Source organism: Arvicanthis niloticus, chromosome 4 (assembly GCF_011762505.2).
Source record: "Arvicanthis niloticus isolate mArvNil1 chromosome 4, mArvNil1.pat.X, whole genome shotgun sequence".
Taxonomy (NCBI): domain Eukaryota; kingdom Metazoa; phylum Chordata; class Mammalia; order Rodentia; family Muridae; genus Arvicanthis; species Arvicanthis niloticus.
The window spans coordinates 95,496,374-95,640,552 of NC_047661.1; the positions used below are offsets into that span (position 1 = coordinate 95,496,374).

At 37.8% G+C, this 144,179-nt stretch overlaps 1 protein-coding gene across 2 annotated transcripts; it reads left to right on the top strand.

Moving 5' to 3' along the window:
- The first annotated feature begins 13,629 nt into the window (after positions 1-13,629).
- Plppr5 (phospholipid phosphatase related 5) lies at positions 13,630-116,866 on the top strand. Of its 2 annotated transcripts, none has more exons than XM_034501489.2 (6): positions 13,630-14,220; positions 54,786-54,918; positions 58,300-58,550; positions 91,635-91,811; positions 100,592-100,711; positions 116,120-116,866. In XM_034501489.2, the coding sequence occupies exons 1-6, from the start codon at positions 13,984-13,986 to the stop codon at positions 116,150-116,152; spliced, it is 951 nt and encodes a 316-aa protein (XP_034357380.1). In that variant the 5' UTR covers positions 13,630-13,983; the 3' UTR covers positions 116,153-116,866. The 2 variants fall into 2 exon arrangements, with proteins under 2 accessions (XP_034357380.1, XP_034357379.1); XM_034501488.2 differs by having other exon boundaries at positions 13,784-14,220; positions 100,592-100,726; positions 116,120-116,292.
- Positions 116,867-144,179: the final 27,313 nt, after the last annotated feature.

Genomic DNA, 144,179 nt, shown 5'->3' on the forward strand with positions numbered 1-144,179 from the left:
TCTTTTCATGTATCCGCACTCATTTCATGACATATCCAAATTCTTGAAATGGTTCAATAACCATATCAAGTAAAAGCTATAAGTGAACCATTTAAAGAGACAACTCCTTCCCTTTCCAGTATCTGTTATCAGGTTTCTAAGCTTGCTATAAATACCAGATTGAGGTTTGGTGAGTGGGCATGGCTGGTAGTTGTAGTTTGATAGTAAGTGGCTATAGACTATTACCAGATTGAACTGTGGCATCTCATTTTTACTATTCCCTACTCCACACCAAACTTCATTTACTCTATTTCATTTTATTTATTTACCTAAGTTGAAACAAATCAGTTTATTCATTCCATGTCATGTCTTCTAGAGCACTCTATCTCCACAGCAATTGCTACACTTCCTTTACCACTAAAACAATGTACGAACTCCTGTTGCCAGTTATTATGAACAGGGATGAAGACACTAAAACCCCATCTACACGCTGCCTTACTCTTGAATAGGGTCTCCCTCTTAATATATTGACGTGTAGCCTGTATTCCTTATAATAAAACAGGTGCCAATAAAATAGAAAAGACTGCTATACATCAGTCCCCATTATTGTTTAGCACCATCTTTCAAGCGTCTATACATTAGAATGTGGAGGGAACTGTTGACAAAAGATACCAAATCTACAGAAGACATCACCTTCTGTGTAAGATTAAAACTATAAAATATCATAAGGCTTATTAGGTTGCTGATATAATCTATAATATTTTTATGATGAAAGTCTTTATGGGGTTTCTTTTTTTCTTTTTGTTTTGTTTTTTTTGTTTTTGTTTTGTTTTTTTGTTTTTTCGAGACAGGGTTTCTCTGTGTAGCCCTGGCTGTCCTGGAACTCACTCTGTAGACCAGGCTGGCCTCGAACTCAGAAATCCGCCTGCCTCTGCCTCCCAAGTGCTGGGATTAAAGGCTGCCCGGCTATGGGGTTTCTTTTTGCAACACTTTTACTGCTTTTGAGCATTTATTACAATGTGTGTTGAATGCATTGACCCCCCCAGCCCCTCCCCCTACCACTATTCCCACCTTCATATGCCTTCCCATCTAACTTTGAGATTGATGCACATTTTCATCTTCTTTCCACCCAATGAATCCAGTGTATGTTGACCAACTAGTTTTGGGCGTATATTTCTCCTCTTATGTGTTCAGCCTATCATACATTATATTTTTAAGGAAAACTGACTCTTCTTCTCCAAAAAGCTCTCAAATACCAATAATTTTTCAGCTAGTAGTGAGACTTCCTGCCCACCATCATCACTCTGTGGTAGGTTTTTGTCTGGCTAGATTTGCACAGGTCCTGTGCATCCTGTCAAAATTACTATAAATTTAAATGTGCCTCAGCCATATAGTAGCTGTAAAACCCCGTTTATTTGATGTTATCAACTATCTCAGGCTCTTAAATTTTTATGCTCCATCTTCTACAAAGACCCCTGAGCCTTGGGTGAAGGGTTATCTTCCATAATATTTTTTTATGTCTTACTTTTTCTTGATATGTAGATATGTGGATAGTAAGTCAAGCATGACTCAGGTTATTATTACAACATTTAGGTTGAAAATTTCTATTCTATCCATCAACATTCCTTGTGATAATCCATTATATTCATACCACATGCCTATGCAAGTCCTGATCTATTTACCAATGCCATGGCTCTGTCTTTTCAAGAGTGACACAATTGAGTCCTATAATTAAAACTTACTTCCTTTACCAAACAAAAATGTCTTTGAGAGGTGAATTATTGAAATTACTTATTTTTGTATTGCATATGTTTTTAATATGTCAATGCAACAATTTATGTAATCAAAAAATTCCTTTAATCCACAGAGCATTTGTAGAACTAGTATACCATATTACAATGTGTTAGGACTGTCTTATAAATAGCTACTTCATGGGTTAAACATGTATTCTGTTTGTCCTTAATTGTGGTCAAGTCGTCAATGATCTGAAAAAAATGAACAATAATGATCTTTGTTTCATAGAATTTTACAAAGAATCATGTAGCATTAAAACATTAAATATCTGACTATAGTAAATAGTCAAACATGTCTCTTTGCCTTTCCTTAAATCAGTAAATAAAGAGCATAGTACACAGTTCAGAAAAAAAATTATCCTACTGAATATATTTCTTTGAGTGTGGAAATGCATAGTACTTATTTTTTAAATAGTTGGTTTTGTTAGCAGATGGGAGATAATCTGTTGTACCGTAGTTGATATGGATCTTTGCATAGTATTTTAAATTCTTAAAAGACATGATTCTTTTTAAAAAAAAAAATGCAAACCACTAGTTCGTGCATTTCCTAGCATAAGATTATGTTTGTCAGTGGGTCAGTAGGGCAAAGGGTGTAGTAAGCTTTTTAAAAACTGTCTGAGCAGAGCTGGGGTCTCTATGCCATGTGATGATGATATGAGAGGTACACAATTTTCCTGGTCATCTTCATCAAGCAGCCATCTCCAGCTGGAGAGAAGGAGGCATAACTTAAATTCAAAGGAGGCTCAGCTGGTTCAGAGAGCATTAGGAAAGCACTGAGATACTTCCCACTTCTAACCATCCTTATCTCCCCATACACTAGACTCCATTACCTGCCAGTAATTGATTTGTTGCAATTTCTGAGGGTAGCCAGTGGTTTCCTTATCAGGATTAATAAGAATATGCAATTAAATTTCTGACTCCAAGATAAAAATTATATAGGTTTGCTTATCCCCAGTACTCCATATTTTATTCATGTTCTACTCCTAGCTACATGAGGACAGAGACCACACTTCAGATGCCAGTGTTTGTGGTATGGAAGTCTTATTGAGGTGGCTGTAGTGAGATGGTGCTGTCGAGAAGATGTTAAAATATGTGCCATTGATTCAGCGTTCACTTAGGCTTCCTGACATTTACAATGAAGTCGTAAAAATTAACTTGCTCTTTGACTTAACTTTAAAGAGCTCAACCATATAGTCATTGGATTGGGAAGCTTACACGTCACTAAAAGTGAGTATTTGTAATTTGTCTTTTCCACATGTTATAACTTATGTGATTATCAACTAGATCTCTAAGCAAAAAAGAAACTCAGTGGTGACCTTGAGCAGGTTGACCCATTTTTAAGTTTCCAGAAATCAGCTGTTTTCACCACTTAAATTGGCGCTTCTCTATGGCTCATCTTGGTAATATGTATGTATCTACATCTATATCTATATCATCTATAAATATCTGTGTCTAAGTAAATAGAGAGATATAGATAGATAGAGATAGATAGATAGATAGATAGATAGAGATAGATAGATAGATAGATAGATAGATAGATGATACATTTGGAAGGTCAATAGGAGCTGTTAAGAACTAAAGTGTATCCCATTGGCCCTCAAATCCATGTTAAAATACTGACCCAACACAGTTGTATTTAGAAACAGGTTCTTTAGGGAGACTACTGAGGATGAATAAAGAAATAGTTGTGAGGCTCTAATCAGATAAAGATGGTGTTCAGTAAGAAACAGGAGTTTCTCTATGTATATAGGCTCAGAAGAAAGGTCATCTGAAGACACACACAGACATGTACATGTCCTGTCATATACAGGCCACTGTGAGAGGCTGCCACTGGAGCTCAGTACCTTGGTCCTGAACTTCCCTTATTGATCATTGTGAGGAAAGAGATTTCAATCAACAAGCTACGTAGTCTGTGGTTTTTTGTATTGTTTTGTTTTTGGAAGCCTGAACAAAGTGTCTTAGGTTCCTGCATTTAAAGCTCAATGACTAAACCTACATAGTAATTAAAAAATTATAGGGGTATTTATCCTTTATACATATGGTCTTGCTCCATGGCCCACCAAACACCAACATGCCATTCAGAGTTCCTGGCCTTGTTACTTTTACTGCATCAGGTTGCAGATATTGTTTAAAACTCTAAAGACTCAAGCTGTAAACTAGGGTCTTGGTGAGTGACATCCTCGTGGATGCTGCTCATTCTGTCACAAATGTACTGCAGCAGGGTCAAAAAATCAGGTATTTCTTTCTTTGAGGTTAACAAGCCAAATCTGACTCTCCTAACACACTTCTGAGGAATGTTTGACTATGCTATTCATCTAACTCTTTGGACCCAAACCATATAATTAACAGGCTCATTCTGCAAACCAAACCTTGCTACAAGTGTCATTGTCCTTAACATTTATATTGATATGTATCTGATGAATATGAAGGTATTACAGAAGAACATATGATCTAAGAGTCAGAGAGCCTGGAATCTGGTTTCATTCAGACATTTAGATAGATTTCAGGATAAGAGATATACATACTCTGTTAAAATAAGAAGTATACATACTGTTAAAATAATTAAACCTATTGATTGTGACAAACCTTGTCTCTCTGAGAAAAAAATAACTGAAGTAAAATGGATTGGGGGACCAGGAAAAGTGAGTTTCTCTTCTTTGCCTCATAGATAGGTGACCTAACACAGGTAAACACTTTGGACTGGGCTTCTTTGTGTACGTTTAGTTGGATTCAAATAGCAGATCAGGCTCAAGTAGATGGATTCAACTAGGTGATCTCTGTTGCTCACTGTCTTTGAGAATGATTCTGGATTTAGGGAAAACAACCTTTCTTCATGATCTCTCTACTTTGCTCAGCATCAACATTACATGAGCAATGCAACGATGAAAAAGTTATCACTTGTTTTTGGAGAGCCTTTCTATGGAATTTAATCGATTTTCTAGAGTTCCATTTCAGTGAGTTTATTTCTCTGCTTATTTGAGATAAACTTGATTGGGCTATACAATTACTCAGAAAATTGAGCGATGGTTCAAGGGGGCAGAGGAGATTGATTTGTGAGTAAGAGTGCTTGGTGCACAAACACAAGGACCTGAGTTCAAATCCCCAGATTCAACATTATGAAAACTCAGTTGTGGCTACACATGCCTGTAGTACTAGCATTAGGAGGTGGGGACCAGTAGATTCCAGGAGCTCACTGGCCAGCAAATCTGTAAGTTCAGTGAGAGACCCTACCTCAAGAGAATAAAGTGGAGGCTGATGGAACCAAGTACTTAACCTCTTCCCTCACATACACACATATGCATACCACACACACACTTCAAACACACATACACTTTCACACACATACACTCACACACATACACTCACACACACACACATACACTTTCACACACACACACACACACATACACTTTCACACACATACACTCTCACACACACACACACATACACTCACACACATATACTCTCACACACATACACTCTCTCTCACACACATACACTTATACACATACACTCTCACACACATACACTCTCACACAATACACACACACACACACACACACACACACTCTCACACACACACGAGTGAAAATTAAGTATTTCACCTTACTCCTACTTTCTCCAAGAACTTGCAATGATATATACAAAATAAATTTCAGTTAAGGAAAGAAAATATAAATAATTGGTAAATCAGAAGATATTAAGAAGTTGAAAACTTTATGCTTAAGGATACACATATTTATATACTGTTATCACTGTAAACAAAGAAAGTTGGAGGAAGAACTTGTGAGAGGAATATATCACTGCAAAGTCTTCTGTTTGCTTTTCCAGCTTCGGGTTTATTACTAAATCAGAGTTGCCAATTATATTTTACTATCCCGCACCACCATTATTACAGTCGGTGTTTCAGTGTGTAATGGCATCTTCAATATTGATGCAGTGGATGAAAATAAAATATTTTAGTTTGGCTTTATTCACTGATGATTTTCTTTAATATACCTTTTGACTCATATTGATACCAAATAAAAATAGAACACTGAATCATAAATCCTAATTAACTTCATAAACCAAGGTATCTTGGGGGACTTTGGCTTTTATTGGTAGAAAACTTCCACATATTTTGTTAGAACTCTAAAATACTCACCAAATCATGTGTTTTGACAATATGGCAAAGCATGACAAGTTTGAAGCTCAGGTCTTACTGTTTGCTACTATAGTGGTTTGAGGCATAGCAGGTTTTTTATGAGTGTGCATGTATGTGAGTGTGTATGTGTGTGTTGTATGTGTGTGTGTGCATGTGTGCATGTATATTGTGTATGTTGTATATGTGTATGTTGTATATGTGTGTTGTATATATGCATATATGTATATGGTGTGATATGTGTGTCTGTATGTGGTATGTATGTGTGTGTGTTGTATGTATGCATGTATGTATGTAGTGTGTGTATTGTGTGTTTATGGGAGAGTGGTAGACTTAATTTATGTGGCAGTAAGCATATTTCATGATTGGTTTTCTCGTTTTATTGCATTTATTTTTCAGGCAGGGTCTCTTGTTTCTGCCACACTGCATTCCAGGCTGGCTGACCAGGCTGGCTTCCTGGGGATTCTCCAGACTGACTCCCATCTAAATGCAGGATTTCTAGAATTACAGAGGTGTGGCACTGAAGTCAGCACATTTTTAAAGATAGGTTCCAGATATTGAACTCATGTTGCCAGATTTGTAAGCAAGTGATTTCACCCACTGAGCCATCTTGCCAGCTCAGGACACAGATTTTGTTAGAGCTTATACAAAATAAATAAATAAATAAATAAATAAATAAATAAATAAATAAATAATTTTTAAATGCTGGATAATTTGTTAATAAACTAACAAACAAAAACCCAACAACAACTGGAGGAGGGGTTCTTCAAATACCTTGGATTTTCTTTTTCTTTTTCTTTTTCAAAAACCATGATAATACCTACTGATGACTACTTCCCAGAGAGTCAGAAAATAGTTCTCCTCAAGGACCATTAATCCTGCCAACTCCCTCCAGTTTCCTGATATAATAGGGACAGTCTTAGTTTGCTTCTCTTCTGAAATATGAAGTACAAGATGTTAGCATTAAAACTACTCTCCCTATGTAAAGCTCCAGAGTGTGCATAGTCTGGTTATAAATAAGCCAGAACTTTAGCTAGTCAGGATTATAAACCCTGATAATTCCAAATTTCAAAAATTCTAGTAGTTGCTATGGTCCAGATATGGAAGAAGGAATCATTTTGAATATCTACCATCTGCTCTGCTCTTATGTCAATCACTTTCCCAGCATACAATGACAAGCAAAGGAGTGGCACTTAGCATTCACATCTTTATTTTTGAGCATCGACATGCAAATATCACCAGCTCAATTTGACCCACATCTTTTGGTTCGCTGCTAAAGACCCTCTGTTTCTCCAAGTATTTGAAGGATTTATAATTTAGTTTGGGATGGTCCTCATTAATCACAGCACACATAATGACTTTCAGATATTCTCAAGGAACATGAAGTACAGACAGCTCAGCTGGGCTTTAGGCTGGTATTTACTCAAAGGGATCAATGAAAGTTTTGCTGATGTCACCATGGCTGGATTATACTGCTGTGGTAAAGAATGAGAGTTGTAGTGCTGACCTCTGATTGTCATGAATGTCCTTGGCTCTGCATTATATTTAGGTGAAGAAAGCAAGGCTGTCAACAATTCTGGAAGCCGTAAAAACTGTGACATTAAAATGACATGACCAGGACCCTGTATTCATGATTTACAGAGAAAAGATACCAACGCAGATTGGCAACATCCCTGGTCTTTGGGCTAAAGGGTTGACAATTCAAATTGTCACATCCTTATGCCCACTTTCTTCAAGCTGTTTAAAACTATTCTCAGGGAATCTAAATACCTTGAAATGTCCCCTGGCATCTGAGATCTATAGATTTATATCTAATATAACAATGTGTATTTTAAAGCTTAAAATATACAACAAATCATCCAACACTTAAAGCCCGGGAAGCAGAACATCCAGAATTAATCTGAGTAATTGTGAGTTGAAATCAGAGATGGAAAAACACCTAAAACTGACTTAGATGAGGCCGTCTGTACAACTGATTGTGTGTTTTCTAATTCAGAATTTCCCAAGGCATTAATATTTATGAAGCATTTTGTAAATATAAGCCTTTCAACATCTGTGCGGTTATGATTTGAAAGCTGAATTTTGCAGAAGAGCAAATGGACTAGGAGAAGCTCAGTCATTTTCAAGGATACACAGTGAATATGACCATCATGTCTCAGTTAACGTCTGCCAACTTAAAAATTTGAATTTCCATAACACAGAAGGATTCAGTTTGGGGCATATTAACTATTTCTATTCTTTTCCAGCAGTCATATTTTATAAACTATTTTGCCTCTTTTGGACAAGTCTATTAATTTCATACATGCACTGTCAGGGGAGAAAGGAGTTTCAGCAAAGAAGTATATGGTTTGTTTATGGTAACCATGTTGAAAGTAAAGATTTGAGATACTGGGAATGTAGAAAACTCGAATAGTTATAATACAGTCACAGCGTAAGGCACCTTAAAGATATCTTGGCGGCCTCATTTGGAAACAACCAACTACTTGTCAAGTCAGAAGCACCTGCCCTTTGAGATAAAGATCATGTTGCAGCTGGAACATCAAAGAAGACACACACATCACCATTCTAGCATCTTCTCTTGAGAAAGCAGCTATTTCCATGCCAAGTACTAGACCTCCTTCTGTGAGGATGCAGTCTTCCTTGATTTCAATCATGAGAAGTCAAGTATGTAATCACAAATACTCAGACCTTTTCAATGTGTCTTTGATGATGTCATGTTTGAGTTTATAGAACACTTCTTTTTTTAAAAAAATATTTATTTACTTATTTGTTTGTTTACATTACAAATGCTGCTCCTTTTCATTCCCCCCACCCCCACCACAGGGCCCCCCCTGGCTATTCCTCACCCTGGAGCATCAAGTCTCTTTAGGAGTAGGCACATCCACTCCACTGAGGCCAGATAAGGCAGCTCTGTTGGGAAATGGGTTCCACAGTCCGGCTACAGTTTTAGGGACAGCTCCTGATCCACGTGTTGGGGGGAGGGGCATGTGGAGCTGCATGTCTGCTACATATGTGCCATGGGTGTAGGTCCAGTTCATGAATGCTATAGAGCATTTTTAAGAATTGTTAGGAGCCGCGGTGAGCATGATAGCATTCACCATTACAAGATGGCGCGGGCATCCTGTGCTCCCACAAGTAAACAACTAACTGCGCAGGTGCAAAAGGCAAAAGCGCGCCAAAGTCACTGCCCATCCCGGGGCGTATTATGGGTAATGAGTGAACAGCCAATCAGAAATGAACACACCACTCTAGGGTATATATAGCAGTGCCTTTCCCGGGCTTGGGGTCTTCCGCTTCTGCTGATACAAGAATAAAGCCTCCCTGTAGTAACCACCCGAACACTGCCTCACGTGTCTCTTTCGAGAGCGAAAGGGACTCGGAGGGGCGCAGAACAAAGAACCATATTTCATAGACAGTTCCTCATCCCTTTCCTCCTCCGCCATCCCCAAGATGATGTAGCATCCTCCAAACCCACCAGGCCTTCCCACTCCCTGGGGCCTCAGGTCTTTTAAGGGTTAGGTGTATCTTCTCTTACTGAGACCAGACCAGGCAGTTCTCTGCTGTATATGTGTTGGGAGCCTCATATCAGCTAGTGTATGCTGTCTGGTTGGTGACTCAGTATCTGAGAGATCTTGGGAGATCTAGGTTAGTTGAGACTGTTGGTCTTGCTATGGGGTCACCCTCCTTCTCAGTTTCTTTCAGTCTTTCCCTAATTCAACTGCAGGGGTCCCATGCTCCTGTCCATTGGTTGGGTGTAAGTCTCTTCATCTGAGTAATCTGACTCTTTCAGCTGCTTGTTGGGCCTATTGGAAGGCAGCCATACTAGGCTCCTTTTCTTATTCTATTTCTGTTCTATTCTCAGGAGAGTTTCCATCAATTTATATGCTAATATTTAAGATTCTTCATTAGTAAAAAGTCATCTAGCTTTTCAGTTCTGAGTCTCCTCAAACATCACTCTGCCAAGCCTGGCAATATAAATCAGGGTTTTGTTGTTTAAAGGAGGAATACTTTATTTTCAAGAGTGGTCTCTACTGAGCCTCATGTGAAACCTCTGTATTCAACACAGTCTACAATCTCAGCTATGTCTGGAAAGAAAAGCTCTTTCCTGAGTTTTCTCTTTTTGTGGTTTTCTTTCTACACATGATGCCAAGATCTCAGGAAAATATCTATATTTGCATGTTAGTTGTTGGAAATACATGGAAATAAGCATTTACTATTCTATATCTTCATATTTTCTTTGGAATACCCACAATCCTCAACTTCACCTTCTTTCCCATCATACCCCCACCCCTTCTTCAGTAAATCGAATTTATATCTTCACATATTGCTCAAAATAAAGTCTCTTCATTCATTTGGTTCTAACCCTTGTTCCCTAGAAGGTTATTTCAGTAACAGAGAAGTTAGTTGGTAATAATCTTAAGGAGCCGAGATTAGTTATTCTGTATCTTTTCAGCAAGTACCTTGGGTTTTCAAAGTTCAACAGGGAGTATCCATTCATTCACTTTTCATTTGCCATGCTACTCACAAATATTCAGTGTTTGCCAACCCATGGCTATTGTGTTTGTTCCTGTACTTAGTGTCAGCATAGATCTTTTAGATCTTCATTTTTGGCACATCTTTCTTCAGTTCCTCGAGGATTGTCTTAGAAGTTTATTATAATAAAATGTGGTATAGGGTGTGAACTGCTTGTTAAGGCATGCATATCTGTATATAATGTGTATTACTATGAGTTGAAAATAGAAGAAGTTGAGCTTTCTCATTTTCATATGAATTATACAGTCTCCCAGGATGAGGTTACATGGAGGAGTTTGAAGGACAGAGCAGTACTTCGTAAAGAGAAGTTGATTACTGTAATACGTTTGTGAGCACAAAGACATGATTAAGGTGTGATTAAAAATTAAATTAAATTTCAAATTTAGTCCTGATTCCAAAAGATTAAAACATCAATATTGCTATTTTTAATCTAGCCAAATCTAGACAAAACTTAAGACAGGACTTCAAAAACTTCTTTGTAGTTGAGAAGATATAATTTTTAGAAAGGATTGCTTAAACTACTTAAAAGAAAATAAGGTGAAAAATACATTGCAATAAGTACCTTATTTGGAAAAGGTAATTTAAATGTTCTCACTATTATCAGACTTTGCTCAGAGGTAAGAAAATATGTCTACTTTATCCCCAAAGCAGCTCAGATGTAGGAAGATGATGTATAAGACACATGTATAACAGGTGTAGGAAACAGAGCCTGGGGATGTATAACACGTATTACCTGGATCCAGCCCTTGAATATCCAGTCTGCTAAAATATTCACAGAAAGGGATAGTTATGTTGGCATCCTTATAATGCAAGGAAGATTCAATACTAACTTTGAATTTTAACACTTAATGGTTAGCTAACCATGCTGCAGCCACCAGCATTCTTTGGCAGTGTAAAATGGACAGATCATGAGTGTCCTAAAATTCTGGAAGGTGAAAATATCTTGAGTTCTGAGAAGGAGAGATGCCAAAGGAGCAGATAAAAAGCAAACACATCTCCCCACTGTGTACAGTGCAAGCTTCTAGGGAAATCCAGTTCCATTACAAAGGCTCCCGTACCAAGAGCACCAGGTGACTGGTAACAAATTTTTGGATTAACCTGCATTACATTAGGTACATTACCTATATTTACTTTTAGAAAAAAAAATGAGACTAATTTAAACACCATTGTATTGTTGATGCAGCAACCTGTGGAGTATCTCTTCTGTTGACCCTGTTGAGTGGACTTGGGCTGAGTGGTGGTGAGGGTTATAATAACTAGACTAGAGATAAAACAGAAACCCAAAGAAGCCATGCTTCCTGCCTAGGTGTCTAGTGTAGTTTATTGGCAGTGCTTACTTCCAGCTCAGGCAGGGCCACATTTGCTGTTCAGCCTCCTTTCTCTCTGTCTCTATGACTATGGCAATGTATGGGCATAAAGACCGTGAGTCACACCCCTCTGAAAGGTTAGCCGCAGGACACGCAAAGTCACTCTATGTGCTTGGTAAGAGAGTGAATGCTTTCTTTCTTTCTTTTTTTTTTTTTTTTTTTTTTTAAGACATTTACTCAATGTCTGCAATGTGTCACACTGCCAACAGAACATGAGACAGAGCAAGGGTTTTGCTACATTCGACGTGCCGGCCGTCAATACACACTAGGGCTATCCCACAATACTTTAATTTTGAAAATGTTGCATATTTTCACCCACTGTTTCAAAAGTGATACCTTTAATAATTAACATGCTTACAAAAAACAAACAAACAAACAAACAAAAAAACAAACAAACAAAAAACCTACCGAGTTGGTAAAGCTAATGAGTTTCTTAACCAGGAGACCAGAGGAGCAATTCAAACCTTTCTATATCCTTGGAGTGAGTTTCTGAATGCAGTCTTACATCCTGCATTTTCAGAGTTGCCACCTTTTCATACAATGGCAGCCCACTCACGTACGTTACTTCCAGGGGCCAAAATTGCCTGCCACATACACATCACTAAGAGTGAGCTATCAAGCGTGATCTGAAATAATTAGTGGTTGAGGGATATTTGTGACGACATGGTGGTCCATCTCACCTTGATTTAATATTCAAGAAATTCAGTGTTGTTACCATCCCATTCTCAAATCCAGTGATTTGCCTAATTAAAACTGTTGTTTTGGGCTTATGTTGTATTTTCTTGATGATAAAGGCCCACCTCCAAAAGCCACCACGTTACAGGCTATTAAAATGTATGAGCACCCCAGAAATCTGGTAAGAATTTCCAGATTTTAAAGAAAAGAACAGCGTTCTTCAGGTTAGTTTTCTCCCCTTATCTTCTACACATGCTTTTTCTCTGCCCAGAAGATTGGTTGGTGTGAGCAGGGTCAGGGCAACTTGAAGATATTGCTTGTGTGCAGAGCTCCCCAAGAACGGGCTCTGCACACGTATAGCTCCTAAGGTACTTAAATATCCACGCGTACGCGTACGCGTGGATACCTACGTAAGATTGCATCTTTTATGCTTGTGCTGTGATTCTGTGCAGGTCTCCTGACCTCAGAAGAATCCCTGCAATTCCCTGAACTCTGGGAATAGCAAGATGAGGCACATAGTTCTTTCCCCATCCCTGGTGATTGGTGCCCCTGGGTCCCAAGAATCTGCAATGCCTCATCTCCCAAGCAGCTAATCAGAGGAGACTAGAAGATAAGAAAGGCTATACAGGGAACCAACCAGGAAAGAGCCGGTTTACCCAAGATGATGCCTCTGAAGCTAGGAACCTTGAATCTGTTGGTTTATTTGCAAAGCCTTGGGAAACTGGATGGGAGGCAAAGCCACCCAGAATCTTTCCTCTGAGATAATTTCTGCCATCGCTTTGGAAGCCACACTGCTCTGGCTGCTGTCCAGCGCTGGGGGGGTCACAGAGTCCGGGCAGTGCTTGTGAGCACAGACAGAGGCTGCAATTCCGCGGCGCCACCCGGACACTTTGCGCTCCGGTGGGCTTTGCGCTCTGAAGATGTGTCCCCGCACCATCTTCCCAGGCGCTGTGCAGGAGGTCTGAAACAGCCCAGCTGGTGCCTCGAAAGGGAGTTTCTAGAAGCTCCATCTCTGCTGCCTCCCCTCCCCTTCAGATTTGGAATTTTACCCTCGCCAGGGAGCCGCTGCAGCTCCACAGCATCCGCCCGCCCTCCGAGGGGACGAGGTGCCACCGACGCTGCTTGCCTCGGGCCAGCCCTCGGGCTTGACCTCAGTGTCGCGGTGTCGCGGATGCTCCCGTGCAGGGGCTGGGAACTCCCCGCCCTTGCGCGCGACCCCGCGGCCGGGCAGGCGGCGCTTGCGGCGGGCAGGGGACGGGCAGGGCAGATGGGACTTGTCCGGGGGTAGCCACCTCCTCTGCATCCTGCCCGCGCATCCCGGAGCCCAGCCGCATCCTCCGCCTCTGCCTTGGCGGCTGCCAGCCTCCGCCTCGCGCCACCTCGGCCTGTTGCCGCCCCCGCCGCCGCGCCCCCGGTGGCTGTGCCTCAGCGGAGCCCGGAGGGGGCCTGTGGCGCGTCGGCCGCCCGCTCGGCTCAGCTTGGCCGGGAGGCGTGCATGCCCCTGCTGCCCGCGGCGCTCATCAGCAGCATGCTCTATTTCCAGATGGTGATCATGGCAGGGACGGTGATGCTGGCTTACTACTTCGAATATACCGACACGTTCACTGTGAACGTGCAGGGATTCTTCTGCCACGACAGCGCCTACCGCAAGCCCTACCCGGGCCCAGAGGACAGCAGCGCGGTGCCCCCGGTGCTCCTCTACTCGCTGGCCGCTGGCGTCCCGGTGCTCGTGGTAAGCCCAGGGCTGCTAGCCCTCTCTTGCCTTCTGCAGGTTGAAGCTCCGCCAGGAGGACCAGGGAACAGCATCCTTCACTATCTAAGTTCCTCTAACTTGGTGGCAGCCCTCTTTCCCCAGAGGACATTCTTCTGGGGAGCATGGGGTGGGTGAGAAGAAGGCACCCCTGTCTCTATCCAAACCGCCTCTGCACTCTCTGCTGAGCCTGCAGGGCTGGGTGGCTCAAAGACAGGGAATAGACCTGCAGAAGGTGTTGGGTGGGTGGCAGAGATAGGAAAAGGGTGAGCCTCTGAAACAAATAGACTTCATCCGTTCTGTGGTCCTGTCTAACTGGTCTTAGTCCTGAATTTTGGTAGGAAGAGGAGCAGCAGCTTGGGGTGGGGTAGACGAGTCAGATGCTGGGATGGGGAAGTGACCCCAGTCAGCTGAGGCTGGGGCACATGCTCCTGTTTTATCTGCCTCCTTTCCCTCCAGATGAAAGAGTCAGGTGCATTAAGCTGAAGATCAGCTCACAAGTATCTAAAATTGTCTTTGGGCATCTGTAAATGGAGAGGCCTCAGCAACAGGGCTTTGCTGAAAAGCAGGAGCGGAGAAGCCTGCATCACAAGAGCACTTTAGATTTATTTAAAGGCTATCCTCTCCTTGGACTACACTAGCACGTCCTTCTCTCTCTCTTCCTGGCTAGATTTAAAGTTTCTCTCTCTCTCTCTCTCTCTCTCTCTCTCTCTCTCTCTCTCTCTCTCTCTCTCTCTAACCCTTCCTAGTGTGTGTGGTGTGAGAGACAGAGAGACATAGACAGAGACAAAGAGAGAGACAAAGAGACAGAGAGAGGGAGAAGCAGAGGCAGAAGAAGAGACAGACACAAGACCACATAAGACTATATAGAATGCTCTCACACACAGGGGATGTAACTCGAGGTAATAATTATACCACAATATACATGTATGAATACAATACAAAGATTTTTTTTTGGTAGCAGATGAGTGATGTTTCTTTGGAGACCAATCACACTAGGGTTCCTTTACATTGACAAAATAGCTGAGGTTCCCTTCCCATGATGCCCTTTCTTCCTTTCCTCTCCCACTCTCCCCACAGAAGGAATAGGAAGTGAAGTTAGAGAATGAAAGGGAACTTGAGCTTTTATTTTCCATAGCCGAACTTGGGGATCATCGTAATTGTGAATAGGTGTATCTGCTGCATTGAGTTTTAAAAGTCTTCTCTCTCCTCTTCAGGGAAGTGATTTAAGAAATTTCAAAATGAAAAGTTCTTCCCACAAAATTGGAATAGTATAAACACAGCAAGCAAGTTCTTGCTAGCTTCAAAGTAACTCTGTTTCTCCTACACAGATGATTTCAACCTCAGCTCCAGGGCGATGGTTGGGGATGTGCTAAGACTTCCTTGTTAAGACTTCTTTGTCCTCGAAAGCCTCTACTTTGTTATTGTTTTTGACACTGGATTTGGTAAAATGTGTCAGAAATCCTCAATGCAGTTTCAAGCTCCAGTTCTCTCCCTCCCAGTTTGAAAAGTTGCCAGAGCAAAAGCTGGCCTAGTTTCTGGGGACTTTTTGACTTTGCAGCTTCTGTGCTTTCAGGCACATGCTTTCTAGGAGACTAAATAGCTCAGAGATATTTTTTTTTAATTTATTTAAAGGAAAATGCCAATTGCTTTTGTGTCATTGATTTATTTGCAACCACAATCAATAATGTCTGTGACTTTTATTTTGGTAATGGCCATTCACTACCTTCAATGAGATTGCACTCTGAGTCTCAACCCAGCTATCCTTGATGGCAGGTGCCAGTTTAAAGTTGAGGGTACACTGGTCCAAGATTGTGATGACTTCTCACTTAGAGGAGACTTAGGGAGGACATAAGAGGGGGGAGGGAGCTAATCATGGAGTGGAACTGAACTGTTGTCGTCATGTGCATTTAAGGAATAGCCTTTCAAGAGATCTTATCTCTCCTCACAGTAGAGGAAATAGGTCGTGACTGGAAACATCATGAAATGACAGCAAAATGTAGATCTATCTGGGGTTCATATATCCCGAGGACTAGTGTCAAGCATCATGCTCCTGCTGCTACCAAAGAGCTTCTGTGAATGATGGGAGCTGGCTGCTGGGGCTGGCATTACTGAGACAGAAGACACAGAAGTTTGTGAAAGGGAGGCTCCAACTTGGCTTTCTTCTTTTGACCATTAGTTCTCAGATATGAACGAATAGGTTTAAGACTTGGTGTCGAGAGAAGGAAGTTTTGAGTTTTGGAAGGCTGGACTGTTTCACTTTCTGCTTCTAGGAACAGTACATTTTGTGAGTACATGATAAGCCAAAACACCAGTGGCAGCTCTTTTTCTCCATTCTTGCCAAGAACATAGCCTTAAGCATAGCATACCATTTTCTCTGAAGAATAGCGACAGCATCAGCAGTACCCAACCACACGGGAGTTAGTACTTTATTTTTGGATACTTGAATATATTCTCCACACACGAATGTGGGAACCCACTAATGTTTGCATCATTTCTGAGATCCACCAATGTGGGAACCCACTAATGTTTGCATCATTTCTGAGATCCACCAATATCGTTTTCATAAAATATTTTGTTTTTATTTTACTATTTTCTTTATATGGGTCTTTTGCCTGCATCCATGCCTGTGTACCACATACATGCCTGGTGTCCAAAGAGGCAAGAAAAAGGTATTGGATCCCTGGGAATGGAGTTACAAACAATTATGAGCTGTCATGAGGGTGCTGAGAATTGAATCTGGGTCCTCTTGAAGAGCAGACAGTGCTCTTAACCGCAGAGTCATCTCTATAGCCCTTTCATGTAAACATATTGGGATGCAGGAGTTGAGTTCAAAGACCAAAGTTAAAACGTAGGTCTAATGGCCTAATGATTTTAACCCTAGTTTATCAAACCTCTAAGGTTATTCTCTGTCTGTTATAATACATAAATTCGATCTGCTCAAAAATACTTATTCTAATTAAGTTTTTCAAACCTTTCCCTTGTGTCATATTTAATATATTTTGACTGGTAAGGTTCATATTTATTTATTTGTTTACTTAGATTTTTATATATGTTCCTAACCTGAAAAGTGATCTTAAAAAGTTAGTCTCCTCAATATTTCAACCAGTGGATTAATTTTTATTTGCCCATAATTTAAAGGCCTGTGTCTTTTAGATTGCATTACATTTATTTATTTGCCTATTTATGTATGAGCAGTAAGTTCTTTCTGTATATAGTAGGTAGCCTGAGACTTATGATACTTAATCTTGAGATTCCAGGCACATGACTTTACCTGGCTGAACGTAAGGATTGGAATCTTCATTTGCTGTGAAACCTTGAACAATTTGTTTAAATTTGTTCCTTCTCAATTCATCCAGTCTCAGTATTTTGCATATTAAATAATTTATGGTATATAAATATCCTTCTTGGCTCATGATCCAGTTTCTCACAGGTCAGCGGCGTGTATGCTGTATTTTTGTGGTGCTGGGGATTGAACCCAGGGACTGATGTTCTTAGCCCATCATTATTATAGTAAAATACCAATCAGGAAATGCTTCTTGAATTCCCTGTATTCTAAATATTTGTCTGTTGGAGTAGGTGCTCTAAAGGTATAGTAACTACTTTAAGGGTAATTTCAGACATGAACTACAGATGCTCATTTATGTAGTTTACAGTGTTGTTTGAGAAAGTAAAAACACATTAATAATCACAATAATTGTGAAAATGTATATGCTTGGCTGGGTGTGGTGGTGCATACCTGAAGTAGTAGCACACTGAGACTGAGGCAGGAGGATGATCAATGTCAGATTAATCTGAACTACATAGTGAGTTGAAGATTAGTCCTGGGTACAAAATAAGACCCTGTATCCACAAAACAAAAACTCAGAAAACACAGTTTAGTCCCTGTCACTGAAAAAAGAAAAGGAAAGGAAATGGATTTATATAGACAATAGACAGATGTACCATGTGATCTCTGGTGACACAGAGAAGGACAAGAAGGACAAGATCACTTTCTTTTGGAGGTATGGAAGACCAAATGAAAATGGCTGCACTTGAGCAGTGCTTTGTTTAGTTAAGTGACTGTTGACAATGCAGACACCAGGAGCCTTGGGTGAAGACTAGGTAAGCTCAGGGTCACTGAGCTATATTCCCAGCCCTTAGCTTGTGTCCTGAAGGAGGGGTTGAAATTAATAGAGGAGTTAAAAATTCTCAGGAGCAGTTTGTGGGCAAACCCATGAAGTCAGAAAATGTAGAACATCCTTTTCAAACAACTCTTGGTCTGCCTTACTGGTGGGAGTGGCATTTGTTGGGGGATGGGGGAATAAGCCACATGGATGAAGACTAAGGCTGAAGTCATATTTTTGAGTTTTACCTAGTATTTCAGAAATGGATTAGGGACATAGTCTGATGGGTGGTATTTCAGATCATGTCAGGGCAGATAGGTGGAATTCTAGGATTTTTCTATTACCAAAATAGATACCAAAGATCATTTTAACCTCCATGGCTGGATCATGTGATATTATTTCAATAGTACTATCAAGAAAAACAATACATTTTTGTTGTTTTTTTTTTTTTCACAAGGATGACATGGCTTGTAGATGCTTTGAAAATGGTGCTGAATAAATTGGCCCATATAGCATTTCATAAAGCAGATTTTAAAATACATCTGGATGACCTAATGGATGACCTTGGTTTTCACTAATTAAAAGAACTGGTGGTTAGAGTGGCCTTTGGTCCCCAAATTTGGACTTTCTGGTTACCAAGACCTATCCTTCTTTAGATTTCTGTACAACATAGTTGCCTTAGCCAGTGTGACCACCAGGGCAGATCTGGTTTGAAAGTTTGGGTGTGCATAGGTAATGTTTAAGAACTCTATTTCTAGGAAGGTACCACTAGCCCTTGAGACTTGGATTTAAGGGGTGTGCCCACAGCTTCTCTCCAAGTGCAGTGGAGGCAGATGATGACAGACAATAATTTTCTACTCAGGGTTCTTTCTTTTATAAAGCCTTGCCTTGGAAAACCACATCTGTGCTGTGCCGAAAAAAAAAAAAAAAGAAGAAGAAGAAGAAGAAGAAGAAGAAGAAGAAGAAGAAGAAGAAGAAGAAGAAGAAGAAGAAGAAGAAGAAGAAGAAGAAAAGAAGGGTGTTAGAGAAGTCTGGAAATCTGGACTCTTAGTCTGGTTTCTTTACTAATTAGCCAGCTGCTTAAACTGAATTTTCTTATTTCATAAACCAGAGATTAAAAAAATCCTCATAATTTCCAGCTGGGCAGGGTGACTTATGCCTGTTATCCTCCAAAAGTCAGGTGGATCCCTAAGTGAGTTCTAGTTCAGTCTCTTCTACATAGGGAGTGGGGAGGCTAGCCCAGGATACCTAGTGTGATCCTATTTGAACTAAAATGAAAAACAAAAACAACAACAACAACAGCAAAAAACCCAAACAGACAAAACCCAAATAACCCAAATAACCCCAAACCACATTTAACTCCTGGAGAACCAGTACACGCAGAAGTTCAGATTCTGAATTCTCTTGCTTAAGTTGAAGCCTAGTCAGCCATTTTGCAGTGGTAGGAACTTGAGCCCGTGTGTCTACATGTCTGCATTTCCTCCATGATAAGATGAAGCTGATGGGAGACTTGGCCTTGTGGGGTTACTGTGGATGTAAAATCAGTTGATGTGCATAAGTATCAGAGTAGCAGCGCCCTCTATACTTCACGTGTTGCTTTACTCAGTGCCACTGTGACAGTGCTCTCCTCTGTCATGTGCCCCATCCTGACAGCCATTTTATCAAAGGCTACAAGATGTTCAGTGAGAGATCGTCATCAGAATTTGGTTATTTAAATTCATTTCCACAGTACAGTTATGAAAGTGCCTGATGTGTAGGGAGGATAGACGGGCTAATTCCGAGTCTTACAATGACAGTAAGCCTGTGGACTTACCTTTCTTACTAACATCCTTTACTCCTGACATGCTAACTAACCTGTTAAGTTTTTTTTTTTTGTCACAGTGGTTCAACCCAGGAAAGTCCACATTTTTCTCAAACCTTTTGTCTTGGATTTCAGTTTCCCTGGTTTGATGGTAAACTGCGTGTCCCACCATAGAAAATGGTCTCCATGTGTGATGTAGGAAATTGTTTTGTTTCCTGTTCAGCTTGGAAGTGTTGCAGAGAGGTGGGTGGTAACAGAAGGGAGTCAGAGTTTTGTTGTTCTGCTTTGAAGCTTGGCTGTTATCTCTGTAGCACACCGAGAGGGGCTGAAGGCACCCACATTTGTGGAGGTTCAGAGTTTTCTTCTAGATTTGTAATCTGCGGTGAGTCTCTTTCTCTAAGGCCTGTTTCTTAAAATAAGGGAGACTCAGTACTGTAGTTTCACAATGTCATGAATGCATGGAAAATGGATGTAAGCATATACATGCACAAATAAAGTTTAAGATATATTATTAAGATTACCCAAAGGAACTACTCTTGGGGGAAAGGTCTGTGGATCTGTTTGAAGCCCTGCTAAATTAATGCCTTTTGTTGTTCCTTAAAAATAAGCACTCCTATGCATTCAACCAGATGCCCCTTTCCCCTTTCTTCTTCCATTTCCTTTTCCTTTCTATTTTTAAAAATGTCTCTTTGTCCTTTTTATTTCATCCATCGCCACTTCTTTTCATACTGATAAGGAAATGGTGGCAGGAAATCTAGATGAACTGCTATATGTCTCCTGCTTCCTTCTCTTTTCTACCTTCCCTTCCCTCTCTTTCATCCTTCTCTCCCCTCCTGCTACCTGTCATCCCCAAGTCATCCTTGTCAATTCTTTGAGACAGTTACCTTAACTGAAATATGTGGGCTTACTCCTTTCTATCTTTCAAAGCTTTGATGATTAGCAAACAGACAAGAAGGGAAGTAGACAATGTCACTCCATAAATGCAATGAAGAGACAGTGAGAACATGTCACACAGGTTGTGTAGCCACCCAGTTCTTGGCCAGAGGACTGTATCTTAGCTCTGTTTTGACAAACTTATGCATGTGTTCTTCATCCAGAAAAACACATCTGACTTGTACACTTTTTTCACTGATTTTCCTATATAAAGACTGACACAGGTAAAGAGATAGAAGTCCAATGGGTCTAACTAATTATTCAAACTATTACTCTAATGTGTTATGCTGCTTTCTAAGGTACTTCCATAACTTTAGATATTTTATGATTATTATTAAGAATCATATTGGTCATATCTGTAATTTAAAGTAGATATAATTTTGGGGGAGTACAGGAATGTACTTGTTAAGTATGTGTCACAACACATGGAATTTTGGTTTTCTACTCCATCAAGCAAAAATCTGTAGACTTTGTCAATGATAACAAGGTGTATACCATTAAGTAGGTTGATAGTAGGCTGCTATTAGCCAGACTTCTTTCTACAAAGAATAAGAAATAACTCTTACACTTCAACAATTCAGACCCTATAAGTAAAAATTACCTACCAGCCTCAGTTCTCTTGTCTATAAAACAGACCTTAGGAGACTTAACATGATCCCTCACATAAATTAAGAGCCATATGTGTGCTAAGTGTTCTGGTGGTGGTAGCTTTTCTTTTACTATAAATGGCAGCTAGTCTTATTGATAGAACCTAGTAAAATGACATCACACATGCTTAATCATTTTTGAATGAATGAGGTAAGTCATTTACTGTTCACATTAATTCTTTCAACTAGTGTGTGCACCTAAGAGAGCTTTAGCAATTTGCTTCAGTTGGTATATGACATGTTGAAAATCTAGGACTCTGGTAGCTTCATAGAGTGGGCCACTCATTTGATTCATAGACTAAACAATTGCCTTCCTAGCAGCAGAAGAGTTAGAGCATATTGGGTTAATATTAATGTGCTCTTTCCCATATGCCTGTTCATCTAGACTCTCAGTTAACAGAAATTGAAAAAAAAAATACTAACCCTTGAAAAAGGGAGTTTAAAATCTACCGTTAAAGATATAAACTCTCTTTATTTCTAAAATCATCACAATGGTCAGTAGGACGTGATTTTCTGAGATTTACATTCTCAATCACATGATGTCACAGCAAAGATCATTGCCTGTAGTTAGGAAGATTGTTTTAACAGGCTTGGAAACTCATAAATATTATTTGGATGAATGATATTTTACAATATGTAAAATGGAATTATATCAATACTAGTTGAACTATTTCTGAGAATGCCAGTTTTCACTCAGCAGTCTGGTTACTTTTTTAGTCTTATTATGACAGATGTAGTTTGAGAATCATTGTCAGCAAAATTACCATTTTTGAAGGGATTAAAAACAGAATTTTAGAATTTTTTCAAAACAGGTACATTAAAAAAATTAATGGCAAATTTTGTATACATATTTCATGCAGAGAGAACATGTGTCTATCTGTGTGTGTGTGTGTGTGTGTGTGTGTGTGTGTGTGTGTATGTGTGTGTGTGTGAAAATGTGTTTGGCATTTAATACATTTATAAATTCAGTTTTTTATCCCCTGTGTCTCACTTTTCTGATGCTTTTTTTCTGCTCCAAACCAGCTTCCTAGAACATTCTTTGCAGTCCAATCCGTTATCTCCTGGCTTGGATATCTTGAATTCTACAACTTGCTTATGAATTATGACATTGAAATAATTTTGTGCTGTGGATTTTAATGCATTATTATTCATATTTCCATTTTTAGACTTGAGATTTTCTGAGTCAGAATTTCTAAATTTACTTCATTCAGTTTTGTTTTGTTGGATATCTAGATTGTTGTTTTTGATAAATAAGCTAGCAGGACACTCAGTTTGTGTGATGAAGTTATAATGAATATTTATTCAAATATTGGGCCAGATTCTGCTGAGCCTTCAGTTATTTAATAGCTTTCCATTACTGCAGACAAACGTGTCTAAATAACTTTTAAGTTCCATGAAGCCTCAGCTCTTTGTCTACAGAGATGTTTTAGATTAATGAAATGCTGTTTTAAGGGTCAGCACAGTCCAGGTAGGATTTGTGTCATTGAATTGACTTAGTGAAAACCAACAGTACTTGGCTTCTTCTGTATTCATCAAGATTCAACCATTATAGGATAGGGTGTAGACCACACCAGCATCTTAATCCTTTCTCATTTAGGTATGGGAATATAATCCCATTCACATCACTTGAAATTTTTTGTCTCATGTATAAATAGGCATTTTTCATAACTCATCATGATAATTAAAAGTCACTCTTTTCATCAACATAGAAAATCCTTTTATTTCTCTTCTCATTGCTAATTAAATTAGTTGTTAATTAACATACAGATAACAAAGAGGCTTTGGCAGATTCTTTTAAAATAATAAGACCTGTTTTAATTGTCTGTCACTGTGACAACATACCTGGGATGATTAGCATAAAAGGAAGAAGGATTCAGTGTGATTCATGGTTTCAGTCTAGAGTCACTTGGCTTCTGGGCTTTAGATGAGGGAAGCATTTTATCAAAGTCCAAGTACATGAAGGGACAAAGCAATTTACCTCACATTGGCCAGGCAGCAAAGAAACAGTGTTTGCTTTTAAAACAAAGCCCTTCTCCAAGAAGCCATTTAGTTATTACTTAATCAATGGATTAATCTTCCAGTGAACTCAGAGAACTCCTGATCCAATCCTTTCCTAAAGCCCCAGTTCTGCACACTGCAGCACCAGGGACCAAAGTCTTTAACACATCATCTTCATCCCTGGAAGTAGAGCATCAGTAAGCTTATATGTACTCATGCATATCACACACATCATCCTAAGGTCATTGGCAGACATCATAACTGAGGGACTAATTCTTCTTTAAGCCATTATTTTTTGAACATATATATTCAAGATACTTCAGCTAAATGGTGAATGCATAATTATACTTGTTCTATAGCTTCCTTCCTATTTTGTTAGCCTATGAAATGCTCATTTATTTCCTGAGAATGTACAATCGAGTTTGGCACTATAAGGCGAGTTATGGTCTTGAGTTACAGTTTTGAGTTACTTCTCAAAACAAGCACAAATGGAGTAATAGAAATCAGGGCTATGAAAAATTTTTTCTCTTCAACCAGTCTCTGCTTTCCGCTTCCCTCAGATTTTCTTGTTCTGAACAAATATGTGGTGAATAGCTTTCAGGGACAGCTTACTTTGAAGTGAAAGCTTGAAGGGGTTAATTAGTTGTTGCAACTAACAAAAACAGGGATAAAAGTCTCCCCTATATTCCAAAGCAATTTTGGCAAGAGTTGAAACATTATAAGGTGCTGAAGCCAATGCATTGCAGACATATCTGCGTATTATTGAACTAGCTTACAGAAGTCAGACTTGTGTAGATATAACCCAAACCTCTATGTGTTTCTCATGCATTCAATAGTGACAGCAGAAACTGTACTTTGTTCAAATCTCCATTTTGGACTCAGCACCCTCTCAGCTGGGGTACATAGAAGCATCTTGTATTTCCAGAGACCTCATCAAAGCAGGATGTCACGATCTCACAGACACTGAACCCGACCAGTCGCTGAGAGACGCTGCACCTGGAGATTCATCTTGGAATTTCAAATGAACCCTTGACATTTTCCATTGAAAGGACAAAACAGTATCTTTGGGTTGGTGACAATGACCTCTTCCTTCCCATGTGCCTGGGCAGTATTTGCTCAGTTACTAAAATGAATGAAGAGTCTTAGTCATAACTACGTGACACTCCTCTTAGACTTTCACAAAGGAATGCCTGTTTCCTCCTTCTTCTGGTTTCTCATCACATGGTTACTTGGGATCCCCTTGTTTTTCTGGGCAAAGTCTGGAATACAGATATCAGCCTCTAGAAGATGCTTTTATTCAAAGCTTACAATTCGTCTTTTTCTGGCATTGCATTTTTTTGAGAAGGTTTTGAAATTCAGTGTGAAATAGAACATGCATCCTCATAGCTAGACCTCTTCAGTTATGAAAGAGGAACTTAGGGATCCTCTTTTTTTGTCTCTTAATTTTCTAATAAGTTGCCAGAGAGATAAAGTGACATATTTAAGACCATTCAGCTAATGAGCAGATTGCACGGGCAGCTAATGTGTTTAGAACACTGAATGCCTGTTAAGCATTGTCACACAAGTTAACAATAATATGCAGATATGTCTGTTAAGCAAGTACTCCGCATATACTAATTTAGTGTTCTTCTCAACATTGGGGTTATAAGTGAGACCAACATGGCTCAGAAAGAGTCATCAAGTAACCTATGACACACAGCATAGAAGTGATATGCCTTGACCAGATGATTCTTCTGTCCTGGTTTTAACTTCTCTTGAAAGGGTGAAGCTTACTTGTGGCAGATCTCTCTGTTTTGCAGTGTTATTTGGGAAAGAAAAAGGACAGTGTGTGTTCATGATGACTTTTTTTTTTAATGAAATGTATTATTGATGCAAAAAAATCTATTTCATAGTGTGTTTATAGTTAACACTTACTTAGGATCTTAAAAAAGCTGAGGGAGGAAAAAGAACTTTTAGTGAGTATAATGCTGGCTGCACAGTACAAGAACCCAAGGTCAGATCCCAAGCAGCCATGTAAAAATATTGAGCATGGCAGTGTGTGTGTGCCTACAACTCAATGCTTTGGGGCTGGATGCTGATAGATGCCAGGGGCTCCTAACTTAGGCCAGGTAGCATAGTCAATACAGTAAGCTCCAGGTTGCTTGAGAAATCCTGGCTCGAAAACCAAGCAATAGAACAAAAATCTGACACAAACCTCTAAGCTCCACACAAGGTTGAAAACACCTTCTCAAAGACACATCACACATCACACACACACACACACACACACACACACACACACACACAAATACACACTAAATGAATAAGTAAATAAGTAACATTTGAACCCCAATTCAGTGTTGGCTCTATGACATTCTTTCTTTTCTTTTTAGTATCTATTTTTAGCCAAAAGGGAAAGACACATTTGGAGTTTGACAGGTAGCTGAAAAAAAAAGAATCTATCCATCTAGTTTTGAAGCACACATTTTAAACACATACACTGTGGTTTTAACATAAATAACTGTATTACTATCATAGAGAATATCAGATGCCACTAAGACATTGTCTTTACCATCAGGTTTGGAACAAGAGGATTGGCAATATTATTCAATTGTATAAGCATAGTTAGGGAAAAGCATAAAAATTATATATGTATATTTTAAACTAGTTTTTTTAAAGGACACAGTGTTCTTAATGCTAGTCTGAGAATAATAGACACAACTCTTTTCTAGTCTTTTGTCCTTTCCTGGGATCCATCTGAGGCTTGAACCAATTCTCTGTGATGCTGAGCTCATGATAGTCTTCCTTTCTTCATTTTCATATATTTGCATACCTCATCCTTAATTTGGGCATCTTAAATTAGGGCCATCTCTTTGATACCTTTCTCCTTGATGCTTGAAGTCAATTTCTGTCTGTTGTCCTTATCATTTCCTTTTAACGTATGATCATTGCTTTTTTCTTGTCTTTACACTCTTTATTTATAAGATAAAGGGCCTTATGAGTATAGAATGGGTTGCTCAGGAGAAAACAAGATGTAATAAAAAGAGCAATTCATTGCCCTGCCACACGGGAACCTCACTCTCCTCCTCCTTCTGCTGCTGACCATCTTCTGTACTTTGAAATTAGGCCATTTTTTTCTAGCCTTTGCATCACCAGCTATCACGTTTGGGAAGGCTTGAGCTCCAACTGGGCACAAGACTGATTCCTTGCTGCCTCAGGCAGCACTTTCTGTGTTTAAAGCAAGGCTGACTATGAGGATATTTCATTTTAAGATGAAGTAGTATGTTCCTCTGGATCTTTTGCTCCCTGACCTCTCTTGTCCCTTTGAAGATGAATGGACCTGCTTCCATGGCTTCCCAATATTTGAAGTCATTTCTCAGTTTGTCTGCCTTTCAGGAATCTGAGAATAGTCCTCACATGGCCATGGATTAAATGTTCCAGTGGCTGCCCGCAATTGACTGCAATTGAGATGTAGTATGTTTTTATATTTATTACTGACAGTGTACCACCCCTAGGCAAATAGAATGGGAATTTTCCCGCTTAATATACTACCTTGCTCATGAATCTATTAGCCTTTGGCTAAGAATGTATAGGCAGAGAAGCTTCTTGTGGTCAGCTACTTAATTGATAAAAGGAATAGATTCATAATCTCCCAAAAGACTGACTTCTTGGCTTCCACACTTTAAGCTTGAGCCTCAGGAAAATCTTTCTAATTGAATTTGCCATTTTGGAATCAGATGGCAAATAAGACACTTAATTGAGTATATAACATACAATATATTACATGACCACATGGTTGGTTACACATTGTGTTAATTGCATAAAATGTTTTTGGCTATCAAAAGATTATAAATTCCTATAGAGTAACAAATATGTGTTATAAATATATTTGCTTCTTGCTTGACACCTAACTACCTTTTAAATGACAGCCACAAATAATTTATTTGTGTATTTTAAGATAATAGAATTAATAGAAGTTAGAAAACTTTTATTCCATTTTGCATTAAAATATTAAGAATTTCATAGACAAATAAAACGTATTTTAATTATCCTCACATGCCCAGTTTCTCCTAGATACTCCCAATAAGTCCCTCTCCCAACTCTGCCAACTTCATGCCTTCCCCTTTTGAGTCTGGTTATTGCTGCTTACATGCACATAGATGTTTGGGCATTCTTCTGGAGCATGTGCAGCATCATAGGGACCACACCTCTGGAGAAAAATAACTAGTAGATCCCAGCTGCCAACTGCTCATCATCTATGGATGGGACCTTGGGTGTCCCTCCATATTCATTTTGGAATGTTGACTGGTTTGATATTGTTCAGATCTCATGAACATAACCACCACTGCTGTGGCTCTGTCATGTCCTGGTGACAGTGGTTCCCAGAAATCCTCCTGAGCTTTAGGGGTGTGGTCATGTAGACGTCCCATCTAGGGCTGAGTACTTTACAGGTACTTACTTTCTGTGCATTGATCAACCCTAAGCCCCTTTATTAATCATAAATCATTCTTGTTTAATTTTATTAATATACTTGAGTGCATGCCATATTATGATAATATGTACTTAAGGACATTATCCACTCATAGAAACTTAGGTTGTCAAGCCCAATTATTTTTCTAAGCTCCAGATAGTTTAATGGCTTATTGTATTTTACAGGCATTAATTTTAAATATTTTCCTATGTGTATTCATTTATCTTTTCATTTAATCAAAGTTATGTAAAATGTACTGCAAATATAAGCCTCATTTACTTTGAGGGAAGAATATTTCTAATACCTCTAATTTTTTAATTTACACAGCCTAGGCATCCTTATAGTTTTGCTGTATAATCACTATCTCTTTTTTATGTTTTAACTTATATCTAGCACATACTTTTAGAAGTTTAAATGGTCACTACAAGAGAGTTTTTGTTGTAGCTGTCCTTTTTTAAAAATCAAGTGTAATATTTTATGTATTTTAACATACCTAAGTTTTTTCTTAACTAAATCAAAGGTGCTGAAAATGTTGCCCACTAGTATGGTTAGTGCTTGGTTAGTTTGCATGTGTTAGATTTCTAGATTTTGATACACACACACACACACATAAACAAGGTTACCTAAAATCACATTATTATTGTTCTTCCAGTTCATCAATTAAATCATTTTACATCTGAAGATTTTATGTGTGACCAAATTATAAATCTTCGTATGTCTGTGCACATATGTATGGGATTCATATGAATGTGGGGGGTAGAGGATGATGGCAAGTGTCTCAGTTTCCACCTTCACTGTTGAGATAAGGTCTCTCAGTGAAACTAGGGTCCATCCATTCAGCTATACTAACTGGCCAGCAAGTTCGAAGAACCTTTGTTTCTCTTCCTCTCTAGCTCTGATATTGCAGGTGTGCTTCATTGCACCCGTGTTTTTTTTTTTTTATGTGAGTGCTATATATTTGAACGCAGATCTTTATCCTTGTGCTTCAAGTACTTTGCTGACTGAGTCATCTCAGCAGCCCCTAGAAAACTTTTTGATGGTGTGGTGATGTTGCATTCAGATGGCTGGCAGAGTTTCTAAACGAGATGAGTCAGTCGTTTAGAGTCACGCAGGGTCTCTGAAACATGCTTTGTACATTTTTATTAGTGATCATATATTAAGATGAAACATTAGACTCAGTACGTGAAACTATTTTTGAGGAGAGTTTCTTTCCTTAGAGAGTGATAAAAAAATTAGTGGTACTTTAGAGAATGACATTAACGAGGAGAGAAGGACTCAGTGTTGCATGGGCAAGCAAATCACTCACAATGTCAATTAACTCAGGCAGAGCTGGGAATATGAAATTACCATTTTATTGTTTATAGATTCTCTCATGGAAACTCGGGACTTCGCAATTAGACTGAAATACTAAGTGTGAAGAAATTAGCTCTCCACCTCCTCAAATAAGTGCACATGAAACAATGGGCTGATATCCTGTCATAGAACATGATGTGGTACTCAAATACTCTCCCTTGTATTCACTGAAAGAATAACTGTTGGGTTCTTCCTGAGATAAGGACGGTTTATGTGTGGCAAATGGGTTTTAGATGTTCAAACATAGAAGGCTAGGATATTTTAGCTGATCTTGACAGAGGAATACACAATGGTGTAGGAGGGTGAACAGGTGAGGGAGGTGGAAAGGGCAATCATTAAAACAGAGGATATGATAGTCAATGGAATGAAGGAAAGAAGATTCAAAGAAGACAAACTGTGCAGTTGTTTGGGCCAGGGAGTTTGGTAGGCCAAGGGAATTATGCAAGATTGGATGGGAAATTATTTACAACACTAAAGGACTGAGTACAGAACAGACTTTAGTGGCCACTGCATTCCAACCATACATGAGGTCCACGTTGAAGAGATAAGTCTATATTGCATATTCTTGCCTCCTAAACTCATTTAATCTTCTTGGCTTACCTGGCATCCACAAGTAATTCTATGTCTGTGAATCATTTAATTTAGTAAACTGTCAATAAAAATAAAAATATTGGTTTAGAGTCTTAAGGAATCTATGACATTATTTAGTACATGGGTCTTAGCTGTCAAAGTTGTTTGAGAAATAATACGTTTTTGTCATTATCAACTAATTCCAGCTGCAAAATAAAATTAGCTAGTAAGACATTAACTTTTCTGGTATGTGTGTGTATATACATATGTGTGTGTATGTATATATATGTTAAATTTTCAATTAATTTTTTTCAACACAGACAATGATAAAGCTGTGTGTATATACATATATAAGTATATATATATATATATGTTAAATTTTCAATTGATTCTTTTCAACACAGATGATAAAGCTACAAAGTAAATATTAGTGCAGTCTTAAAGGTTATACTGAGAATCAACAATTAAAGTTTCAATTATTAAAGTTATGTTATTGCTGCTTTGCTTCTGCAAATTATTAATTCATCTCAACTCAAATTTTCCCAAATTGTACAAGTGTGCTCATTGGTATTAACTGTCTTCAATCATCTCATTATGACTTGCAAATTAAAGTGAACTGTACACATTTTCACACTGCCGTAACAATTTGAAGTTTAATGCTAAAATTCTTTCTTGAAGACATTGACATTTCTGTGAAATACAACTGCAGTGTCCTGGGTAGATGAAATGCAGATTTTCCAGTTTAGAGTATCAAAGATTAAGCACGTTTGGCTTTCTTGCAAGATGAACTATCCTTCTAAATTTGGTCATCTAATTAAGATGTCTATTCATGGGAAATGGCTTCAAAGAGCACATAAAAACCAGCTTTTCATGAACATCCTTTGATTGGATTCATTTGATTTGCATAGCCTTTATGGTGGGAATGTACTGGTGTCTTGGCTTCTTCCACTTAGAAGGGAGAACTGAAAGGAGTCGGAAAGGGGAAATGCGTAAAGGTTTGCAAAGGATGCTTTAAAAAGCAGTCAGGTCCATGGCATGCTGATGCGAACAGACCATAAGGAGCTGAAGCAGCAAAATGGTTTGGCAGTATCAGCAGTCCAAAAATTCAAACATGAGAGAAAAGGGACAGAGATTCAGACAGAGTACATTATTTTGGGTTTTTTGTTTATTTGTTTTTTTGTAATAAAAGAGATTATATAACAGCCCTGATGCCCAAGGTGAGTTTGGTCAAAGAAGCAGAGGAAACTTCTAGTGACCTAGAAAACACATGAGCCAAGAAAAGCTTGGTCACTTGGGCAAGTGGGCTTCTGGGAAACAACTCTAAAATGGAGTCACCCAGATATCAGATACCAGTGCTGACCCAGGGCTAAAGAAGGCATGGAAGCTGGAACTGGACCTCTGAGAGGAAGAGCAGAGCAAGTTCACGTGGAGGATGGAAAGAGCTGGGGAATGGAAGGAGCACCCAGAATAAAAAGGTTGATCAGAATGGGACTCAAAGCAATAGATTGTGAGATGAGGTTGTAGGCACACATTATGGGATATAGGATCTGATAGCTTATATCAGGATTATCAGCCATAGTAGACCAGAAACTATCCTGGGAGGCACTATTCTGCAACCTACAAGTTGGGTTGGAATCCAGATAGAGTTTAAAAATCAGATAAAATGTAGTTGAATTAAGGAGGCTTTTGTGTGACTCAAACCTCCTGGACTTGCAGGTTTTAGTCCAGCAGTTCCATGCCATTCATCCTGGCATTCATGTAGACTATGACAATGTGATAATGAGGATAGCAGTAAAAGACTTTCCCATTTCAAAAAATAGCACTTTAAAATGTGTGTGTGTGTGTGTGTGTGTGTGTGTGTGTGTGTGTGTGTGTGTGTGTGTGTGTTAGTATGCACGCACGCATATGGTATCCATGGAGGCCAGAAGGAGGCATCAAATCTTTTAGAACTGGAGTTATAGGTCATTGGTTGTGAGCCTGTGAGCTGCCTGATGGGGATTTGGGACCTGAACACTGGTCCTATGCAAGAACATTCTTAACAGGTGAGTTGTGGTGGCAGTCCCAAGCCATCATCTACAAATATGATTCTACTACTCAGAGAATAGCTCAATGATTCTATGGCATAGGCATCATAGGCATCACAGGCATTTACAGATGATAAAATCAGGGCTGAGAAAATTTTGAGTTGTCCAGTCATGTAGACAAAATAGCTGCAAATTTTATATGAGAATTTGTTTGTGGCATTTGAAACCTTTGTTAGGTATTTAGCAGTAAGTAAGGAAAAGGAGAAGAGATTTTTTTCCACACCCAAAAAGCTAACAGTTCATGAAGTACCCAGATGGATTTACAAATAGCCTGACAAAGAGATAGCATTGCCCAACCCTTATTTTAGTACCAAGGAGAACACTCAAGATGCACCTCTCTCCCTTAATAAACAAAAATGAAAGGATATGTTTTTTTTTTTTATCTCAAGAAGATATACACTTAACAAGAGGATATTTCAGGTTACCTTGTTGAGTATATTTTGGTTTGGTTGAGAGAAAATGAGAGCTAATATGTGCTAAGGTAGATTTAAAAATCAGATGTGACTGGGTTTGATATTGAGTCTTCTATTAATTAGTGCAATAGGGGGTGGTAGTGATCAGTCACTGAACACTCTGCTTCCTAGTTTCCTGATAGAGGGTGTTCATTTTATAAGACCTTATACTTTGGAAGATGCTAATGGAGGAGGAGATTGAATTTTTACCACGGTTATGTTGTCATTTTTTGTTTCTGATTCTTTTAACTGCACCCCTCCTATTCAGAAGAAAAAACTGCAACCCAGCCACTAAGTAATTTGCACTATGTTAAGTAATTTGAACTGGAAGGTATTGGTTCTGTAACCCACTTCTTCCCATGACTTTCTAGCATGCATTCTGGGCTCCACTAGGGGATTTGAAAGGGAGGTGTGTCTGTGGTCCACTTAGTCCATTTGATTTTAATACACTGTGAAATTTGTATGAGAATAAAGAGTCTTGAAGAGATGAAGAGAGCAGCAATTAAAGTGTATTTGAGGTTTCCAATGAAAACTCAAACCAACAAGAGTGGAGAAGATTAGAGTAAGGAATCAAAATTCAACATGAAAATTAAATAGCTAAGATGCCAATGAATGACATGGCACTTACGACATAAGAAGTTCTAGTTCTGCAGATAGAAACATATTCAACTAACAAGCCAATATAACATTGAGCCAAAATAAACAACCATATTAGTTTATGTACTATGGGAATTTTGAATTAGGAGAAAATTCAATGGTAGCCCCTCTTCAGAGTGTTGTCTTAAATGTGTCCATGTTTAAATACTATTTTTATGTTTTTTGTTAATTTTGATTTTCTAAATTATTCTCATTTTATGGTGGTTACTGAATGAGTAGAAATAATAAATATGATAAATTTTAGGGCTTGTGGATGCTAATAATGCTGTGAAAGAAGAGGCTCCCCTGTGCCTGGACATCTGGGAGGAAAATTCATCAAACATTGCTGAGGCTGTGCTTTGATGAGTTTTTCTCCCAGGTGTACAGTCTGGATGTGGTTGTGTGGAACAGAGACAAGAGTCTGCTACTGGTGTTGTACCATATATTGCACGATAATGTTATCAATATATATCACCCTGGTTGTATTTTCCATGCAGGGTATCTAATGAGACGATTTGTGAAGTGGTTTTAATTTGTATTACATCTCTCTTTCCTCCTTTCCTTCTTTTTTCTTTCCTACTTTCTCCCTGTCTATCTTTCCCTCTCTCCCTCCTACATCTCCATCTTTCTCTCCTGTTTCTTCCTTCCTCTTTTCTTCTGTCTTTACTTTCTATTTCTCTTCAGGAGTAAGTTGATGGATGCCATTACCATGCCAGGAAAGGGTCATAGTTCCAGTGATGCAAAGAATAAAAACCAAATGTCAGAACATCACCATGGTGATGTAGTCAGTGTGGACATTGTTACAGGAATCAACACTATTGGCAAGCTAAAGTTGGAGAACTCTACAGATTTTATAAGGCTTATATAAAATCACATTAATGATCTATTTTATAGCTATACCATCAGAGTTTGGTATTTTTGAAAAGGTGTTCTGGATTCTTTTTCATGCCTTTATGGTTTCTTTTTTTGCCGACTGATTTATATAAGTGTTTTATAAAACCTTCCTTAAAGCTCTACACTTACGTGTGTGTGTGTGTGTGTGTGTGTGTGTGTGTGTGTGCACGTATGTATGTATGTGTGCATCTTATCATACAATGCCAATATTTTGTAAGAACCTTCATTAATAGGTCTACTATAAACCAAAGGATAAATATTTCTCTCAATCAAATACCAGAGATCAATAAAAGTCTTATAGTGAAAATAAACTAGTTAAAACCATACCAAAAAGAAAGTCTGTTTAAATAATGTAAGAATGAACAGGTATACGAATGGAAATAACTCAACAAGAAATTATTGAACTTGCTGTATTCTAATAGTTTGTGGACAAAAAAAAAAAGGTCATGTATGAATTCTCTGTGATAGAAATAAAATATAGTCAAGGCAAAGGAGGCTAGAAATTCTAGAAATGCTAATATATGCTCAAAGAAATATTAATAGCATTGGCTTTAGTTAGGAAGGTATTAACATCCATCTCATTGCACAAATTCTGTGAGCTAATTTTAAACTACCTAAGAGTAATGGATGATAAATTGATTGTTACAGATTAGACATCAGATCTGATTGACATGTGAGAGTAGGATCTAATTCAGGAACATGAGTGATGTCAAGACAGTTCATTAGAAACCCCACTTGGCACATTGAATTTATTGGGCTTGAATTTAATCTATCTATAAATATATGCCCAGTAGCTTCAGGGACTCTCTCTACCTTTGAGTCATTTTACCTTTTAAAGATCAAGACATTATAATGAGAACACATAATGGATACTTTTCTCAAAGCTTTCTCTATATTTAATTTTGTATCTTTATATTCTTAGAAAATCAATCATTCATATATATATATATATATATATATATATATATATATATATGCTAAATAAAGCTTCAAAAGGTCTATCCATGACAGCTCTCTCCTGAGATCTGGGTTCTTCTAAAATCTTAGATGGTTTTAATAATCATGGTTTCTATGCCATTACTCATAGCTTCAGATAGGCCAGAAGATATAATCATCCAGACCCCAAGACCCAATTAGAAGTTTAGTGAAATCATATTTAAATTTTTTACCATCAAAAATAAAAAGTAATAGAAGAAATATACATAAATATTTACTACTAGCCTTATATATCCCAAACATAATTCAAACATGTAATCAATATAAAAATATAGTAATTGGATTCTCTCCATTCTTTTGTATGTGTATGGGACAGGGGCTTTGATACTTCAAAATCTACTCACAGTTTTATTATTCTTTGGGAGTTTTCAGTTTACACCAGCTCTTGTTGTAACACAATGCTTGGTAGCTTGGTTCTCAAGGCTATTGACAGTTGCATTGCTAGGATAGTCTACATTCTTCTCTTTATTGTTTTAAAATCTCATTGGTTCACTGATTTAGTTTAATGTAACTTCAGAGGAGATGATTTATAATACTATATATCTACAACATATGATTTTCATTTGTATTTCAGAAGATACCAGAATAGATTTTAACGGTATAATACTAACTATATCTATTTTAAGCATATATATTCATCAACACACACACATACACACACACACACACACACACACACACACACACACACACACATATATACTACTAGACCATCTTTGTAATTTAGACTTTTGTAAAGGTACATTATATAGTTCCCTTCCATATGTTGTCCTATGAGAGGAAAATATTTACCTATGTGTTCAGACTCTTCCAGCCTCTTTTTTGCCTGTTCTGTGCATTACAGAAGCAAATAAATGTTCCTCATTCTTGCTTTTAAAGGGGCTTATCTCATAATAGGTGTCTATAGATTATGGATTCATATTGCTCTAGATATGTAAGAGACATTTAATATAGTTCCATTCACACATGGCATGCCTGACAATTCACAAACTATTGGATAATGAGAATCTTCACCATGTGGTGGAAGAACTGGGTAAGGAAATTACAAATCTTCATGTTTGTTGTCCATCACTGCTTTTAGTTGTCCATGGTATTTGTTCTGTGCCGGAATGGCAGAGCATGGATCCAGGTCTTTCTATATGGTGAAAATAGGACCTGGCTCTCTCTTCCTCAATTTTATTACAGGTTCCTGTTCATGTTGGCATCAGCAGGTTCTGCTGTCTCCATTTCCTACACGATTAACTCTTTCAGAAGTTTGTCCCTCTATTTGTGTTTAAATAACAGAAGAATAAGCTTTCATTATATAGATGGTAGGGCAAGTCAGTATTTTACCATCTCCAAATACATGCAGATCTCTTTTTGTTGTAATTAAGGTACTATCACCAATGTGTCTTGGTGGAAACCTTTATTCAGAATGCAAACATTGGTAACAAATGCACTCCTGCAACCTTAAATGGCTTCAGTTCATTTATATGCATGAGTTCACACTTCTCACTGTTTCCTGTTCCTATCCAAGTGCATGAATCACATGCTGTAATTTTTGTCAATGGAAGGGACAATGTAAAATCTGTCTTCCTTTAGTTCTAATTTGCAAGTATGTTTCACTTGCCTGGATGCTTTTCTGCAAAGATTGAATTGGATCAAAATTCATCATGAATCTGAGTTCGATAAGGTAGAGACCTACTCATTAACTTGGTGGAATGGATTAAGTAATAAGAAGCCTAGGCCTGACATGTTTGAAGAGTAGACACAGTGAAAACATAGTATACACTTTCCTGATGGACTCTTTAGATATATGGTCTTTGAATAAAATATGTGCTCTGGAAGGAACTATGGAAGAAGAAAAGTATTTTAGGGGGAAAATCTGCTACAGAGAAGCTTTATAGACAATAATGGAAAAAATTGAAAGACAATGAAATGTAGCTCTCAGAAATCCAATATTGGGAATATTAAGGAAATCCTTTGCTTAAAGGATACATCATACATCCCAGCCGTAAGATATTGTAGTTGGTGTAACAGATAGGAAAAGACAATGCTGGCCTTAAAAGATGAGGAGCTAAGGGGGTGGTCACAGTAGAAACCCAGAAATGAGGATCAAATAACAAAATCAAGTAAAAACAAGAAGCTGTAATTTCAGAAACAATACTTACGTTTGGTTGTCAAATATTTGCCAAAGTGTTCACCCTGAACTAAGAGACTGGAAACTGACTGTCAACAGCTGGTAGAATATGCAAATCTCCACTTCCTGAGGAAAGAGTCTTGTGAGATTTAGGAAAGACAGAACATAGTTTGACAATGGAGAAATGAATGTATTTTTTTCCCTTCATCTTTGTGAAGGGTACACAAGGTCGGGGGCAAAGCTAAGACTGACGTAGGAAGGAACCCCTGCAATCCATTTCAGGTTCTTTCCTCCTACTCCTTATTCCTAATTGCTTCCATCAGTCAAGTGAAATCCATTGCCAGGTCCTTTAAGGCCATTCTGTTTGGTTCTGGGAGTTACTTCATTGGTTCCCAGAGCAAGGCTTCCTTGAGTTGCAAAGGCAGTGTGAAAAGCATTCTGCTCTCACCACATCAGTCAGATTAATAAATAACAACCTGGAACACTTGAATGATTGGATGCTTACTTCTGCCATTTTCTTGCTATACTGAATGTGGCTGGTCATGGCCCCTCCTCTTGAAAGTCCACTTACCACTTCCATTGTTCCCCATTGCACTGATATTCCAGCATCGGGTCTTTGTTCCTGTTTCATTTAGCACTCCCCAAATATAGGTTATATCTCAAAATTCACTCACTCCAGTTGCCTTTTCCTATCATCATTTGCTCACATTCTTTTGCTTTTCTGCAGCTGGCTTATTACTGGAAAAGAATTACTGCAGTAGCTACTAATTGATATTTTTACTTTTCTCTCCCCTCCTTGTCTCCATGTGCGTGTATCTGAAATATGAATTTGAGGCCCATATGCTCCTTCACAGGTACTCATGGTCTTTCACTGTGAGGAAAATTAAGTTCCAGTGTTTTAATCCTAAAACATCTCCTCATGTTGTGGTGACCAACACTCATGAAACTATTTTCTTTGCTCCTTAATAATTGTTATTTTGCTACTGTTATGAATCATAATATAAATATCTCTGTTTTCCAATGGTCTTAGGCAACCCTTGTGAAAGGGTTGTTTAACACCAAAGGGGTTGTGACCCAGTAGTTGAGCATCATTGATACAGCTGTTTCCCTACCTAGGTCCTCTAATCTTCTCTCAGACCACAAGTTCATATGTAGTTTGGGTAAAGTGGCATAGAAATGGCAGTGAGTGTCTAGAATATCAGGTGCAGCATAAATAACTCACCTCATCTCATTCTTTTTTATGAGTGGATGTCAACAGGCCACAGGCCTGCTCCTGATTGACTCCTGCAAGCAGGCACACCTCATATGAGGAAGATGGCAGCTGTTTTGCTCAGAGGATAGTGCCTTGTGGCACCCAGTCTCCACTGCAGTTCACCTATCCTTGTAAACAGAGGTTGATTCTTTCAAGTCATATCGTGAATAAATATTGACTTTCATAATAATTTCCCCCCTTTCCTCACAGTCCCATCACTAATTTAATGCAATTTGTTCTTCCTTTTCATCTCCAGATCTACCAAAAATGGTAATGGAGTTATCTGTATCCATGACTAAATATGTTTATATTTAAAACTTATCTTTATGAGACTTTACAAGTTTAGATCCATACTGTATCAATTAATTTGGCTTTATTTCCAAACATTAGAAAACTCGAACTCAACTACTTACAGAGCAAAGAAACTGTATTAGGTCACGTACAATTGAGTCAAATGTGTCTCCATGATGATTAGTTTCCATGTTAACTATTAGAGCAGTGGCCCAGGTGCTCTTTCCCTGAATCCTGTCCTTTAATATGTGTCTTCTCAATGGTGAGTAGCTTTCTCCATGATTGAACAATTGATCAACCTAAGTATGATGATATCCAGTGGAATTAACAGTTTCTAAACTCAGGGCTTTTTAAAAGCAAGAAGACCTGATTTAGAAGCACCCACCTCCAGTAGACATCTTTTAAAGAAATCTGAGCCAGATTTCTTTCACAGATCAAGTCTAAGACACTGTCAGTTGAGTACACAGAGCCATTGGGATAGACAATTTATTTATACTTTGGGCCTGAAAGTAGCCCATTAAAGGTCATTTCTTCATGATAGTGATGAGAGAAGTAGGATAAATAACATTCTTTATGAAAGTAACAATGTCAGCTAGAAGCAAATTTACATTTTTATGCATGATTATTAAGTAGAGCTTTAGTTTTATTAATCTTAAAATTTTTAAAAATTTAATTTGCCTCACTATTCTAATGGTATCATGAATTATTAAAGACGTATGCTAAATAAACTTTTCAAATGAATGTTCAATATTGCAAATAGGTTCGTTGTAGCAGCACTTTAAGTTAATTTTAGGCTAATATGGAGAAATTAAAGTTAAGGTTTTAAAAGAAAACTTGCTTGGGATTTTAATATCCACCTAAAATTGCTGGCCAACAATCTATGCTCAGAATTGCTCATTCCATGGAATTTTTCCCAGTGATTTTCGAGAGACAATTTTGCCAAGTATTTTAGTCCCAGGACACAAGTGTTTACATGATTTCAAGTTTCTGTAATAACTACCTTTTGGTATTGAACCACAGATTTCCCATGTCTGTCAACTGTGAAATGGGATAAGCATGGGGTCAGAAAACTGTAATTTTTGAAATGTTCCGTGGCTCTCAGGAGATCTTACCAAGTGGGAGTGTTTACAGGTCAAGAAAGAATGCTCTTTCTAATATGTAGGTTCAGACTCAACCCTATGCAAGACCCCTCAAGGTCAACACAATGTGAAAGCAGAGAATTGGGGGTAATTGTTTGGCTCTGGCACATGAGTGAGTGCCAAGGTCTACAGATGGGGGGCCAGGAAAGCCTTCTGTTGTACTATTACAGGGAGCAGAATAGAAGGCATTAGAGATTTAACACTGTCTCTCATCATGAGAAGTAACTAGAAGTAGTTCCACTAACAATAAAATATTCTAAAGGAAGCAGAAAGTGGGGTCAAAAAAAAAGTGCTTCTACAGCCATCCTTGGGCATTGATGAGCAGTTACGGATAATGGAACCACAGGGCCTGGATATACAATTTTATGTTCTCAGCAACACTCTGGCTAAGAGTTAAGATATCAAGACTATAAATATTTTGACAGCTGGCAATAGGACTTGGCAGCCAAACAGGCTCTAAGATTATTTATGTTCAATTGTTCTAAAGACTTGGAAGGTTTAGGCCGGGTAGATTGATTTCCTACCAAAAAAATCAATAATTCTGATTTCTCAGTATCTTTTCCCCATGAATGTTCAAATACTGGGTATGTGAACCAGAACCCTGAAGAATAGAAAAATGGAGAAAGAGCTTAGCAATTCTGTAAACTTGAAGAGGCAGTGAACTTCAAATTCATGCCATTTTCATCAACAGTTAAATAAATAAAAGCTCTTCATATCTGTTCTAGGCATCTCTGATGCTATCAAATATATACAAGAAAACATTTAATCAGTATCATTTTTGAGAAATAGTGTTAATTTATAAAAATGTAATATATACACTCTCCTTCTTTGCTATTTTTTTGATACGTTCATACACAACTACTGTATTTGTACCATCTTCTCCCTCCTCCAACTCCTCATGTGTCCTACTGATTTCTTCTCAGAATCATAATCTCTTCTTAATTATTACTATTACATATATAAAGATATATACATATATTTATATAAATATACATATTTTATACCACCTACTAAGTCGATTTAGTGTTGATCTTATTATGTATATGCATTTCAAGCTGACCATTTAGGGTTGGAAAAACTATTTGTGGACTCATAGATGGAGAAGATTGATTCTCTCTCATCACCCATTAATTTCCTTCATCTAAGGGTAGGGCCTCATTAGATTTCCCCCTCTCTCCTAAACTGTTACTTCATTCCCCTTTCTTGAACTGCATCCTGAAAAAAAGGAAAAGACATGACTATTCCAGATATGGTGGAAGAGAACATTTATTGTAGATATGTAAGATAGCATAGCCAGAGACAGAGACACATCTGGAGCATCTAGAGTGGGCATGGCCAGATTGAGTTGGGCCATGTAAGGAGCAAAGAAGAGGGTTACCAAAATGTCTAGATTATGTAGAAAAGACCTCTGGGATAGGGAAGCTCAGTCTCTGGGCTGGAGAGTTAATGTTCAGGGTAGGGGTAGGAGTATGGCAAACATACCCTGTAACAGGTAGGGACTGAGAGATGCACAGAGAACCTGGAAGCCAGGTCCACTTTGATATGTTAAGTAGTTTGTCTCAGGTTTGAAACTTAACACATTTCAAAAGGCATTTCAGAAGAGCATGTTGATTCTCAAAAGATGATGCAATAGTCTAAGAAAAGATTGTAGAAACTGCTATTACTAGCCCTTATGCATCCTGCCAGGCAGTAGAAGTTCTGTGTTCTTTTTGTTTGAATACATGTAACTATTAGTACATATTTGCCTGCATTTATTCAGATTTTTAAATGAATAGGTCCCCATGCTTGTGATTTATGCAAAAGTACACAACTGGAAGAAAATGTACCTACAAGTTCAGAAGTTTAAATATTTAGCTTTTCTAGATTAAACAAACAATGAAATATCATAATGGCAAGTTCGGCAGCGAGTGACAAAATAAGGTCAACTTGTATATTAACAAGTGCTTTGAAGCCATTTAGTTCTACCATAACCCATTTATTTCTACCATAACATGAAAAATATAGTTAAAACCCGAGCCAGACTGCATGCATTTGATTCTCAGGTCTGCCATTTTTTCTACATCTAAGGCCTTAGAACAATTACTCTTCATACTTTAGTTCCTTTAGAATGAAATAATGCTTCATAGGATTTTAGGGACAACCAACTCATGTTGACACGTTAAATGTTAGAATAGCATATAGATTTTGCTTCAGGGTAAATAATATGTCACTCTAAAAATTATATATATATATGATGAATTAGTATATCATATTTGAAATTAAAGTTATTTGGACCAATATTTTTTTTAATGTATTTACCCTTATGTAATGGAAGCCTTTAAATTGGCTTGCTTAAACATTCAATTGCTTTAGGGCTGTTAGGGTTACATTTGAATTGTAATTATGCCACTTCCTAATAATCCATGAGCAGTATTCAGGAATGTTGTCCTTGTACCAATTGCAAATGAGGCCAGGCTGCAAAATGAGTTCATGTTCCAAGATTTGTCTCATTCATTTATTTTTGGGTTTCAATCATGCCTTTCTCTCTGCTTCATCATTAAGATCAATAGCTCAATGCAGTATAAGGATTTCCTATGTAATCATCATTTTATATGCCATAAAAGCATGTTAAAAATACAATCTTTCAAATGTCTAGTCTTTATTTTATTTTTCAGTAAAAATCAGTAGCCTTAAGGACATTTGTTCTGGCAGTCGGTTTAAAGATGGAAAGAGATAAAAGAGAAAAACCAGACACCAGGATGAATTTGAAATTGCAAGAAATATCATTTCTACTCTCCCAGGCAATCCTACCACATCAAAACCTACTTTTCATTAAAGTACCATTCTTCTGTTCAGAGGACTAAGGTTGAGTGTACTGAATACATATTTCCTTAATGTAGCCATGGACACTAGAAGACAACTAAACTTCCAACCCCAGTGTACAATGTTTTATTACAGAAAAACAAAAGAAAAGGGGAACTAGATTGCACAGCAACAACATATGAAGGGAGGACTGCTTGGCTGCTACCAGAGAATGAGGAAGAGTCTCCATGCTAGGTCCATGGCAATCCTCCTCAGACACAGATGTCAGTTGTCACACAGATGTCACAGTTGGATGGGGAGAACTGTATCTTTTTTGTATTAAAAGAAAAAAATTAGTGGCTCTTTGTAATTTGTAGATCTAAAAACAAAGGTAAATTCAGCTGTTCTCTTAACGTGCTTAGCTTCATTACCCATGTTATATTGTTATGCAAACCATGATAGATGGATATATATATGTGTGTGTGATAGATAAATAGATATAAATATAGATTAAATATAGAGATAGAAATAGAAATAGAAATATATATATATATATATACACACATATGGATATTGTCCCCAAAAGAGACTGAAAGATTAGTGCAAGCATTTCTACATTATTCCACATTATCAGAGTACTCAAATATCCTGTCAAGTATTGGAGGATCTCTTACTCCATTACTCCCTTACTTCAAGCACTACTATCACAGATGTGAGTTGGACATAACCTTTCCCATGGACCTTTAGTGACAACTATTATCCCAGCACCAGAGAGATCCCTGAGCTCACCAGCTACTCAGCCTAGTTTACTAGACTAGTGCCAAGCCAGTGAGAGGCTCTGTCTCAATCAAAATATAGAGAGTGCCTAAAGAATGGCACATAGGCTAGTCTCTCTGGCTTCCACAGACACATGTACACACACACACACACACACACACACACACACACACAACACACAAAATCCAAAAAGTGTGAGTGTTTCATTTCTTTTTATTGTAACATTCATTTGAATTCTTTGTATAAACCCATCTTTAGTTACAATACTTGGAAATATTTGGTGCAGCACAAAGACATAATCATTATTTGTTTAATCTAAATATCTAAAATTCCCTTTTAAAATACTCCTCACAAGTTTAAAAAACTATGACTGGAGTTTCAAATAATTTGAACTCTCTAGGGTGCCTGTAAGAATACTGATGGCTAGAAGCAAACCCCATAGTTTCCTTGTCAGAAAAGTACCTGGGCACTGCTGTTGCTACTGATGTTGCTAACCCAGGCATCACCTTGAATACTACTGCCTACTGAGTTGTCAAAATGAGCAGGAGCCTTTTCCTTTGCACGCAAGGTATGAGCTGACAAGCTCATGGTACCCAATGGATTGGTGACAACTTCTACTGATTTTATACCTTGCTAAAACTTTTAGTATGGGTCACCTAAAGGCTGCAAATCATGACCCAAGGGAATGAGTCCAATTCTTGGAATCATATCTTCTCTGCTGCCTTTTCACACAAAAGTTACTAAGATCTGCCCTTTCCCCAGGCTCTGGGGAGCGTGTTACTTTATATCCATCCACAATCCTGACTACTGTTAGTATTACAGAAAATGCTTTATCTGTGTGGCCTTTCTTTACATCATTTGTACTGAGAGTAAATAACAGCATCCACTCGGCAGTGGAGGTGTGTTGCTGCTTTATGGATTAACTATTTATCGAGCAGTTAGACCCTGACAAATGGCACAGATCTGAGCTTTCTGTGTGTACTCAGCTGCTATCAGAACAGCACGCCACCCAATCGTCATTGTGATTGTTACTGTGAAGAGACGCTGTGACCATCACAACTCTTATAAAGGTAAGTGTTTAGTAAGGGCTGGCATACAGTTCTGAGGTTTAGTCCATTGTCATCTGTCATCATGGCTGCAAGCATTGCAGCATGCAGGCTGACATAGTGCTGGAGAGCAGCTGACAGTTCTTTGTGAAGATTGGTGGGCAGCAAGAAGAGGGCGTGACACTGGGCCTGGCTTGAGCTTTTGAAACCCCCAAAGCCCACCCTTAAAGATCAAACCCTGGGCCTTATGCATGCTAAGACACAACACAAACAAATTTTATAAAAGGACATTTTATATCATTGCCATAATGTTTTTTTAAAAAATTACATAAATAGAATGAAGCTATAGCATACAATGAAAACAAATACTTCTTTTTAGTTTAAAAATTTTAGACAGTTACTGCTTTCTGCCTGCAAGTCTGCTGGAAATCTAGTATAGTCCTATGACTGGAGGATTTTTGACCCCATAACCACTGGCCCCCAAGATGTGTTTCAGTACCTCAGGAAAGAGAATATGTAAAATCATACCTGAATTTTTATACTTTTGACCCAATATGGATACATATTCCAACTTTGATCCTGTGAAAATCTACTTAATTGCAAGTGTGCAGGGAATATTGCTCAAATTAGTAGACACTCTTGCAACAACTACATAGTATGAATGAAGATATGCAGCATGTGAGGTAGTGTGTGGGTTATCCAGTGTTATCCAACAAAGTGCATATATTTTAAAGTGCCATTTTGTATCTGACAAATAAATATAATTTTTGCCAATTAAATATAATTGAATGAACTAATGTACAAAGAAAGTGTAAACATGATTTTTCAGGGCTCAGATTGTGAAGATATTACAGTATTTTGTAAATGCCAGGAGAGGTTGTATTCCTATTGTAGCACCCATTATTTTTCATTTCCTCACTTAAGTTTATTCACTTACATATCATTCTTGTAGCTTATCCTAGGATATCGTGCTCAGAGATGGTAGCCACTACATCGTCATCAGTAATGGAGAAGTACACGATGTGGTTGGTCTACATCAGGACACAGAGTTCATGACATACTATATATGGCAAAATTTTGCCTCAGCTGTGCTTATAACTTCCTTGAGTAGGCTGAATTTGATGATCTAAATAAAAACATTTGAATGTTTTAAGTGTTTGCCATGACTACACTTTCACATATTACTGATGTTTTTCAGATATTTTTTATTCATGTCTGAAATAAGTCAGACATTACAAATACTATCACACTGTCTCCATCACTTCTGCTACTGTAATATACCCAAAATGGTTTTCTAGTTTCAAATCAGCAATGATTGACTATCATTCAGGAGACATTCTGATTGGTTACTTAGGAATAAAAATATGAAGTTATTTTAAGTCTGACACTGGGGAAAATCTATCATGATTGCATCATGATTTGAAAGGGTTACTGCATTATTTTGCCATTAAAAAGTTTAGATAACCAAGAGTAAGGTTATTGGTGTTGAGGCATAAGAGCTAAGTTATATGCTCACATTGGAGACATTTCTATAATTATATCAGGAGACGCATGATTCATGAATGCATTTCTGCAAGTTACTATTTGCTAGCAAGGCATGGCTTTTTACTCATTGGCAAATGAGTAATTGTTAAGAAAGGATAAGATAGCATATTGGTTTTCAGAGAATTCTTGAAGATATAGATGCATCATTAGGAAGGTACAATATGTATTGTAGATTCAGCTTGATTGGCAAGAGGGTATTTGAGGTCTCCATAATGCTCAATAATGCAGAAGATAGCATGGTGAGCCAGCTGGAAGCTCTGTGCAATGTGGGATAATTCCAGTTTAGGGAGATCTGTGCTTGGGATGCAGAGCTTCTGTTTATTGTGCAGGGCTGAGAAGAATACTCTCGCCCCTTTGAGCACCATCAGTTTCAGTGAAGAGAGGACCCTTTCTTAAAGAACAATATATTTGCCACAGACCTGTGGCTGCCATGCCAGCAACATTTACTCCTCAGCTAGACCTTAATTTTCTCCCATTCCTTTCTTGACCTAGGGAATGGATAGCTTGTGTTGAGATGTAACTAAAGTGCACATGAGAGGCTGACCTGTGACAAACTGGCTTATGCTTCCCATAAGAGCTATAGTTGTTCCTCTAGAACTTTTGTTCCTTTTTCACTCTTGTGAATAGCTGCTGCCTATGGCAAGCAGGAGTGGACATGCTCTTGAGTTGATCTTTGATATCCTTCTTCTCCATTATCTTTGGAACCAGATTTTATTTGTTAGGTCATACCAGAAAACACATGTTATGAGAAAAACACTGGGTAGTGATGTTTCTCCCATGCCTCCATCTGGATTTTGTACCTATAATGTTGTGTTTACATCTTTCTAAATGCCTGAGGAATCAAACCAGTTATGCTCTTTGCCCAAGGGTTTCTGCTTTGTACATCTAATGAGAAATGAAACCAATGATACCAGAATCAAGAACCTCTTAATAAAGGAGAGATAATGTTCCAAACAACGTGTCCTCAAGTTCTCATAAGAGCCAGATGGAGAAAATGAAATGATTTCCCTGAAAAGAGAATCTACAGAAGCTATAATGGAGTTAGGAAGGGTGGCTGAATGCTTCTTGAGTTTGTATTGGAGAACTAAAATATATCTGAATGAGATCAGGAACGTATTTCTGTGTTCAGTTGTCTTGCAGCTATCTATAGAGTTGTGAGTCCTAATGAGATGCTATGTGTCCAACATCTCCCTAAGACTCTATGAATGCTAGAAACAAGGCGAAACTCCAAGGTACAACATGTGTTCCAAAGCAAGGGTCTACCCTAAAAAGTTCAGAGATTGAGGGTTTGTTCCTAGTCAGAAGCTGAAATAAAATTTCTTTGAACTTGGACACAGATCTGGATTAGACCAGTAACCTTGTTGCTCAGGCTTGTTTGATTCCTCTATTTCTCTCTGAATAGTTTTCTTGTCTATTAATGAGTAGAATGAGCTGGATTTCATTCATCCATATGGTGTTCACATTTACTGTTAAGTCACTGAGCTACAAAACTGGATGCATAAACACTGTACAATCCTTGTCTCTGAGAAGCTGTCAACTGAGTGCAGTAGACAGATGTCACTGACAGCTATAAAAGCCATACAGAAACATCATAATAAATGCACAAAATATCACTGAAACATGGAAAGAAAGGATAGACTACAGTAGGCATAGAATAAATTTGCAACAGTGCAAGTTATATTTAAATCATGTCTCAAAGCCCTGCACATCAAGCCATATTAAGTCATGCATAGAAGCATGAAAGCATAAAAATAGCTGGTATGTTGTGGAATAAAATTGTTTGGTCATGACTATAGCACAGCATGTCCCAAGACTTATTGAGAATTGCAGAAGCTGAGAAAGGTTGGTTTAAGTTCAGCAGTAAAAGACATCCTATAACCTCTTGTTAATCTAGAGGCTGTGAGTTCACACTGAAATTGTAAGCAGGGCATTTGGATTGCATGAAATTTGATTTTAATAGATCAATCTGGTAGTGGGCAGTTTGATAAGTAGAATTCAAGCTCAAGTATACTATAATGCAGGGAAGAAGTGACAAGGTAATACGTTTTAAAATAGGAATAGAAAAGTAGATATATTTGAAATAGAATTGAGGTGTAATTTAATCAGGGCTTGAAACTGATAGTAGTTTGGGTAGGAAGAAGAGCATTCCTCAAACAATATTGTCTCTTAAACAATATGGTAAGTTTAGTAAATAATGATGATAATGAAAATAATAATGTATTATAAATATACCTCAAAATTTTTGGGGGGGGTTTCGAGACAGGGTTTCTCTGTATAGCCCTGGCTGTCCTGGAACTCACTCTGTAGACCAGGCTGGCCTCGAACTCAGAAATCCACCTGCCTCTGCCTCCCAAGTGCTGGGATTAAAGGCGTGTGCCACCACCGCCCGGCACCTCAAAATTTTCTAAGAAAGTAGATCTTAAATGCTCTTACCACAAAGAAGACATGTAAAGTACTAATACATCACTTTGCTGTCAGTCCAAAACATGTGAATATTTTAAGACATCATTAATGTACACAATTTTTGTTAATTAAAAATAATATAATGAAAGGCCGCTGATGGAGAGAAGCATGTTAGAGAAACAGAGAGGCCACTGTGATGGGGAAGAACTTTAGTGTGAGTCTACCAGTGGAGGTTAGTGGGTCCACAGAGATCCCATGGAAGATCAGGAGCCTCAGAGTGGGACCCATGGATCCACTGTGGATGCAAGAATACAGTAAGCAGACTCAACTCTGTAAGCCAATTCTACTTTAATGGAAGCCCTGTATTCAGAGTTCAGAGGAGATATTAAGTGCTTAGAATTCCTTAAGAGAACAGAGATTGTTGAACCCTTAGAGTAAAGAAATTTCAATGAAGAAGGCTTCTGAGAGGAAAGGCAGAAGAACTAAACTAAAATACTGGGAAACGTAGACCTAGGGTTACTACTAAGTTACTAAGATACTAAGTTACTAACCAGTGCTTTGAATTCAAGCTCAAGATAAAGACAAAATGGAAGCATTAGGATCAATATATCCTGACCTTAAATCAATCAGAGAAGAGAACAAAATTAGAGCAAAGTGTCAATTGAAATATCCCTACTTTGACCAAGCTATAGTTTGAACTAGTTTGAACAGTCTTATATGTTGTAAATAAGACTATAGGTTATTACTGACATCATCTGACTGAAGCCAATGTTATTGACATGAACACCTTTATTATTATTATTAATGGTACTACTGACTGATAATAGCTAACATCTACCACTGGTGTCTGTGTCTTTGCCTCCATGACCAACTCTTTCTATCATATCCTATGATGAAATCAAGCTGACTTCCTCCTCATTCCTCATACTTTCTTTTCTGCTCAAACAACTGCTCAAAAGTATTGAATTGCATTGAATTCTTTTTTATTATCACTTTTAAGTAGCCTCTCTTTCTTGTCTGACTCATGAGAATTGGGACTATTCTATCACTGACTCATATTTGTCAAATCTTTCTCTGATTTGTCACTTTGTCTACCTCTGAATTAGTCAGCATTGTTTGGAATTAAGGGTGCATACTAAAGGCAAGACTGTATTCCAGCCATAGAGATTAAAGATATGTATTCTAACCAGAAAAATTAAAGATGTATGGTGTGTCTACATTACAGTTGGATCATATCTATGGATGTGATCCCTTGCCAGAGCAGTCATTTTCCTGGATTAGAATTCCTCTACAATGGCTAGGATGGATAGAGGAAGAGTGGAATCAGTATTTACACAGAGGTGAGCCCAGAATAGCTGGGTCATTTATCCACAAGTCATCACAGATGAAGTCAGTGACTCATGACACCATCCCTAGAATGTCCTACTGGCACATATTTTCTAAATAATGCAAAAAAAAAAACCCTCAACGTATGAAGTCCTATAGCACTCTTAATTATTTTGCTTGAGACCATCAAATTATATCTTGATGCCTTCTTTGATCATCAATGTATCACTGTATCTTTAACACAGAAGGTTGTTTACCTAACTACAGCCTAAATACAGCCATATTTGATTACAGTTCTGGGTAGGTATGTTTGAGAACGTGAGTGCAGAGGCTACAGAGGTCAGAAAAGGATGTCAGATGCTCCAGAGTGAGATTGTTGTGAGCTACCTAACACAAATGATGGGAACCAAACTTGAATCTACTGAAAGAGCAAAATAACCTCTCTGTTCCCCTTAGTTTCCTATTTGGGATGCTTCTTTGAACTTATCTCTCAAATTCAAGATAAGGTTCTTATAAATTGTTAGAGCAACCAAAGAACCCAGGTCTGGCTTTCAGAAAGATGATAACAAGGTAGGTAGGTATTCATAGAGCAGCCGGGATATAAGATGATGTGACTCCATTGAAAGAAGAAAAATAACAGTGAGTGACGTGTGTGCCTTTACCTAATCTCTACCCATTCCCCAATTAGGTTTTGAGATATCCCTCCATACTGAGACCTATTTCTGGATGCATAATCTGCTTTGACTTTGGATTTCTTATCACAGCAGACAAATGACATTGAGCAATTTCTGAAATGCACAAGTAGGGAACTCTGGAACATGAAGTTGGCTGAAGTGGAAGCAAACAAGAGAACAGTGTTAGGAAACGACTTGAAAAAGTTTTCCTAGAACCAGGGCTGCAAAGAAAGCAGCTCTTAGTCTGGAAGAGAGTTAGCAACTAAAATTTACCAAGATCTGGCTCAAGGAAGGAGAATATTAGATAGACCTTCTACACAGCAACAAGGAAGAAGTTGGTGCTTATAAGTGAGAGGTAAAACATAGACCATGCCATTCTGATTTACCAAAGGTATGATGTACTGATGATGAGGTTCAGTCATGTATTCAGTAAACATTACTGGCTATCTACAGTATTGTAAGGTGTCTGTGTGTTCACAGCCTAAGAGATGGGTACAAGGTCAAGTGAGGCAAGATCAGCCTGGAAGTACAGACTCAGTAGCGACTGCTGTGGTGAAAAGAAGAGATACAGCAATTGTTGGCAGGAGATCTGGGACATCACAAGGTGAAGTGGATGGTACATTGTTAGAATATGGAATATTTGGGGGCAACACAGTACAAATATTGTTCCCAGAAAGCATCACAGTAGTTTTTTCTTTTAAGAAGCATCCAGTAAGACAGAATATGAGAGACTAATTCAGATAGGAAGACTAAGGAAATACCAAACACGCAGTTTGTATATTTAACTTCCCCTAAGGCCCATCTGAGAGGACATGTACCTGTGAAAAATAGTTCTTTGTCTCCTTTGGCCAGATGAACTATTTTATCACACAGTTGTTCTACTGACAAAGTTAAAATACAGGAGGAAGTTGGAAGTTCTAATCATTTTAAATTCAATGCCTCACCAGACAGAAGGGACTAGACTTAGATACAGCTCATTTCAGTTTGTTCTGGATTAACCTTGAACTTCTGCTGTCTTGGATAAGAAAAAGGATACAACAACAAAAGGAAACTAGAAGAAAGAAGGAGAAGATACCAAGGTGTTTTTCATACTGATGTGAAGGTAGACCAAACATCAAACCTTCTGGTCTCCCCTTTTCTGCCTTTCATTTACTATTTTAAATATCTTATTATCATAGACATTAATTTTTATAGAGTCTTCAAAACATTTTTTTTGGTGTTTTAGTTTTCCATTGCTATAGAAGAATTCCTGACATAGGGTTGTTCCTGGAGATTTTAGGGCCAAAGCCCTAACCTAGGCTTGGGCATCCATTCTCAATAGGCAAATTATACAGAGAAGTAATTGAAAAGAACAGAAAAAGACTTACTCAATGTGGCCACATTTGGAAGAGGTGGGAAGAAAGAGGTCCACTGATTCTCATTATCCATCTTTGGGAAACTAACATGAACTTAAGATTTTTTACTTTTTTAATGTATTCATGTGTGTGTGTGTGTGTGTGTGTGTGTGTGTGTGTGAGAGAGAGAGAGAGAGAGAGAGAGAGAGAGAGAGAGAGAGAATTACTGCATGTATGTACTACCTATTGAGACCAATAGATGGAGTTGAATTTCCTGAGTTGGTGTTACAGGTAGTTAGCCACTCAGTGTGGGTACTGGAACCAAACTCAGCTTCTCTGGAAAAGTAGTAAATGTTCTTATCCCCTGAGTCATCCCTCTAGCCCAGAAGTTTGGGTTTAAATAGAGAACAGCAGATACACACAACTCAGCAATTATTTATCATCAGGGTGCAGTCTTACACATTATCACTGTCTGAGATACAGTCTCTACTGCCAAATGATTTGACAAGTTGTCAGAACTGTGTGTAATGCTTTTCTTAAAGCCAAGTGTCCCCATGGACTAGGGAATGTCATATTTATTTGGAATCTTTTGTTTTTTTTTCTTTTTTATTGTCTGATTACCAAAAGGAGGACACATGGCTTAGGGAAATGTGTTTCTAACATATGAATTTTGGGGGAACATAAGCAAACTATAGCACATAGTAAATGCCAGAAACTCCTTAGAACATCTTAAGTATCCTTAAAAAGAGAGACTGAAAACAAACAGTGTCAAATTAGCAGACAAATGATTGGTTCTGATTTCTTTTCTCACTTAATTTTATTTATTATTATTTTTTATTTGTTTTGGTTTTTCAGGATAGGATTTCTCTGTGTATAGCCCTACCTGTCCTGTCCTGGATCTCACTCTATAGACCAAATTGGTCTCAGATTCACAGAGATCCACCTGCCTCTGCCTCCTGAGTGCTGGGATTACAGGTGTGCACTATCAGGCTACTTCAGTTTCTTAATATGGGGTGAGCACCCATGCCATGGTGTGCATGTGGGGATCAGATGATTACTTTAAGGAGTCAATTTCCTCTCATTCTTTACATGTGCTCTGAGGATCCATGTTGAGCAGCCTACCTTGCACTATACAGGCTTTTCCAGCTGAGCTATTATGCTGAAGAGTCTTCTTCATTAATTTCTTAGCTTCTATCAGCAGTATTAAATGAAATCTTAGGTCTGATGCTAAATCAAAAAGTTTTGCTTCCTTTTAAAAAACTTTTTATTGGTTTTTATGAATTTCACATCACGCACCCAATCTCATTCATCTCCCTGCCTCCTTGTGCCCAGCCTTTTCCCTTACAATACACCAACAGAGGGGGGAAAACTCTCATTGTGGGAGCTGTGGTGTGTCATAGTGTTTCTCACAGTATTCCCTTCTGTACATACTTCTTTACTTGCAAATATTTATTGCAATTACTCTTTGGTCTAGTAGAAGGCCTCTGGTTTCTGCTACTCTACCAATACGAGAACCTCATGGGGACTCCTCTCAAGTATCCTGTTGTTACCCTGAGTCAATGAGATGCTGCAGTTTTGGATCTGTAGGAATAGCCCCTTCATTCACTCCAGAAGTTCATCATTGGGGTAGCAGTATTGAACTAATTCAAAACCCTGTATCTGGGCAGGTCAGCCTACAGGCTCTCCTACTCTCAAATCCACAAGGCAAGCTCATCCAAACTCTCCACAACCAGAGCTAACCAGGTGAATTGCAGGGCCTGCTCTCCCAAATGCTACAACATGTGAAGGGCAGGGACAGCTCTTCTGCCCTCATGACACCATAGAGATCAGCTCTCCTGTCCACCACTGGTTGTGAGGTCAAAAAGGAGAGGAGGATATCTTTCCCTTGGTCACTTGACCAAAAGGCAGAGGTGGCTATACCACACTCACATCCTCAGGGCTGGATCATCCACGACTCCCACATTCAGAGCCTGTTTGTTGTGCCTCCCAGGTGAGGTGCAGGGCCTGCTTTCCTGAGTGCTGCTTCTTCTGCTTGACTTCATACTAGCCTGAACGAGGACTAAATATTTAACTTCCCTACATTTTCTTGTCCTTATCTTTAAAATGAAATAATTTTCATTCTAATACCTGGGTGAAGACATGTATGAAAACTATTGCAACTGTACAAAGATTAGTAGAACATAGCCAGGTCCTTGTAAGCCAGAAAATGAAGCCAGGTCAAAGCCTAGTCCTTGTAAGCCACTAGAGCAAACACTAGATTTCTTTACTTACTTTACATATGGTAATATCTTAACTTCTTCTGTCTTATGAAGATTAAAATAAATTTGTAGTAAAGTACAAATAATAGGCTAATTATTAAAACTTCTTGATAATTTCTCAGAATAGAATCATCACAAGATTAAACATCCATAAATTAATTTTTCCTCATAAACAGTATTATATTGATATATTTTCAAATAAACATGTCTATATAAGATCTCTCCAAAGTATTTGCAGAAAACTTACTTTATATAATCTTTTATCATGATAAATCTTTATAAATACTAACTACAAACCAATAGGGTCACTGTGCCCTTTCTTTCTATATATATATAAAATGCACTGATCATAGAAAAATCTGTTTTGAATTTTAGAGAAGAGTTCAGATTTAAGCAAGGTACAGCCATTTTTTTAAAAAAAATGAAAATTATATACAAAAATAGCTGAGAATTTTCTTAAACACTTTTGTACATATCAAGTATTATATTTTTTTTTAATTTTTACTTTCCTAGTTCCTAATTTTGAGAGAAATATAATTTATGTATGCTGAAAAAATTAAAATTGAAGGGTCTTAGCAACTGTACATCATTTTTATATTGAGATAGTTATTGCCTTTTAAATAAAATTAACTTTCATTCTAGTGAAACTCTAACATTCTTTAATCTCTTATTTCTTTGCAAGATAATAGTTGGAGAAACTGCAGTGTTTTGCCTGCAATTAGCTACAAGGGATTTTGAAAACCAGGAAAAAACTATTTTAACTGGAGATTGTTGCTACATAAACCCACTGGTACGCCGAACGGTCCGATTTCTTGGTATGTATCCATTGACTTACTTTTATTCTTCTGAATAACAACAATCATATATGAGACAACTTTTAAGATCATCCTAGATGTAATTTTCACATTAATAAAGAAAGAATAAAAATCATGAATATTATTTTTTAAGAAACTGAAGTGTGTGTAATGAAAATTAAGGACTTACACATGAATGGAGTTTCAGAATGAATGCATGGGGAGGAAGAGTAACCTGAGTAGGTCACTCAAGGATGATAACTTGGCAGAAGAATGAATGTGATACTTAATGTGCCATACTCCTTGGGCTGGTCCTGAACTGGTTTTTACAAAAACTAAGGTACATTGAGAATTTTGTTAGAGAACAAAAGACACCTATACTTTTTTTCATGCTATAAAAGGTTAGCACTAAAACTACCAGCCTGGGAGCACATGGGGAGGGACCCATGACTCCACCTGTACATGAAGGGGAGAATGGCCTTGTTGGGCATAGGTGGGAGAGGGGATTCTTGGTCCCATGAAGGATGAACACCAAGTGAGGGGGGGGATTCGAGGGTGGGGAGGTGGCAGTGGGGGAGTAAGTAGGGGCACATCCTCATAGAATCATGAGGAAGGGGGATGGAATAGGAGGTTCCTGGGTGGTGGGGGGAAGGGGGTTAGTGGATAAAATCTGAAATGTAAATATAATATCCAATAAAAAAGAAAAAATTAAAAAATAAAAAAAATAATAAAAAAATAAAAAGGTTAGCACTAACAGAATGACAAATCACTAAGCATCTTTGTAATTCAACCAAAATCTAGATAAACCAATTTTATGGAACAATAAAGTTTATCATGAATTAGGTGAATTTTGATAAACATTGCAAAATTTATGTGGGATCCTGTAACTTTTCAGTATATGTCTCATGTTGTGCGGTTCAAGATGAAAACTTTGGAGACAACAAACCGTACACTATTCTATTGCTACTACACTAGATACTAGCTTCTATTACACTATAAGATTTGGGACTATTAGTTTCTCTGAAGACTATCGGTGGACAGCTGAAGTTTTCACTATTGTCAAGTGAGATATCTCCAAAGCCTCCAGGTCTCTTTTGAAGGACACACACACACACACACACACACGTATACATATATATATGTGTGTGCCTTAAAATTATTTTTCTTTGTATGAGTAATGTAATATTGACTCTCTTCGTATGTGAACCACTTAATAACAAAAGAAGTAGCAAGCAATAACATTTGAAAAACTAAAAGTACTTAAAATCAGTATGTTCCTAAGTACTACTAAGTAAATTAGGTTGGGTTGTTGAAGTAAAACAGTCTCTGCATTTGCATGCCTATCTGTAAAGAACATGTGCCCCAATAGGGAGTGTGCCTATTGTTTGCCATGTTCCTTATTGATTATATAAATTTCCTTTCGTTTTTGCTCCTTTATGGTGACCCGAGGGTTCTTATTTGTTATAATACAATGAAAGTTGTGATTGAATCAAAACTGCATAAACAGATTGCATTTTGCATAGGAACTTTGTTCTTTGGGTCAAAAGAGTGGCTGTGCCTGCAGAATCCCATTTTGAAAATTATCTGTGCCATCAACCGCAATAATGGCTTTGGACCTGAGACACTGACATTTTAATTCTAAGACATATTTGGAAACTTTTCAAGTATCAAGAGACATTTCTATACTTTTCTCAAGTATTTCTATTTTAAACAGGAAGACCTATTGCACTAGATAAAAAGAACAGTTTAGTTAAGAAAATGAGTACATCTTAGCCTACATTTCAAGGAGTATAGATGTTTCAGATGCCAGTGCTACTCTTCGATATTCCCAAAGGACAAAAATATGTGCACTTTTGTACATTAACATCTCACAGACATCAGTTGGCGCCCAATTCTCTGCCTCTCCTGATTTTCTGCTTCTATGAACTGTCTTTGGTATGATTAGTGGCCACTGCTTAGAAGACAAAAAAGGGATTCTTGTTGTTTTCTTTCAAAACATAAAAGAGAAAATCAATGTTTCTATCACCTCCACCTCGACATTTGGCCACTCTGAATTTTGTTATATGTAGGTTTTTTTGTGCACAAAGAAATCTTACATAATATTTTGAAAATTAAAAGAATATTTAATAGTGGAGCACTATTTGATTCTTTGTAACTTTTTTGATGATTTCCCAGTACAGCAGCCAGTCATGGAAGGCTTAGAAAAATAAGCAGTTCTGAAATATATAACTAAAAAGAACAGCTCACTTTTATAATAAAATTAATATGACTTTTTAATAAAGATAAAATAAAAATCCTAGTGGATTTTATTACTTCAAATTAGACACCAGTAGATATCTTCACAACCAAAGCACACCTTTAAATGTATTTGATACATATCATTAATATTAATGACAAGAATTATTTTACCAAGGTAGGAGAATAATTGTTGTTCATACACAAATAGTCCATAGTATTTGAAAAAAAGAAAAGGACATCTACACATTACACATCTAATACTAGAAATATATTTGGCCTTTTCAGCTTTTATGGGGTAAATGGCCAGTGACTTCAAGTTAAAAAAAAAATGCTTTTGGTATTCAAGCAAATCTAAGTTTATTTAAAAAGGAGGAAAAACCCTGCATATTTAAATTTACACTTTCATGTAACCATAGTAAACAGATATTAATGTTGTTGAGACAGTGGAAAATTAGAGTCTTGATTGCCTGCTTGTTTCCTAAGTCATTCCAAAGCAGATAACTAGAAAGCAAATCCACACACGATAAAGTGGGACACTTGGTCCCTGTTCTGTGCCGTTGACAAATGTGTTTCTGAAGGCAATGTAGAAATTTAATCCAAGAACATTCTGCTTAAGATTTCTCCATGATATTTAAATGGAAACTGATGACATTAGATTTTCCTGCTAGCTGGTTCCTCCAGCAGAGGTGTTACCCATCTGAATGAGCTTAGGATGCATAATCAAAGAGACACGACTGTTTTGTTTTATGTTGGTGTGATTCAAAATAAATGTCAAAAATAGGGAAAGAAAAAGAGATTGCTAACATTACTAAAATGTGTTCAACTGCATTCTCTCGGGGGATCTGTCTCTTCACTTAAAAACCTGCACCACCCAAACAAAGTCTCAGAATATATTTTCTTCCTTTATTTTATGTCTTACAAACCTGCCATGCATGAAAATGTAGCCAGTGGTAGACAGCTCAATATGTTAAATAATTTAACACCCTTAACTCTGCCAAAAAGCCAAGGAAGAAACTGAGGAGAGGTAAAATGTAAAGAACTGAGAATACGCATGTATGGAATGTGGTGCAGTTTCTAAAATATTTTCATACTGGTTTATTATAAAGTTTTTCATTTTTTTAAAGAAACAGTAAGCTAATACTGTTTGTTGTCTTTCTTCCTCAGGAATTTATGCATTTGGACTGTTTGCTACAGATATCTTTGTAAATGCTGGGCAAGTGGTTACAGGAAACCTGGCTCCACACTTTCTGGCTTTGTGTAAGCCCAACTACACGGCGCTTGGATGTCAGCAGTACACACAGTTCATCAGTGGGGAGGAAGCATGCACAGGCAACCCAGACCTTATCATGCGAGCAAGGAAAACATTCCCATCCAAAGAAGCTGCCCTGAGTGTCTATGCTGCCATGTATCTGACGGTAAGCAATGATTAACAGCACAGCGCATAATCCTGGGGATGTATTTGCCTTCTTCCAAGTATGAAACTTTTTTCTGTGCCATAACATGAGTCATATATAGAACATTAATGGTTTTCGGTTGGCCAATCAATCTATTTCTAATCATTCCTGGCTGTGCTGTGATAATGTTAACTCAGCTGGCTCTCTTGAGGTCATGTGTGGGTAGCTGATTGCATTAAAATAAATACTGCCATTGGAATTTCTGTTAGTCAATATGTTTGTCTTTATATTAAATAAGACTCAATGGAAACAAATTTGTTCCTTGGCACTCCCCACGATGTTGTAATAGTATAATTTAGAGAACTGTCTGGACTCCTCGCTGCCTATTCAAGCTCTTTGATTCTCTGGTGCTGGTGGAGAAGGGACTCTTATTTTAGAAGGCTCTTTGGTTACTGATAATTACATCATTATAATATCTGCGTTGGTACTTTAATATTTCCTAATAAAATTCACGAAAATAACTTTAGATGTTATGTTTTCTTCTATTGGTGAATATTTGCCATCAGTTTGGTGGTAGGATCCAGGCTCTGAATGTTGGCATCCTAAGACCTTGAAGCAGGGATGACTGATCAGAGTTGATTGTCACTAACAGCAGGGATGGGGGGAAGGGCAGCCTTGGCAGACAGTTCTTGACCCCAGCATGTGTGTCCTCAGCTTTCCCACCTCCACAGCCGGTGTGCAGCTGTGGGATTGAAATACAAACTTATAATCTTGTTCTCTGTGACTTTCTCCATAAACCGTGGTGAGAAGTTCAGAGAATTTAGAAGTCTCTGAGACTCCTTCTTCTCAGTGGTTCCAAGATCTACTCCTTTCTGATTTCAACGTAACAAAAAAAAAAATTGTAAAAGAAATAAAAATAAAAAATCTGGCTCAGCTTGAAAGCAAATTTGATTATTTCTAATGGCTTGAAAAAGCTCAGAATTATTTTTATATTCCAGAAGCTTTTTTGATGATAGGAGTGTTTCTAATGTAATCATGTCATTAAAACACATTAAAAACACAGTGAGCCTCTAGTACTACCTAGCAATATTTCTCTCCAAGACTGGAAATAAAGATGCTAAGTAGAAGACAACTTTGAAAGGGAAAAAGGTACCAATGTGCATAACATTTCTAGTGCAAGATAAATTTAAGGGTCACAGAGTACATACTTTAGATTGCTATGGTCCATTTTTTTTTAACATAACATTTTGCTTGTTGTCCAGATTGGTTTAGAATCCACCATGCAGTTTAAGCTAGCCTCAGGCTTGTGACAATCAGTCCACTTTAGCATCTCCAGTGTTGGACTGAGACCTAATTTTGAGCCTATGAACCATGATAATTGTACCCCTCACTGCCTGCTCTTTCAAAATGATGTTATCAAGAAAATTTGTATAGCACTTGGGATTCAGTATTAGCCCATCATTTTGTGTGCCACTTCCTTGCTGACTGCTGTAAACTATTTGTTATATTTCCATTCATGCCTGTTCACTCTGCTCCCCAAAGATGTTTTCAAATTCCCTAGTTTCTTCAGCCTATCAACTTTGCATTCTCCTATACATTGTGAGGTACCTTTCTTCGTTGAATGAAATGTGCCAACAGGCATATTCTTTTCTATTCACCAAGTTGCTTGACTGCAGGCTTCTTCTCTGCTGGAATATGCAGAACTCAGTCTTACAAGGAAGATTTTAAATGAGTGAATCAGAAGGCACGAGGCAGTTTTTCATCTATTGCCTTGGTCTAAATCTGATGTGGACTTTTTGTATCTATGTAGGGACTCTAAATATATCTGCACATGAATATGTGATCAAACAATGATGGAAGGGAAATTGCAGAGTGCATTCAGAAGCCTGAAACTGCACCCTCTTTGAGTACTAATAGATTTCACTACATATCCAACCTTTGTCAATGGTGATGAATATGCAACTAGAATAAAATTTTTAGATGTTTTAATATCCTAACTTGTCTTTGAGAGACATTGCTATGGGACAATGCATTGGCCTCTTATGTTCCAGTAGAATCTTCACATCTTAGACCTCTATTCTGATGACCACCTGTTGGTATTTTTATTAGAAACTCATGTTTTGTAAACCTTAGCACTTTAGGCATAATGGAGACTTAATATACTTTATTAATAATAATGAATTATAATGACTTTAGCAAACATTTACTGAGCACTTATTGTGGTTCAGGCCTTGTTTTTACTCACTCATTACTTAACTAATTTTTTAACATGTTACTAAATGTTAGCTTCTATTTATGATTATTTGTGTTTAATAAGTCATCATGTGTAATGGATTTTTGAAAGTGTGTAACATCTTATAACTGTTGGTACTCATTTTACCCACTTATAGCTGGAGATACTGAGAGAGCAAAGTACTTTGTTCAGATCTATTCAAACTTAGCTTTTCCTGGTAATGGGGATATTCAAGATATCTTAAATAGGGAAACACTAAATGTTTCTAGCTCTTGTTTGTTCATGGTTAGCCAAAATACCCCTTCCTCCTGCATTACTTCACAATCTGGTATAGTTTAAAGCTGAGGGTACAGATGGTAAGGAGATTAGAAAGTAGTCCTGTGCTAAGAAATCTTCTATCATCAATGCTGTTCAGACTGAGTTAGGATCCCTGCTTGTAATTACGATGATGGGCACCTCTGTCTTTTCAACAATAGATTCTGTTCTCTGCTAACTGCTTTCTCCTCTTTCCTCACCGCCCCTTTGTGTGTGTGAGAGAGAATGTGGGTGGCTGCTATGGCAACTCTGAATATAACTCCTGCTGCAAACACAGGATTTCCACTCAGGGTTTGCCATTATATTTGAACTTATATACAAATGTATTTTGTCCCAGATTCACTAGTGACACCTTGGGAAAACTTCATAATAAAAAAATCTGGGTGCTTCAAATTAATGTGGTCCCATAGAATAATTGCCAGAAGTTTAACAAGTAAGTATTTAGGAAAGAATGGCCTTCCAAGCATTATTCTTTATCAAAATGACCTCATGATCATGTGTAGAGATTTGTTTACTTAATGTTATATCATATGTGAACTCATAAGAATAAAGAGATGGCAGTATTTGAAAATGAACTGAGGAATATTTGTTTGATGCTTCAGTGTTTGGCTTGGCATAAACCAAAAGAATTTGAACTCTCTCTCAGGATCTGGCTTAAATTAAGGCTTTCAGGGATAATTTTATTGTAGATATTTCTTTTGCTTTACTGAGAAGTTAAAAGGGAAAAAGTCCCTAATCCTATTTTTACAAATGCTATTAGTTTCCCTGGTTGAGGAGATAATCTAAAAGTTATTTAACCCTCAATTCTCAAATTTCTAATTCAGTGTTAAATCGTACTATAATAATATTTAAATTTAGCTTTCTGGTATTTTCATATACACTGACTAATGAGTTTTCAAATTAAAAGCAAGCAAGGGGGAAAAAAACCTTTCAAAGTTGAGAATAAAAGATCATATTTGGTGAATTTCCAGTGCGCCCATACAATTTGAAACAGAAAAGCATTCCGTCTGATCTTCTGATTACCTTCAAATCTGACCTTAATTTTTCTTGTATTAAAAATAATTATAATAAGGAGATTGGAAAGAGTGCTCAGTGGTTAAGAGCACTGGCTGCTCTTACAAAGTATCTGATTTAATTCTCAAGATCCACATGGTTACTCACAACCATTCTGTTAACTCTAGCTCCAGGGGATTCTGATGCCTTCTGGCTTCTGCAGGCACAAGGCATGCACATGGTACACAGACATTTGTGCAGGTAAAACACCTAGAATAAAAACTTAGTAACTTAAAAAGTATGTAATAAACCAGAGTGGCTCAATCATTGGCTCTTGGTTTCCATTGTGTGATACTCCATATTTGCTAACTCTAAAGCTAGGAGATAGTAACAGCTTCTCTCTTGGGTCTGAGTCGGCTCACCAGTCACCTGGTGATTGACTCAGTTGGTACAACTGGAATAAGTGGGCTTCTTTCATTCCTATGAAGTCTTTCTTATAGGTCAACTTGTCAGATTGTGTCTCAGCACAGCCTTCCAAAAAGTTAAAGCCCCAAACTTTAATATATCTGGAGAGTTATGTTCCTGGCTCCCTTGGCATTTTATCACAGTGGTCTATCTATCCAGGCAAATCACAGAGCACCCGTAGATGGAGGAGTTGTCCCAGTAGATTGTTAAAAGTGGATATAATGCCATAGGAGAAATTTGTGGCCATTACATGTTACAACTTTTCTCTGAATAGTGGAAAGAAAAGTACTGCTATTCTCTGTCCTTGGTGCTAGTGGCCAATTATTGGCATTTTTCTTCCCTCCCTTTCCACACAAATTTCGGTTGTAGTGATCTCACAGTGGCCCATGTATACTAACCACAAATCACACGATGCTGAGACAAGGCTTATAAGAGCACACTCTATTAGCTTCATAAGACAGATCTGAAATTATTTTTAAGGGGAAATAAGGTAGATCAAACACACGCTGGACTCCCATTCTGTATTCATTTTCAGTGTCTGGTAAGACCCAGTTGCCTTCACTAAGCTGTCCTCGAAACTTCCACGTATAAGAGTAATTTAATTTTAAAGTGTATAAGGTCCCTGTGCTTCATATTTCAGTGTAGCAAATTTGATCAAGTGTCTGCTCAGACAAATATCAAAAATATTTCTTGACACACGGTCAGTTTGATATTATATGACTTTGATGACTGGTGTCACAACTGTCATTATTAGTCGACTGGCATTTTTCTTGTCAGCTTTCAGCTCAGTGTTACTGTGTAAGGTGAGACAAAAAGCCATGTAGAAAATCCCCCCTGTGTTCCAATGTATTTGCTGTTAAGGGACCTTTTAGTCATTTTGTATCCCTTTCTCCACTTGGCATTTTAAAATTTTTCTATCTCATGCACAATCTCTCACACTACCCTGGGCAGAGACATCAAACAGTTGTTCAAAACAATAAAAACATAATGAACATAATGATGCTGTTCTGAAACCATACAGATAAAATTATATAAATGAATGGTATGATGAAAAACAGCTAAGTAAATGATTAAAAAATAAACAACTATTGCATGTTTTTCTGCATAGTTTTTTCTTCCATGGCTTCTAGAAAAAGATGTATATTTATATGTTCTGTGACTGACATGTGGATTTTTAATCATATCCCAGAAATCTCTGCATTAACAGTGTGTCAGCACCTCTGAGCAGTCTGGGCTCTCCAGTGCTGCCAGCAGACTTATTTCTGGCTAAAAGCAAAGAGCACTGACATTTTAAGTTAGAACACGTGGGCTTATTATCAGTGAATACAATATTCACTGTGCTTTTTCTTTTTTTCAAATATTGAAAAGAATGTCATAGGCATTCCTATGTTGGGCTTTCTTAGGAGTTAACAGAGCAGTTTGCTGACTGCAGTAAGCTGGATATTCTCATTAGGAAAGGAGGTCTTAGCAGCCCAGGACAGGGTAAAAGAGTGAGATTTGCATCCTGACTATTATGGGCACTGGGCTCTGTGCCTCTTTGGGACTCCTTCACCATATAAATCTTCAAAATTATATTTTATGACAACATTACTATGAAAAGGACTTTTGTTTTGCTGTTTGTTTTGAGACAAAATTTCCATCTATAGCCCTGGCTGACCTGGAACCCACTCTGTAAACCAAAATGCCCTCGAACTCACAGAGATATGCCTGCCTCTACATTCTGAATGCTGGCAATTACAGGCATGTACCACCACCACCAGCCATGGGGAACCATAGAGAAAGGTTTCAACTACTGAGCCTCTGCCTAATCTCCCACCAAAGATCTCTCTATGTTCCAGCCACAGAGACACAGGCAATCGAGTTGCTGTGACCAAGAGTCATCCCCACGGGACACAGCCAGAGCTTCTCTCCCTCCACCCTTTAGCTGCAGGCCAATCTAGCCTGTACGACCCCACTTTGGTTGACCCTTCTGCAGCCTGCCAACAGCATCTGGGAGCCCAAGGGCCTGAGAACCAAATGGTCCCCTGCTGCCTTTTGGCCTGGGGACCCCCCAACTCAAGAGTTCTAGTCTCCATGGGACATCAGACTATGTTCTCCCACACCTGAACAGAATCCTGGCAGCTTCACACAGTCCAATGTCGACCCAGTGCCAGTGTGGAGTGAACACAGTCAAATTTCTGTGCCTCTGCCTCTCTGAGCTGAGGTGCAAGCCCCTTGGGAGGGGCAGGCTCAGGATCCATAATTCAACCCAACAATGGACCCATTCGCATACTATAATCCCACAGATCACTATTTCTAAGGGCTCATCGGGATGACCAAAATAATTATGCTTACTTTCCTGTCCTAGCCCAAAGTCATTTTCATGCCTGAAGCCTACTTCTTTGTTTTAGCCTAAGATTTAGATTCCTGCTTGAAATTGCTTCTTTGTTCTAGCCTAAAGTCAGATTCCTGTCTGAAGCCCACTTCCTTGTCATTGGCCAATTTCATATTTCTGCCAAGCAGTCCATTTCCTTGTCCTTGGCCAATGATAGATTCTTGCCAAGCAGCCCCAAAATCTCTCTGCCTCTCCCCCTTTTTTATTTCATAAACTAGACTGAGCTTGTCTTAGGTCATTCTGACAAGAATGCCTTTCTTACCCATCAGGGACTATGAATTATCCAAAGCAATGCACTTCTGTCTTAGGTTGGTAAGGCTCTGTGTAGAATCTTACCTGTCCTTGGATTTCCAGGCTATTAATTTAATAACTCTGTTTGGGGGTCTATTTTCAGTTTCAAGCCATGTACTTTGGCTTCCAACATGTTGATGTTGTTAAAGACAAACTTTAACTTGATGAGCCGGAATAAAAGTACTCCCAGGACAAAAATGGCTACCATGATCAAGCTATACATGCCATTCTTGAAGCTTGACTAAAATAGAAATACTGACCTCAGGCCATGGGTAATTGTATCAGAAGTATCTGCCACATCAACACTCAGCAGAGCAACTTCTTTATATTCATAATCTCACTATGCAAAGTTAAAACATCCAGAGAGGTGTTAGAATTATACCAAATACACTGCAAGTTTCTTTAAACTTCTTCCTAATTATAATGACTACCATTGTAAATTTTAGAACTAACAGGAATCCAATGGTATTTGGTGTGACACTGGAGATGGCTCCTTACTCTTAAATTCTGAATCTCCTTCCAATAATTTGAATAGAATAAAAAATATCAATCCATTGTTCCAAATACCTATCTAAATCCTCTTGTATACTCAACACATTAGTAACATTTTGAACCTAAAAACCTTTGAGTTTTTGTTGGTTTGTTTCTAGTTTTAAGAGAATTTAACACACTTTCATGAATTTTTAGAAACTTCTTAGGTAGTAGCTGTGCCTAAGATACATTGAAACATAGATAAATCTGCCTTGAGCATGGTATTGTAATAAAGGAATAATTGGAGTTGCAACTGTCAGTCTGTCTGGCAGTGAGGATGAGTGCCACACATTGTTCACTTTTGGCAGGCAGCAGAATGAGTACCTCGGAAGTCAGTGGCACTTGGATTGTTCTTGAGATTGAATGTAGTTTAGAAAGTTAAAAAGAAACATCAGGGAAGTGGGGCAGAAGCAAAAGTAAGGACCAAGAAACAAAGAAACCACCAACAATACCTAGGGCAATACTTCAGGGCTCAGGTATGTGGGTATGTGGGAATAATTGTGAGATTGAAGCAGTAGAGAGAATAATAGACCAGAAAAGATTTGTAACGAAACTCAGTGGTCCAGTTAATGAGAGATATGTAGAAAACAACTTGGCCTAGGAACAGCACCTCACACAATTACCTTTGACCCAATTTCACATATGCATACTGTATCCCTGAAGCTACCTTGGTATCATTCTCTACAGTGAGTTAAATCTGTGATAAAGTTTCTAAATGGTCTGATAGCTAAGATGGTCACAGGATTTCAAACAATGAAGACTTGGATTCATCTAGCTTCTCAAACACTGAGATCCCTACTACTCATGAGACCAAGTTCAAAGAGTACAAAATGACATTTCTGGTTTCTAAAAAGCTGAAATGAGATAGAAATCTAAGCTGCCATGAATTGGAGTAAACACAGCCTGAGACCAAGGTTAGAGCTGCTAGGGACTCTTGAATATTCTCTCCAGAGCCTAGGAACAGGAAGTTCGGCCTGTATTTGGAGCAGTACCCAGAGCGCACCTTAGGATTCTTACACCATCACCAACAGATGCTACTGTTCATGTGGCCAAGCCCATCAGCCACACTATAGAATTCACCTTTCCTGATTGAGCTCCAGTTTCTCTTCCCAACTACACTTATTGGAAAGCTTCCACTTTTGTAGCTTCCTTTTGGATACTATAGAAGGTACTGCCCAATGAGGGATTTTACAGCATGAAGTTCAATTTTATGAGGTTCTCCTCACATATAAGTGGTTCAATATCAGAGACAGCTTATAGCACTTTAATTTCAGCCATCAAACTGAACCAAAAAATATAGTTTGAATAGAGGTAATTTCTTAGAGCCTCTGCTGTTTTACTACTTTCAAGGTTGCATTCTTCCAAACACAGTCTACCATGAGCTATTTGTTTATGCCATTTTAGGAAAATCTTGGAAGTGTAATGAAGGGCTTCAAATCACAAACAGAAGTTTCTCTATAATAGTATAGCAATCTGAGGCATAAAATTATTATTATTAACAAGGGCTTATAGTGAGGAACACTTTTCCTACAATGTATTTGCTGTTTCTTCCTCTACATGGTACTTAGCATTGTTAGATTATGGAAAATGAAGAGAAATATATCCTTAAAATTTCCTCTGTCAAAACAAACAGTTAACAGTGGCACAATTGGCTTTCTGTTAATTTCAGTAACTATCCATCTATAAAGAAAGTTCTAGAAAGACAAACTTACACTTCCTCACCACATGATCAAGTTAGATCATAGGTTTTGTCCCCATGCCCCATCCCCCTCCACAATCTCTTTCTTCTCTTCCTCCTTTCCTCTCTCAGTTTTTGGTTCTTTCTCTGTTCTGAAGATATTCTCTCTGTCTCTGTCTCTCTCTGTCCCTTTCTTTCTCTCATTTTCTCTCTCTCTCTCTCTCTCTCTCTCTCTCTCTCTCTCTCTCTCTCTCTCTCTCTCTCTCTCTCCCACACACACACACACACATTTTACCTTAAGCTATTGCTCATGGTGGAGCATATCTCCAGGTTTTAAAAGGAAGCATCTTTTTGCCTTTAGGTACCTGTCATGTTGTTTCTGATAGGACGCTCTATTCCTCCTAATTGCTCTCCCATCTAAAGGCCAAATCACAAAGTCCTCATGACCAGGATGCTCTCTCCTAATAAAGCTCATGGGGAAGGGTGATTGGTCTCAGCTTTCTTTTCCACAAGCCAGGGCTCTTTTCTTACACTCAGGAGCACTGGTGCTTTTTATCTTACTTCTGTATTGGCTTCCCTCACTTTAAGGCACTAAAAACCTTATCCTCTCCAAATGTGTTTCTTCTCCCATTAAAATGCAGCACCAAAGCGTCAGGAGACCGTCTACCTGCCCCAAAGAGCAGATTATTGTCTCTCACCAAGGGTGATCTCACCCTTCCCTACTTCAATGTCTTTTCTAATGAACCCCAAACTCTCTCAATGGGCTTTATCTCTTTCTTATCTCTTTTAGCTCTAGTCCTAAAAATATCAATGTAGGTAGTGTCCCACCAGCTCCTTCAACCTAAGATTTCCCAGACCAGACCTGGCCACTTCTCTGTGTGTGTCTTCTGACTAGATGACTGGCATTCTTCCCCTCCCAGTTACCCAGTAATAAAATGAGTCATTCTGAATTCCTCCTTCTCCAGCACCCCCACATCCAGATGTCTGACTAATTCTGTTGCTTCCACCTTTGAACTATCTCTGGATTCCAGACTTTTCCTTTTCCCTCTATGTGTTCCTACTGTTTTAATTCAGTGCCTTTGTATTGCTGGCCTTGACAGTTCGAAGTGCTTGTTAAAAAAGATTCTTAATATAGCTTCCCCCACCTATCCACCCGACACTAGGTGTGGGAATAGCATGAGTTTTAAGTGCTTCCCTGTTTGTATAGAAACTTTCTGGAGCTGGCTCTTATCACCCCTCCCAATCTTGTATGATGTATCCAAGGCCCTTTTGGTTTTAGTTGAAGGCTTTTAAAAATATCCTTCCTGCAATATAGGCTGAATTGTGTCCTCTTTCCTATCCTTATTATCTTAATCACCTCCCAAGGCTCCATCTTAAAAAAGCATCACATTGTGGGGTAGAACAGCAATGTAGGAATCATAGAAAGAACACAGTTCCATCTGTATTGCAGGGGTCTTTTAAAAAGTCCTTTAACTAGATTCAATAAGGCCTTCAATACCCCATAGAATGTTGTACAGTTGTGATAAGGGCCAGCTACAGAAAACTTCTATGCAAATAGGAATTTCTCATATCTCATGCTATTCCATTGTGACCTAGTGTGGTCATGAAAGTAAACCATCATTACTGCCTTTGTAAGAAGAGGAACCAGAGTGCTTCCTTTCTCTCTACCTGAGAGGATGCAGTAACTGTCTACCATCTTCCAGCCTATAGGAATGTTATCTTCAGAACCTGACCATGGTTGTTAGACTTCCAAATTCCTGAATTGTACAAACTATTTTTGTAGTTTAGGTAATCCAATCTCTGGTATTTTTGTTCTGATTGCTTGGACTAACTAGGATACCTCCTTTATTTCATGGCTGCCCTTTCAGGAATTTACTTCTTAATTCATGTGAATTCTTTTCTGGGTGGAGATTTCTACCATTTGCTAAGCATAGTAATTTTTTCCCTTTGTGTCTTCTTGCTTCCATATTCACTCAACCTACCATGTTTCCATTGCTTCCATAATCTGCCAGAATTCCATTCCACTCTGTGTTCTGGCCGGGTTATGCATTGCAATTGATCGAGAGTGAGGCAGGCTGAGCCAGGCAAAAAGGATGTAAAAGGACAGGATGAAAAGCGAGGCTCAGCAAATGAGTGGGAACCACTGAAAACAGACAGAGGCCAGCAAGAATCAAGCCATAAGAAAGGTGAGATGCAGAATAGTGCTGGGACTGTACAGCCTGGGTACAACTGCTACCCATAGGGCAATGCTTCTACCTGGCCTACTGCCATGAGGCTGGCCAAAGAAGTGGATGCTTCTCTGTATCTGCCCCATGTCAGCTACAGTAACACATCAGTTTGAACGATGTACCAGGAGCCTATCTGTCAGGACACTCAGGAAGCCCATACCTGATGATTTTTGCTCTGGTAGTAGAACATTGCTTCCCATCCAGAAGGCTACATGCATGAAACAAATTCTCTAATCCCCTCAAGATACTTTGGCATGAAGAAAATCTTAATCTCTATAAAAATCAAGCTCTTTTTTTGTTTGAAGATTTATCTCATCTGATTGAAACCAATCTTTCTGTTCTTAGTGTTCCATCAACTACATTTGACATTAAAAGCAATTCATTTTTGACATCCCTCCTGTATCAAAAACTATTTTTAAAGAATAGTCATGTGATGATAATAATTATGGATTCTTTATTTTTTTAAAAGTCAACAATATATGAAAATAATAATGGGTTGGGGAATTGCTCAGTGGGTAAGCAAGCTTGAGCACTGGAGTTCAGTCCTTGGCATCCAGGTCTGGCTGTAACAGCATCCAGGTCTGGCTGTAACAGCATCCAGGTCTGGCTGTAACAGCCTCCAGCTGCAACCTCAGCTCTGGGATAGCAAACACAGGAGGATCCCTGGAGCCAATTGGTTGTCCAGTGCAGCCAAACTGGAAGTTTGATGAGTGACTCTCTTTCAAAAAATAAGAAGAGTAAGAGAGAAAGACATGGAATTTGGATCGCTGACACACAAACATTCACACTCATGCAGAAACACATGTATACAATCACAAACACACACACAATGTCTATTCAAATTATGTTAACAACAAAGTATTAAATAAAAATTTGAATTAATGTTATGATTATATGAAAATAAAAACATTTTAAGTGTGACAGGATATCAATACTTTATTTCACATATGAACTAAAGTTTCTAATTGTCCAACAAAATATGCTATGCTTTATATTCATATTTTTTCACCTATTTAAATTTTAACTATAATGACGTACTGTAAATAGCCACATAGACTGGAATAATTGAAATACACAAATTGTCCCCTTTCATCTTTAATAGCCATGCTAGCACACTGTTTTGCTTCTCATCAAACCTGCCATTTAATGGAACACCCTGGGACCTGGGGACATTAAATGTTGCTGTAAAGCACTTGGAAGATTCCCAGCCTTTTTACCAGCCTGCTTTCCAGACAGAGCTGAATAGCTGAGTCTACATGCCAGTGATAAATGTTTGGCTGGGCATTCTTTGAATTAACTTCCAAGTACAATACAGTATGCATTCACAATTATGGAATAATATATGCTAATTGAAACCCATATATATCAACACTCAGGAAGAGGTACAGTAATTATTTCACCCTAAAACAACATTACACGTAATATCACTCTATATAACTAACCACCCCAAAGCTGGCAAAACTGGCAAAGAACAACCATTTATCATACTCACAGACTCGGTAGGTCAGATCATTGAAAAAGGCATATTGTGGTTTGGTCTTGTTTACACTGTTCCTGGTTTCTGCTGGGAAGACTCAGAGGTAGAGCCAAGAGTGATGGAGTTTAGAATCAACTGCAGATTTTTTTTATCTGTCTCTTTCCCCTGTCTGAGAGAGATGAAGACTGAGAAGGATTTTATATATAAGCTCTGTTGCCTTAGCTTCCCCCATAGTTTTGCAGCAACAGGGACGTGATATCTACAAGACTGTGGGCACAAATGTGCCAGGGCATTCCCCAGTTTTTATATTACAGGCATTCGTTGTCACTCTGCATCTTTTATGCAGGTGCTTGGGATCTGAACTCAGATCCTCATGCTTGTGTGACAAGCACTTGGCCAACTGAGTCATCACTCCAAACCCTCATCTGCTTTTTAGGAGTTCATAGTGTTACATCAGTTTTGTTCTGTTGTAAGAAACATATGGCTGTGCATATTCCTCCAGTAAGTACTGTTTGATTCCAGCTTTGAGTAGGAAGGTGATTAGGCATGAAAATTGGAGACTACTGTAACATTTTAGAAACACTGGATATAGCCAGGTGTGATGCTATAAACCTTTAATTCCAGAGGCAAGTTTCTGTGAGCTTTGTGCCAACTCCATCTGCATAGCAAATTCCAGGCCACTCAAGCCTACTCAATAAGACCCTGTCTCAAAAGACAAACACCACTGTTTGTTACAATCCTTGAGAGAGTTTAGGGGGCAGAGCTATGGTTTCACTGATAACATTTAGGTATCCTGCAGGTTTTATGTTTGCAAGCTCTTATTACTTAAACTTGAGGTGGACCCTTCTCACAGCATGACCCTGTGAATAATCTCCGAAGGCCTGAGTGATGTAATACTTAACAGGGATTAAGATTAACCTTGTTTTGTAACTGTTTGTATATTTTTTTTTACCTCAAATTATAAATTTGCTGAGACTAAAGAACATGATTTTAAAGCTACTTTGATGCTAATCATGGCATCAATGTATTCTAGAAACAGGAAAGTGTATTGACTGACCAAACAACTGCAGCCATCTCTCAAGTGCTTATTATTTGGAACTTTGAGTTTTAAATAAATGCATTGGCCTTGTCCTCTAATATATCTAACATCTCAAAGTATACTAATTCAGAAGAGAAAATACTCATGATGTAGGAGGCCATGCCTTTCTGAAGCTCTGGATCGATGGTTCTGAATAAATAGCTCCTGGTATTTAAATAAATCAAACACTTGCATTTTCCTGCCAATTCCATCATCAGAGCCATGAGCAGTAAAAGCAATACACCTGGATGCTGATGCACAGTGCCCCACATCTGCCCGCTCAGCAGCTTCATCTCTTTAAATTTGTCTTAGAGCATTTTTAATCAGTCTCATGGTTGGTTGCAGATCCTGTCTGAGGGGGGTTTACACCCATTTCAAGGACAAACCTAGGTGTCCGTATAGTGCCTGAGAATATGGATGAACTGAGTTGGATATGGAGATGCTGGCTGGTGGGTGGTTCCTTCCCCTTTCTTTAGTCTTATCCCCAGTGTTCTGCAAAGTCTAGCTTTGGACTCCCCAGTAGCCAAATTCATAGTGATCTTTTTTATAACCATAAAAATCCCAACAATTGTCACTATTTGAGTCTTATTTTTTAAAACACACACACATACACACATACTCACACACAGAGATACGCACACAGACACACACGCACACACACTATATTTGTATGATCAGCTGAATAAGTAGCTTCCTTGTATAATATGTGCCAGGGCTACACACCTGGATATTCTTATTTAATCCTTATAGCCCTATGCCATAGATACTCCTTGGCACAGTTAGTTTTTGTCAGCCTCCAAAACACCAAGACAAACCAGGGAAGAAGACATTTTAACTGATAAATTTCCTCCATCATATTTGCATGTGAGAGTGTCCAGAAAGCATATACTCGATTACTAAATTGCTCTACAAGGGCCCATCCCACTGTGAATAATGTTATCCCTAGGCGAATGGACCTGGGCTTTTGAAGGTAACAGAGGAAGCCACGGTAACAAATTAGCAAGTGCCATCCATCCATTGCCACTTAAGTTCCTGAAACCTGGTCCTTGCCCAGAGCTATGGCTTTGACATCACTCAAGGATGGATTATGACCTAGGATTTATAAGATGCGATAATTTTTTTTCCTCCCTGAGTTTTTTTTTTTTTTTTTTTCATGAGTGTTTCATCAAAGTAACAGTAAACTGAACTTGAGTGCTCCTAAAACTTCTAAATTAAAGATGAGAAAACCTCAGCTCAGAGGAATCTAATACTTGACCCCAAGTCACACAGGCAGTACGTATTTGAGCCAGGATGTAAACCTGTATGCTCTGCAAGTACACTCTCTAAGTGGTCCCATCATACTGCCTGCCCCATGCTGTCAGTAAACTAAAGGACACACCCTATGGTGGATACAGTTGAGAATTTCAGGTTCCTTGACTTGGGACACTTTGTTTGGGTGGCTGTTGAGAGCCAACTTTAAGCAGAAAGCGGCTAGAAAACAGCTATCAACTTTGCCGCCATCTGGAACCATATACCCTGATAGAGACTTGTTTTTCAACAGCCTACAACAGCTGAGCACACTCTGACAAACATCTTGTTTATCCGACATAGCTTGTTTTGCTGTTTAGTGACCCCAGCTGCATGGTGCACGTGGTAAAATGTCTTCACCTGCGTTCTCCTGCTTGTGCTTATAAATACCCAGGATTTCCTTGCAATAGAGTCAATAGGAGAAGTCAATAGGAGAAGAATAGGAGAAGTTAATGAGTAGTCAATAGGAGAAGAATACAGTCTATGGGAGACAGTAAACGAGCCTTGACCACACACCCTGTCTTGTCTCCATTCTTCATGTCTCTTGCCCCTCCATCCCCACTCTCTCTCTTGACCAGAGCACTTAGCTCCAAATCGTGGGGCAGTGTAGACAGCAAATTAGTAGCCCCAAAGTGTGGGGCAGTACAGTTCTCAACAGGTGGCAAATGTTTCTCTAGTTACCAAAGTGAAATTTTGATTCTTCCCAACAGTCCTTGGCCACTCAGATAGCCATGGTTTAATAAGGAGTTCTAGTAATACCACCTTGCTGGAAGGGATCGAGCAAGACGTCACAGTTAGCCCATTAGACAAAGGCGTACATGTGCGCGGACACACACACACACACACACACACACACACACACACACACACACAGAGAGAGAGAGAGAGAGAGAGAGAGAGAGAGAGAGAGAGATCCTATATGTAAGTGTTCTTAATGGCCTCTGCATTTCCCTTGCTATTACGTTTGATTTACAATGACACCCACTCATTCTGCTGCTTTATTTTTAACAGAACTGCAAGGGCTTCCACTTTGCCTTAGAACTGGTTTGCCTTATCCCACACCATTTTCTTACTGGGCACTTTTAATTTCACAAGGCTCTGTTGTTGTTCAGGCTAGAACTTTGGGGTTATTACAAATAGAGTAAAAACAGACAGAATTGAATAGTGAAACTGAACAGTTCAATAAAATACCTTTCCAGGGTGATCAAATGTCATTCCCATTCATGTGGCCTTAGTTGAGGCCCAATCATCGCTAGAATGTATTACTAAGAAAAATTTCTACATAGCATTTATTTGTGCTAAGTGTCATCTGATCCATTCATTTTTTTATGCCATTGTTGAAGGACCTTTCAGAAGTGGAACATGTCACACACAGGGCCAGTTGGAAATCTATATAAACTGATACACTTAGGGCCTATACATGTTTAGAAGTACCCAGTCTGGATTACAATGTTTTTCTTTGTGTCTGTGAGTCCTTAATGAGTTTTAACATGGTACCCTTCATCACCATGTGTTTGGTCTTCCCAGTGATGTAGCTAGACCTATAGTGGCCTACAATCACGGACATTTCACTCCAACCACCAGCGAACTCAGAGCTCTGAAGCCTCTCTACAAACTTCAGAACAATTTTGGAACATGTTTTAGTAGCAGTTGAATTTTCTTTAAAAATTTCTTCTATTCTGTTTCATAAATGATATAATTTACAAACAAGTATCAAAGCAAGGCGAGGCTCTATTCTTTACACAGACACCCTCAAACTGAGCCAAATGTAGTTTTACTTTTTGTTTGTTTGCTTTTTGGCTGGGAGATGGTTACTTGGTTGCTTGAGGAAACATGCCACTCCAGGCTGCTGTCTTAGTAATTGGACACTCGCTCACTGTTTCCTGGAGTATTTCTTAGTCACCATCTTTTACCCTTCTCTTTAAAGTTACAGATCATGGTCTCTGTCTTTTCGATCATTTTTTTCACTCATTACCAGACATTTCTAAAAAGCCTCATTTTATATATATATATATATATATATATATATATATATATATATATATAATTTTGCCTGATTTATATGAATTTATAGCAATCACATCACATGTCATAAAACTAGGACTGGTGAGATGGCTCAACAGGTAAAAGTGCTTGCCGCAATAATCAGTGACCTGAATTCAATTCATGGAACCCAGGTTGCACAGGACATGAGCAACTCCTGAAATTTGTCCATGGTACATAAACATGCACACATGCATATACATATGTGTACACACACACAATAATAAACAAAATTAAAAATCAAACTACACAAATAAATAGTTAACTTTGAAACACTGGAAATGGACAACAAATCTCTTATGCATTAATCAGTTTAACCAACAACTATTGAGCACTTAGGAGGTCAGATGTCAGAGGTCATATAGACAAAAAACTCAGTCTTTGATCTGAGGGAGACCAGCACCATGTGAGCTCCCAATGCTACCAACAAAGTAACTAGCAAATACTTTCAACAGCCTGATTCTTAGTCTCTCACCACAAGGGCACATTCACAGGAGCTTTTCCTGTATATTCTTTCCTTCTGTCTATATCTTTTATTCTTTCTAGCACAATTCCTTTGGGATTTAGGACCCAGCCAAAATCCAGGTTGCTACCATCCTGAAATTCCTAATTGAATTACATATGCAAAGGTGGGGGGTTTTTTTTTGTTGTTGTTGTTTTGTTTTTTCCAAGAGAGGAGATATTTACAGGTTCTTGAAGTTAAGACTTGATCACATCTTTTCAGGGAGATACTTTGAACCAATCCAAGGAGTGATGGAGATGAGACAAAATGACAGAGAACAGTGGTACATGACTGTCTTAGAGCAAACTATGAGCAGTTTGGCATGGTCAGAGGATAGATCCTGGAGAATGAGTGTGGAGATAAGGAGAAATAATGAAGGGTGACATTGGGGGTACCTATCCATCTTCCTTCGAAACTGGACCTCATTGCAGAATGTATTAAATGATATGGAATCACTTATCATAAGCCCTCCAAGCAGCTTTCCCTTCTCTCTTGCTCACTACTTTAAGAAATGATTTAATTAATGGCGCCCACCAAGCCCAACTAGCAGGGTTGTTTAGCAGATAACACCCTTTTAAATCACACTTATTAAACCAGTTTTAAAATCAATATGTTTCAAATCAAAACTCTCTTGTCAACTTCTTGAGATGTAAGTGATATGCAAACCCTAGATGAGCGTTCCCTAATGGTGTTGAGTAGAAGAGATGACATGTTTGTCCACTAGGGGGCCCTAGTTCTCCTTGGCCTCAGATGGTTATTTCCTCGGTGTACTGTGAAGTTCCTTAAGCTGTGATTTTGCTGTTGGCTGTTTCTGAGTTTGGGCTTCTGGACTCATTTGTAACACCTGACTTAACCTTAAGGTAAATGAATTTGTAACTGTCTTTTTAAGATCTCACCCTCTCCTCTTGTGGCCTCATCTTTCAACTTCTTGTTACAAAAAGTTGCTTATCTCTCCCTGCTCTGAATTGGTAGGGTTTTTTTTTTGTTTTTGTTTTTTTTTTGTTTTTTTTGTTTTTTTTTTTGTTTGTTTGTTTTTTGTTTGTTTGTTTGTTTGTTTGTTTGTTTTTTTTTTTTGGTGCGAGCCTCTCCTTTTCAATCTCCCTCATTCTCCCTCTTCTTCTCCTTGTACCTCTCCCGACCTCCTCTTCTCCCTATTCCCCACTCTTCCCCTCTCTTTCAGTAAGCCTAGGTATTGGTTTTATGGTGATGGCCTAGAACAGACTATTGATCTCTCCAAATTCTATTTTCTGCAGTTCCCCTCTATCATTTATGCTCTAAGTTATATGAGTCAATTATTGTTAGCAACAAGTTATATACATAAATCTAGCTAACATTTATCTATCATCTGTCATTTGTTTATCTATATATTATCTATTTGTCTATCTATTATCTGTCTATCTATCTATCATCTATCTATCTAACATCTATCTATACTTTTATTTTCTTTTATTTTGAGTCAGAGTCTTGCTATATGGCTCAGGTGACCTGCTGGCTACTGTGTCTACCTGGTAATGAATCTGCTTATGTACACATATCATTTCTCTTAGACTAATAGCTTCTTTGGGTCAGTAAGACAGAATTTGTTGTCTCTGTATCCTTAGCTCTAAGACAGCAGAATGTCCCCATAAAATGGGACATGGGAGGGGAAGACAAGGAAAGTAAAGGAAGAGGATACAGAGAAGGAGGATGGAGGAGAATAATAAAAGAGAAAATGTGGGAGAGAAAGGCAAAGGAAGGATGAGGGATAAATAGAATAGAAGAGGAGCAGAGGAAATAAAGGAAGGCAAGAAGGATGGAATTAATTTTGTCTATATTTTCTTTCTTCTCATAAAAACCCATCCCAGATCCAAATTTTTGACAACAGATTTTCCAAGTACTTATTGAACTTCAGTGATTTTCTGTGCTTCCTATATTCCTAACCTTGTGCAAAGGGCTGATGCCAGATTAGGGGACAAAATAAGTGTTTCCGTGTCCTTGAGGAACAATCAGTTGTTTTAGTCAAGTTATTTGAAATTGTTAGCATGAGACAATGCTTTGTTTCACTGGTCTTAGTCTTCAAATGCTTATTTCCCTTATCCGTTATGCACATTTTACTATTAATAGCTATATTAGGATTACCATGAAGTGCATGGATATGGACATCAAATGGTTTGATCCTTGCTGTTATTATCCATCTGGATAGTAACAGAGACTTCTGGACTAGTATGTCTGTTGGCTTCACTCAATAGACCTTGTGTTAGAGTAGAGGTGGGAATGGCAATGCTTACTCCTCCCTCCCTGTTCACCAATGATCTCCTCCTGGGTCATACTTATGGTCATACAGTAGCATACATCCTGTTTAAATATAAAAAATCTCATCAAGTCAAGCTCCTAAATATTTTCTCTACTCACAACCACATCCAGAGTGTGACAACGCAAGAGATTTGAAATCTCTTCAGCCAAAGTAGTAATTTGAAATCTCAAGTGTTCTGCAGGCCATATAGCACAGCCCTAAAACCCTAGCTGCTCAGCGGTGGGGTGGGGGAGCTGTTAGAAAGACAGCAAATTTGTATTTTGAATGAGCTACAGAGTGAGTTCAAAGGCAGCATAACGAATTAATGAGACCCTGTATCAAAATGAAAAACGGAAAAAAAGGCTGGGAATGTAGCTTAGTGACAGGGCACTTTGTTCTTTGTAAAGCATAGCCACGCTCATACACATATACTCACACAGAAAGATCAACTGATGAAATGATTGGTAGGATAATTATTAACTTTGAACTTTTCTATAATGTATACATATTTGTATGTTTATATATTATACCTTTTATAAGACATACATCTGTACACATTTTATAATGTATGTATTTTCTGTGGTAGATAAACAATGTATACATTTTCTACAATGTAAACATTGTAAGATATTCTTTAATGTATACATAGGTATATATTGTCTATAAAGTATATATGTGTGTGTATTTTCTCTAACATGTACATACATTATTTTATTTATATGTACAGAAATCAAAATGTCATACCCTACCCCATAAGTGTAGACACATTGTTTCAATTAGCTATAATACTTTGTAAAATAGAATTCTCCCTTGTCATCTTCTAACATTCCTCTAGTAGTTTCTCATTTTCTTTTTAATGAAAATCTAAACTCTTTCACTTGACACACAGAATCTCTTGTAGCCTGACCTCATTAGCCTTCTGGATTCATTCCCTGCCTTTCCCTTCTACACTGACCCACAGGTCCCACCCACCAAGCCTTCAGTCTGTCACACAGAGTTATTTTCAGGTTCTGAGGTTCCATCTTAGGGCCCTTCTTCCCTCCACTTGAAGACTTCTCAAGCCTTACATCATTTTTCAGACCAAGGGAAGGCTGGGCCCCTGACTTCTACACTGAACCCATCATTTCCTTTAGAGCAGGACTTTGTCACTAAACAGCTTGAGTTTGAGCACATGCCTCATCAATCTCTAGCCTTAAGTCCTTGGATGAGTGACTTAACCTTTCTGTGTTCTGCCTGTTTCTTTGTTAGATATCAACTGCAATGGATTGTTTGCACTATTTGAGAGCATGCACAGGAAGAAGATAGTACATACTCCTCCTCCAGTACATTGTAAATGTTTTCTATGAGTAACTAGTTACTAAGCCAAACATCATGCTAAAAACCTTGGGAAAAGGGAAAGGGTATTTCTACCCTTCTAAGCTGGCAGAAAGCAGAAGATACAGCATTGAAGTATAAAAAGAATAACATGTTGATAATAATCAGGAACAAAGTTCTGGATAATACGAGGAGGAGCACAGGATGATCCTTTGTCCTCAATAGCTACAACTTGTCTGCGGATGTGAACTGAGGTGCAAGGTTGCACAAGTTTCTTTTGACGTTTTGGGGCAACGTTCTAAATTAATCTAAAGCTTTTTAACGCCGGAGGTGGAAGCTGGCAAGCAGGAAGAAATAGTTACAAGAGACTACACTCCCCCCGTTCCTTCCTGAGAGACGATTGAGTTGCAATCCAGATCAGGACACTACAGGGATGAATCCGTGGAAGAAAATATGATGTCATGAGAAAGTGAAAAAAAGGGGGCCCCCTTGTGACTCTAAATTTAAAAAGAAAATAACGTTGCCCTTTTTTTTTTATTGTTGGGAACAAAGATCAGAAAAGGGCAATTTAAAGAAAGGTGTGTGGTTGGAGGAGGTTTTTTGGCTCAGAGTTTGAGGGTGCAGACCTTATGACAGGAAAGACATGGTTCCTAGGGTGACACGGTAGCTGCCACTCCTGTATCCACAGTTAGGCATCTGAGAGGTAAGAATGCTGCTGGTCTTCACCTGGCTTTTCTCCTTTCCTCAGTTTGGAACCTCAGCCCATGGAGTAGGGCCATCCTTCATGGTGACCTGTCAAACCAACCATCAACATTCACCATCACCACACTCTCCTCCTGGCTTACTCCCCTGTGATGTTATGAATTAGCTTAGAAAGAAGCAGGCTCCCAATTTGAATGCATCCTTTAAAATGGCACACTGGAACATTTATCATGCCATTTAAAATGAGTGTGGAATCGTCACTTTGTGGCTGATGGCAAACCTTGATATTATTTGTTCACCAACATTTATACTGCATCCGTGGGCTTCATGACATGCAATTTTTCCTATTGCCATAAGATACTTGTCCTTCCCAGGCATTGTTTATGTCTTTCCCTATAATTATAAATTTAAAACATCTCAAAATTTAAAACCTACTTCTAAGTATTCTTTTCTTATTTTATATGCTACATAGGCTATGTAGTATGTATTGTAGTTCATTCAAAGATCACATAAATTGAGAGATACAGAACGATTCAGTGGGCAAAATGCATGTCACAGAAGCATATGCCCAGCACTGAACAGAAATAAGCAGATCCCTAGAATTCACTGGTCAGACAACCTACGCACTAAGGGAGCTACAGATTCAGTAAGAGATCATGTCTCAAAGATAGACTGCAGAGTGATCAAGGAAAACACCTGGAGTTGACCATTGGCCCACACTCACATACACGCACACACACCACCACACTAAAAGTATCATATTGCTAATAATTATAATTTTTCCTGAACACAACAAGTTCCTAAAGATATAACTATAGGTGAAACTTTAAGAATAGTTCAGAGATACTTGAAATAGACATGTACTAGGTTTGTCTTTAGCATTCAACTTAAAGTTTTATAGACATCTTTAACGGTTTTTTAGGGTTTTACTTTCTTCATTTGCCTGTAGGCAAAAGCCAAAACAAATCCCTCGGATTTTCCTAGCACTCAAGTGTACATTTCTCTGTAGGATTTAAGTTTTTCAAATTGGCCATTTGCATGCCGGTTTTAATTCTTTCTTTCTACTGAGATACTTTCACATCTTAGAGATGGCATAGCCATTGAAACCACAGCAATCAAACACATTTTGTTTACTGGTACCTCCTCAAAAGTCACAACTGTTTTTTTTCTTCTTCTATAAGGAACGTAAGCAAGATAGCATGTTGTGTTTATGCAAATTTTACTTTGCTTTCTATTTGGTGTACGGAAAACAGATTATGCAAGAGGAGCATAAATGATACTTATTTGAGAGATGATGACAAGGGCATTTTAAAAGTGTTTCTCTTATTCTGTCTGTTGGATGAATGACCATGTGTGCAATATGAATGACTGTGTGAGAGAGAGAAATGTTCTCCATGTGAAATCAGCCATTGCTGCACTTCAGGGTAAGGTGACTGGGGCAATGATGAAGGAGCTGTTGTTCACAGTGAGGCCATCAATCACCTATTGTGCTGGGGGCAGCTGAGTTACTGAGCATATTCTAATCCTAACTGCATGTACCAGCTGGTCCTGAACACTGAGGTGCTTGTTACTTACTTCACATTTGAGACTTGTTAATGTTACCCATTCAAGGATGTCAATGACAGGATAGATCCTGTATTTGGGATGATGTAATCTTTGTTAGATGTCCATTGACACTATTAAAGAATAAAGGATGCTAATGCCTGATTTCTCAGCTATTATAAAAAAAAAAACAAAAAAAAAAAAAAAACAAAAAAAACCCTCTGCTCCAAGCCTGTAAACTACATAGTTAAAAATTTACATTTATTTATTTATTTTATGTGTGTATTCAAATTCATGTGCCATGGACTTCAAGTGGAGATTTTCTCCTTATATTACGTGGGTTCCAGGATTTAAACTCAGATCATCAGGCTTGATGGTAAATGCCTTTAATACATCTTGCCTACCCAAGTTAGACAACAAAATTTATTATTTTTTCTGTATAGCTTTAATATAACTATGTCATGTAAATCCTTTATTCTAGTAAATAAACAAATGGTAATTTCTTAAAGTAAATAAATGTTTTCATGTGTCCATGATAATAATCAAAACCCTCCTTATGTGATACCTAAAATCTTACAAACAGCATTGCAGTTTTTGTCTATCAATGATACAGAAAAACTTGGAGGAGGCTAGGAATTCATCTAAGGTCAACAAGCTTATCAGTGGTAGATTGACTTTACCTAGATTATTAAACTCATAAAATATAAAACAGCTCATTAACTTTAATGAGGTAAAATCTTTAGTAGCTGTTATGAAGACTGGAATATGAAAAGTAGGCTGTGTAAGTTTAATTTAGGGCATTCAAATAGTTTCACAATATCATTTTGGTGGATTGTGTGCTACTCAAAGTGCTCATGTATTAATGTTATACAATACATGCTCTGAAAAAGCAAAGGTGGTATGAAGAGCAGCGTTAAATTTAGTAGTTAGCACCAAACAACACCTCCCCTCCCAAAAGACATATAGTAACAATAAATGATGGGGTGGATGTAATTAATCTTCTAGGAAAATTCAAAGGTAGTTTTTCTTTTTTCTTAAACTGTTTTTTTTTTTTTTTTATGTGTCAGCACTATCCAATACAAATATAAAATGAAGGGCTGAGGAGATATCGCAGTTGATATTTGGGTGCTTGTTGCACAGTATAAAGAGCAGAGTTTGAGCCCCAGTAGCTAGACAATACAGCCCATACATCTGTAAGCCATGTGCTGGGAGGTGTAGTTGGAAGGATTCCTGAAGCTGGCTTCCCAGCCCACCTATCCTGAAGGCTGAGTTCCAGGTTCATCTATTTCTCAAAAACTATGGTGGAGTGAGATGAAGGAAGGCATTTGAAGTACACACACATGCATGCACACACTACATACACATATATAACCATACACATATACACTCAAAACACCAAATATAAAGTGAACTATGACTTTTGAATTTTCTAATAGTCACATTTAAGGAAACAATATTCATGCTATTTTGAAAATATTTATCAGTAATATAAAATATTATCATTCAATTTATATCAGTATAAACGTAAGTAGATGTGTCCTTTATTCCTTTTTTGTGTGTGTATTTTTAAAAATTCCAACACACATTTAACATCTTAATTCAGATACCGAGTATTCATCTGAAATACTAAATTGGCTTTTAGATTTCATAGAAGTCAGAGTGTAAAATGTAAGTTTGCATACCCAATTAGTTCCAAAGGTACTTAAAAATTGGCTGATAACCTAATCAAGTAATAGTTTTGAGATTAGTTTAATTCAATTAGACTTAATTTAATTAAAATAAAATAGAAGAAAATATTTGAGCCCAGAGTTACACCAGCTACAGTTGAAGGAGTCATTAGCTATGATATCTCCAGCTTTCATATTGGATTCAGTGCCTCAGAGAAGGGCAGGCCTTAAAAAGGGGATTCAGTGCCAATCAGAAAAAGAAGCTAGTACTTAGTTCATGGTTGAGTTAGGATATGTCTGCCAAAAGCACAAGAATTTTTAAGTCTCAAATCTAATTTGGACATATCTGAAACAAAACTGGAAGAACTAAGAATTTTATTTAAGGCAATAATAGAGCAAACGCAGAGCAAAATTAATACGTGGGCGAGAGAGTATAACCCACTTAGGGTAAGTTGAAGATGGTGGAGGAACAGAGCAGGAAGAAGGACCAAAGGACTGTCTTGTGCATCAGCCCATGTATGAATAACATTCAGTTAGACCCCATCGTAGAAGAAAGTAATTCTTGGATAAGAGGATATATACAGTCTTGTACTTCACTTTTTGATTGAACTGATATAACACCTATCTTAATATGTGTCAGATACAGGCAAGTGGGTAGCAGACAGGAGAGCTTCCGTGGGAGCCTGCTATAGATGGGTGGTGTGGGATATTCCCTACTTTTCAAGCATAGTTTGGATTGTATATATTCCTTCTACCATTCAAAGATGGGGTTATGGTTTCACAGAGTCTTTTTCTCTGTCCACCACTAGGGAACATTGTTTATATACAAGAATTTGTATGATTAGGTAACATGTTCATCAGAAGTAGCATAGCAATGGATTATAGCTTATTGATTAGGAACCTGGGACCAGAAGAAGACATACTGAGTATGGAAAGAAGCTCCTTGTTTTTGAGTTAGATGGACCAAGTGAATCTCAGTGCATGGGGTGTGACCCTGTTTTCTAGTTCTGTGTTCCAGCTTGGGAAATAGTAATTTTGGTGTCTATGACTTCCTTTGGGTGAGAAAAAAGAGATGAGACTCAGGAGGGCAGAATGCAAAGGGACTTTGCTTCTAAGGCCTTCTAATACCTATACTTTCAACCAATATGCAAAAAATGCTAAACATGGTATGGTGGTTTGAAAGAATATGGCCCCCATAGACTCACAGCGAGTGGTACTATTAGGTATAGCCTTGTTGGAGTAGGTGTGGCCTTGTTGAAGTGTGTCACCAGAGGGTAGGCTTTGAGGTCTCATATATGCTCAAGCCAGACCCAGTGTCTCACACTGTCTCTTCCTGCTGCCTGTGGATCCAGATGTAGAATTCTCAGCTGCTTCTCTAGCACCATGTCTGCTTATGTGCCATTGTACTTCCCACCATGACAATAATGGACTAAACCTCTGAACCATAAGGTAGCCCCAATGTTTTCCTTTATAAGGGTTGTCATGGTCATGGTGTCTACTTACAACATTAAAACCTAATCAAGACACTTGAGAATCATCTTCTGAGTTCAAACACTTCAGCATATCACTGTTTCTTGTATTACATCCCACCCTAGGCCCATTATAGTCTTTAGGGGCCGAGTTATTAGAATACAAATCTGTCTTGTTAAAAATCTTGGTTTTTCCCCATTGCAATAGTACTATTATATTCATTCTGCACATATTCTTGGATGCCTTTGCATTACTCTTTGGGAAAATTTATAAATGCACATAATAATATAAAATAAAATTATAACAATAATAAGGCTGGTAGGACTCAAACATGAGCTTAAATGAATACCTGAGCTTATTTGCATTAAAATTGCTTTGTAGTATTTAGCTTTGCTACTTCACCCAAACTCAAGGATGGGCCCAAGCTGCCAACCCTAACCCAGCTTTTCTTGAATCCATGGATAAAGGACACAGACACACAGGGATGTTCAATTTCAATTTGCCTTTTGACATAATTGCTGGGCACTACTACTTCCTGCCTGGAAAAACATGTCCTTATTAATGTTCTTATCTCCACACCTCCCCACCTGCTCTAGACTTTAGTGGCTTAGATACATCTAGTCCCTTCTAAACACCCTTGAATACTTCTGCAGCTCCAAGTTTAATTCTCATAGACTTTTTATACTTTACAATGTTGTGGGAGACAAAGTCACAATCTAGCAGAAACTGGCTAGTGTACATAGGAATTCTATTCCGACCCAGAAGCCTCACTGTCCACTAAGATTAGTACATTGTTCATCCCCTTTCCTTGAGCTTCAATTGTATCTCCTCTTATTGTTCCATGAGTCAGCAGGCCAGGAAATTTGCCAGCAGATCCTGACCTGCCTTGACACTGCCTAACAGGCAGGCTTTCACAGACGCAGGCAAAAATGGTTCCCAACAACGGACTCTCTTTAACTAGAAACTAGGGAAGAGTTAGTATGATAAATGTCAGGATGGTTTTGACAAGACATAAATGTCAGGATGGTTTTGACAAGACTGAGTGCTACTTTGAAAAATTCTAAACCTATAGAATAAAGAAGTTACAGAAGACCCAGTCAATCACAGACAGAATAATATGATCAATAACATTATGAGAATATGAAATAAATCCCAGTATTTTGTTGGATTGTTTTAACCAATGTTGTCAAAACTTAAGGCATTTAAAGATATTCCAACCCTGACCTAATTGCCATCCTGTATCTGCTTCCCACTCAACATAGCCAGGCCCATTGTGCACTGAGGTGCCCTAGAAGGAGGGAAGCTTAGCTGGTTTAGCTTAGCAGCCATGCAGTATCTGAGTTGGCAAGTAGTACACTGGCAATGAGCACAATTCAGAACATCTTCGGAAAACTCTTTCAGTTTATTAGAGGAGAAAGGCAGAGGTGGGGTATTTATGCCCCTGGAGAGGTGGCTAGGGTCTCTGGGAAAAGGTTTGTGTGGCTTCTCATCATTGGCCAGGGCAGGGGTGTTGTCACATGCCTCATCTGCATGCTCATGGGCTGTAGGTCAAGGAAGGGGTACCTTATAAGGTCAAACAAAGAGTTAAACCTGATAACTGAGTAATAAATTTTAACTAGGGTTAATAGTGGAGGAGCAAGCTTTATGGCAGCAGATTGGGAATGAGGAGGTAGCCATGTGCTGTAGTTTGAGGTCTCTGTAGTTGAAGCTCCCTCAACACTTCCTTGGTAACCCTGGGTTATTATGGTCCCACACTTAATTACCAAATATGGACCAATAAGTTGGGTTGATAGTTTGCCATCTAGAAGAGCCACACCGTGCCGCAGGTTGGTCAATGTATGGGTGTATTAACAGGACACCTACATTTATAAACCCACTGCATAGATTTTCCATATCTTAAAAGAATAAGAGCTAGACATTATAAACGAAAATTTTCTTTTTTGAGTTTGTCTAACCCAAGGAGAAAAAGGCTTCTCATTTTTCTCTTTTCTGTAGCACTGTGTATAATTTTATAGAGAAGGAGAAAAGAAAAGCAAACGAACATTTATATGGTAGGATGCTTGAAATGGCAAGATGTTCTCCATAGTCTCAGGAATTTGAACACTTGGTTTCCAACTGATGGTCCAATTTGGGATTTCTTGGAGGCATGGCCCTGTTGTAGGTTGTGTGCCTGGAGGAGGGCTTTGAGAGAACTCTTGTCCTTTCTAGTGTGCTCTCTCTTTGGTGTACTTAGGTTCAAGATGTGAGCTGTGGCCATTCAGTTCTTGTCTCTATGGCTGCCATGCTTCCCCACCATGACAGACTCATATTTGTCTTCAACTGTAAGCCAAACAAACAAGTCCATCTATAAATTACCGTGGTCATGGTGTTTTCTCACAGCAGTAGGAAAGTAATACACATAGGATAATTTGACAAAAACAAAGTCAGAACTTTGTGAAATCTCGTTTTCTTCTTGTCACAAGTACCCAGTGGCAGACACGGCTCCTGGAAAGACAAAACATAATAAAAGGTGGAAAACAAGTTAATAAACAAATATATATATTTAAGACAATTTTAAGTAGTGATGTACTTTCAGGTGGCGAGAGTTCAAATGTTCACCTTTCTTCACCTATGCCTTTCATGCTTCCTTCATGCAGAACGTTTTGAATGTCTACTTCATAAAAAGCCTATGCATTTCAGATATAGCAGTGAATGAACATAGGTCATTCTGATGGAATAGTGCAATGAAGATAAGCATAACATTATGTGAATTATTCTACAGAGAGACAGATGTTATAAAATACTCTGTGATCTCTCTCTCTCTCTCTCTCTCTCTCTCTCTCTCTCTCTCTCTCTCTCTCTCTCTCTCTCTCTCTCCCCATCGCTATCTCCATCTCCATCTCTATCTCTCCTTCATAGCTCAGCATATATACCTCACTCAATCTTCTCATTATTAAGTCTAGTTTTATTGAGGACTTCCTGGAAGTTGGGCCAAGTACCAAGAACAGAGTTTACAGTGAAGGACTGGGCTTGATTTCTATGTCTCCACTGGAGTAAGGGAAACAAGACAAATACCAACCAGACCCAGCAGCAACAGTTCTGAGAAGATAAGCAAGGTTCTTTGAGAGCTTGGATTGACTGGATTTCCTGAGTTGTGTCCTATATCTAGTGTTAGCTCCCCACAAGACTTTCAGTTTCCAAGCCTGGATCACCTATGCTCATCCTTCAGGATCAAACCTTAGATGTTTCCTCTTTGGAGAAATTTAACACAGCCATTAGCACATAGCAGGTGCTTAATAAACATGTGTGAATTTCCTTAAATATGTTGATATCCTTTAGTAAAAGAAAACTAGCTGGGAAAATCCATGGGTGTATGTATCAATCATTGTATATATTTAAATAAGCAAAGATGCATATGAAGAAATATATACTGGAATATTAACAGGAATCAAATGATGAGCTTTGGCCTTCTGCATCTTCTTGCTATTGGGCATGCAGGGAGAGAGTGAATAAGGACTGATAATACAGCTAAATGAACAGGCTGTAAGCATCCACAGACCCTTGAGGATGAAGGAAGCACGATCCTGCTCAAATCACACTCTCCTTCTGTTTGTGTTTATTTTAGCTACATTTTCACATCTGGTTAACCTAGATGGTTTCATAAGTGAATTAGAAACCAACAAAGCATGAATAATCAATTCCTGTCCTATATCCAGCTTCTTTGATAGGTCATTATGCTATGATTTCTCCTTCTGCAGATTAGCTGTAATACAGTTTTTGCAACGATAAAACAAATAAACTGTTTATATGACACTTGTTTTCAGAAAGTACTAGAGAGCTGCCAGGTTCAAATGAAAATTTCTCTAATTTGTGTTTTGTTATATTTATGATGTTTATGCTTCAGCAATATGTGTATTTTACAAAGCATTGTTATAATCAATCTTAATGTTATATTAATGGTTTGTAAAATTCTTGTCACCTTTGTAATTCCCATAGGTCTGGAAATCCTGTGATCTCCCACACTCCATGCTGGGTTTCCACATTAGCCTTGAATTTAATAGAAGAAAAGCCAAACTTAAATTCTTTCTAATAAAGGCATTTTTACAGTATTATCCATAGTGGTAAGGTTGTTTAGGAGCCTATCTGTGAGCCTTCTTGAGTCAGTAGGGTAATTTAGGAAATGAGTCACCTTTGAATTTGAAGCAGCTAGAGCCCAAGCCTATAATTTGTCTGGAGCGCCAGAATTGACCAAGTAAAGAGTTAAGTTGTATCTGAGTTGGCCTTTGGGGAGGAATGGCAAGCATTTACCAAAGCCATAGATATTCTTTTGGGGTTTTTTCCTCCTTCTTATTTTTCCCTAATGATGGAGCAGGGTATCTTGTCACTCTTAGAATGCCGTGGAAGCATCTTTTTTTGTGTGTTTAATTCCAGGTCTCTTGCATTATCAAGTACTTTGAGTCTCTTAGCCATTTTCTCCCTCTCCCCACCCCCAAAACATGAAAAAGAAAAGAATTTCAAGCAACACACAGGAAGAAAGCCTTACGGTCAGGAAGTTCCTAAGTCCTTTGTTCATAGTCCCTTTTCATTTTTAATTTGCCAACAGTGCCACCTCAAAAATAAAGTTGTGTGGTCCACCATAAGCTTTATCTTGATGCATTTCTTTCATTTATAATATGAAGGTAATAATGATATGTAATTTATAGAATTATATTAAATATTAGTGAGATGAAGTCTTAATAACATTACTTTGGACAGAAACCACTCACTAAACGACAGATATAATAGATATTAGCATGATTCATTTCATTCAGTTAGCTCACATTTATTTTAATAAAGGTAGGGTATCTTGAGTTTTTTCAGATGTGAAGAAATCATCCAATCTTCTGTCTGTGTTAAAGAAGATCCCATTAGAGGTCCAAATTCCGTGTACCATTCAGATGAGGGATTACCCTCTTAACAGGATCACTGCAAAGCCTCCCTAGCTTGATGTTCTTGCTATTCTTGTGGGAAGATTCCTTTAACACTGTCTTACAAGGGCAGAAGCATCCTTTGCTCTTTCTCATCTTCCCCTAGGTATCCCTGTTTTCTAAAACTGACATGATTAAGGACCCAGAACACAGGCTTAAAATCTACATATCTTACTTCAGATGTCATTGACCAACTGAGGCAATCCCTCTTCCTTCCTTTTAGAGTTCACCCAGAATATTGATCCCTGACTCAAATTACAGTGGGCTAGAATTTGGCCATAGGGAACCGGAATCTTTTGAACTCCTTATGAATGCATACAGCTTCTTCTGGATGATAACAGGCTGCAAGTATTACCACAGGAAAAAAGGAAAACAAAGAAGAGAATTACTGGATTTCATATTATTCTAAAATGGTCATTATGAAATGAAAAGTTTAGACACTGCTCTTTTGATCTACCCCCATAAGCAAATGTATTTTCTGACTCAAGATAATAGTCAACATTATGGAATATAATACATTATATCCATCTGTAAGTGTTTTTCTGAGTGCATTGTCAGTACCAGATATTCCTGATATCAACATTACACAATCTAGTGGTACTTTTAAACCTGCCTCTTTCATAATTTCAGTGTGGTTGAGTTGAACACCAACTAATACTATCTTCTTGAAGTCAACAGGTTCATTAGTAGAATGATATGTGATTTGAATTCTGAACAATGAAGCTATAGAAGAAATGAAATTGGGAGAAGAACAAAATTATTCTTGAGCATGCCTGCTCATAACTTGAATTTATTTCCTTCCATGTAACCAGTTGACACTCTGTGCTCTGTATTGGCATTTAATCTCATGTTGTCAGACAGCAACATATAAAGCCAGCCTTGTCTCCACTCTGACTAGACTACCTTCCTTACAGGCACATCAATTTGGTGGAAATTGCCACTTACCTTTTTTCTAGTTATTTTTACAATTCTGATTTGTTCAAGAATACATCTTTTTCACAAATCACATACAGATGGGAAGCACTAATACAGAATTAATGTTCCCCTCCTAACAATTATGTTGAGAGTAATCTAACATGAAACAAAGCTGCAAAGAAAGTGTTTGTGAGGTGGAGGGTAGGAAGGCACTTGGGATAACTGTGTTCATGTTTCTAGACGACTGATGCTGTTGCATAAGAATTGGTTGTTACAGGACTAAAGAGATGTCTTAGCAGATAAAAACACACACTGCTGTTGCTTGATTCCCAGCATCCCTCATGGATCAAAACCGTCTATAATTCCAGCTCCAGGGAATCCAATACATCTGGTCTCGACCTGCATGTGTGTGCACACATCGTCATCAGTAAGAAATGGCCATGCCAGATAAGTAAAATTAAATAATTGGAACACTTAAATTGCACATTTATGAAATCATCATTAAAAATTTTTGCGAGTGTGATAGGACACACCTATAATCTCACCACTCAAGGTCAGCTCTGACTAAGTAAGGAGTTGGAAGGCAGCCTGGGCTGCACAGCTCAAACAGCGCACAACCAACATTTTTTAAACTACAAAAATTATACACTGTAGTTGATTACTAAAGCCATACAGACATATATAATTGATAAATATATTTTTGTAATTCGTACATAATGCATTTAGTGCATATCTTTTAAAAAATGCTTTTGGGTAAAGCCTTGTTTCGTTTGCTATTTCAGATGTACATTACCAACACTATCAAAGCCAAAGGAACCAGACTTGCTAAGCCTGTCCTGTGCTTGGGATTGATGTGTTTGGCCTTCCTTACTGGACTCAACAGAGTAGCAGAATATCGAAATCATTGGTCGGATGTGATAGCAGGCTTTCTAGTTGGAATATCTATAGCAGTATTTCTGGTAAGTTCAAATTTAAAGAGTACGTTTGTTTTTAGTAAACTTAATAAACCACCTCTAAAAAATGCAAAGATGAATCACTGTTTGTGATATATAACATGATAATATATATGGTTTTGACTACTCATTTCTTCTACCTTGCTTATTTATTGTTATGATCAGATTTGGGGAAGAATAATAAATTAATTCCACACTTAAAATACTTGTATATAAAATGGGGAAAAGCTATAGAGTCCTACTCAAGAACTAGTTTTTACATTTATTTCTCTCTCTCTCTCTCTCTGTGTGTGTGTGTGTGTGCATGCACATAAGTGTGCATATATGCACAAGTGCTCGTGTGCCACGGCATGCATGTACAGGTCCAAAAGACAACGTGTAAGAGTGGATTGTCCTTTTCCACCAAGTGGGAGTTGAAGGTTAAATTCAGTGATCAAATATCTTTAGCCACTAATCAGAGGGTTGTCAACCTGTGGGTCTTTTGGGGTCTAGCAAACGATTTTTTATCTATTACACATCAAATACTTACATTATGATTTATAACAGTAGCAAAATCACAGTTATGAAGGTTGAGCACCACTGCCCTAAGCAATCTCACTTGTCCCTCCTCAGTTAGTTTTGTAGACTTGAGTTGTTTGTATAATTACAACATTCCTCAGGGTAGTTTACCTCTATTGTATTAAAATAGCCTAAAGGACCCAAGTGCCTCATGCATTTAATCTGTGTACTCCATGAGATCTGTGCCACAAATGATCCTACAGCTGGTGATTGTAAAATGTATCACTTCACCTCAGGAACTAAATAGTCAGAGCCAGTGACAGAGACTCAGTCATGCCAACTCATGTCATCCACACAGTGAAGAGCATGCAGAGACTTCTAATGGTGTGCCACCTGTATGTAGGTCTGCTCAAAGTGTGCTCGCAATGTATCTACAATTTGGTTAGAAGATTTTAGTTTGCGTTTCAGGTTTATCAGTCTATTATTTGTGGGGGTTCATACTGACTTACACAGATGACCAAGTGTGTAGGTTATAAATCAAAAGGTTTCTACAGGGACACGTTATGGTTTAAGAAATGCTTTACGCCAATTTTGATACAGTTTGAGCTATTCTTACTCTACTGTTCCTTCCTTCCTCAGCCACCTTTTTCTAGTTAAAAATCAGTAGCAAAAAAAAAATGTATGTGAGTTTTCCATTTATATGTTTGAGTACAATGTATGTGCCTGGAATTCGAAATGAAATGTTCCCTCTAAAACCTCCTGTAGCCGTTAGATACGCATGACTGCATGTCGGCTCCACATCCCGAGCGAGCTTCTGTCTCTTTTTCTTTCTTGTAGCATAATTCACTGTGATTCTCAAGGTCACTGGGAGACTCTTGATGGAAAGCTTTTTGAAAATCCACGATGGGTTGAATAGTCAGTTCAGAATGTCCCTCTCTGTCACAGACTGAGTTTGCATTTACAGTCAGAGAACAGGAAGAGCTCCAAAGTAACCTGATCCGCTGCCTTTTATGGTAGTAGTCTGGCAGCTTATGGCCTCTGATTGGCTAGAGACTGAGCCGGAATGAATGGCTGAGATTCAGTTGCTTGGTTACAGGTGTAGTCCTAGATAAGATACAGATTGTTTACTGTTGAGTCTTGCAGGCACTTTTGGCTAAATTTCATCATCCAACTACAGCAACAGACTTGGGCTAAAATTGTCATTTAACACCTCTGCCTCTTTGAATTCTCTTGCTGCCTCTTGAAACTCTGGAGGAAGAATGGATCAAAAACTTTCCCTACTTTCACTCACCAACGTTGAAAGTGGATTACATTTAGAAGAAACAAAACAAAACAAAAATTTGATGCAAATTATGATGTCACCTTATTCAGCCCCCTGGGTGTAGTTTATCTTCTCTGCCATTTCATCAGCCTCCTGCTGTCCTTCCCCTGGCCACTGCTATCTTCTTGTACTTCCAGAAAGCATCATAGTGCCTTAATGAGATCCTTTTAAACCAGAACACTAGTGACTTCTCAGACATGTCCCTGAAAACTTGGTAAACGAAGAGCTATACTGTGGATTTCCCCTGAGCTCAAGTCCCTCTATTGTGCATATTCAAAGAATGTATATTATTTACATTCTAACCTTTTCCTTTAAATATGGCACAGGAGAAAAATAAACTCCATGAACAATTCACACCAAAACGGTGCTTCAACCGTGTAACTAAATATGAATTATGTGTTCATCAATGATAATTTATTATTGTGACTGCCTATAGGTAACAATTGGTGAGTCAAGAAAGCTCATGTAAGCATGGCTGGTTTCCAGTGAGAGTTGGAGTTTTGTTTTATGGATCAGACTATCCCTTTAAATTCCCTTCCTTCTCCATCATAAAATAAAATGCTGGCAAGTCCCTACCCAAATACAAGTACTATGCTTGGTAATGTGAATAAATATTTGAGAAAAAAAAGATATATATTTAAATATATTATTTTTATTTGTGTATTATATATAATATATATTATATATTTTAAATATGTTACTATCCAGAAGGAAAACAAACATGGAGCTTCATAGAGGATTAAATACAATTTACCAATAATACTAGAGACATTAACTTCATTGGGATGACATACCTGTCAGGAAGGATGGATAAACTTGGGAAGCTTATAAAATAAATAGGTCTGGACTCTATGCAAGGAAGGAGAACAAAACATGGGACACAGAGTAAATATGAAAGTCTACATGAGGACATCAAGCATGCAGCCCTTCTTATGCAAGAGAAAGAGTAGAGTCCTAGAACAGTACAAGTCCCCCTTCATGAATGACAGTGAGGGTGGAAAGACTGTGAGAATCAGGAGAATAATGTAGACTTTTGTTTAAAATATAGATGAATTAGGAGCCACTGCCTTCAAATGAATAGAACTAGAACAAGCTTGTTTGAGTCCCAGCTTCTTCTTATACTCCACTTTTTCCCCATTGACAACTTTACTGAGTCTTTCTGTGCTCCTGGATCTCTCTTTAAATGAGGGAAATCACAACTTCCCTAAGGACTCATTCTTGAATTTACAGAAGGGTAAACAAAATAGTACCTGCTTAGTGAATGGCCACAAGAATGACTGAAGTGCAATTCCACGAGTGGTAGTTTGCTTTCACTCATTACCTTTTACCTTATGAGATTTGTGCTTTAAATATACACTCTCGAATTAACTAGAGGTGAAGATAGAGAAGACATGCAATGAAGGATGAGGAAAATAAGCCAGTGTAAATTTGACCATAGAGACATGGAGAGAAGGGAGAGTCTCTGGAAGGAAAAAAGGAGGGAGAGCCTGAGGGAACAGAAGATGATGTGCATGAAGTACAGGCAGCAATTTGTGATGACTCCCGGGTTCCTCATTTGGACAGCCCGGTAGAGCATCTATCTTGTGCAGCAACTCCAACTCTGGCTGGCAAATGTTCTGCAATTATCTCGCAGTGTTTTGGGGATTCTAAAATGATTCCAAAATAAAACGAACATGACTCTACTCTGAGCCGATGTCTTGCTTGAAGGACACCTCCTCCAATTACCATTATCTATATGTGGCATTTTCCTTTGACTCATTCTACTGGTTCATCCCCCACAACTAGTGATTCATCTACTTTAAATTCATTTCCAATACCCAAGTTATTCTTTGTGTCTTATACCAACCCTTCTGACCAGAATTTCTTGCTTCCTATCTCAGGTACGGATATATTTTCTTGCTGACTCTTTGCTTCAGGCAATCTTCATATAGCCACTGTGCTGATTTTGTTTATATTATAACAGTTCATTGCCAATAACAAGAAAAAAAGAAAACCAACCCTCCCTGATACATCAGCTCCAGACACATCTAGGGGCCACAGTGATCTGTTTGTTTATTTCCTAGTGAGAGTTGTTCTACCTGCTTCACCATATATATAAATTCTGCTCTTAAAATTATAGTCAGCTCCTTATCACAAACAAGGCCTGTCCTTCTTACATCTTTATTCTGCAGGAATTCTGGTGTGTGTGTGTGTGTGTGTGTGTGTGTGTGTGTGTGTGTGCATGTGTGTGTGTTTGTGTGTTTCAGTGGTGAATGAGAAAGGGGGCTATCTAAAACCTGCCTTTGCAGGTGTGTAAACTCACACATGTCACTTAGATTTCACTAGTCCACCAAGAGTGAGACTGTCCCCAAGCTGTACTAAGAAAGACTCCAGTACTCACTCCCTTCTTTGTATTTCTCCATAACACAAGTTCTAGATAAAATGTCTGATGTTTCTTTCACTGTCCATCCTTGCAACAGAGAAAAACCCTGTTCACTGTGTTCACTGCTTGTCTTGGCAAGTATATAAAACAGGGTCTGGTATATGGGTAGAATGAATGAATGAATGAATGAATGAATAACTTTAATTGACTACCTTTACTTTTCTGAAAGGCTCAATGAAATTCTATGTGTAGTAAACATCCCTTTGTTTTATTTTTTACCATGCCTATCCCTTACAACTCCACCTAAATCCTCTACATAGCTGAGATTTGGCTTGGACAGGCCCCATTCTTCCATGATTTCTGCCACATATCAGTCTGTGCTGTGAGAATCCAACAATGAGTTACATTGTGTTTTAAATTTGTCACTCATCTTGTACATTGTGCAAGGGTAAAGAGTAGAGCCATCATGTTTAGCAAAATACTAAACAAATAGTTCTTGCGCACTAATTGTTGATGTCATTGTGGTTTAAAAAGGATGGCATAAAATCTATTCCAAACATAATATATAGCATTTTTGGCAGAAGCCTTCAGCTTTATTGATCCCAATAATAGCTTGTCATGTTATTTTACATAAGAGTAAAAAATCATTGCAGCATTTTATTGAGGTATATTTTTCTCACTTTATAGATTAAAAATTGAGACCTAGATAGAGCAGATAGCTTGACCATGGTATTGTCTCATTAAAGTTAATATATAATAGAAGACAAAAATTAAAAGTCAATACTGTTTCACTTCTCAGTGTTCATAATGCAGTAATTATGGGAAGAAGAAAGTGAATATATAAATACATTTATTATAAATGCCACATAAAGAAACAAAAATATGTGTACAGTGGTGATTTGGTGTAATCTTTATAAGAGAATACAGACTTTTATGGGTAGAAATCATTGGTCTAAAACTACAGTGTTTAAAAGGAAATTAACTTTAAATCATGGTATAGACATACACCATAAAATTTGTCCCCTGAATGTATGTTCATTCATTAGTGTACACATTCATGATTTCACTCACTGTAACAGTGTGGTGCAGAGGTAGAAAACTTCAGATGAGGTTCCGAAATTGCACAGTATAGAGTCTAAAAAGAGACACGAATCAAAGTATTCCCTTATCTCTTATGAAATATCATGATGAGACTAGTGCTCTTATAACAGACTTAGTGTTCTTTCTATTTGACCACAAGGCAAACAAACACACTGGGCACAGTAAGCTTTTCTAGCTGAGGGCTCAGGGAAGACTTCTGTAAGACAGCTAGGAGATAAAGTACTTATACATGAAGAGCATTTCAAATCTAGAGCCTGTAAAAAATCTGGGTGAGTAATATGGTCTGTCTGAAATTTCAGCACATGGGAGGCTGAGAAAGAATACCTTGGGAAAAATCAGGCTAGCTAGAGCTCTGAGGTGAAGTAAGAGATTGTGCCTAAATGTATGAAGTTTATTGGAAGATATCTGTTGTCAACTTCCAGACTAAGCACATGCATATGCATGCCTATGTAAGCAAACACACACCCACACATCTTCTTGCTTTTTCTTATTTGTTAGTGAAACATTAATTTTAGACTTTTGAAATTAGCACACAAAATTTTTATTTATTTAAATAAGAAACTGAAGAAGATCTAGTTGCTTCCTTGCTATTGAAATAAAAAGTGTTAAAGAAAATAATTAGGATGATAAATACCATTCTGTATGTATCTACTCTGGGTTAGGTACTTAAGCATTTCATAGACAAATTCTACCTGCTTCTATTATGTCAACCTAAATTTTCTTCAAAAAATTCAGAAATAACCAAGAGCCTTTCAGAGAGTTTTACACACACACACACACACACACACACACACACACACACACACACACACATGATACATGCAGTCTGCAGACTGAATTTGACCTACTGCATGCTCTATTAAGAGAAGCTTATTGGAATGTTAGCATGGCTTTTCTCTTACAAATAAATCACTGCTTTTCCTTCAAAAAGGAATAATTGAGTAGTTGCCATTGACTATGGCCCTATAATCCTCCAAAATAAATTTATGTATATATATATATATATATATATATATATATATATATATATATATATATTACTTAAAACTGCAACTTAAAAACACAAAATGTATAACTAGAATAGTAATTATGCTAATTTCTGAAGCCCACATTGATGCTAACAGAAGTTTTAAAGTTCTGTACATCTAAGAACAGTTACTTCAAATTTTCAACAGTATTTTTCAAATGCCCAAATTTCTAATTATCAATAATTCCAATGAAAATGTCTAAGTGTCTGTCTGTGTGTATGTGTGTGTGGTGTGTTTGTGTTTATGTGTGTGTGAGTGTGGTGTCAGTATGTGCGTGTGTGGTGTTAGTGTGTTTATGTCTGTGGGCATGCGTGCATGTGCGTGTATATGATGTGAGTATAGATGTGTGTGTGGTATGTATGTGTGTCTGTGCAGGTGCATGCATGAGTGTGTGTGTGTGTGTTTGCATGTCTGTGTTTAGAAAACTCTCTGAAAGGATCTTGGTTATCTCTTTGCTTTAATGAAAATTGTAGTATTGCACTATTAGGTTTTGATCTATTTTTTAAACCTATGTAGTTCAGCTAGGATAAAGGAAGTTTTAAAAAAGGTAAATCACAGCTTTCAAGAAAATAATTTTGTAATATAAAGTATCATTTTATATGTTATTAACTTGTATCCTTGTAAATTTTATTCAAGAATGGGTAAGTAACCAAGACTTAATTGGTATTTAGAAGTATTGAGTAATAATGGAGCTGGGGAGACGACTCAGTTGTTAGGAGCACTTTCTGCTCTTGCAGATGACCTGCGTTTTGTTTTCAGCACACACATGTTGGCTCACAACTATTTGTGACTCTAGTTTCAGGGCATCCATCTCTCTCTTCTGACTTCCTTGGACACCAGGCATTCACATAATGCACATATATAATAGAGAACAAGCAATCATACACATAATATAAAATAAATCTTTTGAAAATTAGAAACAAAATCCTCAATAGTAAGTTTAACAAAATGATGAATTTGTGAAAATATGCAATTTAAATTTATCACTATTGGTGAAGAATTTACTTACTTAAAAATCAGTGTTAGGAAATGATGGACTGGGTATTAGGACTATCTTGTACCTCACTGGTACAATTAGGAATAAGTATGCTCTAACTGTATTTTGAGAGAAAAGTTTTACTTTAACAGGAAGAGTGATATGTAGGAGGAGCTAAGTGGGAAGGAGTACTGAGAGGAAGAGATGGAGTAAGGAGAGAAGATGAAGGAGAGGAGAAGCTAGGTGATGAGAGAGAGAAAGAGAGAGGGGGCATGGAGGCAGATGTTCACAGGTCTCCACCAGTCAAAGATAGTTTTTATATCTAGGTTGGGTATTGGGTTACGCTTCTGATTGAGCATTAGCAAACTTATAAATCCTTTGATTAACATTTTAAAAAAATTGTATAAAAGCAAAAAGGAAAGGGGGGGCATGGGACAGGGATTTTCTAGGGAGGGGAAATGGGGAAAGTGGATGGCATCTTAAATGTAAATAAAATAAATAAGAAAAAAATTATTGAAATGTTAAAAAAATAAAGTTTGTAAATATAACTCAAGTAAAAAAAATCAGTGTTAGGTTGAAACTACAAATAAGTACTATTTATTCTAGAATATAAAGCTCAGGAAAGAAGAACAAGACATTATCCTCTGGTTAACATAAACTCACTGTAGAAAGTAATTTTTCTGTGTTGCTTAAATCATTATTTCTTAAATGTGATTCATTTGCATTAGAAACTTTTGCAGTAACTTTAAAGGTTCCTTCTTCTGTACCCTATTCTTTACCTACTAAGTCAGAAACCTTGGAGAGGAGATGAGTGAGAATTTTGTATTTTTAATATTACAGGAACTTAATTTTCACTCATTATTCAGTTCATTCTTTCACCTCTGGGATGTAATCAGCTGAACTGAGGGTCAATCCTTTTTATGTGAAGGGTCTTTTATTTCAAGAGTAGCTCTGGTAAGCTACTGTTCAAACCATAAATAATATATATATATATATATATATATATATATATATATATATATACAATAGACAATAAACTAGTATAATTAAAAGAATGTTACTAAATTAGAGAACGCTAACTGTTGAGGATTATTGTGAATGTAATAATCTTGAAGCACTGGGAAATAATGAGCATGATAATTAAGTTGTAGATTAGCCATATTAAGAAAAGGTTAGCTTGCTGCAGATTTTTATAAGGTTATGTTGTTAATTTTGGATTGGTTTGAACATTGTCTATCCTTTATTGAACATTTTGGAATGACAGAATTGTCATTATTCATTCTTTTACATATTCATCGGTGAATTTTCTTGAACTTATCTGCATTAGAATAGTTATTCTAATTTATTCATGGTAAATCTGGGTGTAAAGTTTGATTCCTGTAACATTTTGGTAATTGTAAAACTTGGTTGCTCTAGGAGTTTATGAAACTCCTCACAAGGGGGTTAGTTGTGGAATATATATATAATTTACATAACTGCAATTGTTTCCTAAAATTTTAGGTTGTATGCGTGGTAAATAATTTCAAAGGAAGACAACCAGAAAATGGGCACATACACAGGGACAATGTGGCCCGGATGCCGATGACCAACATTCCTCGAGTAGAAAGCCCTTTGGAAAAGGTAACATCTGTGCAGGTGATTCATAACTTCAAAATGTCATCATCTAAGCTAAATCCAACAGTTATTTCTGTTTGTGTATTTAGAGAGTGACCATCTACTTATTTATTTATTTATTTATTTATTTATTTTTGATTACTTAATCTCAGAATATAAGGTGTCAATTAGCAAGAATTTACTACTGGAAAGATCATCTTATAAAATACATATCTCATTGACAGTACCCACAGCTATCACCCATTCTGGAAGCTTGGTAACTGTGCACGGAACTCATCCAGCCCTTTGCTAGAGTGTCTAACGAATAGTGTTCCCTGGCCTCATGTACAGGTGAAACTAAAACATACATTTATTTGCAAATGTGTCAATGTTTTCACAAAGTCTATTCCATTCCTCCCTTGCTCACCATCAGTGAGAGAGTGCTTCATAAATTGTCACCATGCAGTTAGCACACAAGTGCCATGCACTGAGTCTCATTGCACAAAGATCAGGTAGCAAGTAAACAGCAGCTGTCCTTTCTTGACGGAAGGAAGGTTGGGGGTCAGGCGGGGCTGAGTTTGTCCACAGACAATGTTTTAAACAGCAGGTCCAGGCCTCAGTGGGTGGCAGAGTGAGCGAGAAGTCGATTATTTTACAAAAATTGTTCTTGCAACTTCTGTGTTTTTATAGGTTATTACTGCGTTCTCTGTTTTAAAATTTCCAAAGCTCATGTTCTGCTACTTCCTTTTATTTACAATAAGTGTCACAATTTTAGATTATGTGAGCTAGAATTTTTCATAAGAATCTATAAATTGACAGACAAATGTTCATGAACTTCTATTAATTTTGTTTTCCATATCAAATCCAAGTGATTTATATCTCCTTAGTTTGAGAAATGAGGCTGAGATATAGCAGATTCTGTGCTTCCTTGCTTGCTGGGATAGATGGAAGTGGAGATGGCATTCTCTCTGATCTTTTTATTTTCATTCCTAATTAGAATGCTTTCTGCACTGGACATGTCCTGTATCTCTGACCACATCATGGAAGGATAATGGCAGGAATGCTAGGAATATATTAGGGAAGATTTCATCCTACCCTTAGATTCTCACTGCTGAGGGCCATGTTCCTGTGCTTCTCAGCTAAAACTTGAGGGCAGTCATGTGAAGGAAACTTCAAGAGTTTTCTACGTGTGTGTGTGTGTGTGTGTGTGTGTGTGTGTGTGTGTGTGTGTGTGTGTGTGTTTGAGAGAGAGAGAGAGAGAGAGAGAGAGAGAGAGAGAGAGAGAGAGAAAGAGAGAGAGGAGGACTGTGTAGAATAAATATATTGCTTTTTGTTATGGTTCTCATTGCAAAACAAAGGAGGGGAACATGGAAATTGTCCTACTGCTTTGATTGTGTAACTGGTAGTTAAAGAATGTCACTTGTTCCTTCACAGTGGTGATCTGATGAGTGAAGAGGAACATTTTGTCAACATTTGATGGGCAGGCAGGGCCAAGAGCTTTAGTATCATGACATGCTGGGTTTTTTCCATGTTTGTGTGTTTTTTATGCATGTTATGTAAACTAGTATGCTTCTCATGTACAAAACATGAACTACTGTAATGATAATACACAGGTACACTGCATTTCTATGCTAGTGATTTTCCCTTAATTGCAAGGAGTTCGTCATGTGACAGATACTATGATTTATGAGGAAAAGTCACAGGTTCTTTCAAATCTGAGTAAGAATATCTAAATATTCATTCCCTATTATGAAATGAATGACTTATCTGTTGTAAGCATCTCATCAGAGTCCAATGTCCACTAAATATTAAAGAGGTTAATAATTCTGTTCATCTGTTTATTATATTAAGTCATAAAGGGTCTAAGTACCTAGCCATGGAGGATTATTAAATCAGTGGTGAATGTCCGTTCCCATAATAGAACCCAGACCCTGGGACACCTCTGCTCAGAAATCTCTGAGGAGTCTGGCTGGGAATTTTGAAAATTTTTGACCTTAGCCAATTCACTTAAGCTCAGTAACTGGTGTATTCATTGCTTTTTCGTCTTTCTGTGACCAAATATTGAACAGGAAGAAAATTTAAAAAGAGTTTATTTTGGCCACACTTCAAAGGTGAAAGCCACCATAGCAAAAAAAAGAAATAGCCATAGGAGTGTGAGGTGTCTTTTCACTATGCTTCTACAGTCAGGAAGGAGAGAGACAGAGAGAGAGAGAGAGAGAGAGAGAGAGAGAGAGAGAGAGAGAGAGAGAGAGAGAGAGGGGTTTTGTGTAACTTTTGATCCTTATCCTTTATAATTGATCCAGGACCAGTTTGTGGGATCATGGCATCCACCTTCAGGGTGACTTATCCTTTTGCAGTTCACCTTCTGGGGAAGCACCATCTTATGAAAGTACTCTCCCAGAGAAGTATCTCCTACTTTATTCCTAACCTCCTCAATTTGACATTGATGATAAACAGCATTTGACTTTTCCTTGTTAGGTTTTGTTTATTTGTTTTTGTTTTGTTTTAATAAACTGGTCATTTGTGAGAGTTGCTTAAGTTAGTCATAAAGCACTCAGAATAATGTCTAGAACCTTTGAAACTAAACAACAGCCAATTATTATTTTACAGCAATAAAACCCAACAGGTACATCAAGATACAAAAGAATACATTTTAATTTTAAAGTACTTTAAAAATAAAAGGTTAGGGTGTGGTAGGTTGTTTGAAACAGGGTCACATGTTACCCAGGTTACCCTCAATTTGCCATATATCCCAGGATAGCCTTGAACTCATGATTCTCCTGCTTTGATTTAAGTTCTGGTATTATAGTTGTCTACCATCACACTTGACTCAGAAGAAATGTTATGTTTATAAAATCTTGTGTATATGCATAGTGAAGGCAATTACTCAAACTACTATACATGATATCCACCTCCAGTTCGAGAGAGGAGTGTGCGTAGTGGGATGAGAGAGAGAGAGAGAGAGAGAGAGAGAGAGAGAGAGAGAGAGAGAGAGAGAGAGAGAGAGAGACAGAGAGACAGAGAGACAGAGACAGAGAGAGACAGAGACAGGGAGAGACAGAGAAGATAAGGAGAGAGACAGAGAAAGAGACAGAAACAAATGCAGACACTGAGACAGACAGAGTGAAATTGACAGAGACAGAACAAACACAGTAATGCTCAAACCTTAAGATAAACTGAGTCAGTGAAACAAGACTTTATGTCCATTCCCAGGCTCGCTTTACTATTTTTCTTTTCTGCTTCTACTTCTTCCCCACCTCTTTCTCTCTGTTTCTCCCCCATCTCTGTCTTTCTCTCTTCACTTTCCTTCTCTTCTTCTCTACAATCAGTTCATGAGTAAATGCACAACTAAATATAATTACAATTTAAAAATATTTCATTTCTTAAGCTAACTTCTAGAAGGTCTGGTCTCATTAGACTGTCTAAATGATATGTTCAGACTAACTAGAATTCCTTAGTGGGGGTTGCCTCCAGTATAATTTACACCTCTGTGCTATTTCCTTGTGATCTACATGATCTTTTTGAAAGACCTCTGTTTATTTTCCTTTGCCAGATTAAACATGGGAATCTAGTATGTAGCTCCCATGTGTTCAGGTCCACCTGCAGCCACCTGAAGTCCTCTTGGTACAGTGGCTCTGGCTCTTACATACGCAGGTGTCTTTCCTTTTTTCTTAGAATTCCTACCATCTCCCTCCTGGATAGTCAGCTCCCTTTGGATGTCTCAGCATCCTGTCCCCTGAACTCGTTCTCTTTGCTTCCTACTTTGAGGTTCATTTTCAGAAAAATTGGCAGTGTTGCTGGTTCTGGGATGTTTCCAGAAACTTAAAAGACACTATTAATTTCCCTTAGGAATCTAAGAATCAAGGATCTGTGTTTCCTTCTAGTAAATAATGATGCAACCAATTATAGCTCTACTGTCTTTTATCTCTTATATTAGAAATAATATGGAAGGCCTTCACATCATAATAACTGATTATCAGAGTAAAAATTACAGCAAAATGTTAGGCATTTATACTAGATGCAGCATAAACAAATCCACAGTGAGGGAAATCCTTCCCTACCCCAAATTTGGTTATTGATTCATGACAGATGAAGGGGACCCTTTTTAAACTGAATAAGTATCCCCAAACTGAATAGGTAACTATTTTATTTCAAAATAATAAATACAATAAACAAAGAGCAGACAGGATGGCTCTTCCAGAGAACCCAGGTTTGGTTCTCAACAACCTCTTGGCAGCTTACAACTTTCTGAATGTCCAGTTTCACAAGATCAGATACATACAGCCTTTTGGACTCTTTGGGTACCTGGTACACACATGATATACATACATGAAAAAAACCACTCAAACACATAACTAAAAACAATTATATCTTTAAAAAATGACCAAGCACATAAAAAGCAGCAGAAATCATTGCCTTCAGGATTCCTCCCACTTTATGGAGTAGAAGTTAAGCTTCACAGAACCATGATATGTGGTGGGTCAGCAAGCATGACACAAAACTATATAGAAATAAAGTTATCTTGATAAAAGTGCCCACATGACTCGCCTCACACCATCCAAATGAGGACAGGCCTCTCCCCTCTCCTTCATGCAGAGGGTGAAGATCCCATAGTTACTAAGGGGCATGTTTAGATTGTTCACAAAGCCTTTTCACACAGTTTAGAAATTTTTTAATTGAGCTAAATCTAGTTTTCTTCAAATGGGAATAATCAGGAGACAAACTTAGATCTCTTAAAGTGACTTTGTGACAAATATGAGGGACAATGTAAACCTTTTATTGGGTGAGGGAAGACAGGGAGAGAGTCAATATGATACCACTGGTAAAGCACTTGCTCCAGAAGCATGAGAACTCAGGTCTCTGGCATGTACATAAAAGGCAGGTAATGTCATGTGTATCTATAGCTCCAGAGCTGTGGAGGCAGAAACAAGCAGCCATTTTCACTTACTGGGGAGCCTCTACATCCGGGCAGCAACCCTGTCTAAAAATAAGGTGGAAACCCCTAGGGTTCACTTTTAGCCTGTGCACATTTGACCAAGTGTTCATGCACCCTCACATACAAATATACCCATCCACGTGAACACTATACAACAACCCTCACACACACACATCATCACACATTTGACTAAATTTATTGTTCATGGCATCTCCTTTCCACAATACAGGAAATTAAAGAGAACACATAGGATAGAAGCTAAATTGTGTTGGGGCCCAAGCTCGAGTTCCTGTTCAGGCACCAAAATAATGTTGGAGTCCACACTAGCCCCACGTTGGGGCGGCCAAAATAAATGTTGCAGCCCAGGCAAAATGTTGAGGCCCAGGCCAACCCACGTTTGGGCGGCCACTGTATCCTGGCCCAAGCTGCTGCTCCAGTCTGTGGGTCAGGGTTCAGCAAGAGCGAGGGTGAGGGCAGACTCAAAGAATAGAGATCAGACAGGGTGTGATTTAATCCCGTTTATTCTTCGGTCTCTCTTCCTCTAAGTGTCTCCTGTCTGATTCTCCCTCTATAGTCTGATTCTCTACTGTCTGCCTCTGCTTATTATATGTCTTACTTCTAAGCCACGCCTCTAAGTTACACCTTTAATCATGCCCTTAGGTCTTGTCTCTAACTCTGATCTCTATACTTCTAAGTCATACTCTTAAGTCACACACCTTTAATCTCGCACACCTTTAATCTCAAGGTATCTAAACCAAGATTATCGGAGTGTGCTCAGCTGTTGTAGGCTATTGTAATCCAAGTCTCATGTCAGGGTATATGGCTCAAGATGGCTGCAAAGCTGATAGCCGCTTTCTGCTAAAAGTCGGCCCCCAACAAAACTGTAACCTGTGTGATTAGGATCCAGTGAAAGAACACAGATCCTGGCATGGTGAGATTTCAACCAACACTGGAGGTCAGAAAGAAGGAAGTCTAGGCAGATGAAAGCAAAAACAAATAGATTAATATAACAAAAGAGAGCCCTGGGGAGGGGGGATACTATTCCTAGATCAGGGCCAAGCCAAGTTCTAGTCCCAATACTGGTGTTAGGAGGCTTATGACAGCTTAACCCCAGCTCTAGGGGATCTGACACCGCTGACTTTGGCAGGTACTTGCACTCAAGTGCACAAAGCACACACAGATATACACACATACACACAATGAAAATTAAAAATATTTTGCTTTTTCAAAATGTAGATTAAAGAATAAAAGAGCAATACAAAGAAACTGACATGAGAAAAGGTACCAGGTAGAGAAGACACCCACCAAAACCTATCTTCTAGGACAGGGAGGCCATCAGAGCAGTGATGGTATTATCTAATTTACTTTATATCCTAGGATATACAAAAAAGAAATAAACCATTTTTTTTCCAAATAAATATTTGAATATTTAATATGGGAAAGTTACACAGATACAAGATCAAATTGAAATATTCACTGGAACCTCTCAGAGAGTCATTAAAAACTAACGATACTGTAAAAAGGTAAACAATTACAGACTGTGACAATTTTAATAACAAAAAATAACAGTTATAGATATTATGGTAGGAGAGTGATTAGTCTCAACCACTAACTACTTCTTCAGGCAGAATATATTCTCTGCTTCATTGAATTTGGACTTGGTTGCTGGCCTGTGAATAGAACTCACAGAGACTTCATTGGTCAGAAACTTACTGGGCCTTGAAGATTTCTGCCCACCTTGTTGGCCTACGTCTTCTCCTAATGATATGCACCATTGTGAATGGAAACTCTCATGCTTACTATCATGGTGACTGCAGAAGCAAATGATATAAATAAGAACATTCGAAAAGAAGTTGCAATGGCCAGGAAAGCCGGTGTAGTCACCTTTCCATTGTCTGGGTAGCAGATTACAGGATGAAAGAAGTCAAAGAGAAATAGGAACTGAAATGTATTCAGAAAGGTGTGTGTGTGCGTGTGCGTGTGCGTGTGCGCACGCACACATGTGTATATGCGTTTGTGTGTGTGTGTGCATGTGTGTGTGTTTGCTTGTGAAGAGAGCTAGTTTTAAACAGTCTTTGTACTTCAAACCCAGGATTTCTTGTGTGTGTGGTTCTTGTGAATGGTATGTAATGTTATATAGGACCATACAAGACAACTTTAGTAGTGATTAGACGTTGCAGTAGTTAATAGGCATAAATTGATACATACTGTAGGCACTTAACTCTATATGGAAAGTAATTAAAATAAATCAAAATTTGCATGCTATTCTCATGAGTTTTATTTTATTTAGAGCCAAATTTAAATGGAAACAAAAAACTGTGACAGGTAATTCTAGGCTGTTTGTGTATTTGTTTTGATTTTCATTTTTTAAAAATATTATGAATGTTTTTGAATGTCTCCTGTGTTTTATTTGAGATAAAGATAGAGAGATAGAAAAATAGTTACATAGATACATAGATGGTAGTTACATAGATACATAGATGGTAAATACATACATACATACATATATACATAGATGATAGATAGATATATACATACATATATACATACACAGACACATAGATGACAGATTGATACCTAGATGATAGGTAGGTAGATAGATAGATATATAGATAAAATTAGATAGGTGGAGAAGTAGGGAATATCTGGAAGGAGTTGGGGAGGGGAAACATAATCAAAATATATTATAAAAAAAACTTTAAACAAACAAAAGATACAGCAGCCATTAACATCTTTTGGACTAACTATAAACTAGACACTAATTGTTGTCAAAGGTTCATGTTATTGTTTTTGCTGTTTAGTTCTGAGCATTCAGGATTGATTTTTCCACATCATCTATGAATTGCATTATACAAGATAAAAAATGACAAGCAGATTTTTTTTTCCAGTTTCCCAGGGGCCTTTTGTACAAGCTTCTTTCTGAGAATTACTTTTGAACAGCATCGTGGGTGATGAATATAGCTTAAGCGGATATGAGTCACTCTGCCGTTAGTTAAGGGAGAATACACAATGGTGGAGTGGTGAGTGAACCATCTCTCCCCAGCAGCACACGCATTCATACACAGGCAGGTGATCAGAGCTGTCAACCGCTCTCCTCAGGGCGGAACGTCTAATAATGACAAAAACTTTCTGTGGAGAAAGTACTCTACAGAAATACTCTACAGTAGAGAAAATAACTAGCTACAACACAGGAAACCAAGCCCACTGTTTTGGAGCTAATACCATGCCCCCCTTTTAAACTTTATCGATTCAGGTAAAGAACAAGTCAAAAAGCAAAAGTCTGCAATTTGGACTGAGGTTGTAGTTCAGTAGTTGGTTGCCTACTGTGCTTGAGACCCTGCAATAGATACCTGATCTGATTGATAGATAGATAGATAGATAGATAGATAGATAGATAGATAAAAGTAAATGAAGAGATGAGAAGAGAGAAAAGAGAGGAGAGGAGAGGGAAAGCGGGAGGAGAGATAGAAAATAGAAAAAAGGAAGAAAGTGTCAGATAAATAATCTGTGTGTGTGTGTGTGTGTGTGTGTGTGTGTGTGTGCGTGCGTGCGTGTGTGTGTTTATGTATGTTGGGGTGTACAAGTGTTGGTGTGTTTATGTGCACGTATGAATGGGCATGAACGTGTAAGAATTTGTGTAGGGACGCCGAAGGTTTATGCGTGGTGTCTTTCTCTCTTGTTTGTTCTCTACATGGCTGTTTTCTGACGCATTCTGCCCCTGGATCTGGTCAGTTCCACTGCATTAGCTGGCCAATGCGCCTGTGTACTTACTCGTGGCACCCAGCAGTAGACACGCCTATTATGCCCAGCTTTTTACCTGGGTACTTAGAATTCAAGCTCAGGTCCTTAGGCTTGCATGGCAAGTAGTTTTCTTACTGAGCTTTGACCCTAAGACCCTTGACACGCTTTCTTAAAGTAGATTTCAAAGCCCTGTGAGAAAACGATGTGTGGTACCACATCATTGTAACATTAGCACTTTGAAGGCTGAGGTAAGAACTCCATGGTGCCTACATAGAGTCTGTGAGGCTCCATAATGAGAGCCTGTCTCACAAAATGAAAACAAAACCTTCTAGGATTGTGTACATGGGTTTCTATACAGGGAGGCTTACACCAAATGATTATGTTTGCGCACATCTGCTACCATAGATATGGTTATAAATCAATAAATAAAACAATCATATCATCAAACTTAACAGTAAAAGCTAAGCTTCTATGAAAGGTTTTCAGATGTATGGAACTAGGTGTGGAACTTCACACATAAAAATGGCACTATAGTTTCTATGAGAAAATATTGGGGTACATCCTATTGTCATCGGATAATGAAGGAAACATAGAGAAAGTAACATGACCAACCAGGGTCACAAAACTGGCCATAATAAAAATGGCATTTTTCATTTTGAGGGCAATATATTATACATTTGTCACTTTGGAGATTAAAGTCAAGATCACTCTCTTGTACAATAGTATGAAAGTATGTGAATAAAGTATCTGTATCAATTATGTGAGCCTCTTCTTTAGTATGAAAGACTCTTCTTCCAATCTCTCACAGTTACCAACAGCACTAAAGCAAACATTATTGATATGTGTCCTTGTATGGTCAAGTATTGATTTAAGTTCTTAGGAATGGAAACACTGAGTGGGGAATGAATACTTTAGGTTTAATTCATGCATCTGTGTCCTTTCTGACAGTGGAAAATACTGTTTTCCAGATTCTTCATCAGCTCAGTAGACATAAACAAATAAGTTAGCTTATTTTAAATGTGTTATTAGAATATTTTACAATACATTTACTTTTTATTTTTCTTGTGGAATCAAAACAATTCGATGTTGAAATAATGAATTCATATCTGAAAAACCCAAATTCCAAACATTAGTACCTTGCCTTTGGACAACTCATGGCTGTTAGTCCTATTTTTAAAATTAAATTCAGGTATAATAAGAAACAATTTATATTCTGTAAAATTGTCTTTATGTGTGCATGTTGTATGTGCGCAAGTATATATCCACATGTGTTTGTGGGAGCCAGAAGCCAACCTTGAGTATATTCCTTAGATGTTATCTTCCTTGTTTGTAAGACAGGATCCCTGAGCACCATGGAGCTGACCGTGAGTTAGGCTGGCTAGCCTGTGAGACCCAGGTTCTCTGCCTGCCTCTGATTGTTCAGCACTAGGGTTACAAATGTGAACCACTCTATCTGGTGGTTTTGAAGTGGGTTCTGCAGATGGAACTTTGGTCCTCAATTTTGTAGAGCAAGCACTTTACATATGGAGGTATCTCCCCATTCCCTAAAATTCTCTAATCTTATGGGTTCTGACAAAAGTAGGCTTTCATGTAACAATCAACAATAGTAAGCTATGAAATTTTCAATCTACCCAGTACAGCTGCCATTTTATAATCAGCCCATTTCCAACATCCACCCCTGGTAAACACTGATCTGCCTCCTGTGCCTGAACTTCTTTTTTTGCCTTTCCCAGGGTGTCATAAATGGGCTGGCATTGTATGTAAGCTTTTTCATCTGGCTCCTTTTAGGTGTCAATGGGCTTGTCAGCCTTCTTTTTTGTTGTTGAAAGGTGTTCTGTTGGGTAGTTACCTCAGCTTCTTTTTCCATCGGCAGGCTGGAGGGTATTTGGGTTGAATGTCATGGAAGGAAATCATGAATGCAGCTGGTATAAATATTAATGTACAAGATTTTGTATGAATAAACAGTTTTTATTCATTCATAAATTACAGACACACACACACCTGGAAAAGGAAAGGACCATCTGGATTTTTACTGACTTGCATTTTTATGGAAACTGGCAAGCTTCTTGGTGTTAATCAGCAACTGGTTATAAAGGAGTTTATTGTGCATCTGCTTCTTTATCTATGTCCTCTAACTCTCTTTGTTGGGGACTGCTCTGTGCTAATGTAGCCATTCCAAAGCATCTGTAACAGTTAGAAGGGAATCAAACAAACAAGGTTACACTGAGTTAGGTTAAATTAATGTGAAAGAAACCTGAGAATAACTTATGGGTAAGTTTCAGTTACTAAGAATATCAGCATGATGTCTATTAGGGTTGTAATAAATGAAACTTAAATAAGTACCAAGTCAAAGGCTTGTAGTAGATTTCCCAGGCCATGAGAGATTACAATATAGTGATGAGGAAGACTGTTTTAAAGCAGACACAGAGGACAGTGCCAAGAGCTGTGGTGGATGAAGACATGCAGAGGATACCCACTTATACTTTGTAGCATCTTCTAAGAAAAGATAGACAGAATCATTTGGCAACAGGTAAAGTTAGTGCGTGAGGATAAGAGGATTGGGAATGTTAAGCATCAACTGTGGGGAAAGACAGAGCCCAAATGATGAGTGTGAAAAATAGAACCTAAAACTGGGGTGGATGTCAGAATTAGCAGTCAAGAAATGTCCACATGGTCAAACTTTGCTGTCAGACAGACAAGGGAAACTAGGAGTTTACATTCCTAATGTGATAGGTTTCTGAGAATGTAGCCAAGATTGTGGACTAAAGGTGTGACAGATTAAAAAAAAAAAAGCAATGAGTCTTAGGAAGAACAAAACTTTAAGGACAAAGCATTTGTACATCTACATCCACCAAGATCCATTTTTTTTTAATAGCACTTTCAAAACTGATAAATTTCTGGGATGCAAGCCCAGGGATTTTTGTTGCAGTGGGCACTGGCTTAGGACTGGAAATCAAGACAATACACATCAAGCTTCCAGGAAAATTTGGATATTAAGCCACAACTTGGATTCAATCAAATGTGTCAGCGGATCCTCTGATGCTGCAGCTCTCAATAAGGGCTGAACACTAGGATCAACTGAAGAGCCTTTCAGCATTCTGGTGGCTGGGTGAGGCCTCTGTCCAATTAGATCCAAGCCTCTGGATCTGTGCCTGTATTTAGTTAAACTCCAACATGAAGCTCAGGATGAGTACCATTGCCACTAAAGATCTGGCCTGGGAGCCCATCTTCCATGACTACTCAGGTTCCTAATCTCTATAGCTAACCTAGACCTGTCTTTTGTTTAATTAACTTGTCAAATGAAGCCTTCCAGAGATCCCTTCTTCCTAGAGAGAGAGGATTCTCTCATAAAGTAGCTTTTAGCCCCTTTTAATTGCACAAAAATGGGAATGGAAAGAAGACTGAATTAATACAAAACTCTGCACTACAACAATTCACTGTAAATGGAGAACCTATCCAAAAAACCCTCTTGTCCAATGAAGCTCATTCCTGAGTTTTATTTTCCTGCATTTCCACTTTCTATAAACAAAATAATTGCTTACTGTAAATTTTACTGCCAGTTCCACAGCCTCAAATCTGAATGTCTCTAATAATGTCTTCATAGTTAAAAGTTATCTCTTTTTACTAAATGATCTTACTCATTTCACAATCGTTAGGAGGAAGACTTCACATGACGTATTAGTGGTGCTCACAGAACACATTCTCCTTTTAGGGTGCTACTTTTGTTGCTTATCTTGTTTGGATGTTTTGTTTCTCCAGGAAGAGTCTTTGTAACACTGGCTGATCTTGAACTCATAATGTAGCAACATCTGCCTTTTAACTCTATATCTTATCTTTTGGTTGGGATTATAGGCATGGGCCATCACATCAGGCATTTTCTCTCCTCTCTCCTGTCCATACTTCCTGCCTCAAAGCAGAGAATGAATAAAATAAGGAAGCAGATAGGAGAATGAAGTATGACAATATTTATGATTATGATATCCAATCTAACTGTCCCTAGCAAAATGGAGGAAGCATTCTCATAACAATGGCCTCGCTGGTGGCTTTAATAGTAGCCCTATGACTTCTTATTCAAAACTCTTAGTGTCAGATGTTTTTCAGGATATGATTTATTTTGTATTTTAGAAATCTATGTATCCTGTGACTCAAGCACCTAATACAGGAGGGAGACTTTGTAATTAAAGACTGCTGTTTATGAAGCAGAACACAGAGCATACATTGTCTTCTGTCATTAAATACATCTGTATCCTTCTTGTAAGAAACCCTGGGCTTTTGAAGTTGGTTTGGCTATTATAGTTGTGTGCTTTCTGACCTGTGGACATTATGATGAAAGAACAAATGAAGAATTTTATTTATAAACTAGAGATTATTTTTAATTCTTTTTTTTATTTCTTTCTTTTTCATCCTTGATTCTCTAAAATGTTTAATTTTAGCTTGCTCTGTTAAATTTTATCAGCCACAAATAAGTAGTAGATAAACCCGAAGAGATTGTTAGAATGGGTACAAGAAATAGTATGCATGTATTATTTAACATTAATAAAAATCCATTCATAAGTATATATGTATTTTGTAGGTGAGAAAGCTAAGGGTTTTAATAGTCTAATTGCTTGGCAATCTTCCATTGTGATGGAGCTTACATTTAAACAGCTGATATTCCACCTATCTGCCTGCAGAGTCTACTGTCAGCTTCCTTAAGGAGATGGCGAATAATTCAGACATCTCATTTTATGTTAAAAACTTAAGCTGACTCTACAACTTCTTACTAAGTTACAGGGTCTTTTTTGACATCTTGCAAAAAGGAATTTTACCCACTTCTCTGTAGTAAATGACCTCACTTATATACAAATTGTTTTGAAGAAATCTTCACATGACAAATTTATTGAGGGTCATGGGACATACTATCCCTTTAGGATGCTTTTAAAACCTTATTTAAACATTGTGAGTGATCTAAGAGTATAACAACCTAGAACTTTGAAGCAACAAATACATTCACTGAAGCAATGAAAGTAAATTTAAATCACATGTTGTAGGTGTCCCAAAACCAATATATTGAAGATGATCAAGAAGAAAATTCACAGGGGAGGTCCTTTAAAGACTGCCTTGCCAGGCTCTTCGGCTGGATAATGGGGATTAGCCACTGTGAACACCTCCAATTAAGGCAATAAACGTATGTGCGCATTAGCGCACTGGTGTTGGAAAACTAGAGTAAATACAGAGAACTGTGTCCTTCTGTGCAGGTTCCCAGTGCAGGAAGGCTGCATCTCATATGTTAGCTTGTCTGCTGGTGCTATTCTTAGTTCAGTTCCTCCCCCCCATTGGAAATGCAGTGTTCCTTAATGAAATAGCCCTTAGTAGGTTTTAAAATTTATTTTCGGAAATATCTTGATTCTGAATATGTTTCTGGATTACTTTTGCATCTTCCTGTTTTTTTTTTTTTTTAAAAAGGAACTTGTTGTGTGGCAGATCTTGTCAAATTGCAAGCCATCACCAAACTCTGGTGTCATAAAAGAGTCTTGGCTTACATGATATTCTGATTATGCTACATGCTTCTATTTATACAAGATAATCTGTATATAGAGAGAAATAAATAGTAAAAATGGAGATTTTCACATAGAATTTGGAGCATTAAATTTGGACTGGAGAGATGGCACAGCGGTTATGAGCAGTTGCCACTCGAGTGGAGCATCTAAACTCAATTTCAAACACGTATGTCTGGCTGTACAGACATGTAGAATACCAAAATTGGTCTTAAATTTTCGAAGTTTCAGCATCTGAAATGACTTTTAAGACACAAAGGGACTGTTTTACCAGGGGACACCTGCACTCAAGGATTAGCTTCAGTATTTTGCCTGCTGCTGTGCTGTGGACTAGAACTAATACTTGCTAATGGATACTTGGCAAGTTCTATTCTTCAACTGCTTGGTCTTAATCTCTCCTATTGTCATGCCTAAATGTCTGTCGGTGTCACTCTCAACACAGCTACTCTGAGCAATGAGAGAGCCTTTGTGTGATGTTGCTGTGGTACAATGATTTTGCCCTTCATGTTCTGTCTTAACAGGATCCCTGTGTGTGAGGGTAAATCATACAGCATCAGATTTTTAATATGATGTCTCAGTACCTGTGACATAGCATATTACAGGTCTGAATCTATTTTGATATTAGCCATTCTAAAGGTTTACTTCTCTATAAGTGATGGATTTTTAAAAGAAGAAGAAGAAGCCAAAGGGGATGAGGGTGCAAAGAAATCTGTGGTTGGAGTAAATAAAAACAACAAACCCCAGCTTGTAGAGTGGAGTCTGAATACATACCTCAGAAATGAAGTATTGAAGTAGATGTCTGTCAGCTAACAAATGCTATTTCAGTCCGTGCGTTTGCCCACCTCACTCCACACCATCTGTTCACAGGGAGCAGTTAGACTGGAACTACAGCCTGCACATTGAAATTCCGTTAGCAGTGAACAGAATATTAATGTGTCTGCTGTGGCCATTTTTCTCTCCCAAAATTTTAATGCTAATTTTGAGTAAAGCAAGTATAATGTTTTGATCTATTCAGTTAATTAAGAATACTGAATAAAGGATATAATTAGCTAACATCATGTAACATAACAGAGAAGTGAGTTTAACAACACGGTGTTTTAGCAACAAACCTGCGGGCCACAGTTCTATATTAAATTAGTAGTTATTTGTCAAAAGTGCTAACTAATTTATTAAATCAGTTTACTCAGGACTCTGACTTTGGAATCCCCTTTTCTTTTACAGAACCACATCACTGCCTTTGCAGAAGTCACATGATATTGAAACAGATGGTTTTTCTCTGCACTGGACGTCATCCCTTTTTACCATCCATTCACAACGAAGTTTATTTGATTACACAGGAAATTTATAAAGTTGTCGGAGATTTTTTATAATTTTAAAACTTGATAGCACCCTTTCTGCCCTCCCCCCACCCCACTAGACTGTGAGCTCCTCAAGAGCAGGACCATGGCTTTCTCTTCTGTATCCCCACCACCCACGACAAAAGCCCAGCACAAAGTGTGGGTGTTCAGTAAAACAAGATGATAAAATGAACAAGTCAACTCTTAAATAAAATTGTTGCTTTAGTTTCTCAAAAGAATCTCTGTGACTATGTGGAAAGAACCCCCCACATGGATTATATTTGTACAAAAGAAACCCTCTATTTTGGGCTAGTTAAGCCTTTTTAATTTTTCATATAACTATTCAGCAGTACAGCACATTTAATTTGAAGTGGATTTTGAAAGTCCTGGGGGCTTTTTATTATGCAGCATGACATTATTTCCATTTTAACAGATTTCAGTGTGTGAAATCATTTTACTTTTAGAAAGTATGTCCTATACTAAATTGTTTGCTCATTATATTATGCTCTATTTCACTTAAAACACCATTCATACTACATATTCTAAGACTGGTGCTTCTGCTTTTAAAGGGTAAAATGCCAATTTTTACTGTCACTGAGTAATGTATCATAATTAAAATTATTTATTTGGACTTTTTCTTTGACAGTTGTGGTTTAATGGTTGAGCTGTAATTTTTAATGCAGGCAATATTTAGACTACATTAAGGTAAATCCAGCCATGATACCTTGTTATTGAGTAACTTCCCATCGTTAACAGTGTCTCAAGAATGGCTATGGTCCATTATTAAATTTTCTTATTGGTCCAGAACTCAAAAAATTTAAATGAGAAAGAGCCACACCTTAAAATACAATCATGAAGATGCTAGAAATATGATTAATGTATTTTTGTAATTGTCTAATACTTTAATTAAAACATATTTGTTTTTATCATTTAATCCTCACAGCAATCCTGTAAAAATATTGAAAGATGACTTTATTTACATATGATAAAAATAAAGCCAAGACTGCTAACATGCTCAGTTCATACTGCTAGTCAAGGGAAGAGTTAAATCTAAGTTCAGATTTACCCTGAAACTCTCATTTCTCAAATATGCCACAGTTGCCTCAACATTCATGACACTGGGGCCATTAAGAGGCCATTAGGGTCCTGAGAAACTACCTATGTTTTTTTAAAAAAAAAAATGAAGAAATGCCAAAATAAGGACAGAGAAGGTCTACGGTATTTTAAATGCTTACTTATGTGGTAAGACAAAATATATCTTTCAAAATCAGAGCTATTTAGGATTCTATTTATAATTCTATTTAAAAATAATGAAGTTCTAGTGTCTGGATGTGAGGCTCTTGGTAAAAGAGAAGTCTAAATGAAGATTCTCAGTTCTGTATCTCAGCTACCACTCAGGAAGGAGGCTGAGAGACAGGCTGTACAGTGACCATGTAAGTTAGAAATGAAAACAGTCCCCACAGAAAAAGGAGGATGTAGCCATGAGTCACTCTGCAACCTTAAAGCTAACCCAAGATACTTTGACTTAAATATGCAGAAATTGATTTTTTAAAATCTTTCTAGTCTTGAGAGAGTTGCAAATAAACATTTAATTTACTCTCTTAATTTCAACAGAAATCAACAAGTAATTGAAACCAAAGCCTTCTCCGTTATTTCCAAATGGATTTCAATTGCCCAATTTCAATCCTGTAGAAGTCAAAATACATCTAATAAAAGCCAAACTTTAAAAATATATCTCATTTCTATGAATTGCAGACCTCTATAGCAATTTAATTCTTTTGAAAATGTAAAGCAAACTTTGCATATCTTGACAATCTTTAGAAAAGCTCAAGGGTCCCTGTTCTATATCCATTCAGAAGGACCCAGACAGGAATGGTTTTCTCCTTGGAGGCCTTAACATTAAATAAGACAACAATGAATTTTTTTTCACCTTCCCAAACCCGATCAGAATAAAAGAGGTACAAATTAAAGAACAAAGCAGGGTCAAAGTTAAATCATTTCCACCATTATATTTAAGTATCATGAACCCAAGGTTGTGCAATGATAAAGTCCAGGAAAAATTAAAGATGCACGTGAATTAACCAAACCCAGGAGGGAGTTCTTAATCATGATGCAATTACTTAGAATTAATTTTTTTTTTTTTTAAAAAAAAAATACTTTTAAGAAAACGTTAAAGCAATGGCTGGAGCTGGAATTCAGTGGTACAGCACTTGCCTAGCATGCATGGGCCCTGGGTTCAATCCCAAGGACCTGTAAAAGAAAGCACTAATATCAATATATAAATATGTACATACATAGTCTAGTAAAAGCAGGCAATCACATGCCTTTCTGATAGAGACTCTCATTTTTATCCTGCTTCTTTGGGGCCCAGGTCAGTGTAAATTGTTCAAGCTGATAACTTCAGTAGTATCTGTTTGCATGGCAGAAATTCTGCACAAGTCTTATCTGATGATGCCTAAGGTAATTTAAAAGGCTCTTTTATGTTAAAAGAGAGGTGAGTCTTCTTTGACCGAGTTTGTCTATTTGACTTCTATCTGGGCCTCTCTTTTTCTCAGGATCTATCCTAGCCAAATATCTCAGTTACATTTCCATAGTTTTCTTTGTGAAAGAACAGTGGGGGAGGAGATAATTCTCTGCTGTGTATTGTATTTTTCAAATAAAAAATTTAAAAACTAAATTAAAAAAATAAATTTCTTTTTCCTCTTGGATTGGTCTTTATTGGGGTTGAGGGATAAATAATGCTTGCTAATGTGCATAGAGTTAAACGTTCTCATATTTGCAGAGAGTGTTTAAAAATGTCCCAAACTGGCCATTGTAGACAGCTTCTAGATAAGGCAAATGGTATATACTATATCCCATGAATATCCAGGAATCTGATCAGGCTGCACAGTTACAAATTATAAACTTCTGGAAACTACTTGAGACACCAAACAGGTATGTAACTTATAGCCAAACTTCTTCCTGTAAAGGACAAAGAACTAAGATGCAAATGTAACCTTTCCTCCGGTTCCCATAGGTATCATCTAGTAATCTTTGATTGTGTGCTCTGAAAGTCTACCCTTAACATGTAACAACTGATTGTATTTGTACACTGAAAACATGAATCTTACAAATTGCAATGGATTTCCATTTTTTGAATGTTATGAGTTATAATTTTTAAAAAATACAAATTGAGGTATTTCATTACAGATTACAAGTGACCACATCTCAAGTTAAAAAAAAAGAGTATTTATGTTTTTCCTCTTTTGTCATAGTTTATTAGTATGATGGATGCATAGGATATAATTGATTAATGACAATATGCCTGTTTCCCCAAACCATCATTCTTGTGAGCTGACTCCTAGGATCTTTATTTTAAATTCATGCTGCCATCTTTCATATGTGTTACACAAAGAGTTTCAAACAGGGAAGCATAGAGGAGTGAACACAAAGACTCCTCCACTCTTCATACGAAAAGGCAAATCTGAGCCATTTTTTAGAAAGGTGGTATGGACCACAGCTTTGCACAATGCAAATACATTGGTGTTTCATTTGGATTTATAGAACTGTCATTAGTTGAAATGTGATAGTCTTTTTCTCTCTTGAGAAGAAAATAAAATATATTTTAATTAAATTTTTTTTAAAGAAAGAAAAACTCTAAACCACACTGTGGGTAGGGCTGGCTGGGAACGCTAAGGGTTCCTCCACGCAGGAAGTTAGGCTCCCGGGAAGCTCATTAAAGGACTTCTCTATGATTCCTCATGGTATGGCCCCAATGACACGAGAAAGTCTATGGGTTTTTACAGGCTTTAATGTCATGGAGGATGGTGATCGGATCTGGATGTGCACACCCCCCCAAACTCAGGGCAGACCTGAGTTAAATGGGGAAGGAAAGGGGGGAGGGGCTGGGGACTTTGCTCTCTTCTTGGGACCACCAACCCTTTCAGCTCCTTCAGTCCTCTAACTTCTTCATTGAAAATCCTTGATCAGATCAATTGGTTGCTGCGAGCATCTGCCTCTGGATATGTCAGACTCCAGCAGACCTTCGAGGAGACAGCTGCATCAGGCTCCTGTCAGCATGCACTTCCTGACATCCATATCGGTGTCTATCTTTGGTGACTGCACATGGGACAGATATCAAGGTAGAATGGTCTCCCGATGGCCCCTCCTTGACTTTCTGCCCCATACTTTGTCACCATATTTGCTCTCTTGAGAATTCTGTCATTCCTTCCAAGAAGGACCGAGGCATGCACACTTGGTCTTCCTTCTTCATGAGCTTTATGTGGTCAGTTAGTTGAATCTTGGCTATTTCAAGCTTTTGGGCTAACATCCACTTATCAGTGAGTAAATACCATGTGTGTTCTTTTGTGATTAGGTTACCTCACTCAGGATGATATTTTCTAGTTCCAAACATTTACCTAAGATTTTCTCAAATTCATTATCTTTAATAGCTGAGTAGTACTCCATTGTATAAATGTACCATATTTTTTGTATCCATTCCTCTGTTGAAGGACATCTGGGTTCTTTCCAGCTTCTGGCTATTATAAGGCTGCTATGAACATAGTGGAGCCTATGTCCTTGTTATATGTTGGAGCATCTTCTGGGTATATGCCCAGGAGTGGTATAGCTGGGTCCTCAGGTAGTGCTGTATCCAATTTTCTGAGGAACCGCCAGACTGATTTCCAGAGTGGTTGTACCAGCTTGCAATCCCACCAACAATGGAGGAGTGTTCCTCTTTCTCCACATCCTTGCCAGCATCTACCATCACTTGAATTTTTTTTATCTTAGCCATTCTGACTGGTGTGAGGTTGTATCTCAGGGTTGTTTTGATTTGCATTTCCCTGATGACTAAGGATGTTGAGCATTTCTTAAGGTGCTTCTTGTCCATTCGAATTTCCTCAGTTGAGAATTCTTTGTTTAGTTCTGTACTCTATTTTTTAATAGTGTTATTTGGTTGTCTGGAGTCTAATTTCTTGAGTTCTTTGTATATATTGGATATTAGCCCTCTATCAGACCTAGGATTGGTAATGATCTTTTCCCAATCTTTTGGATGCTGTTCTGTCTTATTGACATTGTCTTTTGCCTTGAAGAAGCTTTGCAATTTGATGAGGTCCCATTTGTCAATTCTTGATCTTAGAGCATAAGCCATTGGTGTTCTGTTCAGGAACTTTTCCCCTGTGCCTAAATATTCGAGGGTCTTCCCCACCTTCTCTTCTATTAGTTTCAGTGTATCTGGTCTTATGTGAAGGTCCTTTATCCACGTGGACTTGAGCTTTGTACAAGGGGATAAGAATGGATTGATTTGCATTCTTCAAAATGCTGACCTCCAGTTGAGCCAGCACCATTTGTTGAAAATGCTGTCTTTTTTTTCCCACTGGATGGTTTTAGCTCCTTTGTCAAAGATCAAGTGACCATAAGTGTCGGTTCATTTCTGGATCTTCAATTTTATTCCATTGATATTCCTGCCTGTTTCTGTACCAATACCATGCAGTTTTTATCACTACTGCTCTGTAGTACAGTTTGAGGTCAGGGATGGTGATTCCCCCAGAAGTTCTTTTATTGTTGAGAGTGGTTCTCACTATCCTGGGTAATTGTTATTCCAAATGAATTTGCAAATTGCTCTTTGTATCTCTATGAAGAATTGATTTGGAATTTTGATGGGGATTGCATTGAACCTATAGATTGCTTTTGGCAAGATGGCCATTTTTACTAAGTTAATCCTGCCAATCCAGGAGCATGGGAGATCTTTCCATCTTCTGAGATTATCTTCGATTTCTTTCTTCAGAGACTTGAAGTTCTTGTCATACAGATCTTTCAATTGCTTGGTTAGATTCACTCCAAGATATTTTATATTATTTGTGACTATTGTGAACGGGTGTCATTTCCATAATTTCTTTTTCAGCCTGTTTATCGTTTAAGTAGAAAAAGGCTACTGATTTGTTTGAGTTGATTTTATATCCAGCCACTTTGCTGAAGTTGTTTATCAGGTTTAGGAGTTCTCTGGTGGAAGTTTTAAGGTCACTTAAGTATACAATCATATCATCCGCAAATAGTGAAATTTTGACTTCTTTTCCTATTTGTATCCCTTTGACTTCCTTTTGTTGTCTAATTGCTCTGGCTAGGACTTCCAGTACTATATTGAATAGATAGGGTGAGAGTGGGCAGCCTTGTCTAGTCCCTGATCTTAGTGGGATTGTTTCAAGGTTCTCTCCATTTAGTTTGATGTTGGCTACTGGCTTGCTGTATATTGCTTTTACTATGTTTAGGTATGTGCCTTGAATTCCTAATCTTTCCAAGACTTTTATCATGAAGAGATGTTGAATTTTGTCAAATGTTTTCTCGGCATCTAGTGAGATGATCATGTGGTTTTTTTTTTTTTTTTTTTTTTCTTTGAGCTTATTTATGTAGTGGATTACATTGATGGATTTTCGAATATTGAACCATCCCTGCATTCCTGGAATAAAGCCTACTTGATCATGATGGATGATTGTTTTGAGGTGTTCTTGGATTCAGTTTGTGAGATTTTTATTGAGTATTTTTGCATCAATATTCATAAGTGAGATTGGTCTGTTGTTCTCTTTCTTTGTTGGGTCTTTGTGAGGTTTAGGTATAAGTGTAATTGTAGCTTCACAGAGTGAATTGGGTAGTGTTCCTTTTGTTTCTATTCTGTTGAATAGTTTGAAGAGAATTGGTATTAGGTCTTCCTTGAAGGTCTGATAGAATTCTGCACTAAAACCGTCCGGTCCCAGACTTTTTGGTGGGGAGGCTTTTAATGACTGCTTCTATTTCTTTAGGGGTTATGGGACTGTTTAGATGGTTTATCTGCTCCTGGTTTAACTTTGGTACCTGGTATCTGTCTAGAAAATTGTCCATTTCATCCAGATTTTCCAATTTTGTTGAGTATAGGCCTTTGTAGTAGGATCTGATGATTTTTTTAATTTCCTCAGTTTTTGTTGTTATGTCTCCCTTTTCAGTTCTGATTTTATTAATTTGGATACTGTCTCTGTGCCCTTTGATTAGTCTGGCTAAGGGTTTATCTATCTTGTTGATTTTCTCAAAGAAACAGCTCTTGGTTTTGTTGATATTTTGGATAGTTCTTTTTGTTTCTACTTGGCTGATTTCAGCTCTGAGTTTGATTATTTCCTGCTATCTACTCCTCTTGGGAATATTACCTTCTTTTTTGTCTAAAGCTTTCAGTTGTGATGTCAAATTGTTAGTGTATGCTCTCTCCAGTTTTTTGTTTTGTTTTGTTTGTTTGTTCGTTTTTTGTAAGCACTTAGAGCTATGAGTTTTCCTCTTAGTACTGCTTTCATGGAGTCCCACAAGTTTTGGTATGATGTGTCCTCCTTTTGATTAAATTCTAAAAAGTCTTTAATTTCTTTCTTTACTTCTTCCTTGACCAAGTCATCATTGAGTAGAACATTGTTCAGTTCCCACATGTATGTGGGCTTTTCTTTGTTTTTGTTGTTATTATTAAAGACCAGCCTTAGTCCATGGTGGTCTGATAGGGTACACGGGATTATTTCAATCTTTTTGTATCTGTTGAGGTCTGTTTGGTGACCAATTATATAGTCTATTTTGGAGAAGGTACCATGAGGTGCTGAGAAAAAAGTATATTCTTTTGTTTTAGGATGAAATGTTCTATAGATATCAGTTAAATCCATTTGGTTCATAACTTCTCTTAGTTTCAATTGTGTCTTGGTTTAGTTTTTGTTTCCATGATCTGTCCATTGCTGAGAGTGGGGTGTTGAAATCCCCCACTGTTATTGTGTTAGATGTAATATATGCTTTGAGCTTTAGTAAAGTTTCTTTTATGTATGTGGGTGCCCTTGCATTTGGGGAATAGATGTTCAGAATTGAGAGTTCATCTTGGTACATTTTTCCTTTGATGAGTATGTAGTGTCCTTCCTTATCTTTTTTGATTACTTGTGGTCGGAAATCAATTTTATTTGATATTAGAATGGCTACTCCAGCTTGTTTCTTGAGACCATTTGCTTGAAAGATTGTTTTCCATCCTTTTACTCTGAGGTAGTGTCTGTCTTTGTCACAGAGGTGCGTTTTCTGTATGCAGCAAAATGCTGGGTCCTGTTTGTGTATCCAGTCTGATCATCTACATCTTTTTATTGGATAATTGAGTCCATTGATATTAAAAGATACTAAGGAAAATGATTATTACCTCCTGTTATTTTTGTTATTAGAGGTGGAATTATGTTTGTGTAACTATCTTCTTTTGGGGTTGTTGGAAGACTACTTTCTTGTTTTTTCTTGGTTGTAGTTTCCCTCCTTGAGTTGGAGTTTTTCATCCATTGTTCTTTGAAGTGCTGGATTTGTGGGAAGATATTGTATAAATTTGGTTTTGTCATGGAATATCTTGTTTTCTCTATCAATAGTGATTGAGAGTTTTGCTGGGTATAGTAGTCTGGGCTGACATTTGTGATCTCTTAGGATCTGTATAATATAAGTCCAGGATCTTCTGGCTTTTATAGTCTCTGGTGAGAGGTCTGGTGTAATTCTTATGGGTCTGCTTTTATATGTTACTTTGCCTTTTTCTCTTACTGTTTTTAGTATCTTCTTTGTTTTGTATATTTGAGGCTTTGATTATTATGTGATCTGAGGTATTTCTTTTTGGGTCTAGTCTATTTGGGTTCTGTATGCTTCTTGTATATTTAAGGACATCTCTTTCTTTAGCTTAGGGAAGTTTTCCTCTATAATTTTGTTGAAGATATTTATTTGCCCTTTAAGTTGGGAGTCTTCACTCTGATCTATACCTATTATCCTTAGGTTTGGTCTTCTCATTGTGTCCTGGATTTCCTGGATGTTTTGTGTTAGGAGCTTTTTGCATTTCACATTTTTTTGACCGTTGTGTCTATGTTTTCCATGGTATCTTCTGCGCATGAGATTCTCAATTCTATCTCTTGTATTCTGTTGGTGATGCTTGCGTCTATGATTCCTGATCTTTTTCCTAGGTTTTCTATCTCCAGGGTAGTCTACCTTTGAGATTTCTTTATTGTTTCTACTTCCATTTTTAGATCCTGGATGGTTTTGTGTAATTCCTTCACCTGTTTGGTTGTGTTTTCTTGCATTTCTTTAAGGGCTTCTGTCTGTTTACCTGTGTTTTCCTCAAATTCTTTGACAGTGTTGTTTATGTCCTTTTTAAAGTTCATATCATCATCATGTGAAGTGATTTTAATTTTGAATCCTGCTCTTCCAGTGTGATGTGGTGTACAAGACTTGCTATGGTGGGAAAACTGGTTTCTGGTGATACCACATAACTTTGGTTTCTGTTGTTTACATTCTTACACTTGCCTTTTACCATTTGGTTAGCTCTAGTGCTACCTGCACTCACTGGTTCTGACTGGAGCCTGCCTTTCCAGTCATCTTGGTTGTGTCAGAACTCCTCGGAGTCCAGATGTCTCTGTGATCCTGAGCTCCAGCTGTTCTAGGTATGGTGGCTCCTCTAGGATATCCCAGGATATGGTGTCTCCATGGTAGTGGAACAGCTAGGTGTTTGCTTCTCTGAGTGTAGTCGTTCCTCTAGGATGCCTCAGGATATGGTGTCCCCTGCTCTGAGGTCAGTGGCATCTCTAGGATGTCTCCAGACATGGTTTCTGCAGCTCTGAGGGCAGTGGCTGCTCTGGGATGCCTCCGGATGTGGTTTCCACAGGGGAGCACATCAGCTGGGCATCTGGTCCAGTCACCGGGATCAGGGCGAGGGGGGAACATGAAGGTTATTATCAAACTATACACTAGTCTTGGATGTCCTGATGTGAAGACATCAAGGGGCCTCAGCACTGTGGCTTCAGAGAGCAGAAGTTCACTAAGTACTGATACACTGCCTCTTGCTTTTTATATTCAATTGGCCATAACAAGACAATAGGGTAGATGCCAAGACAGATGAGAAATTGAGGTTGTGATTTACATAAAATTTGCCACAAACCCCTATTACTTCAAAATGTTCAAGTATGATCTTCCTGGTCTGAATTCCTCACCTTCTTGAAAACTCTGTCTGTTAAGTAAAGATACTCCAATAATAATAATAATAATAATAATAATAATAATAATAATAACAAAAACAATAAAAGCTGTGATAGCTGAACAAGGATAACCATGCCACCAGGCAGCAGTTACATTTGTATATGATCAGACTCCTTAAGGAACTTTCTTTCTAGTACTTAAAGTATCAGAAAACTTGATGAGGCTTTTATTTAGAAATTAACATTTTATATTATTCTTCATATGCAATAATAAAGGAGGACATAATGTTATATGCATGGTGTCAGCGGTAAGACACTGACTGCTCACATTGTATCCACACTTATAAAACAGAGCACAATAAATGATTGCTAATGATCAATTGACTTTATGCATTTTATAACGTTTTTTGTATGGAGTGTATTAGATATATATACATACATATGTATATATATACATGTATATACTATAAGTATTATATATATTATAGGCATAATCACATATATACATATATATCCTGTTCTGGAACTGTTTCCCCCAATTAAAATGAATCCCCCACATTAATCAATATTAATCAAGACTGCTCTCCACAGGCATGCCTGAAGACCTATTTCCCAGGTGATCATATATTCTATCCAGTTGAAAATTAACCCTATCCATCACAGATTGTGACCCATAATGTCACTTATTTCAGACTGATCACTAAGCATTTGATATTCTGTTCACACACACAGAACACAAAGGTAACTTGTGAAATCTTTTTACAAAGTGTGTAATTAAAAGCAGATTTGACCAATGAAAGTGAAGCTGAGCAAAAAAAAGTAAGGTAATGGAGTTGAAATTAGGACATGTTTAGAGACACAAGAGATGTAAGTGACCACAGGGATATTAACGGTGGAGCACTGTCTAAAAGATTTAAAAACTGCAGCCACCGACTCTCAATTGAGGTGAGCTTATTGGTATAAATATGGAGGGCAGTCAGGATAAAAAGGATTAGTTTGTCCCTGAGGCTAAGAAATGGAGTTCCATTATGAGGCCTCACTTATAGATTCATGAAGCCTGTGTTTAGCTTCTAACACCAAAAAATTAAATGTAGAGTCACAAGCCAATCATCTCAGTACTCTGGAGTGGGATCATCAGAAACAGAGAGTCATCTTCAGATACACAGTGAACTTGAGGTCAGTCTATGATATATAAGACTCTGCCTTTAAAAACAAACAAAAACCACATAGGTAGTGTTTCCAACAAAAACTTTCCCATTATTGAAAAGCTCTGAAATACTCTGCAACACACAGAGAGAGAGAGAGAGAGAGAGAGAGAGAGAGAGAGAGAGAGAGAGAGAGAAAATATTGATAGCCAATCCAAACGTTGAAACAGGAGAAACAAGGCGAAAATTATAGGAAAGATACTCCATAGACAAAGTTAAATGATACAAAGAGGGAACTCTGTAAACACTATTCTAACTTTGCTTGGGCTGGTGTGATTACAGGTCGTTATTTAAAACCAAACCTGTGGGCTGGGGGCACAGATCAGTGCAGAGGACGCTTGCTGTTCATACATTCCGAGCTGAGTTTAAATCCTCAGCCCCTATGTAAAAATCTGGGTGTGCCATTACAGCCCTGCACCCTCAGTATCTTGGGAATAGAGACAGGAAGATGACTGGGACTTCCTGTGACCAGGTTCAGTGAGAGACCCTCCCATCCTCCCAACATGCAAATACACACAGAGAGAGTGCATATAAAGGCTCCTATATAAAGTTGTTTTAAAAAGTATGATTTTTTTATATTAACAGATAGTAATAGAAACTATCTCATGTTAATTTTAATTTGAATCTGTGCCCACTTTTTAAAGTCCAAATCAAATCAAGGAATAACAGTCTTACCAATGGTCAAGAAGTACTTGCATTAGGAGTGAACCATCCATCCAGAGGATGCATTGCCAGGGGAGGAGGAATCAGACAAAGTAGATTTCCCTGAATAAATTGGACTTGCTATTTTCAGCAGTCTTTTATAATTATATTGCTTGGTTTAGCCTTTAACCATGAATCATTCCTCTCTGCTCTAATACAACAAAACTCTTGGAAATTATAAAGAGGCAGAGAGCTGCTTTTCCTGAAGTAAAGAATCTCAGAAATTGTAATTGCTTATTTGACCATTTTATTTTTTATTCACTTTCTTCTGATACTCTCTGCCCTCTGCTGTTAATTCTCATTATTTCCCGTCTTTAAAACCATCTCCTGGGAACCCTCCCTTTGATTCTAGTTTTCTGCTGAATTACCACAGGATGCCATAAGAGAGTCTGAAAAAAAAAATGGCTAAAGAAATAAATATTTATTTTCAAATGTTTTGTAAATAAGAAGTTTGATTTCAAAAAATTCCTGTTTCTGACTGGCTAAGGAGTGTCTCTGGGTTTGGATAAAAACCAGAAAAAGGCAAACTATAGCTCCCTCTGTGACAGCCGCTCTATGTTCTGGGTATCTGGATCATTGCCCTTAGTACTACACAACCTTCAGTGTCAGGGATTCAGAATGAGCGGTTGATATTGCAGGTCTGCACCTAAGGGTTAGAATGCCTTTAACTGCTCTGGACTCTTCCTCGACAGCTGAAGCTCATAGCTCTGGGTGGCTTTCTGGAACCCTTCTGGCTCCACCGTTTGCAGGTCTTCCAGTCTGGAGCTCTCTTTCTGAAGTCTCTTACCTTCTTGCTGTGCTCCTAAGTATCCACTACCCTTTGCCTCCCAGAAGTCCCTGCTCCCATCTGCTCTCCCGAAGAACTCTTCTTTAGTCCTCTTAGCCGTTGCTGGGTATGCCCAGAGCTAGCCATTTCTAAGGTTACCTGTTCTTTATGTAAACAGTTCAGTCAACTCTACCAGGGATAAAAGACCAAAACTAATCACAAAGCCACAGGATGTGCTCTTACTGGGGCCAGTTTTTCTGCAGGACTTACTACACAAAAGGAAACCCCATCCACTACCACCCCAAGGTAATTAGAGTACTGTGTAACTAGCTATGTGAGTGCACTACTGTCATGGGTGATGAGGCACTCCTCAAAAGTAGGCTGAAATCTGCTGTAGTGGCATCTAGAGTAGTTGAGGATGGAGTTATCTGGAGCTATCTGGGAATGACCTATATGGAGGATCATCTAAGGATCTAAGCATCAAAGTTGCCATGGCTCTGGATGGCATTTTGTAAATTTTCTAACCCGAGCCAGTTTGCGATTTCCATAGCCACTCTGGATTCTTTTATATGTTGGCCACTAGAATACAATTTCCCTTTGGCAGTCAGGAGGATTTCAATACAACCAGATGGGGAAGCTATGGACGAAGGAGTGGTTGTTTGATTGACAGCTCTCTGGACCTCTCAGAAAAATGGCGCTTGTAAGTTGCAATCACCACTTTACTCAACATAGAGCTTCCAAAGTGTCAGAGCATCAATTATGATCTCAACAGAATCAGGGAGGAGAGTGTCAGTAACAGTTTCTGGCCCAAACTTCATCTTTGCTCTCTTCAATTACCCTGAGGTAATTGCTTGGTTTCAATCAGGAAAGACTACTCTTTCAGCCCCTTCCTTCATGGGGGGGGAGAGACAAGCAGTTCTCAATCAAGCAAACATATTGCTAACGCTTTGCAGCTTCTTTTATTTCAAGGGATTAATAGAAGATGCACACAATGAAGATTTAACATGGAATTAACAATTTCAGTAATGTGTTTTATCTGATAATGTCTAACCTCTCCTCCTGCCAGGTAACTTTAAACAGAATAAGGTCCTCTTGTTCTGTCTCTCAGGTATGACAGCTGCCTTCTCTAGGGAAACAGAAAAGACAATCACTAGTCTCTTCCTCTAACACAAACACTGATTTTGGTGAGATACAGGCCTTACCTTTGCGACCCCACTTAACTTTACTTGACTCCCTATTTCCAAACACAGTCACATTTGGTACTAAGGTCCCTGCACGTGGATTTGGGTAGGTGTTGGGAAAGCTCTCCACTGTTAACAAATTTTCATTTTCTATGATTATGGCCCATGGGAAAACTGAAAAAGGCTGCTATAGTTTCATTTCCCATACTGGGATAAAATATTCTGACCAAAGCAGCATAAGGGAGAAAGTATTTTAGCTTGCAATTCCAGCTTAAAGTCCATCACTGCAGGGAGTCAAAGAGGCAGCTACTTGAAGCAGCTAGTCACATCTTCAAGTCAAGAACAGAGAGACAATTCATGACAGTGCTCAGCTAGTGGTCTCTTTTCATTCAGTATATGGTCCTCTGTCCCAGAAATGGTGCTCCCCACAGTGCATGGATCTTCCCACCTCAGTGAATTCACCTGAGGCAATCTCCTCACAGACATGCCTACAGGGGAATCTACTCTGAATAAATCCTTATGGATTTTTTTCTGCCCAACTAACTGCACATTGGTAAGTCAACAATCAAAACTCACATTACAGATCCCATAGATCCACACAGACTTAAGCCAGTTAGGATGACATAGACTCTACTTGTCTCATAAAATAAAGTAGCTGAGATTTGTAATAAGGTTTTTTTTTTTTTTTTCCTGGTGTTAGTTTAGCTTATTTGTGGTACTTTGGTTGGCCCTTTAAGATTTAAATTAAATCATTTAATTATAAAATGTAGGGCAATTATTATATATTTATCACAGATAGGTATAGCTTGAAGTAGGTTATTTCTTTCTTACTACTAGTAAAAGTAAAATTAAAACTGAGATTTATAGATGCCATGATGTAGAATAGTTTGGAAGAAATCCAATAGATATCAAATAATGGGTCCAGTGTTAAAATTGGTTTGTTACAAGTTTGAACCTTTGAGATGTGAAAAATCAGTGATATGGAAATTTAAAAATCTTGTTATGGTAACAATTACTTTTCCTGGTGCAGTGATAAAACCCTCTGACAAAGGCAACTTCAGGAAGTAAGGGTTTATTTTGGTTCACAGTATAGTCCATCATTGTAGAGGAGTGAAGTTGGCCGACCTTGAAGCAGCTGACCATATAGCATCCTTAGAAAGATGAACCTGATGTATACTCAGTGCTTAGCTAGCTTCATCCTTTTTGTGTAACCCAGATTCAAGCCCAGGAAATGGCACTGTTCTCTCTAGGTTACATCTTCTTACCTTAAACCTCCTAGCAAGGCAGCCTTTCCCAGACATTCTCAGAGGCTTAGCTAATCTAAATGCTCTCCCCCAGATACACAAGGAGGCCTGGAGGCTTCTCTCTCAGGTGAGTCAAGATCCTGTCAAGTGGACAATCAATATCAACCATCACAGTTAGCTAACTCTATTTGTGACTCAGTGCCTTGTATTATAAGAGAACAACTTGTATATTATAAATCAAATGAGACGGATCTTCATTTTCAGATGGGAAATTCTTAACATATGGTGAAGGCTGCTGGGATCATAGCCATACCATTTCAGATGTCTTTGTATTTATTCTGAATACTTGGTCCTAATCATCAAATACTGAAAACATATGGACATGACAGCTGGGCTGTGCTCAATTGGAACTTTAATACTGTTCATTTGAACAATATATATGTTTTATATAATATTACTATATTTCAACTCCCATTTTTTCATTATTTCTACATCTTTCAAATTCAACAAACTTTCAGGGAAAAATGTGCTGATAACAGGAATAACATGGAGTTAATTGTCTTCCATTCAGTTTAATCTATATTTTATGACATAATTTTGTTACACAGTCTATGTCTGTCTTAGTTAAGGTTGCTATTGCAGTGATGAAATAACATGACCAAAAGCAAGCTGGGAAGGAAAAGGGTTTATTTAGGTCTATACTTCTATATCAGTGTTCATCACTGAAGGAAGCCAGAACAGGAAGCTAGAAACTCAAGCAGAGAAGGAACCTGGAGACTAGAGTGATAGATGGGTCAAGGATGAGTGCTGCTTACTGGATTGCTTCTCATGCTTTGATCAGTCTGCTTTTTTATGGAACCAAGTACCATCAGCTCAGAGATGACACCACAGACAATTGGACTGGGGTGTGCCCTATCACTCACTCACTAAGAAAATTCTCTATAGACAGATATATGGAGGAATTTTTTCAATTGAAGTTTCTTCTCTCAGATAGCTTTAACTTGTGTATCCTATATAAACTTTTATGCTATATATTGAATATATATATGCATGTATATGTATATTATATGTAATATATATATATATTACATATATATATATACACACACACTCACAATTCTGGGTAATAGGCTAATGAAACATTTTTGTTTGTCTTCTTACATGGTGAACATTGTACTTTCGACATTCATCTCAAGTTCTAATCCTTATTTCAGAATGTGATGTGACCTTATTTTGAAATAAGGTAGCTTGGATATAGAACAATTAGATTATGAAATTGAGATTAAAATGACAGCGTACTATAGTAGGAGATGTGTCTAGTTCAGTATGATTGGTTCTTTATGAAAATGAGAAATTTAGACACGCATACAGAGGGAGAGAGGGATCAAGATGGAAAAATAAATCCAGAGATCAGGGTAATAAATATCATTCTCAAGCAAGCCAGTACAGTGAATCATCAGAGATAGGTGAGAGAAACATGCTCTGATCTTAGCTTCAGAAGCAACCAACCATGATACTAACTTTATTTCATTTATTTTAAGAAAAAAAATCTCATTTTGTTCCCCAAATTGGTCTCAAATTCCAGGGCTCAGGTTATCCTATGACTTCTGCCTGCCCAGTGCTAGGACCGATAGGATGAGGCAGATACCGAGCTCAGTGCACGTGCTGTTTGGAACATGCTCTAGACCTATGAGACAGTAGATTTCCACTGTTTGTGTAACCTGGTTTGTGCCCAGCCCTAGAATTCTAATGCAACTGTTTATCTCCAAGGTAACCTGGAATAGTAGGAAAATGTATAAGCATCAAGCGTGTGTCTTGGCTTCCCTCCTGCTAGCTCTGTGATTGAGGTCATGCTATCTGAACTTGCTACATTCAGGTTATATAGTAGACCCTAGCATAGTGACTAGAAATCTCAGCCTCCTGGAATGAATTTTTATTTGAGTTCTTATTGCATGTCCCTCAAGTGTCATTTGGAATTGCTGGTCTATTTAATAGCTGCCTTACAGTGAGATCTAGTCTAGTGGAAGAAATGCTATTTGGAACACAGGTACTGGCTGTGGCAGGAAAAGAGGCTAGGTTGGTGCTGAGATTATATACTTTGCCTCAAATCATATCACTTTAACCTTTCATTGGACAAATCAAATCCCTGTGGCTATAAAAAAAAAAAAAAAAAAAAAAAAAAAAAAAAACAATTACATTGGGGAAGGAATGAAGAGACTAGGCATCTTTAAATAGTCCCAGAGACTATCTGTCAGATGGATACATTAGTAAACAGAAATTCATTAATCAAATCCTCTTTCAACAATATGTATCAAATTCCTATCATGGGCCAGGCACTTTCCGAGTTCTAAGTGCCAAATAGTATTATATAAACCAAACCTCTTGTCGCCAGAAATTTCAGTGTCTTGGAGGGTTCAGAAAAATTAAGAAGCACATAAATGCACAAAATGATTGGAGATACTCATAAGTATTGTGAAGAAAAAGTAAAGCAAAATCACAGGCTCCAGAACGCAGAGGCAGGGTAGATATTCTAGGCAAAAACACCTCACAAATGCTTTCATTTCTCCCTCTACTCTAGACAACATCACCATTAGCATGAATGAAAAGAGACTCGCAGTGATGGTTTCAACAATTTGACTATGAAACACAAGAAAAAAGATTAAAATGCCTAATTGTGAAAAGAATGTAGTGTTAACTAATGCGGACCTATATTTCTGCTAACAGTATTACTGCCCCCCCGCTGGAATGTAATTTGGCGCTACATTTCATGAGCCACTAAAATACTCATAACCATCACTCAGTAATTTCATTCCTGTGAATTGGTCTCCAAAAGTAATATAATTTAATAATCACAGAGATGATTGTTGCAGTGTTATTTATGATAGCAGAAACAATCTAAATATATGGCAATGGGGGAGTGGTTAAATAGATTATGGCGTACTAATTATACAGAATACTATGTAGACATTAAATTATAATTATGCACATTATGTAGCAATGGGAAAAAATGTTTATGATATAATTTAAGTTTTAAAATATGCAAATTATACCCTGTGATTACTATTATGTAAAAATCATGTATGTAAATGCATGAGATTAAAAGGAGTGTATAAAAGTGAAATATAGAATGTGCAAATTTGTAGTGATTCAAACATACATTTTAATGATTTCTTTACCTCTAGCAAATGTTTAAGATGTACTTCTATAGTATTACTTCTGTAATGAATTTACTAACTAGCAGAGTCATGGAAAATAAGAGTCTTTATCCAACATATTTTATCTTAATTGAAATCCTAATTTGTACATGACCTAATCTAACTGACTTTATTCTACAGTAATTTATGTTTCTTCCCAACCCACCTATTTAATATCTACTATCCACATTAAAATTATTAAACAAAGATTTATGTCTTAAACAAATATAGTAATATTGAAATTTAGGTACTGACATATTCAGCCTTAACAATATTTTTGAAAATATCACTTTGAAGGTGATTATGAAAGAAAGTGAGGAAATGGAGAGATAATTCCCAATAGCATATATATACATATATATACATACATATATATATTTACATGTATGTATGTAAAAATATATATACCTATATACATAATTAAATATATAATTATATTAAATGTATATAATTAAATAGAATATTAATATATATTAAAAACAGATCCAGTTTACACTATCTTATATACTCACTGTCAGTGGTCTGCTCCTTAATTAGAACTGAGTCTTTCCCCTCCTGAACCCCTGCCAGAAGTGATCATTGTGAAGAGCTAACCTCAGCATCCTTATCACACTTTTTAAGAGTTATCTTCAGTGTTCTCCTGTTTAGGCTGCTACATTTTGGGGAAAAATGGAGGTTGGGGCAAAGGTAGCGGTTGTCACAGAAGCCTTCCATTTCCCTTTTTTTCAACTATGCATCTACAATCATCAATATCACGAAAAAGTGCCTTTCTTGCTTTTTACAGTCAGCAGGAGCATGGATCATGGGCTTCCATATGGTTTCTGCCAAGCCCAGACACCATGAAACCCTCAGGAAATCCAACCACAAACATCACCATGGCCTCAGGTGTTGGTTCAGGTCAGTCACATGCATATGGCCTCTAAGAGACAGCATGGCCCACAGACATCAGCATGGCTTCAGGCTGCAGCATAGACCACTGGCATCTACATGACCTCAGGGGTAATACATGAACGTCAGCACAGATCCGTGGCTAAAGTAGTACTTCATACCCAGATATAGCCCTGAGAGCATGAACCAGGATATTAACATGGCTTCAGGAGGCAGCACAGGCTTCTCACATCAGTCTGATGCTCCATGTTGTCTTGTTTCACATTCTGCCTCTCTCCTCACAGCATGTACTCCTCTGTTTTGTTTTGTTTTTTTTTTTTTTTTTTTACATTTCCCATCTCTCCATCACGTATTTGTTCATCATAGTGGCTTCCACTGGTGGGAGGCTACTCATTTTAATATTTTTAAAAAAACTTTTCATTGATTCTTTGTGAATTTTTCATTATGTACCCCAATTCACTCATCTCTCATCTCTTCATATGTGGCTTCTGATCTTGCAACCTGCCCCCAAAAGAAAATAAAAGATAAAATAAAAAAAAAAGAATAAAAAAAATCTCATCATGGAAGCTGTAGTATGTCACACTGTGTCACACAGTATATCTGTCCATACATCTTTACTTGCAAATGTTCATTGCAATGAGTCATTGGTCTGGTTCAAAATCTCTGGATTCTACTACACTATCAGTACTGGATCCCTACAAGGACTCCTCTAGGATATCCTGTTGTTGCTCTGTGCCATAGAGATCCTGCAGCTTTGGATCAGCAGGACCAGCCCCATCATATGCTCTAGCAGTTCACAGATTGGGTAGAGATTGGGGTAGGCCAATTCAAAGCCCTGGACCTGGGCCAGGGTGGTAGCTGAAAGTATAGTTTCTAGTTTCTTTAGTCATTTGCCTGGCTCTATGTCTTTAATTTCTTCATTGTCTAACCCACTGACTTTAGCTGCAAACATGGCCAGGATCCTTTGGTGACTCGCTGTGTTCCACTTTAGTTTATTACACATTACTTTTATCTCATTCCACCCTCCTTACTCATACCAAGTGCCATATAACCCAGCCATTCTTCCACTCCAGATGCTCAGATTAATATACTCAGAGCTAACTAGTGGATAAGGAAAATAGCATATAGCCAGTTCACTCCATTTATAGGAAAGTAAACCAAAGCCTACATGGTATTTTTTATACTGTTCAGTAATAGCATCTACTTTTTAACTATGAGTTCTTGGAGAAGCAGTTGACTCTAATACTGAAACAGAAAAAATACCCAGAGAGTAAGAATTTGCAAACACACTTAGATAAAGAAAATGCTACATTTTCCTCCCCATTGGTAGGCTTCTTAGCTGGAGTTTGTTGTGTTCTAGAGCAACACAGTTGTACAGGGGAATATGATATTATGGTAAGAAGCCAAGGCGGAACTGCCAAGGACTGTTTGCTAAGTTTCTTCTTAGAGTCTTTGTAGGTTTGAAAATGAAGCTGATTCGTTTCTCTTATTAAGAAAAGCATCTCTGAGTGAATTCTAATACCTGTTTCAGGGGAAAGGTGAAGGCGTAGAGAACTAGTCTTTCTGCTTTTGCTGTTTGCTCAAATGACAAGGCCACGTTAAAGGTAGTATGGAACTACAACAGAGTGACAAAGGGCCCAGCTAAAATATTTCCCAGTTGCTAAAGTTAGAACAGTTTGAAGATGAAAATAAATAATGTGATATTGTAATGCAATTCCAATTTAAAATTAATGATAAGGATCCCACAATGACAGAAATAAATGATAAATAAGTAAAAATACAGGGGAAAATAGACAAATTTGTAGAGCTTAATTGTGAATAATTTAGGCAGTGTGAAGATCAGGTTGTCCCTGCTCTAAGTCACTCCATATATTGTAAAACAGTGACCTCAGGCTGTGCCATGACTTCAGAAGTTCCATGTAACAAGCTCCATTTGACTCAATTTCTAATGCAAATACAGAGGGAGGTTTACTGTTTCTCATGGTGCATGTAAACACCATGATCTATGAAGCACAGGCTGACAGTTCATTTATTCCTAAAAGTACAAAGGCACTATGTGCCTATATTCTAATCAAAGTAAGTTGGGGCAGTATAAGCATATAGAGGTACTTGAACCATGTCTGGGAAACAAATGAAAATTTATCAAACACACCAGACTGATAAAGGCCATATAGCTTCTCTTGGACCTCATAGGAGATGATGGGGAAAACAACACACCTGTCATCTGATGATAATTCAGTGATCCACCAAGAGATAAAAAGGCAGAGAGTTCCTGACTATCACATGACCTTAATCTCAGCTAGGCCCACACTGCCTGCTGTATATTAATTATATATAAATTAGAACCTGTCTCTTCACTTTGCCTCTATAGTCTCTGTGGTGTTGCACTTCAGATGTAGAGCTCAATTCAACCCTGACTTGACTCAAACTTTTGGCTCTGAAACTTGAATCAATATTATCTTTAGAAACTCTTCAACAGGGTTTGCTATTCCCCTGTACACATAGACTCTTGTTCCACCTCTCAATTTGGAGTCTCTGATATTCCATAGTTTAGTAATGCATCAGAATACTATATCTTACAGCTCTCTCTATATTTGCCTCTTAATATATATTATATGTATATAATATATTATAACTCTTTCAATATATGCCTTTTTAATATATATTATATATATTATAAAGCTCTCTATGTATACATTGATATATACATACATATATACATACATACATATGTATACACACATACATATACATATATATACACACATACATACATAGAGAGACATGTGCTGTATGATGAATACTGGGTGTTATAAGAGTGAATAATAGATACTAAGATTGGAATAAAAGAGTCTGTATTTGCCAGTAGCCAACTATCAATGAAAATTGGAATCATTTGGCAATAATTGCAGTCAATAAACCAATGTTGCTTGTGAAATACCTGTTATGTTTCTGACTGAATAGGCTCATGATTAGCAGATACTCTAATTAGAGATGTTGAGGCATCACTTTCTGCTGTTTATGTTTGACCTTCACATATCACATAGTGAATCGCATTCAGTGTGTGGTATGGAAAACTGTAAGTATACAGAGAAGAAAAGTGACAAATACTTCTTTGGCTTGGTGATCCAAAGGAACATTACTATTCATAAATTGTGTTTATAAGATGTCACTGTATATGTTTTGAAAAAGGACATTGGCAATGATGTTTTCCATAGTCCATTACCTTATATCCAGGCTACTTATGAGAAAAATATTAGGCAGAAATCTACTGAGGCACTTTACAAAATTTTATCTAAGTAGAATTGGTTCTCAAAGCTCTGAAGATTATCCAAAACAAGGACAGTTTAGAAAAACAATTATAGACAAGAAGAGTCTAAGGAGATGAAGTGGCATCTGCTCACAGCAGTAAAGCCCTGACTAATACACCCTTAATACGTAGACAGCATTCCAGTGGAAGGCCATACTTCTAAGACTATGTGGGCTGCATATTCTTGTGGATCTGATCTGTTTCTTTCAAACTAGTAGAGGAGACAGTTCCCGTATACAACCTAGGCACCTAATAATGCTGTCTATTCCATTAGTATTAGAAAAATCACAGGGGAAAAAAGGAAAACAAAAAGACCCACTCAACATGCAAGGCTTTCCAAGAAGCTAGTACAATTTGCTGAATGCTGAAAAGTCTTGAGCAGTAACACAGATTTGGACGGTCTAAGTGACCTTTACTTTAAGTGGGCATGAAGTAGTTAAGTCTCAATGTCCCAGCTAGGTGGCACTGTGTTTTAAGCAAATATTTTTTAAGCCTCACTATAGTAAGCCTTGTTGGAAAGTTGATTCTCCAAAGAATAAGGGCCAACTAATGACGCTGGAAAACAAGAGAAGCTTGACAGGTGTGTTTGCTAAAGTCTACAACTTGAAATACAAGTACCCATTTAGTTTTGAAATCGGGATAAATAATGAATAACTTTTTAAAAATGTACCAAAATAGTACATGATTTGATTCTAACAAAAAGATTCACCACTTTTCTGAACCTTTATGTAAAGGGAAGTGGCCATCCCACTTTTGTCTGTCACCCTTCTATAGCCCTCCAGCACACCTCTGACAGGGTATCAAGCTCACAAAATGGATCTCCCAGTCCCTCTTTCTGTCCAAATCCTATGCTCTTCGTACTCACCATCCAATTCCCAAGTTTCTGTGGAAATTGCTGCTACACATGGCAGAATCCCCTGAGGCACAAATACTGCCTTATTGATCCATCTAACATCCTTCAGAAATCTCTGTTTTTCCCACAGTTACCTCGCCTCCAGGTGCTAACCATCACTCTGGGTTCCAGGCACTATAGAAACAGGTGGGAAGTTTGACACCTCCACCATGGACTATCCTCTACTCAGGTTTGATTTCCTTTCTCTGAAGATTGCTGACTAATCCCTTCATGGTGTCACCAAGGCTAAAGTGCTAGGCCCCGTCTTTATAACACTAGAGAGCAGGATTCTTTAGAACCGTTGCAGATAGACTTTCTCATATACACACCAAAAAATATTTGTTTGTGTTCTAGTACCCTAACTGGGTTTTAAGAAGAGGTCAACAAGTGAAACCAAGACTCATTGTAAAATCCAAGTCTTATGAGTGACTAACAGTATTTGGTAAGATTTTTATAAACAGAGTCATAGATACATCTTACAGCTTTGTTAAAGGCTGGAGAATCTGGGGTAAATACAATATCAACTTTAAATGTTCATGTCCAACTCACCTGGGTTACAAACATCTACCCAATAGTACCTGAGTATTAACTGGATTTCAGCTGCATTTGGAGGTGGATCTTCTTGGTATCCCCCACTTTCTTAGGAAGAACAGACATGATCTTAAGTGAAGTGTGGTTATTGTTCTTCCCAGGAAGAATTCTTTCACAGGAAGATCCACAGTTCCCCAGTAGTGACTCTTCTAGTCAATACTTGTAACTTAATAATAACTAATGTTTATGTTATCTAATGGGAAATATTCTATTTCCTTTTCCTTTGATACAAGGAACATGACATGGGAAGTAAGCCATATATATGAGAACTATGCCTCCAGAATCTACTACTTTGTGCTTTACTGGCTTGAGCTCAGATTCAAGAATGCACCTTCTTCTTCTCAGATTCAAGATTGTTCCTGCCTTCACACTTGCTGTGAGACCGCCCTTAAAATAGTGTCTTATCACTGGGTTGAATTCAAGTGTCACTGTTAAGAAAGGTCTGCTTACATTCATTTCAATAGCAGTTTTCGTATTGGTTGAAACAAGATACGGGTTCAATACCCAAGTATTTAATAGCATCCAATATTAGAACCAAGGATAACTATCAAAGAACTCCCTTTTTAGCAACTGGAAATATTTTATAAAATACTTACAAATACATACAGGCGTATCTTGAAGACATATCACAAAAGCTAGAGAAAAGAAAAGAAAGGCACACGAAAAAAGATTACTTTTTATGACCCAAAGTAAAATATAGTCAATTTCCAATTTTCAGTAGTAACTCTTCAGGAAGCCTACTTAGCTAATTCAGTTGAATCTATTTTTCAGGTGTTCAACCTTCATAATGATGGTATTTCTCCAAGAATCTCAATATATATTTCATAGTATTCCTTTCCTTTTCTCTTAAGGGTTTAATTATATCTCCATAAGACCAAACTATGGAGTATTCTTTTTTTTTTCTTTTTCTTTATTAGATATTTTATTTACACTTCAGATGCCATCCCCTTTCCCCATTCCCCCCCCCTTAGAAAACCCCTATCCCATGCCCCCTTTTCCTTTTTGCATTTATACATTTTTTTAAAATAATGTTAATCATAGGCTTTATAAGTTTGGAATTATTCAATCAGAGGTGTAACCCACTGACCAAACTAGATATAACAACTATCTTTGACTGGTGGAGATACATGAATATCTGCCTCCCTGTCTCCCCCCTCTTTCTCTTTTTCATCACCTAGCTTCTCCTCTCCTTCTTCTTTTCCTCTTCTTACTCCTTTTCTTCCTCTCAGTACTCCTCCTACCTTAGCTCCTCCTACACATCACCCTTCCTGTTAAAATGAAACTTTTCTCTCAAAATACAATTAAAGCATAATTATGCCAATTTGTACCAGTGAGGTACAAGATAGTCCTAATACCCAGTCCATCCTTTTGCTGACTAACCAGCTCCTCTGTCATCTATCCTAACTAAAACATTTAGTTCTGAACCTGGCTTTAGGGTGAATGTCAGCTGACGACCATCCACTCAAATCTTTTCTCTTAAGGTAAATAGCTATAAGTTTTCAACCCTGTCAGAAATCCAGAATGACTGAGTTAACTATAATTGTGGGGAGCACAAAGCATAGCTTCTAAAACTTAGCCAATTTATAGAGACCTCTGAACACCTGGACACTCGCTCTACTTCAAAATGTTGGAGCATCTGTTCTTCTGCCTTCTGGCCCAGGATCATCTGACAGACCTTAGTGCTGCAGAATTATTAAGGGCTGATTACTCTGTCTAGGCAGATATAATCAGTCGACTATTCTGCAAGTGTGTCCTTTTCTGGACAGTAATTTGTCTGTAGAAGGAAAGTGGCAATTCTTGCCTTATGACTGTCTAACCACAACTGGAGTAACTCCAAGGATGCTCAGTTTCTTCTTAGAATTCAATATAGGAAGCTGTCCAGAGCAGACAGGTCTCTAATGAAAATGAACATTAATACTGAAATGTTTGTCATGTCAATTCTAAGGATTTCTGATGTTTTGAAAACCAACTAGCCATGTAAGGTAATCTGGACTGGAATCTGAGGGTGAGGACGGGGGCTGGGGTTAGGTGGGTAAACACTTTCATAGAAGCAGGAGGAGGGGGGATGGGATAAGGGGTTCCTGGGTGGTGGGGGAAAGGCGGTAAGGGGATAAAAATTGAAATGTAAATATTATATCCAATAAAAGAGGGGAAAAAATAGAAAAGCGGTTAGAACCAACATTTTTAATAAAATGTCAGCCCTCTCAAAAAAAACTATCTTGATACTAAAATTTGTTTTGAGAATTGTATATTGCAGAATGATCAGCCTTGGTGTATCTACTCAACAAGCAAGCTGGGCAGACCTGCTCAAACCTCTGAGGTCCGGGAATTCCATCTGGAGGCAGCGAAGACACAGCATCAGAGGATTGTCAATTTGCTCTTCCCCCCACTCCTCTTCTAATATCTCAACATTCATAATCAGCTTGAAGAAGCTAATGAAGAGTCAGCACCCCTATTCCCTGGGCTTGGGGACTAAGGTGATAAATGTTGGACTGTCTTTCAAGGGAAAAGTAGTGGCTTTGTGGGAATAGAGAGGATTAGCTAGCATAACCTATGGAGTATTCTTACACTTGGAACTTCACATGCCAGATAAGCCATGGCAGTAAGAGTCAGAAGATGAGAAAAACTACCAGTCCACTGGACTTTGTGTAAATATAACTTCAATGATGAATAAAGAGTATATGGGTCAAAATGTAACACCTGTCAATTATTCCCATGTCCTATTTCTGTTCCTGAGCTGTTGCATCATCTCATATGACCAAACAATCCAGAAATCTGTACTGTGATGAGATTTCAAACTTACCCTTGACCTGGTTGATACATGGTTTTAGGTTACATAAGATAAGCTTGTACACCCAATGACATGTGCTAGCACTGGCTTCCAAAACTAAGATGATTCTCTTCTCAAAACAAATGTAGCCTTTGGCTGTTTAAGACCTTTTACTCTCTAGGTTAGAATATACAGTTTACCAGCCTGTGTGGCCCAGGCAGCTTGTCATGTGGCACTCTGATTAATAGTGATTATAGCCTGTTCTTATGTCTCATACAATACTAAAGGCAGTCATGACAACTGACATTGTTGCATAACAGTAGAATAACCTTTGCTTTTCTGTGGTTAATTTTTTTAATGCTCTGTATTTATTTTAATGTTGGAGTTTTCTATTTTTTTTTTCATTATTAAAAACCATGCTTTCTTTTCAGCTTATGGCTTTTGAGCTACTTGTTCACCGAAGACATATTATCAGATAATGTGTCTCAGATACACAGTGGGTGGAGTATTTTTTTTCCTCTGCAGTTTTTCAGCTAATAATCTCATAGATTCCCTTCACTTTGGTCCACTCACTGTGCTTGGCTAGCATGTGTTCTGTATTTGACCTATTGATTATTCTTTAAAAATTATCTCATATATCCAGGCCTTTCGGTCTACCTGATTAGTTTCTGCCAGTTTTATCCCTGTTCTCCAATTATAGTAGGGTTGACCTTAAATCTGATACTCACTTTCAGTAGCTCCCACCGTTGCCCAAATAAATATTTTAAAAGCATAGTTTTATTGTGCTGAGATAAATATTCATGGTTGTTTATAAGATAAAGTCTGTGTAAAGAATAGCATAATTAGAGCTCAGAACATATTAAAATGGAAATATGACTACTTTCCCAGATATATAACCTTTGCTACCAATTATACCAAATTAGTGTTAGTTAGCATTAGGGTATTAGTTAAGGTTTCTATTGTTATAATGAAACAACATAACCAAAATTCTTTCCTCTCCTCCTTGGAGAGTAAAGTGTTTATATGGCCTAAATATCCTGAATCACGGTCCATTGAAGGAAGCAAAAACAGGCCCTCAAACCAAGCAGGAACATAGGCAGGAAGTGTTGTAGAGCCAATGGAGGAGTGCTGCTTACTGGCTTGCTGCACATGGCTTCCTCCATCAGCTTATAGCATCAGGGACCATTATCCAATAGGAAATACCGCCCACCATGGGCTGGGTCCTCCCATCAATCACTAATTAAGAAA

What these genes read in the sequence shown, in the direction of transcription:
- Plppr5 (XM_034501488.2), top strand. Translation starts at nt 13,984, where the DNA reads ATGCCCCTGCTGCCCGCGGCGCTCATCAGCAGCATGCTCTATTTCCAG. An exon ending in CTGGCGTCCCGGTGCTCGTG is followed by an intron (nt 14,221 to 54,785) that starts GTAAGCCCAGGG and finishes TTTCTTTGCAAG; the next exon opens with ATAATAGTTGGAGAAACTGC. An exon ending in CCGAACGGTCCGATTTCTTG is followed by an intron (nt 54,919 to 58,299) that starts GTATGTATCCAT and finishes TTTCTTCCTCAG; the next exon opens with GAATTTATGCATTTGGACTG.